At 39.7% G+C, this 137,761-nt stretch overlaps 1 protein-coding gene and 2 non-coding genes across 3 annotated transcripts; 2 read left to right on the top strand and 1 right to left on the bottom strand.

Moving 5' to 3' along the window:
- Nucleotides 1-15,402: 15,402 nt before the first annotated feature.
- On the bottom strand, nt 15,403-15,509 carry LOC131230002 (small nucleolar RNA R71). Its single transcript, XR_009163733.1, has one exon. It is a non-coding gene; the product is annotated as a small nucleolar RNA R71 (small nucleolar RNA).
- A 39,639-nt stretch (nt 15,510-55,148) lies between these two features.
- LOC131229117 (COBRA-like protein 1) lies at nt 55,149-125,615 on the top strand. The gene is made up of 6 exons (XM_058224992.1): nt 55,149-55,308; nt 59,217-59,296; nt 61,116-61,572; nt 74,873-75,032; nt 75,467-75,744; nt 125,170-125,615. The coding sequence occupies exons 1-6, from the start codon at nt 55,203-55,205 to the stop codon at nt 125,451-125,453; spliced, it is 1,365 nt and encodes a 454-aa protein (XP_058080975.1). The 5' UTR covers nt 55,149-55,202; the 3' UTR covers nt 125,454-125,615.
- Nucleotides 87,207-87,313, top strand: LOC131229987 (small nucleolar RNA R71). Its single transcript, XR_009163719.1, has one exon. It is a non-coding gene; the product is annotated as a small nucleolar RNA R71 (small nucleolar RNA).
- Nucleotides 125,616-137,761: the final 12,146 nt, after the last annotated feature.

The following is a 137,761-nucleotide window of genomic DNA, read 5'->3' as shown; positions in this document are numbered from 1 at the left end:
GTCTGACACAGGCATAAAGCCTATAAAATCATTTATGCGACCACAACCGTATGGGCCTTACCAGAGCCCATCATGTGGATCCAAACCATCCAAGCTCCTCTATGGACGTACGTGTGTGACCCACCTTTAAGGATGAATGCCCTCTACGCATCTCAAGGGGAATTTTCCAAACTTTCTTTGCAGCTTGCATTCTAATTTTCTCAGCTTGCACACATTTAAGTATATCATTGTCATTCTCTCCTCTTGCACACATTTATGAACTTTTCATGCATCATTTGTCTAGAATTCTAATTTTAGAAATCTCGATCTCACGAAGTAGATACCATGCATTTGCACGGATGGAAAGGGAGCCTAAACACCCTTTTCAGAACTGATGCCTCTTAGTCGAATTTCCTAATGCTAGACTACACGTGGAGTTATTCAAAGTCTAATTTGTTATATTCTAACTCCAATATGATGTAATTACGTAGACTTCAGTCATACATGGTTTCAGCTAGTGGCAACTCCATTTCATCTCTTAACATTGGCATTAAGGCCCTTGTCAGTTAGTTCTCACAACTGTACTCAATATAAACTGTCCATGTCCCAAAACACTAATCCGATGGTTATGGTCATCCGAATTGAAGTGATTTAACACATGGGTTGATGTGATGGGTCTCATCTTGGATGGGCCATGCACAGGATCACATCCAAGTGATGTTGAGAGTCACAGTGCGCACACTGATATGACACCATTCAAAAGTCATGAGTAGGAATCCAATCCAAATTTCATAATATGAGAATGAAAAACATGGAAAAGTGATTTGCATATATAAATTGGACCAGTGTCAGAAAAATGATAATTTACTTGCATATGAAAATGGATTTCTATGTAAATGGCTACTTTTATTACCTACCAATATTATCAAACTTCCTAAGAAACAAGTGAAGGAAAAAAGAGCCCACATTTAGGGCTAAGGTATAACAACTATATCTAGGCAAAGGGAAATAGAGGAACTTAGCATATGCCTTGAGCAAGAGGGAAGAAAAGCCCCACACCTTGAGCTAAGAAGAAGAAAGCAAAGGAGACAAATAATATAGTATGATCATGATAAGTTTTGGAGAAGAAAACCAAGAGAAATTACCACACATAGCGAGCCTTTATGCATGCCTTTTGAATATCAAATCAATATATATAGGTCCTATAAAGAGAATAATGTACAAGAATACCCTTATATAGACATAGCCACCTAAGTGGATGGATAAAAGATGAAAAATATATTACAAGCAATAATACAAATATAATATAAACAGGTGAGGGGACATTGTTCACAGCCCAAGTATAGGGTTGTGATATAATAATAATCTCGATTAGACCGAGGTCGAATCCACATGGACTGAACTTTGTATGTAATATGAAAGTAACTTAACTAGAACTAAAAGAAGATGAAATCTAAATCAAGAGAATGTAAGGAGGATAATGGTGAACTATTTAAACTAAAACTTGTAGAATTCAAAGGTGAGAAACTAGGGATTCGGAAGATCCACTTGTAGAGATCAGGAAGATTTACGCTTGATTCATGAACTCAATGGACTTTGAGTCCCATCTTCATCCAGATTAGAAGATATATCACTAAACTCAATCTAAACTTCCTTTAATCTAGTTTTCAAAGATATGAAAGGTATGAGAATTAGAGTTGACTCCATCACAAAACCATGCCCATGAGACAAAGCAAATAATATAATTAAACCAATACACAACCAATCTAGAAGGATGTATGAATGTTAGGAAGGATTCCATCATCCAACCATGTCCAAGGGGCAATGGTGAACAACAGGACTTCCTATCTTCACAATCAAAATAAGGGAAAGGAAATACTCAAAGCCATCGCAGGTCTATTGTAATTTAAGTCACAACAAACCATTAAAAACTAAAGGTATTCCTTAAAATCAAACCAAGATCAACATTAGTTTAGTAATGAATCAAAGCCATAGAGTCTTCTTATCATGCCACAAGCTTCACCTCTTAGCCCTAGCTAAGAGGTTTAGCCCAACATGATTGGACTAGATCTCATAAAAAAAATAATAAAGACAAACAAATAAGAAAAAACTTTTAAAAATAACAATACTCTGTATCTTCTCTCTCTTCGAGATTCCCTCTTCTTCCTCTTTCTTTTCTCTCTTATAGCATCTACTGACGGTGGCTGGGTTGGTGGAGTGCGTAACAAGCAGGTCGGTTTACAAAACTGACTCTGTTTCGCAGTCGAAGATGTTATACGCAACCGAAGAAAACAACAAGATTACCATTTTGTTTGCACATGCAACCATGATCCTCAACGTGCGAAGTCTACTCATCTTTGGTAGGTTTCGGATTGCTGAGAAGATGAAAAATTTAGATTGATCGGACAGACCATGATGGTGGCCCACTGAGATCCTCTATTCGGCGGCTAGCAGACAGCATGCGAACGCTAGAGTCATGTGCTATGGTTGGTGAGCCTAGGATTGAAGCCGGAAATGAAATCCATTTCAACCATTGGATTTATTAGGAAAAACCGGTCAGAAATGGCATGGAATGGCTTGAATTTGGTGTGGCTCATCAACATCTTTATTCTCCCATCCGTTCTTCGTTTGGATCCTTCAAGTCCATGTAACATCTGAGGAAATCGAGCCTCAGATGTACGGTCAATTTGATCCCCTCAATCCAATTAACGACATGGATCATTGAAATAGATCATGATGGTGGCTCACCAGGAGTCGAACATAACTCCCTGTTGCGTAATTCCATACTTCCGAATTCGGTCGGGTCAGCAACCGCTGACCGGGTTTTATTGGTCCAGTGCACCTCTTGTGCACATGAGATGTGCACACTCACGTCATGTAAAGTGGGTCCCATTTTGATGTTTCGAGAAATCTGCTCCGTCTATCCACTTTTCCAGCTCATTTAATGGGTTGAGACCAAAAGTGAAGCATATCTAGATATCAGGTGGGCCCTAATTTGACGATTTGTGGGATGATCTGTCTTTTGGGCCATTTTCATAAGGGTTTAATGGCTGAAATTTGACTTGGATGGTTAATTTATAGTCCTTAGGCCATATATAAAGTTTTAAGCCAATCGGATGGTGGGAACCCTATGATATTGAATTCTGGATGACTTTCAGGCTCGAATAAAGTGACAATCCACCTCTATGTGCTTCATCCTCTCATGAAAGATAGGGTTGGAAGCAATCTGAACTGCATTAATGTTATCCACATAAAGTGGAGTTAAGAGTTGTAAGATCAATACCAAGATCTTACAGAAGGCCCTAAATCCACACAATCTCACTGCAAATGTAATATAAACAAGTGAGGGGACATACCCCTCCACCATGGCCATCCAGCCATATGGCCCAGCTGCGTGTGCACGTGTGACATGGGCGATCATATATGTCTAACATCTCCCCTCAAACTGAAGCGGGTTATCAACAAGCAACAGTTTTCCAACAAGGAAGGAATGTCATGCAAAAGGCAACGTCTTGGTAAGAATATCGGCAATTTGATCCTAGGACGTCACGAGCAAGAGAAATGATACTTGATTGATACTTCTCTCGAATAAAGTGGCAATCAACCTTTATGTGCTTCGTCCTCTCATGAAAGACATGGTTGGAAGAAATCTGAACTGCACTAATGTTATCCACATAAAGTGGAGTTAGAGCTGTAAGATGAATACCAAGATCTGACAGAAGGCCCTGAATCCACACAATCTCACTACATGTAGCAGACATCACATGATATTCAACTTCTGTGCTGAACTTGGAGATTGGTGTTTCTTGCACTTCCAAGAGATGAGAGAAGTGCCAAGAAATACACAATATTCGGTAGTAGAACGGCAGGTGACAACACAAGTCTGCATAGGAATATGCCTGAAGCTCCAAAGGAGTACTGGAAGAGAAAAATAGAGATCGGTCCATCGTCCAATGCAGGTACCCAATAATCCGAAGCACGACAGTCATTTGAAGAGTCCTCGGGGCAAAAACAAACTAACTGACAACTTGGACAGGATATGCAATATCGGGATGAGTCATCTTCAAGTACACCAAACTACCCACCAAGCAATGGTAAAGTGTGAGTTGCTCCAGAAGGTTACCATCGTCACAACCATACTGAACATTCAGCTCCATAAGCGTCGATGCAAGAGCAATGAGATATGTGGTATACTTATACTAGCAAAGAAGAATCCCATGCCCTGATCCAGACATCTCAAGACTCATAAAATAAGTGAGGAGGCCCAAATCTTTCATATGAAATGAAGAGTATATCATCATTTATAACTCAAGAATCGTAAAAGAGTCACTAGCAGTCAATAACAGGTCATAGGATGACAATGCAATGGGGAGTGGTGTGAGTAAACAAAGATGGGTTATGTCTACTATGAAAGAAGGCAGCACCAACAGCCACATTATGGAAACGCTGGAACCAGGCACATAGAGCCTACTTAAGGCCATGTAATGCTTTCCTCAAACAACACACCATATCTCTAAAACCATTACCAAAGCCAGGTAGTTAGTGTCGTAGGAGGGGAGCTCTCATCCGTGTCCTGAGCCTCCTCCTCTTCTTCCTGTTCCTCCTCTATCTCTTCTCTACTTTCCTCCTCGCTTCCATACTCCTCACTAGCCGTCTCGTCCTCACTCTCCTCAAGTTGGGCTTGACGCTGCCGTGGCCCAATTTCCATCTGATTAAGAGTAGTTTCGTTGATGTAATGGATCGACACCAACATTTTCGCCCCAAGTCTGAAGCTATGCTTTAAGCTCCTCTGCCATAGCATCCCGCCAACAACACTGAGAAGCGACATGTGAATACGAGCTAAGGACAGAAACAAAATCCAATGTGGAAGACATGACAGACATGTTAGTGCCTCGATTTTGTCAATGATGTGAGCTAGGGTGTCTTGAGTCGATTAAACCTTTGTAGGAAGACATTGAAGATCAAAGACTTAAAGACTTGAAGCATTAAGGCCGAAGACAACATGTAAATCATGAGGTGCCCTGGTAAACTTATCCTTAGACCTTTTAGATTCCAAAGCAAGCCACCTCTAGATAGATCATCCTATAGGTAAACATTTGACACATCTAAACCAAGCCTTAAACACTTAATGAACATGATAAGTTAGGCTTCTAAGAGGTATAAAGCTATCGTAAAATACATAGCCCAAACATCAGTTTTGATTCCATTGACAGGCTATCGATGGGTCTCGAGCGAAGCTTCAATCAATGGAAGCCCAATGCTCAATCGATTGAAGGTAGCGAGAAACGTCCAATAAGTCACTATCTAAATTCTGGATTTTCTTGATCCTATCAAAGAACTTTCGATCATATCAAAAGGTCGTTCGATCGATTGAAGGTTCCATTTTTTTCCCTTTTTTTATCATTGGAACTTATTTCCTTTATACAGGGCACTCGGACCTTGAGCATTTTGATAGATTTTTAGTATCATCATAACTTAGGTGACTCCTCACTCATATCCCTCATACTAAGCCTCTAAACTATGAGATTCAAGTCATCTTCTTGAGCTTTACCACTCTAATGAGAATTTCAACCTCCATTATGAAGATGCACTTGATCTCTACCATTTTCTAGATATTAGACAAAAGTCTATATGTATATCCTTGTCTATATCCTTTAAAATACCCATATAGGTGAATCTCTACTAGGAATCAACTAAAATCTTTAGTTGTAGGAGATTCAACTCAACTCCCATCACATTGATCACCTTATTGGTACGTCGCATGAATGGTGTTTGATCGTGGAGCTAAAACACTCGATTTCAATGATTATGGGAGCAATTGAGAAGCTGATTCAAGAACATGATAGCATTGAAAAAGGATATCAAGAAGGTACTACAAATAGTTGTCAATTGTAAAGTCCACACGCTATTTTCTTATGTAAGATTGAGTGTATAGTTTGTGACCCAAACTCGAATAGGTTCTTGTGTGGGACCTAGGCTCTTATGTAGGGATGAATTCACCGAATACGGGTATGTACGTGTTAGTCTCCATGGGGAGCTTTCAATGGGTGTGTACGTAGGGCCTTGGATTAAGACTGCATTCATCGGACACATGTACGTACGTGTTAGTCTCCATAGAGAGCCTTCGGCAGGAGTGTATGTAGGGCCTTGAATTAGGATTGTCAGTGATAGTTTGTTAGCTGATATGTGTTGTTCTTCTCAAATGTCACCTACCCTTACCCATCCTCCTTTAATGTGGGTAATTTCATTTTCATTAAACTCACTCAGTCCAATTTTTCTTGTAGAAAACATAATTGATGCAACTCATTGAGAGCCAAGAGATGGTCGGGTTCATTAATAGAGAACTCATATTTCTAGATCGATGCATCACCATCATTAAAGGTGTGATTAAGAAGAATGTGATCGACAACTCAAATTATCTTGCCCAGTGTCATACAAATCATCTCCTTCATGGATGAATATTATGGTGACTTTATTTGAAGTTCTTAGTTAGGTGGCCGGATTTGACACTTCATTCGACGTTTGGAACAACTTTCCTCAATCATTTTGATGAATGATCACAAGAGAGAGAGAGAGTCCTTTCTTCTGCAATAGTTGCAATTGAAAAGCTACCTTAATTATTTTCAAATACATTTAGATCTTTAAGAATATTTATGATGACTTATTGGTGTTTTGCAGACCTGTGAATGATTATCATAAAGTGTTCAATTGCCTAAGGCGTTCAATTCTTGTTTGAGTCATTTGTCACTATAATGGTCAAACCACCGATTCCCCCTTATTCTGAGTTGGTTCCACTCATTTCCATTCATTAAAATCATGAAGAACCTTCATGCCTAGTAGAACCTTGACCATGATGTTGCATTCTTCGACCACCATTTTTAAAGTCAATGCGGTAAAAAAAGTGGCAGTAAAAAGAATAATCAAGCAGACAATAACAAATCCCCAAATCAAAGCAACCAAGCTAGAAATCAATTATCATTCTCTTCGAAGGGTCGTGGTTTTACACAGGCTATTCAATAAAGGAGAATAGTCCAACCATTGTTCCAATCAAGAAAATGATACTGTTAATTTTCAAATATGTAAGAAGTCTAACCGCACAACTATTCTGTAAGTGTTCATATGTTTAGCACACATAAGGTTGTCAAATTTTGTGAGCCAAAAGTGATATCGGTCATATCGCAAGTATGAGTCGTGTCCCATATATTAGAATCGGCGCGACCCGAAACCTGTACCCTGACGACCGTGCCGTCGCCGCGGTTCCAACGCCGCGACTCATACACCGACCCGATACCCAGGCTAGAAGATGTCGGCCTACGTTCAATTCGAGGAAAACACCGCGCGTTGCGAACTTCGAGAGAATCTCTACCAAATGTCAAATCAATCCCATCAATCAATCAAAGTACATAACTCATCAAGTCAAGTACCCTATCACATCCCCAAGTACACAATACCATCCCCAAAGTCAACTTTCCCATCCCATCTCTTACACACCCCATCACTCATCCCATCACTCTCTCTCTTTCAATCCCTCTCTCATCTTTCTCTCTCTTCCATTCTTTCTCTCATTTCTCTCCTAAGCAACCCACGTCCATGGCTCTCCATGGGAGAAGCTTTGTGTGGCCCACTTCTATCTCCCATCTCCACCATCCAAGTTTGATCCCAACCGTTGAAATTGTTCATTTGGAGATCTAGCATGCATTGGCGGAAGAAGGAAGGAGAGATCTAAGGTGGGTGATTTTATGACTTGATTTTTATTTGAGGGCCCACATGGTGGGACCCATCTTGATGTATGCTTTGTATGTGTAGCCCACTCGTCTTCTCTCTCTCCCTCTCCTCCTTGATTTTTTTTGGTGGCCCACCTAATGTATGTATGTGTGGCATATCCATGCCATCTAACCGCGGGACCCACCCTGATGGTGTGCCCCATCTAGGCGCCGTCCATCCACTGGATACCTAGTGTCCCTGGACGAAAGGAAAACACAAACATCATCTTATCCAATATGAGGTAGGCAGCGGATTGGCTTCTCCACGACACAGCAATGCATCAGGGTTAGCAAGCTCTGAAGGTTTGATTAAGTAGACCCCACCCTTGATGTTTGAATTTGATCCACACCGTCCATTCAATTTTTCCGCTCATTTCAGGCGTTGAGCCAAAAAAATGGAGTTAATCCAAATCTCTGGCAGGCCATATTGTGGAAACTAGTGGTTTTGAGTGATATTAATTATTCGGGCTCACTATGATGTTTCTATGCACCGACATATTCGATATGGGGCTTGATCGACTTGTCCCGAGTCTAGGAATCTAACCAATGGAGTAGATTCTTCTGATAAGGGCCCCATCTATGGAAAACCCTAAGAAAACAAAAAAAAATGATATATAAAAAAAGGAGAAGGAGAAGTCACTGTTGCTGTTAGCGTCCAGAGGACGCTGCTTACTGCCTGGTTGGACGTTGGGAGAGTGGCCCCACCTCGGGCCCCCACCGTTGATGCATGTGGAGCATCCACACCGTCCATTTGATAGGTCCCTTTTATTTATATGGTGTCTCCAAAAATCAGCCGTAAACAGAACTCAAGTGGCCCACATCATCTACAATCTTGTGAAGACCTGCTAAGCCATATAAAAGCACTTGCTGGGCCCACCTGAAATTTGGATGCTTCGAACATGGTACTGTTTAATGGCCCGATTTAATCGTGTTTGTGATGCAGGGTGTATTTACGAGCTTAGATTGAAATAGGGTACTAAAAGCATGGATTTAATGCTCATGAGTCACCAAGGTAAAGGACGGACCTCGGGGGACTAAGAACGATGGATTTACACGCCAGAGATCCGAGAAAATCAAGAAACTGAAGTTCAAGTGGCTTGAAAATCATTCAAAATGCAAGATCACAGGGTTCCCACCATCCGTTCGGCTAAAAAATTTATCCATAGTCTACGGGTCATAAATTAACTGTACATGTTAAATTTGAGCCATTGAATCCATGTAAAAGTGGCCCAACAAACAAATCAGGCACCAAATCAGTGATTTGGGGCCCACCTAGATATGCTTCAAATTTGGAAACCACGTCTTAAATGAGCTGATGAGATGGATGGACAGAGTAGATTTCTCATGTACAATACAGTGGGCTCCACTGGTAGTTGCAAGTTCACAGTGCACAAGTGCACTCTCGGTGTACTGGACCAAGAGAACCTGGTCAAAGGTTTTGACCGACCTTTCTTCCCAACAGCATCCGCACCGTGCGGACGCTGATTTCAGTTGTGGGGCCCACCGCTCACTCACTTGGAAGATCCAAGACGTCCATTCATCCCGAGGGTTAGGCATAACCTATTCCTAGGTGTCCTTTCGCCACCATGCAAGCAGACGTGTGAAGATCTCAGCCTTATGCAAGATGAACGGTAGAGCAGAAAACGACGTGGGCCACACCGAATCTAATAAAAAATTAGCCATTTCCAATTGGTTTTTCGTATATAGTTTAATGATCCGTGTGGATTTCTCAACCGACATCAATCATGGGTCCACCGACCACCACAGCGCGAATGCGCAGGCTTTGTTTCGCAATAGAGGTTGTGGTTGATTGCTGTGGGCCCCACTCATTATCCATATAGTTAATTAGAACTGTTCATTCGAATTATATGAGGATTTAGACCAAGATTTGGTTGATCTTGGTTTGAAACATGGACGACAGAAAGTGAAAAACGGATGGATGGCAAAACTATGTTACATGATAAGCCAAGTGGGCCGCATCAAAAGAAGTCCAAAACCGTCCATCTCTGACTGGTTTTGTGAGGAGAAACTGATGGATGGAGTAGATTTCTTCTTTGGCGTCAAGAATGGGACTCACCAAGGATCAGCGTACAGGCATTGCCTTTGTTGCTGCGAGAAACAGGATACTCCATCTCCAACTCTATCACAGCAGCACCCACCAGCCTCTATCCTCTATAAAAGGAAGGGAGAGACAGAGGGAATGGGAGCATCAATGGCTGGGACGTCAGGAGTAGATAGAGAGTAGAGTTGTTTTCCTTTTTCTTTCTATTTTTATTTTTCTTTATTTTATTTTTGTTTAAGGGATCTACCTAATCATGTTGCTAGGGCTAAGAGGTGAAGCTTGTAGCCTGATGGGAGCTTTTTACTTATGCCTTTTTGTTTAGACTGAACTGATGTTGATTTTAGTTTAATTAAGGAATTGTTTTTAGTTTTTAATGGTCTATTGTGACTAAAATTATAATGGGTCTGCGATAGCTTTGAGCATGTTCCTTTCCTTTTTATATTTATGATGTCAAGAAGCCCTGTTGTTCACCATCGTCTCCTGGGCATGGTCGAATGACAGTACCCTTCTTAATCTTCATAGCATGTTGATTATTTGGTAATTAGTTTAATTCTGTTGTTTACTTTGTCTCATGGGCATGGTTTGGTAATGGAATCCATTCTAATTCATATACCTTTCATCTCTTAAAAACTATATCAAAGGAAGTTCAGTTTGATGGTTACACCCTTCAACTAGATGAAGATAGGACTCTAAGTCTAGTTGAATACTTAAAACAGGCATAAGATCTCCCTGATCTCTACAAGTGAATCCTCTGAATCCCTAGTGTCCTTTCCTTGAATTCTTTAAGTTTTAGATAATTATTTCATTATTATTCCTCAATTTACACTCGATTTAGATTTCATCTTAGTCTAATTCTAGTTCTACTTAGTTTCAGATTACATACAGGTATCAGTCCCTTGGGATTCGACCTCGGTCTCACCGAGTTTATTACTACATTACAACCCTATACTTGGGGAGTGAACAGCTAGCCTAACTTCCTCGACTAACCTAACTTCAGGTTTAGGATAAAATTCAAAATCTGTTGAAAATTCAGCCAACCTAACTTTTAGTTCGGCCAACATAAACTTGAAATTTGGTCAGGTTGAGTGAAGTTTGGGTCAAATTCTAGCAATGCAAACATTTGAATTTCATGAGAATTCGGCCAAACGAATTTCACCTCGGGCCAGCTGGATTTTGGATAAATCTTATCCCGCGCAATCCTATAGTAGTTGGAATGGATTTGGTGGAATCCGACCAGCCGAACCTATTCTTAGGCTAGTCAAATTTTCAAACCCTTTGACTATAAATAGACGCCTTCTCTCATTTTAAATAACAAAGAACAATCACTCTAAACCTTTTACAGGTGAGAGAGAAGCTCTGGTCATTAGTAAGCATATTGTGCGGTATTTATAAATTCTTTTTAAGCTTATTCAATTCCATTTCTTAAGATTATTTCAATCTCATTTTAAAGAGTAGTCTATACTCCTCTTGAGATTTAAGAGAATTGAATAGGTAGCATTTGAAGTTTTCATTTCTAAAATACTTTAGAATCCTATAGTCTTTCTGTTAAGTGAATACTCCCTCATTTACATAGAAGAAAGAAGATCTTTGCTACAAGCTTTTACTGCATGTTCGAATCTACATTTGAAGATAAGTACTCTATAATTTTGTTTCATTTAGGTTTTTCTAAGATATCCTATGAAAATCTCAGTGGGTTGATTTGTGATAGCCTGTGAAAATCACAAAAAGGGTTTTTATTTGCGATAGCTTGTGAAAATCACAAAAGAGGTTTTATTGTGGTGAGCCCATGAAAATCACAAGGAACTGTATAAGGTTGTTAAGGTGAACCTGTGAAAACCTTGTTATAATGAAAGCCAAGATTATGAGGTAGTAATTTTGGGAGTGAAGTGGGTGTGGTTTTCAAAGCACTAAACCACTATAACTCTTTATGCATCTGTGGTGAATGATTTATTCCTTCATGATGGTTATTGAGGGTTAAATATTACATATCAGACCCTAGTTATTGCCTGATTTTATGTACATGATAATGCTTAACGTTATATTTTAATTGTGTTTTTATTGCAGGATGTAATCGGGAGCGTGGACTGAAAAAATAGCACTAAAATCATGGATTTGACACTCCGAAGTCACTAGAGCAAGGGACGCACTCCATAGAACCAAGATTGAAGAATTTACATGCCAAGGATCCAAGGAAATCAAGCCATTCACGTTAAAGAGGCCCGAAATTGGTGAAGAATGCAAGATCACATAGTTTTCACCATCTGATTGGCTCAAAACTTTATACATGGATTGAGGGCCATAAATTAACCGTACATATCAAATTTCAGCCCTCGGATCACTATAGAAGTGCCCCAACTGACAGATCAGCCCATAAATCGTTGATTCTAGGCCCACCTGATATCTGAAGCTGCCTCAAATCTGGTCTCAATGCCTTAAATAAGGAGGTTAATCGAATGAATGGATTGGATTTTGCAAGATCATCACAATGGGCCCCGTATGTACAGCGTGTGTACATAATGTACACACATGCCGCCGCGCACCGAACCAAGTAAGGCGGGTTAGCAGCGCTGACCCACGTCTTCTTCTCAAAATGGCAACTGCTGTTTGGCGCTGTTGTAACGGACGGACGGCGTCCATTTTGCGGACGCTAGTGGGCCCCACAGAATGACCGTACGGATGATCCAAGCCGTCCATCGTGTAGAGGGCCACGAATTCATCGAACCTATGCTGACTGTTTGTACCCATGCAAGCACCCGTGCGCGATACAGAGGCCATAAGTAGACTGCCCTACAACGTTCAAATTGATTTTTTGCATGATTTCTTCTCTGGTCCGAGTCAATGGGCATTCAAAACCATCTGTTTCTGACCGAAATTTTGAGGGCAATCTAATGGACGGGGTGGATTTCCATGAAAGCACCTCTGTGGGGCCCACCGATCACGACAACACTGGATGTGCGAAAGGCTACGCATGTCCGTGAAATTTGATTTTTCAGGCAGTTGTGGCCCACCATCTTTGATCATATGGCAGATCTGAACCGTCCATCCTGTAGTCCAGCCAAAATACTTCCAAGAGACGTTAATTTTACAGGAATAATGCAAGGAACGCGAGAGTTATGAAGCCCCGAACTTGGCTGCGAAAAGGCTTTCGCTGCGCGTGCGATAGCTTTCCAAATCCGATTTTCACCACTCCAGCAGCTATAAAAAGAGTTCCAAAACATGGAGAAGGGGGTGTGCTTGAACAGGGGACGTCAGATAGAGAAAGAGAGGCGCAGAGAGAAGCGTTGGGAATTTTTATATATATTTTCTTTATTTTTCTTCTTTTTCCTATGAATTATGTTGAGATTTAGTCTGATCATGTTAGGCTAAACCTCTTAGCTAGGGCTAAGAGGTAAAGCTTGTGGCGTAATAGGACTGACTCTATGCCTTTGATTTATGCTAGACTGACTGATGTTGATTTTAGTTCAATTAAAAGGAATACTTTCAGTTTTTTTAATGGTTTGTTGTGACTGAAATTACAATAGATCTGCGATGGCTTTGAGTATTTTTTCCTCCTTTTGATGTTTATGATGTCAGGAAGCCCTGTTGTTCACCATCGTCTCATGGGCATGGTTAGATGACGGTATCCTTCCTAACTTTCATGCATTGTTGATTGGTTAATAATTAGTTTAATTCTGTTGTTTGCTTTGTCTCCTGGGCATGGTTTGATGATGGAATCCATTCTAATTCATATACCTTTCATCTCGTGAAGACTAGATCAAGTAAGTTCAGTTTGATTTCCATGATTCTTGATGCAGGCATAAGATCTCCCTAATCTCTACAAGTGGATCCTCTGAATCCCTAGTTTCTTTCCTCTGAATTCCTTAAGTTTTAGATTAGTATTTCACCATTATTCATCAATTTATATTTGATTTTGATTTCATCTTAGGCTAGTTCTATTTCTACCTAGTTTCATATAGCGTACAGGTTTCAGTCCCTTAGGATTCGACCTTGGTCTCATCGAATTTATTACTACATCACAACCCTATACTTGGGGAGTGAACAAGTTTTTGGCACCGTTGCCAGGGATTGATGGTTGCGTTTCTCTGAAATTAATTAGGTTTAGAATTAGTTTAAGATTAGGATTTTACTAACTTTAGTTTTAGATTTTTATTTTTATTTGATTTTTAGAACTAACTTGTTTCATGTTTTGTAGGATCCTGACATAAACTTCTAAATTGGTAATCCTTTTCTAATTCCTCTACTTTTTCTATTTTTAGAATTAAGGTTTGAATTTTAGAAATTTTCTAATTCTAGTGTTTTCCTATTTTTAGGAAATAGTTTATTTTTAAAAAACTTTCCTCTTTTGTTTTTAGAAACTAGGTTAGTTATTTTCCTTTTTAGAAATTCTTTCTAATTTTATAAACTAACTCATCTTTCCTTTATTTTATTTTTAAAAACTTTCTAATTTTAGGTTTAGATTTTTTATTTTAGAAACTTTCTAATTCTGGAACTTTCCTTTTTAGAAACTAATCTCTTTTGTTTTCTTTTACAGGATCTTAACATAGGAACTTCTCATTTGGTACCATCTTTCTTCTCTTCTTACTTTCTGTACTTTTCTAATTTTAGATTTAGATTCTTCTTTTAAGTAACTTTTTATTTTCTAGTTTTAGAAATTTTTCCTTTTTTTAGAAACTAACTTTTTATTTTGTAGGCTTTTAAGATAGAAATTTCTAATTCGGTAAGCTCTTTCTCTACTTTCTATTTTTCAGATCCCTTTTAGTAACTTACTTTCTAGTTTAGGACTTTCCTAATTTTAGAAATTTTCACTTTCTTTTAGGAATTTCTTCTTTTAGAAACTAGTATACTTCTATCTTTCTTTTTAAAGGATTTTCTAATTCTAGACATTCTCTTTAGAAACTGACTTGTTCTATTTTCTTTTGCAGGTTTTTAACTTAGGGCTTCCAATTGGGTAACTTCTTTCCAACCCTCTCTTTCTTTCTAGATTTTCTTTTCCTTTCTTAGGATTAGGTTTCAAATTTGATTAAGGGTTGTGAGTGTTTCATGCCCAAGTGGGCCCGTGACAACACTTAACGTCTCCTGACTGAAGGACGATTGGTTGAAGGGTTAACTATCCATCGCAGGACTAGACAGCACTCGAAATCCCTTGAGTTAATTGAAGTGATGGCTGAAAACCAACATCTTCTACCCCAACTTAGGGTGGAAGACATTCAGGATGAGAATGAGGTGCATCAAGCACCCCCGCCTCGTACTTTACGAGATTATTTACAACCAGCCGGGGTGAGTATGCCCTCATGCATGATTTTTCCTGAAAATGCAGGACATATGGACATCAAGGCAGGGGTTATCCAACTCCTTCCTAAGTTCCATGGGCTTGAATCTGAAGAACCATATTTACATTTGAAAGAGTTTGATGAGATCATAGCCACTTTATATTTTCAAAATGTGTCTGAGGACACAGTCAGGCTGAGACTCTTTCCTTTTTCCTTAAAAGAGAAGGGTAAGACATGGTTACATTCACTATGTCCTATATCCATTGGCACATGGAATGAAATGCAGAGGGAATTTATAAAGAAATTCTTTCCACATCATAAAACGATTACCCTTAGAAAAGCAATCATGAACTTCACCCAAAAGGAGGATGAAACATTTTACCAATGTTGGGAAAGGTTCAAGGATTTGGTCAGTTCATGCCCACAACACGGCTTTGAAACGTGGCGCATTACAAAATTTTTCTACGATGGACTGACATCTTCCATGCGCCAAATGGTTGAGATAATGTGTAATGGAGAATTCATTAATAAAAATGTCGACGAGGTATGGGATTACCTCGATAGTCTTGCTGAAAAAACACAATCATGGGATTATTACCCAAAATCAAACACCATGTCTAGGCCGACTCAATTAAAGGAGAAAGGTGGATTGTATCTCTTAAAAGAAAAGGATGATCTAAAGTATAAAGTGACTACGCTCATAAGAAAAGTTGAGGCCATGGAAGGAAAGAAGGATAAGGTTAATGAAAGTGTTTGTGGCATATGTGATTGCAACATTCATACAACTGAAAATTGTCCTACGATACCCGCCTTTCGAGAAGTGTTGAATGAACAATCCAATGCCGTAAATAATTATCAAAGACCTTTTAATAGACCAACCTCTAATACGTACAATCCTGGTTGGAAAAATCATCCAAACTTTAGTTAGAGAAATGGACAAACTGCTACCCCTCAAGGTTTCTTCAATCAAAATCCAAATCAGGGGAAACCTCAAGAAGAACCGGTTCAAAATTTCATGCAAGAGCTGACCCATGCAATGCGAGACTTTATGCAAAAGATGGATTCACGTATGACGGTTATAGAAAAGGGGATGCTTCCTGTACAACCGCTCTCCAATCCTAAACCGCAATACGAGATAAGTGATCCCAGCTCTTCAAATCAAATGGGGCACGCTAAATCCATCACCACTCTTAGGAGTGGGAAGATCATTGATAAAACCCTTCCGGTTAGGCCCGAAAAGCCTCAAGAACCAAAAGAGGACAACAATAATGGATCTAGTGAGGCCCCACAAAAATTAGAACCGGAACTTCTAGAAAAGCCAGTTGTTCCATTCCTCAACGGTTGGTCGCACCAAAACCTCTCTCTAACTCTCAGGATATCCTAGAGGTGTTAAAACAAGTGAAAGTCAACATTCCTCTACTTGATGTCGTAAAATAGATACCTTCATATGCCAAATTCCTGAAAGGCTTATGCACGACCAAATGACGACAGAGTATTCAAAAGAAGATCTTCTTGACCGAGAAAGTGAGTGCCATCTTAAAGCAAGACGTGCCACAGAAATTCAAAGATCCTGGTAGCCCAACCATATCATGTGTAATCGGGGACCACCGCATTGATCATGCACTTCTTGACTTAGGAGCGAGCGTTAATTTGATTCCCTACTCGGTATACAAACAGTTAGGTTTGGGTGAATTAAAACCCACCCTAACCATACTACAACTTGCTGATTGCTCTGTTCGTGTACCAAGAGGGATAATTGAGGATGTGTTGGTCCAAGTTGATAGATTTTACTATCTTGTATATTTTATCATCCTGGACACCGAAACCATCAATAACATGAGCACTCAGATTCCCGTCATTCTTGGTCGCCCATTCCTTGCCACTTCAAATGCAATTATCAATTGCAGGAATGGTGTCATGACTATGTCCTTTGAGAATATGACATTGGAGTCAAACATCTTTTTCAATAACGACAGAAACTTAAAGGATGATGACGATTTCCACGACATTAACATGATTGACTTTTTAGTGGAAGATACGACACCTCTGACCTTATCCTCTGACCCTCTAGAGACGTGCCTGGCCCACTCCCATGATTTTGATGATGACATGATTAGGGAGACATGTGCCTTGCTTGATACTGCACCGCTACTTGATGTTAATCAGTGGAGGCCACAATTTGAAGAGTTGCCCCAAACTGATGTAGTGCCTCTACCGTCTAACCTCAAGCCACCGAAGCTTGACCTAAAACCTTTGCCCTCTGATTTGAAATATATTTATTTAGGTCAAGATGAGACATACCCGGTGGTGATCTCTTGTAACACCCCGTACTTTCAGTACTCGGGTGTTACCTTTTAAACCCACACTAAACTAAAAATTATTTGGGTTAACCAAAATGTGAACTCGACATACGCAGGATGGGGATTCCCATCGACATTAGAGCCATCCATCAGGGCCTCCAGGAGCCAGAATACTCTCTACGACAATCAGGAAGGTGAGACCACTTGAAACTCTCAAAGTTGAAGCCATTATGCTAGTTAATTCTGGTGCAACACACTTGTCACTAACACTTTAGAATTCGTTAGCTACAAACGAAGCCTTCATCATAACTAATATCCTATATTAACCGTTGAAAAAGTCTATCAGGCCCACCTGATCAATGGATCACGACCTATGGGCCAATGATGGCCCAAGGATGTATGTAACGGGCCACCCAGGACTCACTATCAACCCAAAGTGAACCAGGATCCCTGGGTACTGTCCCCCAATGCAAATGAACGGAGTAGATCATGGTAATCACATTTCAGTGGACCCCTACACAATGCATGTACACAAAGGGTGCTTGGGCACGAGGTGTACTAAACCCAATGCTCGGTCAAACTAGCTCTGACCAAGCATTTTGTAAATATCTTCCTCTCTCTGTTTCAAGATTGTAAGTGGGCCACCACAACCGTTTTCCGAGCATTATAAACCGTTCAAATCTTTCATGGGACCCACATGATCAAAACGGTATAGCCGTTTGATCATTTGTAAACGGACGAAGGAGATTGAACACCACCGTCCAATCCATGCCAAAAACAGTCCGACCGAGGGCCTGTGAAAAGAGGGAGAGAGAAGCCGACTTCCTCTTAGGGAAGGGCAAAGCTCGGCCGTCCACGGTGAGGACGATCACAACCGTCCGTCCCTCTCTCACTGGCTATAAAAGGAGGGCATTGTAGCCCTTAAAATCTACGCCAAGAGAAAGAGAAAGAGATTGTAGGAGAAATAGGGAGTTGGGAGCTGAGAGTGTGAGAAGGTGAGATAGGCTACAATCATTCCGGGGGGAAAACATTTTTGTCTTGTCCATTTCTCATTTCCTGATAGCTTTTCCTTAGGTTGTTTCTCATTTTTTTCTCCTTTGTAGCATTAGCTAGTAGTGATGCACACCTGGAACCGAACGATGGCTGTAACTCGGGTCAGAGATTAGCCAAGTAATGGCTAAAATCAGACCAAGAGATAGGCTAGAAGACAACCCAGTCTCAGACCCTGATCAAGCCAATCAATGGCTGTGGACCGGTCTGAGGAAATAATGATATTGGGTCTCTGTTTTGAACTAGAAACTGAGCCAACCCACAGCCCTGTTCCGGGCTGAAATCCAACCCAATTGAAAACATGTTTCAAGCAGGAACTAGGCCAATCAATGGCCTTGGTTCTGAGCTAAAACCAGGACCAAATGTTAGTCATGCGGAGCTCTGTTTTGGAACAGGAAGCATGCTTCAAACAAGCCCATTTGGAGCTTTATTTTGAGCTCTCTATAGAGCTTCGAAACTAGCTCGGGTTCGGGTTGGAGACAAGCCAATCAATGGTTGTGAAACAGTTAAGAAAAACAATAGGATTGGTCTCTGCTTTGGGCTGAAGAGAGGCCTCATGGCGACCCTGTTTGGGAGCTGGAAACGGCCAAACAATGGTTGGGTTTCAGACAGACTACGGGCCTTGATGGCAGTGGAGAATGAAGCCTAGCAAGAGCCCTGGTTGTGTGAAGACAAGCCAAGCAATGGTTGTCTTCCCAATTGAGCAATCATGGCTCGTCAATGGTGGTGAAGATGGACTGAAACCAGCTCTTTCAGCTGCTGCCGAGTTGCACTCCAGATAAGGTTTTCATCAGGCCCTGCTTGAGGCCGATCCACGACCCAAATGGTCCCAGCTTGGGATTGAATAACGGTCAAGATCGGACCACGTTCATGCTGAAAATTAGGGCTAGGAACCACTCCAACAACATGCAGGTGGAAGACGAGTTTCCACGTCTGAAGGCTGTTGGGTTGTCTGGCGTTGGGCCTTGCAAATTGCAGGTGGGCCTCACCCAAAATGACAGTGGGCTGCACCAACCAAGGGCCCTATGCTGACTGTAGGCCCCACCAATGTACTGATGGCTTGCACTGGTCATAGACCCACCCTGAGGTCAGGATCCACCATAACCGTCCATCAAGGGCATTGCAAAGATCCTTGGGCTGGACGTCCCTCAAAAAGCCCACCTGTGAAGTGCATAAGTGTTGTGCGTGCACCAGAAGCAGAGGACGCCGAACGCTCCTCTGCCAATCAGTTCACGTAAACTGAATTGCAAAAAGTGAAGATCTCATTAGCTATGATGAGTCTGGGAAATCCGAATGGTCCACATGAAGCAGCACCTCATAAAACCCTTTAGTTTCAAATTTTATTTTAAACCGAAACTTCGGTGGGCCGCAAGGAATGAAAACAGTTTCTTCCTTTAAATTGAAATTATTCTTGCTATGGCCCACCAGAATCTTGGGTCATGGTGAAAACTCACGCCCTGAGGTTTCTTAGGATTCTACATCTTATGGACCGTTCGGATTTGACACCCATGTTTATGTAGTACCCACACGTGAAGTGAATTGGCTATGCATGCATGCGCCAGGGAGTGAAGATACGTAAGTTCACGTAAGCCACTACAAAATTTCGAGATCTCCCCATGGCTGATGAATCTGGAAAATCTGAATGGTCCACTTGGAGCAGAACCTCATAAAACTCCCTGGTTCCCATTTTTACGTTGAACCGAAACTTAGGTGGGCCATGGTTAATGCAAACAGTTTCTTCCCTTGAAAGTGCATTTATCTTTGCTATGGCCCACTAGAATCTTAGATCAGGATGAAAATTTACCTCCCAGGGTTTCTTGGGATTCCACATCTTATGGACCGTTCGGATTCAGAACCCATGTCACAAGTGTGAAGGAACGCACGTATATTCATATTTGCATGGTGAGTCCTACATGTGTGGGACCCACTTTTGTGCACGCTGGATACAGACCATCCCGGGGTCTGAATGTGGTGTGCCTGGACACACATCCACACCGTCCACACAGAACTCGTGTGATACATGTATAATACACATATATATGTACGTACATACTGTAGGTTTCAATATCAAATACATAACGGATATAGGGATGCATTGTGTGATGCATATGTAGCGTATACAGTGTGTACATGTATACCACGTGAGATGTTATGTATGTGGTGTATACATTATATGCCATGGATACATACCTCGGATATAAAAGGTATGCATATATATGTATATATATGCTATGTGCTACGTATGTAATGTATACATGTATACCGCATGATGCAAATATATTGTACATAATGTATACACAGATATACTATGGGATGTATATAGTGGGCAAGCTCATCTATATGGCAGTGGGCCACATATGGGGCCCCTCCATGATATAAATGCTTATCTGCCCGTCTTGAAATGGACCCCACCAACTAGGTAACTGTATCTTGTGCTCACTTATTGGGACAAGTATTATTAGGCTTGTACCCTCTCAAATAAACACCAAACCATCATGATTTGGGCCATTCGACCAACCAGGGCGTCCTAGAATCTTAGAACTTATTAGCTAATGCAAGGGATTTCTCTAGGAATCTGTTCAAGTGACGCAGAGACGCTAGCTTCTCGAGAGGGCTCATGCCAAAGGATGCCCTACAACTTGTCTGGTGATGATTCTTCCCTTTGAGCTTTCCATCTTCTCATTAGCTTAAGTTATAGTTGTTATTTAAATTCATAATTAATATCTCTCTTTATAATCACATGTGTTAGCTAGTGGAAATTGAATTGTTGTATTATATGCTTTATGATTATCCTGTATAACTGTTCATGCTTGTGGATTGCTTATGGAACTTAAACTGGAACATTAGTGAAAAATTCCCACATATGAATGTACACCCATACTTGGGATGTAACTTGACAAGTTGTGATCATAATGGACCTTCGACTTGGTGGTTATTGAGCGGTGGTCTAGATGGACCATTGATGTGGGCTTACCATCCAGGGTTGTTGTGCTTAATGGTTTTTAAGGATGGTCTTTATCATATGGTTTTGATATCGGCCCTATGTGGCCTACTTTGATATCGCCCTATGTGGCTTTGTTCTAGTATTTCCTTATATGGGTTCGATGTTTTATTCTGTGCAACTATGCGATGGTAAGCCCCATATATTGTAATGTGATTGGTCACTAGTCGATGGGGTTCCATTAAACATCCTAAGGTGGTAGTCTCATGGGCCGGGGATGGTGGCAATGGGACACTATGCCCGAGCTGTCGGCCTACGCTGGGCCATGTGCTCCCCGTAGTAACCTTTAAGCTTACCTAAATTGGCTGGTTGTAAATGGATTAATAATGACTTGGCTAATCATGCATACATGGCATATTTCGATGACTTGGATCACTCTGCCCTGCGATTAAGCTGAATGTTGCGCTTATAACCAGTCATTCGATGACGATATTGACTTGGATCACTCTGCCCTGCGATTACACTGAATGTTGCGCTTATGACCAGTCATTCGATGATGATATTGACTCGGATTATCATGCCCTGCGATTACGCTGAATGTTGCGCTGATGACCAGTCTTATCCTTGGGTGACGACCCCAATGTCCGTCCGGATGTTTTTCCCGGAACATTGCCCGTCTGGATGTTTTACCCGGGGCACAGACCGTCTGGATGTTTTACCCGGGTCGATCATTACATTCATGCATCCATGCATCTAACAAGACTGCATTTACTTTGTTTTGGTTGTCTATATGTTTTATACTATTTCTTACCTAATGCAGCGGTGTGTAATCTTGAGGGGAATTCACACTGAGTTGGCCACTCATCCATCAAATATAAAACCGTACAAGTAGTACAGGTGGCTTAAGTAATTTACATGTTCAGACTTGATAAGGAGCAGGGTACGATCACCAGGAATGCATGACTGTATGCTTGGAGGAGTTATGTGATCTTGCGGCTTATATTTATATGCTTTCTATTATTTCTCATGTATTAGATCATGTAATTCTTTTATTTGTAAATTTTGGAGACATTGGTTTGTATAAGTCATTATGGGCATATTTGAATGATAATGAAAAATTTCTTTATGTTGATTGTCCACACTACGCTCATTTGCTTAATCTGATGAAAAATATATATATATATTTGAATTTGACCATCCTTTAAGGTTAACACTCGGATTTTTAGGAAACAGGTTGTGTACTTGGGTCCTGAAAAGTCGGGGTGTTACATCTCTGCCCACCTGGAGAAAGAACAGGAGAGTATGCTCATATCTACTCTCATTGAGCATAAGGGAGCCCTTGGATGGACGATAGCGGACCTCAAGGGAATCGACCCCTTGATTTGTACTCACTGCATTTATCTTGAGGATAATGCTAAGACCGCTCGGCAATCACAACGTAGACTAAATCCAAACATGAGGGAAGTGGTTAAGGCCGAGGTTCTTAAACTATTAGATGTGGGTATCATATACCCCATATCTGATAGTCAATGGGTGAGTCCAACTCAAGTGGTTCCTAAGAAGTCCGGGATCACCATCGTAGCCAATGCTAATAATGAACTCGTGCCAACTAGAGTTACTACTGGTTGGAGAATGTGAATTGACTACAGGAAGCTGAATACTGTCACGAGGAAGGACCACTTTTCGTTGCCCTTCATTGATCAAATCTTAGAAAGGCTAGCTGGTCATTCCTATTACTGTTTCCTTGACGGGTATTCGGGCTACAATCAGATTGAAATCGCCCCTGAGGACTAGGAAAAGACTACATTTACATGTCCCTACGGTACCTTTGCCTACAGAAGGATACCATTCGGATTATGTAATGCCCCTGCCTCCTTTCAGTGATGTATGATGAGTATCTTTTCTGACATGGTGGGAAAATATCTAGAGGTCTTCATGGACGATTTCTCTATTTTTGGTTCATCTTTCAGCGAGTGCTTAGAGAGTCTTAAATGTGTGCTGAAAAGATGTGAAGAAAAGAACTTGGTACTTAATTGGGAGAAGTGCCATTTTATGGTTCATAAGGGAATTATTCTTGAACATATTATCTCGTCCAAAGGAATCGAGGTGGATAAGGCAAAAATCGATCTTATCTCTAACCTACCTCCACCTAAGAACATTAGAGACGTGCGATACTTCTTAGGACACGTAGGATTTTACAGGCGATTCATAGAGGACTTTAGTCTCCTCTCTCGTCCTTTATGTAATCTACGTCAAAAGGATGCACCATACGAGTGGACTGAGCCATGTCAGGAAGCTTTCACTAAGCTTAAGGGCATGTTGACTAGTGCACCCATCATACAACCACCCGACTGGGGCATTCCTTTTGAACTTATGTGTGACGCGTCTGATTATGCTCTTGGGGCACTTCTAGGCCAGAGAAAAGATAAGAAACCCTACATTAATCATTATGCGAGTAAGACTCTAAATCCTGCCCAAGTGAACTACTCGACTACGGAAAAGGAACTCTTGGCCGTAGTGTTCGCTTAGGACAAATTTTGGTCCTACTTGATTGGATCTAAGATCATTATTTACACTGATCATGCGGCGCTCAAGTATCTTCTGTCTAAGAATGATGCTAAGCCCCGCCTGATACAATGGATCCTCCTACTCCAGGAATTTGACCTAGAAATAAAAGATAAAAATGGAGTAGAGAACGTAGTGATTGACCATCTTTCTCGTCTTAAACCCTCTGATTCCCTTGAAACGACACATATCAATGACATGTTCCCTGATGAACAATTGTTCAGAGTCTCCCATTCACCTTGGTTCGCTGATATTGCTAATTATCTTGCCACATGTTCAATACCGACACATTAGACTACGCAAGATAAGAAGAAATTTTTCACCAAGGTACGCAACTTTTTCTGGGATGATCCATATTTGTTTAAATATTGCCTAGATCAAATCTTGAGGAGATGTGTGCCAGACGATGAGCATCAGAGTGTCATCTCCTTTTATCACTCACAGGCCTGTGGTGGTCACTTTTCTACTAAAAAGACCACGGCCAAGATTTTGCAGTGTGGCTTTTACTGGCCCACTATATTCAGAGACACTCATGAGTTTTGCAAAGCTTGTGAGCGTTGTTAGAAATTGGGAGTGTTGTCCCGTCAAAATATGATGCCCTTAAATCTCATTCTTATCATCGAGGCATTTGATTGCTGGGGCATTGATTTCATAGGACCATTCCCCCAATCTTTTGGAAATCTATCTATTTTGCTCGCTGTAGACTATGTCACTAAATGGGTTGAAGCGATTCCGTGTTGGAATAATGACCATCGCATGGTCATTAAATTCCTAAAAGAGAATATCCTTTCCTGATTCAGAACGCCTTGAGCTATCATTAGTGATGGGGGCTCATACTTTTGTAATAGGCCATTCGAGAGTTTAATGAAGAAAAATGATATCTCTCATAAGGTGAGCACCCCATATCACCCACAAACAAGTGGGCAAGTTGAGATTTTCAATAGGGAGATCAAACACATTTTAGAGAAAACGGTTAACCCTGACCGTAAGGATTGGTCAATCCGATTGACTGATGCCTTATGGGCTTACCGTACTGCATTTAAAACCCCTATTGGAATGTCTCCCTTTAGACTTGTCTATGGGAAGGCTTGCCACTTGCATGTAGAGTTGGAACATAGAGCCTACTGGGCAATAAAAAAATTGAATTTCAATCTGGACAACGCTGGCTCGCTACACAAACTTCAGTTGAATGAACTCGAAGAAATTTAGAACGATGCATACGAGAACTCGAGAATTTATAAGTACAGAATGAAGGCATTTCATGACCAACGTATTCTACAGAATCATTCACACCTAGTCAGAAAGTCCTTTTATATAATTCTCGATTACATCTCTTTCCAGGTAAGCTTCGATCTCGTTGGACTGGCCCTTACATTGTGGTCACTGCGTATCCTCATGGGGCCTTTGAGATAAGAGATCCGGACAATGGCGAGGAGTTTAAAGTAAATGGACATCACTTAAAGCCATTTGTCAAGAAATTTGATTCAGAGGACATGTCCATACCTCTGACTGATCCTGTTTACCAGGATTGACCTCCTAGTCTGATGGAGGTATAGGTAGGTTTCCTGTTATCATAGGACTAGGGTAGTTTACTTTATGCTGTTCTAGGTTCATTCGCTTTCTATATTGTTTTAGGATAGGTTTCTTTTATTGGTTTCTCTCTTGTGCTGACTTGCTTTAATGCTGAGATCCTTGTGTAAAAACTTCTTGAATTCCTCGTCCAGGTACAATTTTTCCATCACTTCTTATTTACTTTCATTGTCTCATGTACATTGCGAGCATATCTTTTACATTGAGGACAATGTAGATTTTTAGTTGGGGGTGGAGATTAGGTTACCTAATCAGTGTTTTCTTGGTCTTAAGCGTGAAAATTGTAAAAATTTTTAAAATTTTTTAGAATTTTGTATGAATTCGAAGTGATTTTGACGGCCATCTAGGACACTTAGAATTTCAAGATACATGATGTTGGTAATTTATGACTATTGAATTCAGTTATTTGTTAGATTTTCCAGTTAAGTTTGAATTGATAATCCACGATTAGAAGTTTTAAATATTGATTGAGTCATGATTTCACAAAACACATCTCACCTGTACATTAAGGGTTCAGTTTGACATTAAAGGATTAACTTGGTGATCACTAAGCTTGAAAGGAACCAACCTGAGAAATTGAAAGGATCGGGCGAATGGTCTACACCATAGGTTTGCTCCCTATAGGTGTAGATTCAATCCCCCATGGATGATATGTGAAAAAAGTTGGGTGTACAGTCTTCACCATAGGTTTGCTCCCTATAGGTGAGGATTTGATTCCCCTTCTTGGTGTTACTTTTACTAGAAATTTCAAAAGCTTATTAAAAAAAGAAAAAAGAAAAAAAAAAGATAAAGGAAGATCTGTGAAGTAAGTTTGGGTTTAGGTTTGGTTGTCATGAATTTTCTTGTTGGTTACCAATGATATTCTGAAATAGAGAAGTGAATTTTAATGATGATAAGCCGAGATTAGACTATACACTCATGGATCCTAATGTTTAGAATTTTTTTCTAATTGGTGGATTAATACTTTGATCTTAACTATGAAATTTACCGTGCGCGTGAGGCTAGGAGAGAGTAATGCCCAACATTCATGAATCTTAAAATTCTAGTATTTGATTTGTTTTTTTCAAAAATCACTCGAGTTCATATAAATTGTCATGTAATTCTCGGCTTATTTTTCGCATACTTTGCTTGGGACTAGTAAAATGCTGGTTGGGGGTTATGTTGAGGGTCAAATATTACATATTAGACCCCAGTTATTGCCTGATTTTACGTACATGATAATGCTTAACATCATATTTTAATTGTGTTTTTATTGCAGGATGTAATCAGGAGCGTAGACTGAAAAAATAGCACTAAAAGCATGGATTTGACACTCCGAAGTCACCAGAGCAAGGGACGCACTCCATAGAACCAAGACTGAAGAATTTACATGCCAGGGATCCGAGGAAATCAAGCCATTCACGTTAAAGAGGCCCGAAATTGGTGAAGAATGCAAGATCACATAGTTCCCGCCATTTGATTGGCTCAAAACTTTATACATGGACTGAGGGCCATAAATTAACCGTACATATCAAATTTCAGCCCTCGGATCACTATAGAAGTGCCCCAACCAAGGTGTCCCGTATCGGTATCGATTGGCGTAACGGTGACCTCTAATCGAATGAACGGATTGGATTTTGCAAGATCATCACAATGGGCCCCGTATGTACAGCGTGTGTACATAATGTACACACGTGCCACCGCGCACCGAACCAAGTAAGGCAGGTCATCAGCGCTAACCCGCGTCTTCTTCTCAAAACGACAACTGCCATTTGGCGCTGTTGTAACGGAAGGACGGCGTCTATTTTGCGGATGCTAGTGGGCCCCACAGAATGACCGTACAGATGATCCAAGCCATCCATCGTGTAGAGGGCCACGAATTCATCGAACCTATGTTGACTGTTTGTACCCATGCAAGCACACGTGCGCGATACAGAGGCCATAAGTGGACTGCCCTGCAACGTTCAAATTGATTTTTTGCATGATTTCTTCTCTGGTCCGAGTCAATGGGCATTCAAAATCATCCGTTTCTGACCGAAATTTTGAGGGTAATCTAATGGACGGGGTGGATTTCCATGAAAGCACCTCTGTGGGGCCCACCGATCACGACAGCGCTGGACGTGCGAAAGGCTACGCACGTGCGCAAAATTTGATTTTTCAGGCAGTTGTGGCCCACCATCTTTGATCATATGACAGATCTGAACCGTCCATCGTGTAGGCCAGTCAAAATACTTCCAAGAGACGTTGATTTTACAGGAATAATGTAAGGAACGAGAGAGTTATGAAGCCCCAAACTTGGCTGCGAAAAGGCTTTCGCTGCGCATGCAATAGCTTTTCAAATCCGATTTCCACCACTCCAGCAGATATAAAAAGAGTTCTAAAACGTGGAGAAGGGGGTGTACTTGAACAGGGGACGTCAGATAGAGAAAGAGAGGCGGAGAGAGAAGTGTTGGGAATTTTTATATATATTTTATTTATTTTTCGTCTTTTTCCTATGAATTATGTTGAGATTTAGTCTGATTATGTTAGGCTAAACCTCTTAGCTAGGGTTAAGAGGTGAAGCTTGTGGCGTGATGGGACTGACTCTATGCCTTTGATTTATGCTAGACTGACTGATGTTGATTTTAGTTCAATCAAAAGGAATACTTTCAATTTTTTTAATGGTTTGTTGTGACTGAAATTACAATAGATCTGCGATGGCTTTGAGTATTTCTTCCTCCTTTTGATGTTTATGACGTCAGGAAGCCCTGTTGTTCACCATCGTCTCATGGGCATGGTTGGATGACGGTATCCTTCCTAACTTTCATGTATTGTTGATTGGTTGATAATTAGTTTAATTCTGTTGTTTGCTTTGTCTCCTGGGCATGATTTGATGATGGAATCCATTCTAATTCATATACCTTTCATCTCGTGAAGACTAGATCAAGTAAGTTCAGTTTAATTTCCATGATTCTTGATGCAGGCATAAGATCTCCCTGATCTCTACAAGTGGATCCTCTGAATCCCTAGTTTCCTTCCTCTGAATTCCTTAAGTTTTAGATTAGTATTTCACCATTATTCATCAATTTATATTTGATTTCGATTTCTTCTTAGGCTAGTTCTATTTCTACCTAGTTTCAGATAACGTATAGGTTTCAGTCCTTTGGGATTTGACCTCGGTCTCACCGAGTTTATTACTACATCACAACCCTATACTTGGGGAGTGAACAGTAGTGAATGTTATTTTTATTTCATTCTTTGTGGTGAATGTTGTATCTTCTCTTGTTAGTTTGAAAAATTGATTTTAAAGACATTCGTGAAATAAGGTTGTCCTACGAATTATTTGGAATCAAGATTTCAATACTTGGGCGATTGAGATTTTATATTCTTTTTATATTCCGCTTCCCCCCCCCTCTCTAGGACATCGTTAGCTCACCTTTTCATATTCGATGTTAGCAACGCTTCAACTAGACATTAATTAGATGAAATTCCTTAACCTCTTGCCACTACGACGACTGCATGACGGTCAAGATGCCACATGGTTTTCAAACATGTGCATCCTCTTACATAACATCTGACACTGGTAAGCTACAATCAATATCTCCTTATTTTGGTCCTGATAAAATTGTGGTTGGAAATGGAGAAGCTTTAGATATTATCCATGTTAGATCTATGTCTATTGGCATTCATAGCAAATAGGTGAAATTAAATAATACTTTAGTGGGCTATGATCTTAAGAAAAACTTGTTATCTGTCACCCAAATGACTTTTGATCATCCATTTACTTTTTGAGTTCTCATTAGATGGTTTTATGATAAAAGACAAAGAAACACAGGCCGTAATAACATCGGGGAATAGTAGTGATTTGTATGCTGAGCAATCAGGAATACATGAAGTTCTCTTTTTAATCAGATCTATGATTACCAATAACTAAATGTGGCATCAATTGCCTGTCCTTCTGCAAATGAGGGTCATTGACTTCTTTTGACGCAATAAATTGATATCTAGTAACTGTTCAAATAAGGTTGAGGTAGTCTATAGGAGTTGTCGAATGGCGAAGCCCTGTCATCTTCTTTTCTTGGTGTCTAACACTTTTATTTTATGAAATTTTTATTAAGTTTCATTGTGATTTACGGGGGCCACCCTTGGTTCTATCTTATCAGTGTTTCAAATATTGTGTGATTTTTGTGGATGAATGCATATGTTTCACATGGTGTTTTTCACTACGTCATAAGTATAATTTTTTAGATTATTTTATAGACTTTCACAAGTTTATTCATACTTAATTTGATAAAAAGATCAAAGTGTTTCAAACTGATGAAATTGGGAAATTCATAGACAATGATGTTTTATTATATCTTTTATGGCATGATATCCATCATCACATGCTTGTCCTAAGACACTAGAACAAAATGGATTGGTGGAACTAAAATGCCACAATGTGGCAGAACTTCATATAACCATATTCATCCACAGCCAAGTTCTAAAATGATTTTGGTTCGAGACTTTTGAATTTGCAGTTTGGTTGATTAATTAACTTTCCTCATAGGTGCTTAGCTGCAAAGTCTGTTTGTAAATTTTTTTTTTTTTTTTTAAATCATCTTTGAGAGTCTTTCACTGTGAGTATTTTCCTTACCTACATGAATATGCTAAAAATAAATTTAAACCATAATATTTTTTTCAAGGGGTATTAATGCTTTTATCATCTTAGGGGAATGCTGTACATATTTGTGAAAGCTGGAAATTGGTGCCCACTTTGATTTTATGGTTTAGATATGGGTTGTGTGAACTGATTTGGATTGATGGTGTAATAGATTTGGAGTCGCCACTAGCTAATTAATTCAAAATCCTACAGTCGGCTAGAACCCGCAAAATAAAAGCCAAAGAATCCAAGGACTCCCTTATTTTAAGTTGACTCCTAATCTGCGACCAAAGATTCCGAGTAAGGGACCTCAGTTACAAAGAAGGAAGATGTTATGCACCCTCTTTGCTCATACGAGTGTACCGTCTCTACTTCGTGTGGTAAGATGGTCTTAAGGGATAAGATGATAAGATGTCAAGTATTAAAATGGGACTAGACAGACTCGAATTTCTGATATAGCAAGGTCCGAAATTCTGGCAAGGCACAGAGCATACGTCCAGAGAATGTTTAGAAATGAGATTTAAGAAGAGATATGATGATGCTAGAATGACATGTAAGAGGACTAGACTATCATGAATTTTTTATGTGATAGGATTTGAAATTTCGGCAAGTCACAGAGCATACATTCGATGGTAACCTAGAGAAGTAGGGGGGTTCAGAAGGGAAGTCATGATGTGATTGATAAAATATGAATGTTAGTGATGATTGCATGATCTTTGGCTTACACTTGAAACGACTTAGATGTTTGGGTGCACCATGGTTGGAAATGATTGACTCAAGTAGGACTGTAAGGCTAATAGATGTTTAGAGGCGGCTAGAGGGAGGCTAAAAAGATGGGAGCTTGAGAACTCAAACACTCCCTCTCACTCTCACTCACCTTCACTCTCTCACTCTTGTTCTTTATATATATATATATATATATATATATATAGTTGTTATTGTTGTTATGAAATGAGGAGAAGTGAAGGGTATTTATAGCTTTTTGGGATGGTCTTCTGGTAATTCTAGGGATTATTAAGGGTAAATGTTGATGTGGCAGCATAAGATTGGTGGAGGGAAGGGAGATGCCAAGTTAGACTTTCTTATAGGTTGAAGGGCTTGGTAAAATGGTAAATAGTAATAATTTTGGGGGTCAAAGAGGTCCAGGCAGAGTTGACTTTCGAGGAGAAACAATTGTAGCTCCGAGCACATCTGTCTAGCGGTAATTGGATTACCACCTCTGACTGTTCTTGTCCGAAACTTAGCCAGCTGGCTCCGCGTACATTTTTCGAGAGGGGGCGGTAATCCAGTCACTGCCTCCTCAGTAATTGGATTACTTCCTCTGATTGTTCTTATCCGAAACTCAGCCAGCTGGCTCCGTGCATATTTTTCGAGAGGGGGCGGTAATCTGATTACCGCCTCCTCATGCTTGCTTCCAAAGTTTATCCAATGGGCTTATTTGGGCCCAGAGAGTGGCCTAAAGCCTGTTTTGGATATTTGGCTCAAAAAATAACTCGAAATTGGCTCAATTATGACCAGAAAATGGCTTAAAAAATGGATTAATTGTGGGTAAAGGTTTAGGTATGCTTTGGCTTGGGTGATAGCTTGAGTTAAGTTAGGGTTGAGGTAATGAAATGGCTCAGATTCGGCTAGGGTTTGGATCATGTTTGGAAAATGGCTGCGGTTTTAGATAAGGTGTGGGGTTTAGGTTCAGTTCCTAAGGATCATCCATACCTTATCAAGTTACTAGCCTGGGTGAGGTGTCTACAATATCTTGACATGTAGTATTTGATGAAAACATTTTTCCTTTCAAGGAGCTCGACTCTTTATTCTCTTCTACTTGATATTATCAAATTAGTTCTATTTAATGAATGGTATTAGGTGTTGTTAATTCTTCAACATTAGGCCTTTCACGGGTTGCTACTCTTTTACCATTAGGTTCATTACCTTCATTCTTTGTTATCGTGCTTCTTACAGAACCTATGGACTCAATATTTGCTTATGGACTTGGACATGCTTCTACTCGATTACCCCATAATCTGGATCCTTTACAAACCACGAATCCTACTCGTATCTTTTTTAACTTAGGCCCAAACAATGCCAGCATCATCACCAGCCCATGATGGGGCTGACCTGATTCAAATAGATGCACCAGCTCCTCCTGCTGGTTCTACACCGCCCTAGACCAACACTAAATTGGGTCTAACCCATGCACCATCACATCATCATAAGCCCATGTAGAGTGCTCTGGCCTTTCCTCTTATGTTAGACACTTGCAACATGCCCATAATGGACCCAATATCATCTCTATTCATGATGATATCTCTCTAACATCGTAGAACCCATCAACTACTCCACTTGATGTAGCTCCTGCCTCCTATGTCGTGTGACCAAATCTCAAGCTTGAATTTTTTAAGCCCAACTCAAGATATCTCTACACAGCTGAAAAAATACCAGCTGAGTCCTAATATATCAAAATAGTGTTGAAGCACCCCAGTTGACAGCTGAAAAAATACCAGCTGAGTCTTAAGATATCAAAATAGTGTTAAAGCACCTCGGCTGGCTTCTAGCGATGTAACATGAGCTTGTGACTCTTCACAACATTGAGACATGGGACCTGGTTCCCTACTCCTCTAACATAAATATAGTGGGTTGTAATTGAGGTTTTCAACCAAAATACATCCCAATGGCACTCTTGAGTGTTTAAAGGCATGCCTCGTAATAAAAGGTTTTACTCAAGTTCCTAGTGAAGACTTCATTAAAACGTTTTCTCCCATCATCAAGTCGGCAACTATTTGAGTCATACTTACTATTACATTAACTCACAAGTGGGACATCTGTTAATTAGATGTCAAGAAAGCTATTCAGAATGAAAAGCTTCGTAATTTGGTGTACATTGAATGACCAAATTATGTTTTTCATCTCAAGCGTGCCTTATATGGTTTTTGACAAGCCCCTTGTTTGTGGTTTGCCAAATTAAGCTTATTTCTTATGTCACTTAGATTTTAGTGTTGCGTTGGTTATTCATCCTTATTCATTTATCACAATAGTCATGGTACAATTCTCTAGCTTTTGTATGTGGACAACACTATCCTTATCAATGGAAACTCCTTATTTCTGAACTAGTTCATGGATACTTTGGGCCAAGAATTTATCATGATAGATCTTGGATACTTGCATCATTTCCTCAATGTTGAAGTTCAACTATTTAATGATGGTATTTTTCTCAATCAAGCTAAGTATGCCTAAATTAATCGATTGGGCCCAAATAACTAGGTGTAAGTTAATTGCTACACCAATGGTGTCTAAGCTTCGTCCTCATAAGTTTTTGTAGAAGCATCATGGGTAGGCTTTACAAGATTCCATTATCTAGGCCACACATGGTTATTGGTTTAGATTTGACCATTGGATTGTTCAGATTGAACAATTTAGTGTGCCCCACTACAGTTGTGATCATTATAGATAAGTATGGGGTAAGCACTTGAACCGTGGTCACTTTATAAGGTTATTAAGCCTAACATGAAAACCTACAGTGTGGAGACCCCAGAGAAGAGAAGTATGATGGGTAAGCTTCTTCGACCCTCTTATCTATAAATATATGTCTTGGTCTCTTCACCATAAGAGAGAAAACAATAGTTTCATTGAGAACTTCTCCTACTAGTATAAGGTGTGAAAGACCAGGCACCCTTCTCAACTACATCGAGAATGTCTTCCTTATAAGGTACGCGTTTAAGATTACTGTTTGGAATCTCCTTTATTGATACATAGATGATTTATTTATTCCATAATATTTAGATTACAGTTGATATCAGAGCGACCTATGGATGAATATGGTAGATTCGGTTAATCCCTTTCCTTATAGTGGGGATTTTGGATCCCTATTTGGTCCGACAATTTTGTGCGTTGTAGATCTAGACAATTACATATCGTTATCCAAGAATCCATGGTTGTCGGACCTCTTCACTATAGTGTTCTGGTAAGAGATCTAGCAGCGATGGCCGTTGGCGCCAAGTTGGGAAAAAGGCAAACTCTCGCCCGTGTAGTAGCTATGGCGCAACAGGACAACCGGATTCAACGTCGATGACGGTTGACAATGGCCTTCTTCCAGTTGTTGTTTTTAGGACAGCGACGAGTCGATTATGATGGGTAGGGGTTTTTCCCCCCATTGTAATAAATGCAACTGCTAGGATTTTGCTCGCATGGTGCTTGGATCGGGTTTTGCTCACACCATTAGATCTGGGGTCTGGCATGCATGTTTGGGCATGTTATAGTATAAATTAGGCTTGTCCCTCATGTGTTTCAACATGCAGGGTTTTGGGCCCATATTTGGCTAAACTAGGGCCCAATTTTGGGCTGATAGTGGCTCTAATCGGTCTAGTAAAGACCCATTTTTCATGGTCATGGGAAAACCATAAAGGGCCAAATCTTGGGCCCATACTCGTTGATTCAAAGCTTAATTTCAGAGGTCGTTTAGGTTTCATTTGGATCTTGACCTCAGGCCCATACGAATATTCATAACCGGGTGGGCCTATATCTTTTAGGTTTAGGTTGTGTGGGCCCATTTTAAGTTGATCCATGGCATGCCAATTTGGGCCTATTTGCTAATCTAATTGGGCCAAGTGATGTGTTGGGTTATGGGCCTCTTTATTTTGTTTTGGGCCTATATCTATTACATATGTTGACCAGGCCTACTTGTGGTAAGCCTAATTTTGTGGTTAGCTATGGCCCACTTCAGATAGGATTAGGGTTTGTTTTATGTTGAAATTATGGCCAATTCAAGTTTTTTAAAGCATTTCCTATGTGTTGGATTTGGCCTATTTTTAGTGTGTTTTAGGTTCATTCTTTGTCTATCCATTACCCATTTTCAAGGCCATTGTGGGCTCTGATATGGGCCTCTTTTATGCTCATTTTAGGCCCAATCCATGAGCCGAATGTCTTGCATCTTTTGGACCTTTAGAGGCCCACTTTGGGTACTTGGGCCCATTGTTCAAGATGATTCTAACCATTAAATATGCTATACTTGGGTCATCTTTCGGATTCTAATAAAACTTAATATATATTAATGGTTGTTGGGTTCTACTTAGTGGATGGCTTAGGTAATTCAGTTAACATGGTTATAGTTATTGAGCTCTAATTCGGCCTAAAATGAGGCCATTACCCATGTGTTTGAGGCTGATAGTTAGTTGTTGACTATTAAGAATTTAAAATAACCATTCTTTTGGAACATGTTTGAGCCTATGGGCGGTCAATATCAACCATATTTTGGGCTGAATCAGAACTCTTGCAAAATGGTCTGTTGTATGCAGGATCATGTAACAATTATTGAGTTTGGGTGTAGGGATTGGAGTTGGTTGTGTTAGCCACCAAAGTGACCTCAATTGGTGACGATCTATGTTTCCAGACTTCTGTACATGGAGTTCAATAATCTTCCATTATGGGATTGCATTAAGTTGTATTCATATCCATTACGGCCGGTGGTCAAAACAAAGAGGTAACATTGTTTGGAAGGATGTGAACGGGGTGAAGTGATTGGTGATGGTGATATAAATTTGATAGATCCATTTTTACCTAAAAGTGATGGGTGCTTTAGATTTTTTTTTTCACCAACATTGGTCAACTTCATATTCAAGAGACCCTTGTGTATATCACAATTTTGTCCAAATGAGGACTTGTGATGATACGTTAGGCTTTTGCTAGAATTTGATGATTATAACCTATCATTATTATGCGACATTTGATTGAAGGCCCCGATCAATCAAATATGAGTCCATACATGATGTTTAAGGTTTACAATCATGTAATGTTAAAAGGGACTAGGATCTTGGCCTAGAGGAAGCAGAGCCTCCATAACCCTCTGACTTTAGTTAGGAATTAGATAAAATGCACTACAGGTGGGCTTAGACTAAGTCAGATAAGATGCATCTTAAGATCATAAAGAACTTGATTTCTAAGACCATGTAGGGTGTCATGCTTAACACTGAGAAAACTAAAGAGTTCTTGACCGAAATAGAGAACTGATTCATGAAATTGGATAAAGCTGAGCTGAGTTTGCTTCTTGCATAAGCTGACTCAAGCCACCTATAACGGTAAGGGGGACATCAGGGAGTACATCAGTGGATTATTCGATGTGGTGGACAAAATTCGCACATTGGACCTTAAGATTGATGATGAACTCTTGGTTTTCTTGGTTTGCAACTCCCTCTCTCCACAATTCATTCAATTTCAATTTATTTATAACCCCAAAGGGACAAGTGGATATTAAATGAACTAATACCTTAATACATTCAAGAGAAAGAGAGACTCAAAAGGTTAGGCAAGATACAAAGTGTGCACCTAGTGACATCTGGTCAATGACGAAAAGTGAATAACAAAAGAAAGCACAATCTGGGAAAATGTTCTACGGGTCCTTTAGGTGGCAATCGACCACAATCTAATGAGAAATTTAAGAGAAAGCGTGGTCCTAATGATAGGAGCTTCTTCTATAAGAGGTCGGGTCATCAGAAAAATGATTGCACAGAGTTTAAAGAATGGTTCATTAAAAGAAGATACGAGCCTAATTCAAATCTCCTTTAAATCTAATTTAACTGATATATCTACAAACTTCTGGTGAATAAATTTTGCTGCAATTGTTCATATATACGATTCCATATAGTATATGCTACAGAGTTGAGAACTAATTGATGCTGAAAAATTAGTAAATGTGGAGAGGGCATAAGGGCAAACATGGTAGTCATTGGAGTCTATAAGCTTAGGTTATTATCTGAACACTTTTAGATCTACTAGATATTGTTTGTGTGCCTTCTATAAGGCACAATTTGGTTTTTATTTCCCATTTAGACAAGTATAGTTATATGTTTAAATTGGAGAATGAAAAATTAAGTATTTGTTACTATTCAATTGTGATTGGTTTCGACACTTAAGTTAATAGCCTTTGTTAGCCAAATTTGAATGTTTTACATGCATTTAGAACTAAATTTTTGCTTGAAAATACTAAAGGCATTAAGAGAAGTTTAGATTAAAGATTCATTCATATTGTGGCACAAGCAACTAGGCCACATTTCTCATTAGAGATTGGAAAGGCTTGTCTGTGAAGAAACTCTGTGCTCTCTAAACTTCTCAGACCTTGGGGTCTATATAGACTGCATTAAAGGTAAGCATACTAGAATCAGAAAGAAGATACCACTAAGAGTGTAGGACTCCTAGAAGTGATATATACACAAATTTGCGGACCATTTCCTCCAACAACTTGAAATAAGTAGAATTATTTTATCACTTTAATAGATAATTACTCTCGTTATGGATACATATACAATTGTGTATATCTTAAATAGTGTTTTAGGTAAGGTTGTATTGAAAATTTTATATGAATTATATGAATTGTGAACATGGTGAAAGACTACTCTATAAATTTTCATATACGAAGTTGGCCTGTAGAAGTCAAATTGTATAACTCGCATAGAAGAAAGTTTGACTTTATAACGGTTAGTTGCTTCTTTATAGGATATCCAAAAAATGTCCAAATGATTCAGATTTTATTGTGCATCATATTACATAAGAGTCACTAAGAATGCAAGGTTTGTTGAGAATATTGTGATAGTGGAACAAAAAATTTCAGAAATATTGTATTTGAGAAAGGAAGGAATGTAATCATTCCGAGTAGCGTGGTCGTTTTTCTAATAGTGGAGCCTGAGATTCCTGTCGATGACTATGTAGAGCCTTAAATACAACCCATTGATGAGAAAATTAAAAACCTAATTTAGAATATTGAGCCCTTAAGAAGATCACATAAATGAAAGATCTACTATATTGGATATTTATATCGTCTATCTATAGGAGCACAAGTTTGACATAAGGGTGAAAAGTGATTCTGTGTCATTTTTATAAGTCAAACTAATTACAGATTCTTCTTATTTGTTTGATGCCATAAATGATGAATTGAAATTCATAAAAGAAAAAAGTAATCTAGAACCTTGTTAAATTGTCTTAAGGGATTTGGCTAATTGGTTGTAAGCTGGTATTCAAAATCAAATAGAATCTAAGGGCAATATCGAAATGTATAAAGCTAGACTATTTCTTAAGGGTTTCAGTCAATGTGAATATATCAACTTGAATGAGACTTTCTCACCTATATCCAAGAAAGACTTTTTTAGGATCATTATGACCCTTGTGTATTATATGGATTTAGAGCTACATCAAATTAACGTGAAAACTATGTTTTTCACTAGAGATCTAAGTGAGAACGTATATATGTTATAGCCGAAAGGCTTTAGAGCCGAAGGCTCAAAGCATCTAGTTTGTAAGCTTAATAAGTCTATTTATAGGTTGAAACAGTCATCACGATAGTGGTACCTAAAGTTTCGTGAAGTCGTTTCTTCATATGATTTCATTGAAAACATTGCGGATGAGTGTGTGTGTGTGTGTGTGTGTGTGTGTGTGTGTGTGTGTGTGTGAAAGATATTAGGAGTAAGTTTATTATTATAATCTTCTATGTTGACGACATTTTGTTGGCTAGTAGTGGTATTGGATTGTGCGAGACTAATAAATTTCTATATCAAAACTTAAAGATGAAAGACCTTGGTAATGTATCATTTGTCATTGACATACAAATTAACCGGGACAGATCACATGGACTGTTTGGCCTGTCGTAGAGGGCCTATATTAATAGAGATCTCGAAAGGTTTAATATGCAAGGTTGTGCTCCTAGCTAAGCACCTATTGTAAAAGGTAACAGTCTTAACTAATTTTAGTATCCTATGAATGACCTAGAAAGTGAAAAGGCCTAGCTATATGTCCTAGAGGGGGGGTGAATAGGACAATGCCAAATAAAACTTATAACAGCGGAATTAAAAAGAATATGATAGCCAAAATAAATCACAAAGCAAGAAAATAAAATAACCTCAAAATTCAGATCTTGAGAGGTTGATACAAATGTTATTCTAAGGACAACCTTATACCAAAAACCAGAGTTTATGGTAGGACAACCTTATTTCTAGAAAGATCTTTGTATCAAATCTTAAACGGAAGAGGACAGAAATAAATACAAACTGAATTAAAATAAATTGTAATCACAAATGTATTGTTCTAGGGACAGCCATACACCATAAAAATGGCAGGGCAACCTTACTGGAACAACTTTTAAAGGAAATTGAATATCAAGCTGATAAAGGAATAGCAGAAAATAAATTCTAAACTATTACAAAATTTTCACAATGCTTGAATTAAATGATTACAACATTCACCACCATACATACATCCCACAAAAGAATAATTAAAGATCAGAAGTATAAATCATTCAACCACAACACAAGGGATTATAGTGGTTCGCTTGTTTGTTCATCAACTGTTAAACAACAGCCACACAGAATGCTACTCCACTCCTAATATCCTCACACAGGGGATATTAGCGTTCACTAACAAAATAGGTTTTCCCAGGTTCACCCAAATCCTTTACAATTGTGTCTTTGTCTGTGGGCTTACACAATTAAAAAACCCCACTTCTGAGTTTTCCTGGCTCTCCTCAGATAACCAAACAACAAGATTTTTCTGGCAAATCTTGAAAGAAACCAAAATAGAAAGGAATTTACAATTAAATGTAAAATACCTGATTATCTCTTTCGTTGTAGCAGCCCGGTAGAACCAAATCAGAGTAGATGATTGAATGTCCAAGTTCAATGTCCAGTACTCAATTACAATGGTTCTAATTCTAATAGATTTTAAATTAAACTAAATAGGGCTTGCCTTAATTGATTTTGATTCCAAAGAAAGGGAATAACAATTCCTCTTATCAAATTAGATTGGAATAGCAGAAACAAAATCAATTAAATAAAGCTAAGGAAAGAGAATATTAAATAAGCACACTTAGCTTAGATGGAGCACAAAATTATCTCTCAGAAGTTCGACGAAGATTGGCTTGAATGGATTAATTAATTCGATGATTTCTTCTGAGATTCGTGCCCTATTTATAGGTGAGCAGATCGCGTCTTCGACTGGTCTAGGGAGCTCTTCGACTAGTCGAAGCAATAACAGATATTTGAAAAATCAGGCGCGATAAGCTTTGACCGTTCTACGACTGGTCGAAGAACCTGAAAAACATCGCTGGATTTTGAGTCGAAGATTTTTGACTGGTCGAAGATGTAGTCGATACCGTTCCTTCGACTGGTCGAATAGATTCCTGGACTAGTCGAAGCCTAACAGATTTTATCCGAAATTTATAACAAACTCACGACTGATCGATGAATTTCTTAGACTGGTCGAAGCAACTCTAGGACTAGTCGAAGAAGGCCTAGGACTAGTCGAAGAACAGACCAAACTTATGTAAAATAAATATTCGATTTATGTATCCAAAGTGACCTACTTCTAAGGTCAACCTAAGGTCAGTCAAACCTCAAACATGAAGTAAGGACATTGAAACATTAGGAACTAGTGACCTTGAAGTATGAGCCTTGAAGTCTTGATGTAGTTCAATTTTGAAATCTTGATGTAGCTCAATCTTGAAATCTTGATATAGCTCAATCTTGAAAGTGTCTTGAGTTCTTTACAAACTGCCTTGTACTCTTCTTGAAGTCTTACAGCTTGAGAGAGCTTGTTGTGAGCTTTGCTTGTTGTGAGCTTAGCTTGTTCATGAATGTTGATCCTTGAGAGAGCTTCACTTATGCAAGTTATATATAATAGTGATTTTGGCATCACAAATTTGACAACAGACAGGGATATAAACTATAACACTTACAGAAAGGGACAAGGTAAAACATGTTCCGTATGCATCAGCGGTAGGGAGTATCATGTATGCTTAGGTTTGTATGCGTCCAGATTTTTAGTTGGAATGTTGAAGAGGTACCTTAGCAATCTAGTGATGAACCATTGGATGATTGTTAAGAAAGTGTCGCGCTACTTATAATGGATAAAGGACTTCGCACTCACATATAGAAGATTCAACCATTTGGAGCTGGTCGGATATAGAAATGAAAATGGAATACGTAGCTTCTCTTGAGAGCTTATTCATAAGGTGATATGGTCACAAATTTTATTCAATATAAATTTGTCTAGTATCTATAGAACTCATCTGTGTGAAGCATATGATGGTAGATTTACTCCATAAAGATTGTTATGTCATGCTACTTATGAGGTATGTATGGGAGTTGTTGACCAGAAGAAGTACAAGATTAGTGGGAGTTTTAGTTTGATTCTATATTGAGATACAGACATTGGCGATCTTATTTTGACGATTTTGTTATTCAATTTATATCTTGCTTCCCCTTTAGTGTGCACATTCGGTTTTGAGTAAGACTTTGGTTTGTGTTTGGGAGTCACTTTTAATAGAACCATTTAAAGATAAGCAATATCATTGATCAATGTAGTTAAGGTTATTGGTATTTATGACCATGATTAATTGCGCTTCGAAAAGATTAAATATTGTGTTGGCTATCACGATTCAATATCAGTGGTCTTGATGGACCGGATTTGACAAGCGTTGCTCATAATTATCCAACAGTGATGTTTTAAAAATTAGTAGAGCCCCATTAGGAACTTTCGGAAGTAAATACGTTTTATAAAATATTTTCATAAAAGTAAAATAAAATATTTTTTTGTTTCAGATATCAATGTAGCTCAAGTGGGAGATTGTAAGACTCTATTAGGTGTGTCAAACATGATCATCGATTTAGATATGACCATTGGATTATTTGGATTGAGCGATTCAGTGGGCCCCACTACAATTGTAATCATTATAGATAGGAATGGGGCAAGACACTTGAACCGTAGTCCCTGTGCACGGTTATTAAGCTAGTTATGAAAACTCATGGTGTGGAGACCCCACAGGAGGGAAGTGTGATGGGTAGCCCCCTTCTCTATAAATACCTGTTTTGGTACCCTCACCCGCACATTAGAGAAAACCTCAGTTCCATTGAGAGCTTCTCCTAATGGTGTAATGAGTGGAAGATCAAGCATTCTTCTCAACTACATCATGACATTATGAATGTCTTCTTTATAAGGTACACATTTAAGATTATAATTTGGAATCTCCTTTATTAATGCATAGATGATCCATTTATTCCGCAATATTTACATTATAGGCTTCAATACCTGATATTCACCTAGCTCGAAATTGCATTTAATGATAATCGTATATGCTAAAATATGTATTAGCCCAAACACTTTCATTTCAAGCTCATGAAATGAATTCTTTAATATATTTGTAGGACTTTTACTCATTAAATTTGTCTGGTTGCTAAAATCTACTTGCATTATATGGTTTTTTGGATGCTCAATTATTTGGGGATCCATAGCCAATTATAACACTTATTTAAGTGATAATTGCATTTCATGAAGCGTCAAAAAGTAAGTCATTGTCATCTAATCAAGCATAGAGGCCAAATATTAGGCCATGACCACTGAATTTAATGGCTAATATTTCTTTAGCGAGACATTGGTCTCTACTTAGATTAACCACCAACATTGTTTTATGACAATATCTCGAACCTCCATCTCATGATCAATTTGGTGTTTCACACTCACACAAAATACATTGAGATTGATTATGATAGCATTGGGCTCTTTAGTTACTAAATTTGTTTCCACTGACAATCGAGTAGCTGATATCCTCACAAAAGCTCTACCTTGACAACATGCTTCGTACTAAGTTGAGCCTTTATCCCTCTCCAGGCCTAGTTTTGGGGAATATCTTGACAAAAGCTCTACCTTGACAACATTTAGCTAAGAATGACCCACATACACAGACTCCATCATGTTGCGCAGTACGCCAACAATGTAGTGAACCGAGATCTAATTTTCGATCTCACCCACAAACGATAAACAGAAAGAAATATAATTTAGAAGTAGAATAAAAGCATACCAAACAAACCACAAGACAAGATATACGTGGAAAAACTCCAAACAAGGGTAAAAAATCATGGGTGCAAACTTTCACTATAAAGAAAAACGAGATTACAGACAATATACTAACCTTTTCCCTTGGATGTATAGAGAAAACCCTTTGCCCACACTTTAGAATAACTCCCATAACCCTAGAAAAGCCCTAGGGACCCCTATTTATAATTTAGGCAACTTCCCTTTTGCACATCTTGCAAAACCGACTCAAATTTCTGCAGTCTGTATCAAATCCGCAAAACGAATCTGCATAACCTCGACTGGTCGAGTAGGCTGCTTGACTGGTCGAACATGGGCCTCGACCGGTTGAGCACCTCGGACCTAAAAAACCATAGCTCGCTGGACTTTGAGTCGAGCCAGCCTTTGACTGGTCGAGTGGGCCACTCGACTGGTCAAGCAGGGCACTCAACTGGTTGAGCAGCCCTGTCCAGATGTGGCTCTACATCTCAACAATCTCCCACTTGGAGACACATCACCATAAACCTTCGTCTTCTACATCTGGAGTGCGTCACCTTCCCGTCTTTAAGCCTGAAGACCAATCAAAGTTGAACAGATCTTTAGCTTCTGTGTGACTGCCTTGGTCAGTATTTTCGTAGGATTCTCACTTGTATGAATCTTCTCCAAAGCAATTGATTCATCTTCCAGTAACAAACGTATGAAGTGATATCTGATGTCAATATGCTTAGTCCTTTAATGAAAGACTGAATTCTTAGCCAAGTGTATTGCACTCTGACTGTCACTATATAAGTTGCAATCTGCTTGCTTCTTACCCAACTCTTTCATGAAACATTGCATCCACACCATCTTCTTGCACGCTTTTGGAGCACAACATATTCTACTTCCATTGTACTGATAGATACTATCTTTTGTAACTGAGAGACCCAACTGACTGCAGCACTACCCAGAGTAAAGACATAACCTGTAGTGCTTCTTCAGCTGTTGATATCTCCTACCAAATTTGAATCTACGTAGCCTTGTAGCTTGATTTCCAATCCTCCATAACACAGCCCTATATCCGCAGTACTTACTAGGTATCTAAGGATCTACTTCACAACTTTCTAATGTTCCTTTCCGGGGTTGTTCATGAACTTGCTAACAACTCCCACTGCTTGAGCAATGTCTGGCCTTGTACTCACCATAACATACATGAGACTCCCAATAGCTAACGTGTATGGGACTTTAGCCATGTAGTCTCGTTCTCCCTGTGTCTTTGTACCTTACTCCTTAAAAAGCTTGAAGTAGTTGGCTAATGGAGTGTTAACCAGCTTAGCACCTCCCAAATTGAATCGATCAAGTACCTTTGTTATGTACTCTGCCTATGACAAAACTAGTTTCTTATTTTCTCTGTCACGCTTTATCCTAATGCTTAGGATTTATTTTATAACTCTTAAATCCTTTATGGCAAATTCTCTAGACAGTTCTATTTTGAGATCTAAGATGTCCTTTATGCTTGAACCGGCTACAAGCATATCATCAACGTACAGAAGAAAGATGATGTATGACGTATCAAACTTCTTCAAATAGCAATAGTGGTCTGCATGATATCTCTTAAAACCATTTCCCGACATGAAACTGTCGAACTTCTTGTACCACTGCTTTGGGGCCTGCTTCAGGCCATATAGACTCTTCTTTAGTCTACACACCTTGTTCTCCTTTCCTGATGCCACGTATCCTGTCGGCTGATGCATATATATCTCTTCTTCAAGGTCCCCACAAAGAAAGACTTTCTTAACATCTAGCTACTCTAGATGTAAGTCCTCTGTAGCCACTATACTCAAGACCATACGAATCATAAATATTTTCACCACTGGTGAAAATATTTCAGTGAAGTCGATACCTACCTTTTGTTGGACCCTTTTCACAACCAATTTAGCCTTGTACCGTTTCGAACCATCATACTCCTCCTTCAATCTGTAAACCCACTTGTTATGAAGAGCTTTCTTACCCTTAAGTAGAGTGACTAGCTCCCATGTACGATTAGACTCAAGAGAGTCCATCTCATCATTCATGGCCTACTCCCACTTAACCAATGTATCTGACTGTAATGCCTCTTCAAAACACTCTGGTTCACCATTATCTGTCACCAGTAGATAATGTACGGAGGGTGAGTATCGGACCATGGGTCTCCTCTCCTGAGTAGACCTCCTCACAACCGGTGTCTGTGGCTCTGCCTCATAATGCTCCTGTGCATGATCATCATGTGGCACTGTAACATCCATGTCTGGTAACTCTTCCAACTCTACGAATTCTTTCTCCTCGGCCTTGTTTTGCTGCACACTATTCTTATGCATCACTTTTTCATTAAAGACTACAACTTTGCTTATAATGATTTTCTTATTTTCTGTATCCCCAAACCTGTAGCCAAAATCATACTGCCCGTAGCCTATAAACGTGCACCTCCTAAACTTCGTAACCAACTTATTTCTGTGCTCTGCATCAATGTGAAGGCATAAAGTACAACTGAACACTTTGAGATGTGTAAGGTTCACTTCTTTTCCAGTCCATGTTTCTTCTGGTAGCCCACCATCCAATGATGCTAAGGGACTTCTATTGATGAGATTTGTGGCAGTATTCACAGCATCTGCTCAAAACATTTTGGGTAACCCTGCATGTAACCTCATGCTCCTGGCGCGCTTGAGGATGGTCTTAATAATGCGCTCAGCCACACCGTTCTGCTGTGGTGTCCCTGGAATCATTTTCTTATGTTTGATCCATTTATTGCACAATACTTCTCAAATCTCTTATCACAGTACTCTCCCTCATTATCTGATCTGAGACATTTTACTGTTTTACCTGTCTTGTTTTCTACCATTACTTTTCACTTCTTAAATACATCAAATACGTCAGATTTATGCTTTAAGAAATAGACCCACAGTTTTCTACTAGTATCATCAATAAAAGAAACAAAATAACGTGAGCCACCAAGAGATGATACCTATGCCGGTCCCTACACATCAGTGTGTACAAGCTTCAACAGATGTGTCTTTGGAGCGCGTCCTGTCTTCTGGAAACTTACCCTCTTCTGCTTATCATATATGCAGTCCTCGCAGAATTTCAAGTCTTAGCTTAGTAGCTTCCCTTTTGACAATAGAACTTTCAACCCTTTCTCACTCATATGTCCTAACCTCTGATGTCATAACTGCTCATTCACTCCGTTGATGTGACTGCGAGTGAATTATACGATTTTGAAATCACGTACAAAGTACCTTCCTTCTTGCCTCGAGATATCACCAATACACCTTTTGTGATATTCCAGGAATCACTAGTAAAGTTGTCACATATATGGTATTGACCAACTGTCTCACTGAGATTAAATTCCGTTTCAAACTTAGTACATGTCTGACATCCTTCAATTTCAAAGTCGTTCCATCTTTCTGATTTATATCAACATCTTCCTTTCTAACAATACTGCACGGCTCATCATCACCCAGATAGACTCTCCCGAAGTCACCTGACACATAATCATGCAGAACTTCCTTACATGAAGTGGCATGAAACAAAGCACCCGAGTCTATGACCCAAGACTCATTTCTTGCATCAAGAGACAAGATCAACGCCTCTGTGTCACTCTCTTCAGATAGATTCACTAAATCCTTTCCACCTTGAGAGCTTCCTTTTTGTTTCTTCAGCGCCCTGCAATCATGTTTCATGTGTCCCTTCTTCCCACAATGCCAACCTCGTCTTTGTCTTTTGGTCCCTTGGACTTCTTCCTCGACTTAGAACGTCCGTGTTTCTTGCCTCCTTTATTCAACGATCTTTCTCTTCCTTCAATGTTTAGAGCATTCCCTGAATCCTTTGAAACTCTTGATGCCTTTCTTCTAGATTCTTCGCTAAGAATTAGACCGGCCACATCATCAATTTTCAGTTTTGTCGACCTTGAAGAATTACTTATAGCAATCACCAAACTATCCTAACTGTCTGGCAAACTAGACAAGATCAATAATGCCTTGACCCCGTCCTAAAAAATAATGCTAACAGATTCCAACTGGCTCCTGACTATATTGAACTCGTTTATATGTTCAGTCACACTCCCACCATCTGACATCTTCATGTTGAATAGCTGTTTCATAAGATAAACCTTGTTAGACGCTGATGATTTTTCATACATCGTAACTAGGACTTCCATTAATTCTTTTGTGGTCTTTACCTTGGATATATTGAAGGCGATGCTCTTAGACAAAGAGAGTCGGATTGTTCCTAAAGCCTTCCGATTTAATAAAGACTATTCATCATCTGTCATCTTTTTTATTTTCTTCTCTTTTCCTCCTACAGGAATATAGAGGTCCTTCTGATACAGATAATCCTCCATCTGCATCTTCCAGAAGGCAAAGTTTGAACCATCAAAATTTTTAATTATAGTATTCCCTTCTTCCATCATCGCTTCCAATAGAACTAAACTAATAGCTTTGATACCAGTTGTTGCGCAGGACGCTAACAACGCAATGACCTAAGATCTAATTTTCGGTCTCACCCACAAACTATAAAAAGAAAGAAATATAATATAGAAGTAGAATCAAAGCATACCAAACAAACCACAAAACAAGATATACGTGGAAAAACCTCAAACAAGGGTAAAAAATCACGGGTGCAAACTTCCACTATAAAGAAAAATGAGATTATAAGCAATATACTAACCTTTTCCCTTGGATGTATAGAGAAAACTCTTTGCCCACACTTTAAAATAACTCCCATAACCTTAGAAAAGCCCTAGGGACCTCTATTTATAGTTTAGGCAACTTCCCTTTCGCACCTCTTGCGAAATCGACTCAAATTTCCGCAGTCCGTATCAAATCCGCAAAACGAATCTGCGTAACCTCGACTGGTCGAGCGGACCCTCGACTAGTCGAGCATGGTCCTCGACTGATCGAGCATGTTGGACCCAAAAAACCACAGCTCGCTAGACTTTGATTCGAGCCCGCCTTCGACTGGTTGAGTGGGCCACTCGACCAGTCGAGCAGGGCATTCAACTGGTTGAGCGGCTCTGTCCAGATGTGGCTCCACATCTCAACACATCAACCACTATGATTAATCCCCTTCAAGATGTCGTTAATACTTAGTTAAAACTTGACAATTTTATATGTAAAACTTTTAATTTTTCTACCTTATATAAATCTTATCCCGTAATCTTCATCTTTTTCTAAATTATGTGATGCATCATAGTATGGTGCAATAAATCTTTATGTTGTAATATTCATCTTTTCTAATTTATACAATAAAGTTTTATCCAATCCGACACTCATTTTAGCGTATCATTTTAGGGCACTATCCCAAAAATAAGGCAGATCTAAATCTCAGGTGGACCACACCACAAGTAAGAGTTGTGATTGAGCATCTACCATTAAAAACTTACTTGGGGCAGATAAACATTAGGAAAATAAACATTATGTTGACCTAGATGAAGGGAAAATATAAACATCAGCTTGATCAAAAACTTTCGTGGCCCAAGTAAGTTTTTAATGGTGGGCGTTTAATCACCACCGTTTCCTGTGGTGTGGTCCACCTGACATTTGATCTACTTCATTTTTTGTGGCTCTTGCATAAAATGAGTTGGGAAACTGGATGAACGGCATTGATAGAAAACAAACATCATAGTTGGGCTATAGAGCTTTTCCAGCACCGATAGTATACTGGAGGGGTCACTACCGAATCTGAATCCGGCTTGGAACAACAATATGTTGGGATGATTGAGATATTTAGGACTGTGAACCCCACCTTTTATCTAGCTGTTTTTATGAAAGAATACAAACTTTGTTTTGCAACTTAGACCTGCTCGTACGGACAACGAATTTGAGGACGAAAATACCCCTCCCTTCCTTTCGAAGACGAGCGCTGACGCTCCTCCAACCGAGAGTTGTACGAACGGCTCAAAAGAGATCAAAGTTACATGGCCCTACAGCTATGTATTTATTATATCCACAACGTTCATCCATATTCCGAGATCATTTCGGAGCATTATCCAAAAAAAAAAAAAAAATCATATCCAATGATCAACTAGACCACACCATAAAGAGCAGCGGGAAAATTGATTTTCACCATTAAAAATTTTATAGGGCCCACCATAACATTTATTTTCCATCCAATCTATTCATAAGGTCACAAAGGCCTGGATGAAGAGGAAAAACAAATTTCATAATGATCCAAAACTTCTATAACCCCTACAAGGGTTTCAATGGTAGACGTTCAATTCCCCATTGCCTTTTACAATGTGGTCCACTTGATAGTTAGATCTATCTTATTTTCATCTCAAGCCTTTATATGAGCTCGCCAAATAGATGGACGGTTTGGATATAACACAGACTTCATGATGGGACCCACAAAAGCAACACAGCCAAAAGAAAAAAACACAGATAGCCGCGGCACTGTCGCTCACGCAGTCTGGCTCGATTATCGCTACGGTTATAATTCATAGCCATAGTGTATCAAAAATTCCAGCATTTTTTAGGCAAACTCGCTGGACAGTTTTGGACTTTTTCGATAATATCGAAAGACTTTCGATATATCGAAGCTACGGTTATGGCTACGGTTATAATCCGTAGCTATAGGGTCCCTTACAATGAGAACTATTTATCCCTTACATTTATCTCTAATACATAATTATGTAAATATGTATATATAAGTATATAAAAATATTTTTCTATCTTTAATTCATTTCTTTGCCTATTTATTTAACAAGCATATCTCCTAAACTAGAATGATTTACTTAACGTACCACATATGATTTTGGGGTAGGAGAAGCTAATTTAGCCAACCAACCTAGTTATTTTCCAAGATTCCATTAGGTCGATGGTGGAAAATCCATTTCATTCACTTCGTGGTCAATTTCAATCACTTCGCGGTCAAATTGAAAATTGAGCGGGACAAATTGGAAATTGAGCAAGCTAAACTGAAAATTGAGCAGGCTAAACTGAAAATTGAGCGGGACAAACTGAAAATTGAGGGCGCTAAACTGGAAATTGAGCGGGACAAACTGGAAATTGAGTGGGCCAAACTGGAAATTAAGCGAGACAAACTGAAAATTGAGCGGGCCAAACTGGAAATTGAGCGGGCCAAACTGGAAATTGAGCAGGACAAACTGAAAATTGAGCGGGCCAAATTGAAAATTGAGCGGGACAAACTGGAAATTGAGCGGGCCAAACTAGACTACGTGTCAAAATTCTATGTGATAGGACAATATTAGCTTTTCTGTTTTGGTTTACCATAGGTGGTTCACATTCAACTGAAAAAAAAATAAAGGTTTAGGTATTGGTAGCTGGGAGGTTCAAATGACAGGTTTTCTGAGACCTGCACTATCCACCGTTAGACACAACAAACCAACAGTTTGGATTAACGAACTATGCGCTTCATTTATTTGAGATGAAAGACAGTTTATACCGTCGAAAGATGTGTGCTAATCATCACATGATTCCTCCTCCACTGTGATAAAACACGTGGGAGATGGCAACCATTCATCAGATGGGTCTAGAACATATGCCCCACCTGCCCCAGAAAGCCATCTCTATCTCCTTATGTGCCGACCCACGCATACAAAGATTAACTATAAGGGTTAAGTCTATTTCATAACCCAACCAGTTTGATTTGCAAAGATGTAACACCCAATCTTAAAACGACCTAGATCTAAGCATGTCAACATCCCAATCTAAAAATGGAGTCAGCTATAACGGGTCATTGATGTATTGTAACAGGACAAGTATGATTATAACTGTTGGATTTAGGTCATATGGGAACGATCTTAATTTGTCCCGCTCAATTTTTAGTTTGTCCCGCTCAATTTCCAATTTATCCCGCTCAATTTCCAGTTTAGCCCGTCAATTTTCAGTTTTGCCAGCTCAATTTCCAGTTTATCTCGCTCAATTTCCAGTTTGGCCCGCTCAATTTCCAATTTTGGCCCGCACAATTTTCAGTTTGTCCCGCTCAATTTCCAGTTTGCCCCGCTCAATTTCATGTTTGCCCCAATCAAAGTTACATGGGCCCCACAGTTATGTATTTATTATATCCACAACGTTCATCCATATCTCGAGATCATTTGGGAGCATTATATATATATATATATATATATATAAAGAATCATATCCAAAGATCAACTGGACCACACCACAAAGAGCAGCGGGAAAATTGATTTTCACCGTTAAAAATTTTGTAGGGCCCACCATAACATATATTTTCCATCCAATCTATTCATAAGGTCACAAAGACTTGGATGAAGAGGAAAAACAAATTTCATAATGATCTAAAACTTATATGACCCTTAAAAGGGTTTCAATAGTAGACGTTCAATCCTCCACTGCCTTTTACAGTGTGGTCCACTTGATAGCTGGATCTGTCTTATTTTTCATCTCAAGCTTTAATACGAGCTCGTCAAATACATGGATGTTTCGAATATAACACAAACCTTATAATGGGACCCACAAAATGTCATGGGGATTACAACGAAAAAAGAAAAAAGAAGCTAGTGAGTTAGGGTCATTGGGACCCTATAACTACGGATTATAACCGTAGCCATAACCGTAGCTTCGATCTATCAAAAGTTTTTCGATATTATCGAAAAAGACCAGAACTGTCCAGCGAGTTTGCCCAAAAAATCTGCAATTTTCAATACATTATGGCTACGGATTATAACCATAGCCATCTGCAGTGCCGCGACCATCTCTCTCTCTGTTTTTTTTTTTGGTTTTGTTGTGTTGCTTTTGTGGGTCCCATCATGAGGTTTGTGTTATATCTAAACCGTCCATCTATTTGGTGAGCTCATATTAAGGCTTGAGACGAAAAATAAGATAGATCTAACCATCAAGTGGACCACACTATAAAAGGCAGTGGGGAATTAAATGTCTACCATTGAAACCCTTTTAGGGTTATAGAAGTTTTGGATCATATGAAATTTGTTTTTCCTCTTCATCCAGGTCTTTGTGACCCTATGAATGAACTTAGAGGGGAGGATTTCTCACAAACATCACAATGGGCCCCCTAAAGGTTTCTAATGGTTGACACTCATTCAACATTGTTTCGTGAAATGTGGTATACTTGAGATTTGGATATACCTCGTTTTTGGTCTCATATCATAAAATGATGTGGAAAAATATATGGATGGCATGGATGAAAAGCATACATCATGGTGGGGCCCACCGACCACCGACCATCCGCCATTGGCTGGTGACAGGGGGAGTACCCAATCCATTTCCGTGAAAGGAGGAGCATTTTCGTCCTGAAATCCGGTCTCCACATGTGCAGGTCTAAGCTGCAAAACAAGGTTTGTATTGTTTCCCAAAAACAGCTGGATAAAAGGCGGGGTCCACGGTCCTAAATTTCTCGGATGGATTCAGGCAAGAGAAGAACTTTGATACTCTGGCGGAGTGTAAAAGATGATACGCACGCAGTTTAATAGTACTTAGAAATTGCATTCCTGATTTGAAATTGCATTCCTGACATATAAATCATTAATCAAAATGTTCAAATTATGTGTCATGAACCAAAATGTGGGCTTATTTCGTTACCCATTCATCAGATTAGTGGACATCTATTGGACGGTTAAAAATGAAATCTATCCCGATCATCTTTCCACAAACAAGTTTTCAGGAGTCAGAGGTTCATATTGTGCAAAAAATCTGATTTTTGGCATGTAATTTGGAGACAGTGGTTTCCACAATTTATACGGTTTATCCTGGGTTAATGTATACACATGTACTATTTGGAAGTGCCTGCTCATCAAGCGTCGTACCAGAGTTTTAAATGAAACTCTATTTCTAGGAAACACCCTTTCTGACAATGACTAACCGTGATAGGTCAACTGAACTAAGAGAGTATACTCGCACGAGAGTATACTGTTTCAAAGTGCCTGCTTATCAAGCGTCATACTTAGCTGGAGTATTAAATAAAACTCCCTTCTCAAGTATCACCCTTTCTGACAATGACTAAGGGGTTGTTTCGCACCGTGGATTAAAGGGCGTTTCCAATCCCATGGTCGGTCGCCAGTATAATGTAAATGGGGTTGCAAATTCAAGGGGCTTGCGATCCCCTCTTTGAGGGGGTTTGTAATATATAATAAGAGCTTAGATTATACCTAAAATCATTTCAATAGTTGCAAGGGTAACATGTGTGTCATGGTACACTATCATTTTATTGGGTGTATGACCCATTAATGATGATTAGCATTGTCCAAACATTGTCCATGTAAATTAGCACCGTCCAAATATTATTTAGCACCATCTAAACATTGTTCATGTAAATTAGCACTATCCAAACATTGTCTAGCATTGTCCAAACATTGTCCATGTAAATCAGTACCGTCCAAACATTGTTCATGTAAATGGACGATTAAAAATCATTGGTTAGTCACTCAAACATGATCTTGTGCTTGTGGCCCATCTGAGACTTGGAATTTCATCATTTTTGAACAAAACATATATTTCAGCAGACTTATCACAACAATTATATCCAAAAATTACATATCACACTGATTATAAATATTAAAGTTGAATTAGTAATTAAATTCAAATCTCTTTAAATATGCTATGTATAAGTACTTTTGGATTAAAGTTGATTTAAACTCCTAGGTGCCAAATACATTGGAAGGATTGCAAATCCGGGGGTTTCTAATCCAGGGCGTTTTCAACTGTAAGGGGTTACAAATCCACGCTCCCAAGCAGGCCCTAGCCGTGATAGGTCAACTGAACTAAGAGAGTATAATCGCATAAGAGTATTCTATTTTCGAGTGCCTGCGTATGCAGCGTCATACGGAGTGTTAAATAAAACTCCATCCTAGGAAACACCCGTTCTGACAATGACTAACTTGTGATAGGTCAACTGATCTATGAGAGTATACTCGCATAAGAGGCACACAAAAAGTGCACGTATTAAACATCAGAGCCATTGGTCATGTGTTCCCAACCATGCAAATGACATATCTGAAAATCAGGCCTGTATGAATATCATCTGGACTGCAACTATACAATATAAAGATGAACGGTTGGGATAAGCCAACCAATATTCCTAAAATGTTATATAAGTGGGCCATTCATTGAAGAGATTTGATTGATTTTAGACGGATGGAATCTACGTACCCAGATTCACCTGACAAACGGGTCCGATCTTATACACGTGTCTTGCGTCCACCTTATGAGGTAGTCCACCCCCAAACTGGACTCGAGCGAGTTCAACTCGCATTTCTCGCCTCTCTTCCATTCCATGTCAGAAAATGAGGAGTTATATGCTACTCAGGCTGTGTATGATGCTCGATACACATTCACTTAGAAAATTGTGCACGTGGCATATGGTAACTTAAATAAACTGACTAGATTGTGAATCTCATCTATCCAAGTGAAAATCCAAAGATGGCACTGTTTGAAGAATCCTAGCCTCTGATTCATGGAAACTTGTTTGTGGAAATCAGACCGTTGGATATTTTCATTTTTAACCGTCGAATAAATGTCTACCGATCCGATAGTCAGATAAGGAATATATCATGATGTATACTGGATAAAATAATTTGGACGGTTGAATTTGAATACTTGTATGCCACGTGTTCAATTTCTAAGTGCCTGTGTATCATCCATCACCCCTGCCATCGTATAACAGTTTTTCTCTGTATAAAAGATTAAAAGGTCACACCTTGTCGGGAGGGATTGGGTACAGCCCCGGCCCCATCCAAGACGGTGCGATACTGACCTTTTACTGTATATATTATATATCCATACCGTCCATCTATTTTTTCAGTTCATTTCATGATATGGTGACAGAAATTAACTAGATCCAAAACTCATACAGACCACACCATAGGAAACAGTGTTGATTAAATGCACACCATTAAAAATTCATGGGGCCCAGTTTAATCCTCAAAATAATTTTTATTTTCCATCCAACCTTTTGATAAGATCAAAAAAAATATGGATGAAGGTAAAAGAAAAATATATACTTGATATAAAACTGTTTGGCCCACAAGAAAATTTTAATGGTCAGTCACCACTCGTTCAAGCAGTGTCGTCTATTTAAATTCGTATATAACTTAAAATTTTTTATATAATTCTCTAAATTAGTCTTTAAAAACAGATGAACGGTTTGGATATACAATAAATATATCAAAATGGTCCCCACGGTCAGGGGTACACCGTGTAGGGTGAGGCCGGTTCCGCACCTAGTCCCCACTCCCACCTTGTCTCTCGCTACTTCTCTCTCTCTAAGCTCTTGAGCGGTCAAAGAAGAAACGAAAAACCAGAGAATCTGCAACGAAAATGGGTTTTTCAAATTTCTACTCCATGAAAAGATGCAGATTAAAGCTCACCAAGTTCACCATTTTGTTTGTGTTCTTGCTTTTCTGTTGCACTTTCACTTCAACAGGTTTGCACCCAAAGATCTCTCCTTTTTCATTTCAAACAAATCTTTTATATTTATGTTTTTGGTTTTTTTTTTTTTCTATTTGATGAATTTTTCATTAAATTGCAGAAACGTGAAAGTTTTAATGGAATGTGAAGTTTTAATCTTTCTATGAGATTTGAAATATATATATATATATATATATATATATATATATATATATATATATATATATATATATATATATATATATAATTTGTACTTTTTAGTGTTTGCATTGATGGGTTTGGTTGAAAACCAGAGATTTTCAGCTCCTTTTTTTTTTAATGCATTTGATATTATATTTTTGGAATTTATTTTTTTTTTAATAAAAAATCTTTGATGGGTTTTTCTTTAAAATGCAGAAACATAGATCTCTCTCATTTTAGCTTCTTGTGATTTGAGATTTGGAAATTGGGTTATTGAATAAAGTAAGAAAATATATAATTTTCATAATTTCTGTATTTTTGTTTTTTTAATGTTTGCATTGATGACTTTGATTGAAAGCCAGAGATTTTCAGCTCCTTTTTCATGCATTTGATATTATTTAATTTTTATTAGAGATTTTGAATCTGGGATTTTGGAGATATAAAGAAGCTTTTTTTTTTTTTTTTTTATTCGGTCTTTATTTTTTTGGATTCTTTTTCATGTTTGTTTTATTGATTTTGTTGAAACCAAAATTCAGCTCTTTTTGTTTCATGCATCTGAGACTGGTTTCATTCCTATAAGAGAAATTGCAGTTGGGTTTTTTGAAGAAATAAAGAGGAGTTTTTTTCTTTAAATTTTGGGATTTTTTTTTTTTTTTGCCTTTCATGTTTGTGTTATTGAGATTTGGTTAAAGACCAGAGATTCAGGTTTTTTTTTTTCTGGAGGCCGGATCAAATACAAACATTTCTACATTAAGTCTAACATACAAATCGATATGTGGGGCCCACTGTGATGTTTTAATGACATCGAATCCATCTATCATTTGTGCCCTCTTCTATTCTTCTTGGCTTCCAAATTCAGCTAGATCCAAAACTCAGGTGGTCAGATGCATCTTCTGAACTTATTTGAAGGAGTATGAAAAAACACATTGGGCCACACATACAATTTGGAAGGCGTTTGTTGGTGAGCGTTCCCATCCCAACTGTTCCCTGTGGTGCGGCCCACCTGAGTTTGAATCCGCCTGATTTTTGGGATCCAAATAGAAACATCGGGGTACATATGATGGATGGCTTGGAAGTCTTTAGAACATTACTGTCGGCACCACACATTGTTTTGTATGTTAAGCTTGATGTAGATACATTTTTATTGGATCCGGTGTCCTTTTTTTTAAAATGCGTTTGAGATTGGTCTCATTCTTAAATGAGATTTTGCAACTGGGTTTATAATGAAATACAGAAGCCTTCTTTTCTTTATATTTTTCAGAATTTTATTTTTCATATTTGTTTTAATAGGATTTGGTTGAGAAATAGACATTCAGCTCAGTTTTATGGATTCGAAAGTTTTTGGTTTTGGCAATTTCGCATGAGGACTGATTATATTTAGCGATTAGGTTGTTGGTGTATGATCTTCATAAAGATGAGTGATCGGAAAAGGAAAAACATTGGATTGTGTTTTAGATTTAGAAATTAATTTTGATTGGTTTCAGAAAAAAAAAAATGTTTGTTTTTTGTATTATGTTTGGAGCCAATACAAATGTTTTTGTGTTAAGCTTAACATACAAATCAACGTGTGGGGTCCACTGTGGCGTTTTAATGACATCCAATCCATCCATCATGTGGACCCCTTACTATTCTCCTTGGGTCCCAAAACTCAGGTCGAACCAAAATTCAGATGGGCGGCACCATGTAAAATCATGCGTAAAACATCTAAAATTACGTGCTGTGGCCTGTTTGAGTTCTGTAATGGTCTGAGTTCCAGGTTCATTCCTGGTGGGATGCATCTTCTGAATGGATTAGATGGAATTAAAAAAAAAAAAAAAAAAAACAACAGTGGACCAATATCCAATCTGGAAGGTTGTTAATGGTGGTTGTCACCATCCCAATTTTCCCTGTGGGGTGGCCCACCTGAGTCTTGGATTGCCCTGATTTTTGGGCACTAACGAGAAACAAAAGGGGTGAAATGATGGACGGGTTGGATGTTATTAAAACATTGTGGTGGGTCCTACATGCTGATTTGAATGTTAAGCTTAACGTAGAAATGTTTGAATTGGATCCAGCCACTTGGGTGATTATGTGGAGAGATGCAACATTTGGATTTTTGAAAGATTTTAGGAAGCAGGGAAGAATGTACATTTGGGATTTACATTGGGAAACTCTCTCTCTCTCTCTAATTTTTTTTTTTTTAAATTTTATTTTATTTAAGTTTTGGGTTTTTGGGTTCTACTAATGTGAAAAGGAGAAGTAATGGGTTCGAGCCCATAGCTTAATGGTAGACTGGACATGTTTTGACACTGAGGTCTCGGGTTCCATCCCTACTAACCTATCCAAAAAAGAGAGAAGACAAGTAATGATTTTTGTTTATTTATTTACTTCATAAATGATGAATTAATTGCTTAAAAATAATCCCTTTATCGAGATAAATTCAGAGGCCACCCTCTATACCACTCTGCAACGTTACATCAGGCTGTTCACCTGGTGGGCTCCACATTAGGGCTGCAACTCAACCGAACGTGACTGACCCAACCTGAGTTCGGGTTGGGTTGTCAAGGTCCTCGGGTTGGAAAAGGCAAACCTGATTTGAATTCGGGTTGAGCAAATTCAGGTTGGGTTATGTCAGATTGGGAATGATCGCCTTTAATTTAGGTTGGGTTGGGTTCTCTTGAGGTCAGGTTGGGCTCAGGTTGACCCTCAGCCTGACCCCAACCTGCCTGACTTGCACCTCTATCCACGATGCATGTAACCATGGATGAAAACCAGCAGTCTGGTCATCAAGATGGATGTACGTGTAAGATGAACAATTAAAGAGAACTGAGAAGTGGTCCATATATGATGTGCATGGGAATGCAAAATGCAACCTTCCTGATTTGGTATTGATGAATAAAAAGGCAAAATGCATCTGGATGTAGCTGAAGGAAACAAGTGGCAAACTGTATGGCAGCACAGATTGTTTGCTTTGATGGCTTTATGACCTTCTCTTCATTTTAGAACTTTGTCGTTGGAAAATCATGGGAATGTTCATCTGTTCCTCAGATTGGGGCACACTCCAGTGGTACAGGTACTACATTGAGTTACCGTGGTACTGGGCAGATGTGGGGCCCATGCGATGCATGAATGAAACCCAACACATCCATCAGATGAATCAGCGTATGTTACCCCCAGATCCCAAAAGTAGGTGAATCCATCATTTGGGTGGATCATACAGTGGGGTAAAAGTTGGGAGGGAATGCACGCCCTTGATTTGTGTGGATGGCCCCCCATTTTGTTTATATGGAATGTAGGCTGTTCCAACCCTTTTATCTTGTCTGGATGAAGGGGCCAAAACTCAGGCTGTTTTGCAACTCCTGTGGGCTCATGCCCAAATCAAGGATGGCATCTCTCTCAAATTGTTCCTGTATTGTGGCCCGCCTGGGTGTCGTATCAGGCTGATTTTTTACAGATAGGGGTAATGTGAGGTGTCACCTTTGATAGACGGTTCGCATGGCCTGCATACATTGTGCGCCCCACATATGCCCAGTTCTGTAAGCTTGTGGTGTTATTACTACCTCTGGAGCTCACCTTTCCCTGATTTTTAGTACTGTCATTTCTTCTCTCTCTCTCTCGCTCTCTCTCTCTCTCTCTCCCTCTCTCTCTCTCTCTCTGTCTTTTCTTTCTAAAATTTGAATGTTTTGGCCCTGATATATTTTGTGGAGATTTTTTTTTTTTTTTTCTTATATTAAACGCATTTTGATGTATCTTTTCTGATGGCAGATGCTTATGACGCACTCGATCCAACTGGAAATATCACAATCAAATGGGATGTTATGCAGTGGACTCCAGATGGCTATGTTGTAAGTATATTTCAGCAAGAGACTGTTACTATATGATTACTTCCTTTATTAGAATTATGAATTTATACATTTGATTTATCCAATCATAATTTTCCACAAGTTTTCGGTGTGTTTGGAAGTCCTTAAGCAGGTGGACAGACAGGATGCCTTCTCCCCAAATTAATATCCAAGATGCTTCCTATAGGAGGTGAAATGCATCAGACATTAATTTGGGGTGGAAAAATTATATCCTGCATATCACATGACCTTAGAATCCTCCAATCCTTGTGTTTTTTCTCGTGGTGATCCATGAAGAGTTAGCTGGACCTAAGGGATTGGTAGGCATTCCTTGGATGACTCTCTTCGAGAGATGGTTTGATTGGATGATGCCAGTCGTCTGATCTATGATTTGGGAAACATACATTATAGCATATATGATCTTTGGGTCCTCTAATCGATGTACCTTTCTCATGATGATCTATGAAGAGTGAGCTGGGCCTTAATGGATGGTCCAGATCAATGATTGGACTGTCCACATTTCCAAAAGCACTGTTGTGAATAAAGAGTATTACTCACCTAATATATCCATTCAAATTCTATCTAACATTTTAAATTTTTTTTGAAACTTTAGATAATTCTGCAATACCCATTTTGTTTATTCCTGTGAACAATCCCGCTAACATGGCTACAAAATAAGAAATTCAGGATCCATGTTTATTATTCTCAAAACTACATATTTAAGAGGTCATGTCTGATCAGATCATTGTCCCTAAGATAGGAAATTTCTCCATTTGCTTTCATGGGAGTGCGTACTTGGATGCTTGACATACAATATGAGAGTAGGGTTGTAAAACGGGTTGATTTGGGTTGGATCCGGGTTGAACCAGAGCTGACCTCATTATGAATCAGATCCCACAAACTGGACTCTCAATCCATCCCAATAGGACTCTAAATGACAATCTGAAACTGGGTATGTATGACCAGTTCCACCAAGTCATCGGATTGACCTAGACATTCACAAATCTCTTCTTTCTTGTGCAGTGGATGGGACTGGAACCTAACCTGATTATTAACTGCAGCCCAGGACCATACTGTAACAACCCTCCACACCCTGAATATGGGTTCACACCATAGTTCTAAAACTCGGTGACTCGAATTGAACTCGGCCTAGTCTACTTGATTCAGCAAGAATTCAAGCAGAGTCACTATGAAACTCGCCCATGAGCCTGACTCGGTTCTAATCAAGGTATTCTGTAATGGTAATGGTGGCCGAAACAGCCACCCCTGTTACTTTACGATATGGACCATAATGGCTGTTATGCCCCCCTTCAAGAAAAAGGAAAAAAAAGAAAAAAACCATAACGGGGTTGTTATAAGCCCATTTTTTATGTAACCATTTTGGAATACCTTCGTTCTAACTTGGTGATACTTGCGAGATGACTCACCAACTCAATGGACTCAATGTGACTCAAACCAAGTTAGTTGCTAAGTGATGCGGTTTTTAATTAAAAAGATAAAATACAGTGGGAGTGAGACTTGAGCCCTCAACGTCTTTTAGAGCTGCAGATGATGTTACCAACCATGCGAGTTATTTTTGCCACATTTTTAGATAATCTTAATTCCAAATCTCTATTATCACTTTAAACACTACTCTACATAATAATTAAATATCGAGTTGATTCAAGTTGAGTCTTGAAGTCAACCTGACCTGGCTGCATATCGAGTCAAGTTGAGTTTTATGGTTTTTGAACCATGGTCCACACCCACATCCAAGTTGGACTAGGTCCTTGCTTTTCTGAAACTGTCAACTAATGTCTGTTTGAACTGTTAAACCCGACAGGCTGTTGTTACAATGTTCAATTTCCAGCAATACCGTCATATTCAAGCACCAGGATGGATGCTTGGATGGACATGGGCAAAGAAGGAGGTGATCTGGTCCATGGTTGGAGCTCAAGCTACGGATCAGGGTGATTGCTCGAAATACAAAGGAAACATCCCGCATTGCTGCAAAAAGGATCCTACGGTTGTAGATTTACTGCCGGGAACTCCGTATAACATGCAGATTGCAAACTGCTGCAGAGGAGGAGTAATAAATTCCTGGGTTCAGGATCCGGCCAATGCGGCGAGCGCATTCCAGATCAGCGTGGGTGCTGCGGGGACCACCAACAAAACTGTCAAATTGCCGAAGAACTTCACTCTCAGAGCACCGGGGCCGGGGTATACATGTGGAATAGCAAGCATTGTGAAACCCACTCAGTTTCTCACACAAGATGGAAGAAGAAAAACTCAAGCTTTGAGTAAGTTAAAAAGTCTTGAGGTTCTTCATCCTTTTTGGGTATTCTCATCCGCATTCATTTAACTCAGTAATACGATTTTATAACCCACCTCATCAGGCGGGTCCCACCATGCCCAAAATCTGTCTGATGCTGGCAACAGGTAGGCTGCTCATGGGTAAAACTATTGGTCAGCAATCCACATTTAAGATACATGTGGCCAACCAGATGGATGGACCAACCTGATTCTTTAGTCAGAGTACCTACACTGTTGGGCTCACTTGATTGGCAGCTGCATGTCATGCATGTGCATTCACAAAATCACATTAGCATTTCTCATGATTTGATCACTCTCGGACCATGGAGATGTGCCAATATTGAAACCTCACCTCGTCCTGACGATTTGTCATTACTAGCGCTGCAACTTGGGTTCGTGTCAACCCGGACCCAATTGACCCAACCTTAGTTCGGGTCAGGTTTTTAAGTTCCTCGGGTTGGATTAACCTGATTTAAATTTGGGTTGGGTCGGGAATAATCACATGTTTTTGGGTTGGGTAGAATACAGAGGACTTCAGGTCAGGTTGGGTTGCAGTTGGGTCCTCTTGAGGATAGGTTGGGCTCGGGTTGACCCTCAACCCGACCCAACCTGCCCAAGTTGCACCCCTAGTCAATACTGAATTGTCTATAAAAGTGAGACTCTTACCTGCAGGCTTGAAATTTTCAAGATAGGTGCACCTAGAAAATAATTAGCAGAGTCAACATATATTTCTTTTCATTCTTAAAATATGCCTGCCTCCACACCTCATTCTCATTGTCATCATTATCATTACGACCTTATCTCTGCTATTTGCAGCCAGTTTTATGAATCCTATTTTGTCAATCCCATTTATGGGAATTCCCATGATTGCTTAGCAGAAGTCATACAACCAGCTGCCCACTTGACTTCAACCCTGCTCCACCCAGGTTGGGACCGGCTGGTGCATTGCTTCAGGCAGAGTTTCCAGTTATGCCCTGGATATTTAACAGAGACCCTCTGGAACCTGAAATTCATTTTATCTTAAAATATAAGTCGGATTGTGTTGAAATTTGAAGAAGAGGTTCATGCAAGTATAGGAAGTGGTCTGTTGGATATTAGTGTTGAAAACACTAGACACATTTTCTGAAAAATAGAAAACAGAAATGAAACATAATATAAAGGTAGTAAAGAAAGACTTCTTGTTTTGAGTCGAGGCGTGACTGAGTCACTCGGCTTGAAACCAAATTTGCCCTCCTTAAACCGCATTCCAAGTGCAACAGGAGTCACATGCAATTGGCCTTTAGGATACGACTATGACCTGGTCCTAGCGGTGCAGTCACTGTATATGAGCTCGAACCAGCATGTGGAACTCAAACCGGAAATGATTTGACTCTATGACGAACTTAGTTGTAGAAACAACAATAAACCAGAGACTTTTCAAGATGCAAAGAGAAACTTGTTTTGTGTTTTTATATAAAACAGATTAGGATTAAGTCTATTTAAAGACTTTAATTAGGTGCTTAAAGCACTGTTTCAAATGGGTTAAGTCCGTTGGGTTTAAACCCAAACGGTGCGACTAGCCAAATAGTTGTGTCTCTGGATTGAAAAAGCGTAAAATGGAAGATGTGGGTGTACTCTCAAGGTTCGTGCATAGACCCAGACCCAAACCAGGCACCAAGGTATCCTGTATCGGTATCAGTTGGCGTAACGGTGCCCTCCGATACCGATACGGATACGGGGGTGTAACGGCGATACGAGGGCGTAACGGCCCGTAATGGTGCATTTTTATTTTTATTTTTGCCAAAAAAATATGAAAAAATATGTATTAAATCCTGAATATTTTAAGCATTCCAAATGTGCATTCATTTATAAATTGGAACATGTTTATGGTGGTGTAACGGTCCACTCTTTGGTGAGTTGTATCGGACTGTCTGATGAATTTATGACCCAGACAACCTGGATTTGATTGCAAAACTCATATATTTAATTTTCTAACTATCTACTATCAATGATAGATATATTAGAATGAATGTAATATGAAAATATCTTACATGTGTAGGTGTTTGCAATTATTTTTCATAATTTATTCTATATTAAGTTATTAACAATTTAACATATCCGTGGCTGTGATTCTTGTCCTGTGACCTGTCATCCTCAAGTCAAGAATATTAAAAATAAATAAATAAAAAATAGTAGTGTTTAATATACTCCCCTGCAACTTGATTAAGGATTACTTAATTGGTTGTCAGGGGAGCTATTTCAAATACAAGTTTGGCAGTGTCAAGTATGTGCTTGGCTTCTTGCAATACTACTGCTGTGAGCTGTCTGCTGCAAATACTTAATAAAAATATATACTTGCAATCACAAGTCACAACCAAAATGAAAATCTGCTTTTTTGTGGTTGCTCGACCTCCACATCATCGCCATTGTTATCATCAGGCTGAGGCTGTTCGATAGGTGGAAGTGCTGCATATCCATAATATCTAGTACCAGAAGGAAATACTAGATCAACGAAACTAGAGGATGATTAATCCTAACTAGGCAACGACTCCGACCCCTAATAAGGATATCCATCAGTGCCCGTCGAATAGCCATACTGGTGCCCGTACTCAAGCTGTTGAGAATCTTGAGATTGAAAGTGTGTCTGCTGTGATGAGTAACTTGAATTTGGATCTGGATATATATAATCATATGGATATGGATCGGGAGGACTACTTCAACATGAATGTGATGGAACAGGCTCAGTATAACCATAATTATAATCCAATTGACCATAAGAATATCCATTATAACAACTAGGACCATGAGCCTGCTGATGTTCCGGACCTCCTGGACCCGGTGCACCACTACACCTACCCTCCTCCTGCTGGCTGTATCGTGACTCGATACACTCATAAGTCCGATCTCGTGTACTACCTTGTCGATGTTCATCGGCATCGCAATTTGTAGATGGCTGTATAGTGTGCTGAGCAACACCAGAAGTGCCAGCACCAGGGGCAGGGGGGTCATCACTATCATCCGACACGGTCACGCTACCATTACTCGTACTCTTTTGTTGATCTTGAGCCGTACTTGGCATAAAAGCTGTCCCTCTTCCTGGGTCCAACACATCTGCACGACTCTCATGTTGCACTATGCGTATTACTGGGTCATCAATTTTCAATTCTTCACTATCCTCTTCAATTTGCTTTTCCCTTGTTTCCAACCAAGGTAGAAGCGGGTTATCCTCATAATAAATATTGTTTAAGTTTATTAGACAGTAGTTTGTGTCATCGGCGGCTATAATGCTCCTATGATGTCATCGCATTCTTAGCTTTATATTGTACTGCATGAAGACAAGTCTATCCAATGTCCTAGTCTGCAATCTATTCCTATTCTTTGAATGAATGAGCGCAAAACAACTCCAATTCCTTTCGCAGCTAGAGGAAGATGTTGTCTGGCTCAAAACTTTTACTGTAATTTTTTGAAGAGTCTTCGTACTTTCTCTGAAATTAATCCATCCTTTGGCCAGTTGCAACCTAGATACTGCATGTTGTGCAAGAGCATCTCCAAAGCTACCCAGGCGATTTCTAAATGTATCTAATTCATTCAGCGCCTTTATTTGCATATCTAAGTCAGACTCTAATATCTTTATCACAGTCTTTAGCCCGACACGAACTTCATCATCCGCAACAAATGATTGAGCATATTTGTACCTAGGATTTAGGTAGTAACCTGCTGCATGAAGATCGTGATGGAGTTGTTTTGTTCATCTCCTATCGATCATCTTCCAATAAGACTCCCAACTTCTACAATTACCTTGAATTGCCAACTTTGCCTTATCCATGGCATCGTATAGGAAGTCTATAGCAGGTGCTTCGTCAATTTCAATAAGATGGCGTACCCTCATTAGTTGCTCTATCACCTTTCGGATCGACTTGACCCTCTTCCAATATTTATTGTCCCGTATGGTGTTCGCAACTTCAACCGGTGTCCCTGATGTCTTCTGTCCATGTTTTGTGTTGAGCTAATCTCGAGAAGCGAACATCTCACTCAACTCTCCCCTATGTTGGAATAAACTCTCTAATGCTATAAAGTTTATTGCGAATCTAGTCGCCGCATGCCTCAACAGCTCTCATCCTTTCGTGAACTTCCTCAGTATTGCGACTACTTGATTATGGTTGTAAATAAACGTCGCCACTTCTCTTGCCTTTTCGACCATTTCCTCAACATTCTTCTTCTTCTTAATATCTTCCAATATAAAATCAATACAATGGGCTGCACATGGTGACCAAAAAAGATGTGGTCTCTTCTTCATCAACTTATGTCCTGCAAGCTTATATGATGCTTCATTATCTGTCACAATTTGCTCTACATTCTCATCTCCAATCTCTTCCACAACTTTATCCATTAGTCCAGTAATATAATTAAAATCTTTTGTTACCTCTGAGGCATCAATTAACTTGTGGTATATAGTTCCTAAGTGACAGTACACCATGAAGTTGATTTTGATCATGCTGCGTCTGATTGGGCCAGTCCAACCATCACACATGATTGTGCATCCTCTGGCTTGCCATACAGGTTTAAAGGTAGTCACGTATGCTTTCACATCCGCATACTCTACATCTGTCCATTTCCCCTAATCTCCTAACCTGTGGGAGCTTTTATTCTTTCACCTGCTTCTGCTGCTACATCAATTACCACCTGCCAATATGGAGAATTGGCCGCGTTAGGAGGTATGTTGGCATGTATAAATAACTTTGCTGTTGCCCTACCTAGCTTCTCAATAGAAGTTCTACTCCACATTTGTTTTCTCTTCTTTTGTTTAGTTGATTTTTTCCTAAAAAGGATTGGATCAATAGAGGGTCTCTTAGGCTCATGTACTTCTTCATCCAAATGTATAGGGGCATCACGTGAAGATGTCTGTCGTCGGCTCCCAAACACACGTCGTAACCCACCAAACCTACCCCCACCCCCACCTGCAGAAGCAGTGCGATCAAGTATTGACCCACTCGCGCCACGTATCACGTATTGACCTACTCGCGCCAAACATGCAGCGACGTTCTTCCTCTTCATGAGCTAGACGCAAGCTCTCTCTCCTAGCTATAGTTAATTCCTAATCTGAATCTTCGTCAAAATCAATAATATCTTCATCACTAACGCCCATATATTGAGGACCAAACACCTCCTGTCGAGCTGCATCCAAAATCTTATCTTTCTTCTTTTGTCCAACAACACGTTTACCCTTCAACTCACCCAAACTAGCTTACATTAAAATCATTATCTCTTTCGGTACTCTAGTACTTCCCGCAACTTGATCCTTTCGATGTGCTAAATGTTGTTTGAGACGGGTAATTCCACTAGTTACTAGTTTATCACAATAGTTGCACTTCATTTGGTGCCTAGTACCACCAACCCTCTGATAATGTTATCATCCAATATCCTTACTTGTTGGCCAGACCCAGACATTTCCTTAGGTAGATACTATATATAGATTAGATATGACCTATGTTTATGTGAGATTGTGAGTCTACTCACTATTCTAGATTTATATATAGTTTTCAGAATCTAATCAATAAAGATGATTTTATGTTCTAAACCCTAAGAAGCTCCAAAACCTATCCAATATAAGAAAATATAAACATAAAGTCACTAATTCGAAAAAATATATATATATATATATATATATATATATATATATAAAATGATAACAACAATCTGTAAAATGGACATTAACAGGTTCTACTATGATTAACACATCATACTCTACCATTAAAACAACAAAATATTCAATAAAAAATGATTTTTTGAATTAAAAAAAGGGCTGAAAATAGTGCGTAAATAAAAAAAAATTATAAAAAAATATAAAATGACAACAACAATCTGTAAAATGGACATTAACATGTTCTACTATGATTAACACATCATATTCTACCATTAAAACAATAAAATATTCAATAGAAAATGATTTTTCGAATTTTAAAAAAAAGGGCCGAAAATAGTGTGTAAATAGAAAAAAATTATAAAAAAAATATAAAATGACAACGACAATCTGTAAAATGGACATTAACATGTTCTAGTATGATTAACACATCATATTCTATAATTAAAACAGCAAAACATTCAATAAAAAATGATTTTTTGAATTTTTTTAAAAAAGGCCGAAAATAGTGTGTAAATAGAAAAAAATTATAAAAAAAATATAAAATGACAACAACAATCTGTAAAATGGACATTAACATGTTCTATTATGATTAACACATCATATTCTACTATTAAAACAGCAAAACATTCAATAAAAAATGATTTTTTGAATTTTTTTAAAAAAAGGGCCAAAAATAGTGCGTAAAGATAAAAAATTATAAAAAAATATAAAATGACAACAACAATCTGTAAAATGGACATTAACATGTTCTATTATGATTAACACATCATATTCTATCATTAAAACAGCAAAACATTTAATAAAAAATGATTTTTCGAATTAAAAAAAAGGGTCGAAAATAGTGTGTAAATAGAAAAAAATTATAAAAAAATATAAAATGACAACAACAATCTGTAAAATGGACATTAACATCTTCTACTATGATTAACACATCATATTCTACTATTAAAACAACAAAATATTTAATAAAAAATGATTTTTCAAATTAAAAAAAAAAAATGGCAAAAAATAGTGCGTAAATAGAAAAAAATTATAAAAAAAATATAAAATGACAACAACAATCTGTAAAATGGGCATTAATACCTTCTATTATGATTAACACATCATATTCTACCATTAAAATAGCAAATCATTTAATAAAAAGTATAAATACCTATTTTTGAGGAATTTCTGAAAAATGGCCCACGGATCTTCGAATCAAGAAAATCCTTAATATAAGTTGTTTTTATCTGTAATATCAAGCTAAGAGTGGTCGAAAATAGCAATAGAATGATTTAGGAAGAGTTTGGAAGAAAGAAGTTTCAAAAAAAGTGAAAAAACTGACCTTAAAAAGCCAAAAAAATATGATCATTTTCTGAACGTTACGCCCTAACCGTTACGGGGCAGTAACAGTTGTTATGCCTCTTAACGGCCGTTACGGGTCCATTACTACTACAAAATTGGGGGGTGCACCGTTACGGCCCCGTATCGCGTAACGGCCACGGCCGTTACCGTTACGTATTGGATGATACGTAACCGATATGGGATACCCTGCCAGGCACCCGATGCGCGGTGCACGCGCACACGGCTCGGCATGGCTCCGCTCGACTCGACGTGCGCGCTTGCATTGAAAAGAAACGGTCCAACCCAAACATCCATGCCTCTTTAGCGGCTTAAGCCTTATATAACCCACATTATCTATATACTAGAAATCTCTAATGTTTATTTCCGATGTGGAACAAAGAAAGTCATTAAAAGACAAAACACCTTTTGCAAACCAAAAGAAACTAGAGAAATATTTTGAAACACACCCTTTTTATTTAAAAACACCCTTTAAATACAATAATATTAATAAAATCTAGTACATGATTTGATGATTGAAGGAATGAAAATGGATGAGATATTCCTAGCAAGAGCATTGATTGAAAGCTACCTCTTTCCTAGAAAGAATATAAAAATGGATGAAGAATAAGAAAAATGGCATCTCCTTGGAAAATATAATCGTACATATGAGGATAGAGGAGGCTAACAGAAACAGAGACCGAGTCGAGAATGCAAATGGGCTAATCTCAAAGGCTAATTTAGTAGAATCAAGTCAGGCATATAAAAGCAAAAGGGAATTGTTACAATTGTGGAAAGCCCAGATATCACTCTAATGAGTGCAATCTCAAAAAGAAAACGAAGAAACAATTCAAGAAAAAAGGGGAATTGTAACTTCTACGGGAAGCTTGGACACTACGAACATAAATGTAGGCTTAAGAAAAAGAATGTGAAGCCTCAAGTCAATATCGCTTAAGCTGAAGATAATTCGGACGTGGTTGTCACTGTAGTGTCCAGAATATTTCTAGTAAACAACATGGAGTGGGTGTTGGACACTGGGGTAACTCAGCATGTGTGCAAGGATTGGAGCATGTTTACCTTCTATCAGGTGACAGCGTATGATGAACAAGTGTTCATGGGAAATGCTCGGGCCTCTCCAGTTGTTAGAAAAGGAAAAGTTCTCCTAAAGCCCACATCGGGAAAGACTTTAATGCTAAAGATGTGTTGCATGTGCCTGACATTTGTCACAATTTGGTATCCAGTTTGCTCCTCAACAAGGCTGGAGTTAAACTAATATTTGATTTGGATAAGCTTGTAATGACCAAGAACGAAACCTTCATTAGAAATGGGTATTCTAGTGATGGTTTGTTTGTTGTAAATGTTTTATATGATAATTATAAGATGTCAACTAGGTCTTCTTATATTGTTGAATTTGTTTTATTATGGCATAGTAGATTAGGTCATGTAAACGTAGAATCTTTGAAAATAATGAAAACAATAGGTTTGCTACTTGACCTTTCAGTTGATAATTTCGAAAAATGTGAGACTTCTATAAAATCCAAGTTTGTTAGAAAATCCTTTAAACTTGTTAGTAGAAGTTCCAAATTATTAAAGTTAATTCATAGTGACTTAGGTGATTTTAGAAATTACATGTCCAAAGGCAGTAAAAGGTATTGTGTTATGTTTGTAGATGATTTTTCTAGATATACTAGGGTATACCTTCTAAAGAATAAAGACGAAGCTTTAGAAGCCTTTATTAAGTATAAAGTTGAAGTTGAAAATCAACTTAGTAGGAAAATTAGAAGACTTAGAATAGATAGAGAAGGATAGTATGAATCTTTCCACTTTAGAGAATTTTATGAAAAGAATGGGATAATTCACGAAACTATTGCTTCTTACACAACAGAACAAAATGAAATAGCTAAACACAAGAATAGAACACTGAAAGAAATGATGAGTGTTATGTTAAATGGTTTTGGTTTGCCCTCTAATATGTGGGGAGAAGCAATTCTATCTTCTTGTTGTATTCAAAATAGGATACCTCATAAGATAACTAGTAAGACACTGTAGGAACTCTGGAAAAACCACACTCTTAGTTATAAATATCTTAAAGTATGGGGGTGTTTTGTTAAAGTAGGGTTACCTGAAACTAAGAAAAGAAAACTAGATCCTAAAACAACCAATTGTGTATTTATGGGATATCCAGAAAATAGTACAACATATAGATTCCTAGTTTTAAAGTCTAAGGATAACCTTTTAGATCCAAACACTATTATAGAACCTAGAGATGTAAAGTTTTTAGAAAATGTCTTTCCTATAAAATTTAGATCTGTAGAAATAAAGGACATTAGCGAATCAGATATTGCTTCATTTAGTAGAAGCGAAGATATGAATAGCGAAGTAGAATCAGAACCTAGAAGGAGCAAGAGAACTAGAAAGGAAACCAACCTAGGAGATGGTTTTTTCACATTCTTGTTAGAAGATGATCATCAAACTAATTCAGAAGCTATTCACTCTCTGATGTAGAGCGGGTCACGGACAATTTCATGGCTAAGATGGATCAGAAAAGACCCGGTTGGCGCCAAAAGTGGTCCAGACTATTAGAACCTTAAAACGGGCGTATCTCACAAATCAGAATGAGTTATTCGATGTGCCATATATGATTTTGGGGTAGGACGAGCTACTTTAGCCACCCAACCCTGCTATGTTGGGTTGCACACTTAGAATTTGCGAGATTCCATCAGATCGACCATCGAATTTCCATTTTATTTTCATTTTTACTATTTATAGTAAGTTTTAGTTTGATTATAACTCTTCATCCGTTGGGCTTTAGGAGTTGCGTCCAACATAAAAAGTGCTTAGAATAATTAGGAGAATAGCACAGTTGAGCCAAATAGGACACTTACTATTTTTGGATGAAAACCATGAGGTCTAGTGGAAATCATCACCATCTATAAATAGTAAGTCACGATTTCTGGGAGTTTTAGTTGTAGTTTGATTCCGAAACTTCTCCCTAGGGTTCATAACATTATTTAAAGGGTTGTAAACTCGTTCTTTTTTTTTTTTTTTTTTTTTTTTTTTTTTTGCATCAATCAATTTATTTCAAATTTTATTAGAATTTTTTTCTCTTTCCTCTTGAATTCGAGGCATCTTTGTGAGGAGTCTAGAGAAGCTCCGTGGATTTGGAGTAACTATCCCTTGAGGAAGACGGTGCTCGACCTCAACACGTCCTTCCCTGCGTCACTCTTCTGACATTTTGAAAGAAGCTATAAACATCGAATTGGAGTTGATCGTATCCAACAACACCTGGGAACTCGTAGACCGTCTCCCTAGAAATAAGCCTATAGGATGTAAGTGGGCGTTTAAAAAGAAGTTTAGACCAGATAGAACTGTACATAAGTTTAATGTTGGATTGGTCATGAAAGGCTTTAGATAAAAGAATGATATGATTAACGATCAGGGTATTAGTTGCAATAGCATCCATATACGAGCTAGTACTACACCAAATGGATGTTAAAACTGCATTTTTAAATGGTGAGTTAGAAGAAGAAATCTACATGAAGCAACTTGAGGGTTTGAAGATCTTAGGGAAGGAAAACAAAGTGTGCTATTAAGTTTTTGTATGGTTTGAAACAAGCTCCTAAACAATGCAATGAAAAATTTGATAATTTTTTAAAGTTAAATGGATATCTAGCAATTGATGTGGATATGTATGTACATAAATTTTTTAATGGAAATGATAGTGTTATAATCTGCTTATATATGGATGATATTGCTTATCTTTTGAACCAATGTTAAGTTAGTCAATTCAACTAAGAAGCTCATATCTTCGAATTTTGATATGAATGACTTGGGGGAATTAAGTATGATATTTGGTATTTAGGTAATCGGAAAAGATAATAATATTAATCTATCACAATCCCATTATGTTAAGAAAATATTAAAAATATTTGATCACGTTGACTGTTTACTTGTTAGTACACCTTATGATTATACTGTGCATCTAAAGGAGAATATATGAAGTAGTATATCAACTTGAGTATTCTCAAATAATTGGTAGCCTATTATGTCTGATGAACTGCATTATACCAAATATTGCGTTTGCAGTAGGTAGGCTAAATAGATATACACACAATCATAGATATGATCATTGGAATGCATTAAATAAAATATTGAGATATTTGAAAGGTACTGCTACATATGGTATATGTCATACAGGTTTTCCTCTTGTGTTAGAAGGATGTAATGATGGCAATTGGATCATTGATTCAGATGGAACAAAATTCACAAGTGGATTTGTTTGCACCTTTGGTGGAGGTGTAGTATCTTGGAAGTTTACTAAACAGACTTGTATTGCTCGGTCTAGTATGGAGTCCGAGTTCGTTGGCTTAGAAAAGTCAGGATTAGAAACTGAGTCGCCAAAATCTGTGTCAGTTATATCTATTCATTGTGACTGTCAAGTAGCTATTGCCAGGGCCAAGAGTAAGATATAAAATGACTCTGACACAATATTGTGAGACATCTGTTGAATGATGGAGTTATAGTTGTTGATTTCGTGAGATCAGGAAAGAATCTAGCAAATCCTTTGACCAAAGGACTATCTAAAGGATTAGTCAGATAAACATCGAAGGGAATGGGGCTTAGCAACCAAATGAGCTACCGGTGTTGGCAATTCAACCTATACAAGTGAAGATCCCATGCGATAGGTTTTATGGGTAAACAACAAGGCATGAGGAGATTGGAAAAACACTACAGATAACTTGCCATTTCCTATGATATAGGTAGTGCAAGAAGCAATGCATGAGAGAATGAGTTTTAAACTCTTAATGAATCCATAACCATATCTAGTGGTGTATCCAGTTGTTGTGTACACTTGATGGAATTCACCTATATGAGTGCAGAAGTGGAGCTGCTTCCTATGAGAATATGTAGATCATTTCTCTAGAGCACTCATGAAAATCTAGGAAAAAGTGTATGACCAAAATGCACCAACCGCAGAACCAACTATAGTGGAAAAGTTGTGTGAGTGGCATGTATACCCGTTCATGCTTAAAGAGTCAGGTTAAAGACCGTTTGTCACATAATTCCTATAAACCTATCTTGCTTACTCTAAATGTCGATTAAAGTCTGATAGACTTTGACATTATTACACAACTCTTTTATCTTAAACCCGAAGTGTTTTAAATTTGAAACATGTGAGGGATCGTTGTATTTAAAAGTTTTTATTTATTTATTTATTTATTTTAATGAAAAGGGTGTGTTTCAAAAATTTTCCCTTGTTTCTTTTGGTTTGCAAAAGTTGTTGTCTTTTAGTGATTCTCAGTGTCCTACATCGGAAATGAACATTGAAACTTTCTAGTATATAAGTAATGTGGGTTGTATAAGGCTTGAGCTGCTAAAGAGGCACGGATGTTTGGGTTAGACCGGTTTTTTGCAATGTATGCGTGTGTGCCGAGGTCATGGCCATGTACGTCGGGCATTGGGCTGGGTTCAGGTCTGGGTCTATGCGCAGACCTTGAGAGTACACTCGCATTTTCAATTTTGCGCTTTTTCAATATAGAGATGCAACTGTTTGGGTGGTCGCACCGGTTGGGTTTAAACTGAACTTACTTAACCCATTTAAAATGGTGCTTCAAGCACCTAATCAAAGTCTTTAAATAGACTTAATCCTAATCCATTTTATACAGAACACGGAAAACAAGTTTCTCTCTCTGCCTCTTAAAAAGTCTCTGGTTCATTGTTGTTTCTTCCACTAAGTTCGATGTTGAGTCAAATCATTTTGGGTTTTGAGTTCTGCATGTTGGTTCAAGCTCGTGTACAATGAGTGCACTGCTGGGACCTGGTCATAGTTCTTGTATACTTCTCTTTGAAGTCTGATTTGAAAGTAGGAAAATGGCAAAGTGGAGCCTAGATCTTTAGTATCAGTTGTAACTTGTAAGGAAGGAAATTACAATTCAATGAGTTCCATTTTGCTAGACTGATAATTGGAGGAAATAGCAATTTGGTTAGTTCCATTTTACAAGACTGATAATTGAAACTCAATTCGTTAGTGCATCCAAACACAAACTTACATGGAAAAGGAGTTGGGTATTTTCCAAATTTAGAGAAACCCACATAGAGATACTAGCCTGATTAAATCTAAGATTGTTCTTAGCAATTGGGTCATAGTTCTGATTATTGGATTTTCAGGACTTGTGGTTTTAGTTTGTTGAATTGGCTTTTTAACAGTTTTTGTTGCAAGAACTTTGTGTTGGGTTATTACAACCCAAGTAGGAATAATTTTTTATTTTTATTTTTATTTCTAATGGTGTGGTTTTTTTTTTTTTTTTCCTTCTTCCTGAAACATATCTCTTATCTTATTGCAGTGACGTGGAATGTTACATGCACGTATTCTCAGTTTTTGTCTCAGAAGACACCCACTTGTTGTGTTTCGCTTTCGTCCTTTTATAATGAAACAATTGTCCCTTGCCCGACTTGCACCTGTGGCTGCGAAAACAATATAACTCGACCAGGATCCTGTGCAGAGTAAGTTCCAAAACTGGTTTCTGCAACTCATGCATGCCTTTCTATTACGGAATTATACAATATTTGATCAAGCATTTACTCAGCCTTATAAACTGTACAAATGGGGTCCACCATTTTGGTTGTCCAAATCGTTCATCTGGTGAGCCCCATGTGGATGGTGGGGTAATACCCTGAAAGACTCCTAGATTGGATGTTCTTGTTGAATCCACACCATTGGGTGGAATTGTCTGCTAGGATTATCTAATAAGGTAGATATAGCACATGGGGCATCCCATGATGGGGCCCACCAGAAATGGATTGGAATATCAGAAAGTGAGCCCCACCATTACAATTGATGGGTCAAATAGGAAACATTGTTTCTTTCTACCAGGTGTCATATAATATCCCTTTTCTGGTTTGGATATTTTACAATCTGTCCTTGGACTGTTCTGCAGGGGAAACTCACCGTATTTAGCTTCAGCAATTTCTAGTGGTGGAAAAAATAACTATGCGCCTTTGGTCCAGTGTACCAGCCACATGTGCCCTATCCGGGTGCACTGGCATGTTAAGCTCAATTACCAAGGATATTGGCGGGTGAAGATCACAATCACAAATTTCAATTATAGGATGAATTACACGCAGTGGAACCTGGTTGTCCAGCACCCTAATCTCGACAACCTCACGCAGATCTTCAGCTTCAATTACAAGTCACTAAATCCTTATCAACAAATAAGTAAGTTATCTAATATTCTAAGTCACTGTGCTTTTCTTTACTGATTTTAGCAAAATCTTTCATTGCCCTTTATTGAATTATGAAGCTGTGTGTGTGTGTGTGTGTGTGTTTTGCTGACGTCCCTACCTTCATAGGGACATTAACATCCCCAAACCTTTTAAATGCCACATGGGATGCCCTATCATCAATTTGAACCGTCCATTAATTCATAAAACTAGGGGAAAGCCATGGTGCAAAAATCACGCCAATCTGATGATCCTAGACATCCAATCAATATCATGGAAAATGGATAGTTGAGATTGAGCAAAGAACCAAAATAGGTCCAATCATCATGTTGAAGCATCTATTCTATAGATCTCACTTTGTATTCCTTATGATTCCAAAGTAGCACTTTGGTTTGATGATTCTAAGTTTCTAACTGTGTGATTTATGGCGCATAAACAATTGACGGTCATAACAGTTGGTCCCATTCAAAGGTTGGGATCATCCAATTGGCTTGATTGTTGCACCATGGCTTGCTCCCAATGGTACTATTGAATGAACCATCCCAATTGGTAATTCATCTAATTGGGCATCCACGTGGTATTCAAAAGGTTTGCGGATGTTGTTGTAAATCGAGAGGAGCTGAAAGCTTTTTTGTATTTGAGACAACCCAAAGGGGTTGAATATATAGAGCTTACAGTCATCTATACAAGGAAAATAATAAAAGCAGAATCCTCTATCTATGGAAACGAACTATACAAGGTATGTGAGTCTGTCTAACATCCCCCCTTAAACTAATGCTGGTCATTGACAAGTAATAGTTTGCCAACTAGAAATGAGTGACTTGCAGAAGTGAGGGACTTGGTGAGAATGTCGGCAATTTGATTATGGGATGCAACATGTGGAAGAGAAATGAGCCCAGACTGAAATTTCTTGCGGATAAAGTGACAGTCAACTTCAATATGCTTCGTCCGTTCATGAAAAACTGGGTTAAAGGCAATCTGAATAGTACTTAGATTGTCGACATGGAGTGGAGTATGATTCTGTAGAGGAATGCCCAAGTCGGAAAGAAGTCCACGTAACCAGACAAGCTCACTACACGCAGCGGACATTGCCCGATACTTGGCTTCTGTGCTCGATTTAGAAACAGTAGCCTGCTTCTTACACTTCTAAGAGATAAGAGAAGTGCCAAGAAAAACACAGTAGCCAGTGGCAGAACTTTGTGTGAGAGCACAACCGGCCCAATTAGCATCCGAATAAGCACGAAGGTCCAGAGTCGTTGTGGAGGAGAAGAATAGTGATCGATCAAAGTTCCATGTAGGTATCGTAGGATGCGCAACACCGTAGTCATATAAATAGTCCGAGGAGCAAAAACAAACTGACTGACGACTTGGACAGCATAGGCAATATCAGGGCGAGTCATAGTTAAGTAAACCAGAATCCTAACCAAACGGCGGTATAAGTTGGGTTATGCAAGTAGATCACCGTCGTCATTGAACGTTAAGTTCTAAGGGAGTTTGAATTGTCTTCTGATCCGTCAATGATGCCAAGGCGAGAAGATCCTTGGTATATTTACGTTGGCTGACCAGGATCCCACGTTTAGAACGTGAAAATTGAAGCCCAAGAAAGTATGTGAGATGGCCGAGGTCTTTTATCTTGAAGGATGATTGCAGAACATTCTTTAAAGTCGAGATGCCAGTAGTATCGCTACCAGTCAGAAGTAAGTCATCAACATAGACGAGAACAATGACAATTCCGCAAACAGTGGTGCACAAAAATAAGGAAGGGTCATGACCACTTTAAGTAAAGCCAGCACCTGTAACAACATTGTGAAAGCGTTGGAACCATGCCCGAGGTGCCTGTTTGAGGCCATACAGGGCTTTCTTCAGGCGACATACCTTATTGTCAGAAATTAAAGAACCAGGAGGAGGTTTCAAATAAACGGTTTCATGGAGGTCTCCATGAAGAAAAGCATTTTTCACATCCATCTGATTAAGTGGCCAAGAGCGAACGGAAGATGTTGCTAGAAGAGTACAAACAGTTTTCATCTTGGCCACGTGAGCGAATGTCTCATCATAATCAATTCTGTATTCCTGTTTATATCCCTGAGCGACAAGTCGAGCCTTGTATTAATCCAATGATCCATCAGACTTGAGCTTGACAGAATAAATCTATTTGCTACCAATTAGCTGTTGGTCAGCGGGTCGAGTGACAACGTCCCATGTATGGTTATCATCCAATGCTGCGAGTTCTTTTGACATGGCCTTCTTCCAACAATCATGAGTGGCTGCTTGAGAGTATGAAGTAGGAATAGAAACAGTATCCAGAGTAGCAGTCATGGCAGACATAGAGCATATCAAGCGATCTGGCGCTCGATGTACACGATCGGAACGACGTATCGAGGTAGGTTCAGGATCGGCAACAGGTACAGTATATGCGGGTTGAGTAATAGGTGGTGGAGCTGTACGTGGTCGACGCGAGTAAACCTGCAACGGACGAGGGAGAGTACTCGAGGCAAAAGGAATATCAGGAAAGATGGTTAGACCAGGAGAATTTGGGGCATGCGGAGGAGGAAGAGATGAATGAAAGGCAACATGTTCAAGAAAAACAACATGTCGTGAAACCCGAACACGACGAGAAACCGGATCATAACATCGAAAACCCTTCTGAGTTTCTCCAAATCCTAAGTACATATATTTGATCGATTTTAGAGATAGTTTGTTATGCTTTCGGGAAGCCAGGTGAACATAACAGATATAACCAAAAACACGAAATGTGGAATATGTAGGATGTAAGCCTTTGAGAACAAAGTATGGAGATTTACTGTTCAGAACGTTGGTTGGCATCCGGTTAATCAAGTAGACTGAATGAAACATTGCTTCCGCCTAGAAAAAACGAGGAACACTCATAGTTATCATAAGGGTGTTGGCAGTTTCAACAATATGACGATTTTTTTGTTCAGCCACCTCGTTCTGTTGTGGAGTATCAGAACAGGTGGTCTGATGAATAATCCCATGACTCTGAAGAAATATATGAAAATCTGTTGAGAGATATTCCCCCCCTGAATCAGAGCGGAGATTTTGAACGGGAACCCGAAATTGAGTCTCCACCATAGAGTGAAATATCTTGAATTTTTAAAAAACCTTTGACTTGGAGTGCAGAAAGTAAATCCAGGTGTAACAGGTGAAATCATCAATGAATATAACATAGTATCGTAACCCAGATAGAAACATAATTGGTGAAGGACCCCAGACATCTGTATGCACTAGTTTAAACATAGAAGATGATTTTGTAGTACTTAGAGGAAAAGGAATACACTTACTTTTTGAAAGACAACAAGATGAACAAGAATAATCCAAATCTTTTTTATTAAGAGAAATGTTCCCTAACATGCCAGAAGAAAATAACTGAATTAACCGATCGGAATGTGGATGACCCAGGTGAAAGTGAGCAGTTTCTACAATTTATTTGCTGAACAAATATCTGATGAAGATGGAGAAAAGAAACAACAAGTCGAAGTGACAGATGGATCAAAGTCCAGCACGTACAGATGACCATGCCGCCTACCCATCTCAAGTACCTTCTTCGTTGCCAGATCCTGCACAAAACAATAGTTGGGAAGAAATATGACTAAACAGTTATTGGATGTTAGTTGACCAACTGAAATTAAATTGGAGGAGAGGTTAGAGTCATGAAACACATCACGAAGGGTGAACTGACGATGAGCAGAAGGAGAGAAAGTCAATGATCCAACTGACTGAATAGGTAGTCTAGTGCCATCCGTAGTAGAAATAGCCTGATTTCCGATGTAGGCACGAATGTCATAAAGATGAGATACAGCACTAGTCATATGATTGGAAGCACCCGAATTGAAGAACCATGTAGAAGATGGGGATGTATCTGACATACCAGCCACAGAAAGGGCCTGAACGATTTGCTAGAGCATCGCAGGAGTCAAAGGTGATGAAAGACCTTCAGCAGAAACAGTGGATGCAGAATCACTAATAGACGGCTCAGAAGAAATAGTGGCAGCAGTAGCAGAAAGAGCACGACCATGACCACCACGTCCACAGCAGAAAGAAGATGCATGGCACGTGTTCGGCAATCCTGAATACCATGACCAGTCCGTCGACAATAAGCGCACCATTCTTTGCATTGAGCGACAACATGACCCACCTTGTTGCAGCCGCGACAAGTCAACGAAGTGGAATCACGTGTTGGTGTAGTGGTGGACACAGCATGCACCATATTAGATGATCCCGAGTTAAGGAAGGAAGAGAGAGAACTTTCAGTCATTGTTCCTCAGCCAATAGATCATTAATAACCGAATTCAATGAAGGAGTAGGGCTACGGTTCAAGAGAGCAGCCCGATAATGCTCAAATTCTGGACATAACTTCATAAGAAATTGTCGAACTTGTGCACTCTGGCGCATAGTTTGAAAAATCTTAAAGTCAACAGATCTGGATCTAGAGGAATAACAACAGATCTGGATCTAGATCTGGAATAACAACAGGGGCTCTAGATCTGACGGAATAAAAACAGATCTGGAACAGAGATCAGACGAGCAGCTCTGGAACAGAGGTCGGACGAGCAGATTTTGGAACAGAGATTGGACGAGCAGATCTGGAACAGAAGCCGGACGAGCAGATTTGGAGCAACAATAGATCTGGAACAGAGATCGGAGAGCAGAGGGGCGCTGTACGAGTAGTTGGGCCGGACGAGCAGAGGGGCTGGATGACACAGGGCCGCGGGACGAGTAGAGGGGTAGTCGGACGACGCAGTAGGGGTGGCTGGACGACGCAGGGACGGTCGGACCTGACAGGGGGTGCCCGTTTTGGATAAGTGACGCTCTGATGCCATGTAAACCGAGAGGAGCTGAAAGTTTTTCTGTATTTGAGACAACCCAAAGGGGTTGAATATATAGAGATTACAGTCATCTATACAAGGAAAATAATAAAAGCAGAATCCTTTACCTATGGAAACGAACTATACGAGGTATGTTAGTCTGTCAAACAGTTGCTAATGACCCCAAACCTTTTGAATGACACATGAGATGTTCAATCATCAATTTGAACCGTCCATTTTGTCCATTTTTCATACAATTAGGAACATGCAATGGTGCAAAAATCACGCCAATCGGATGATTGTTAGCATCCGATCAATTGCATGGAAAATGGACAGTTGAGACTGAGAGGATAAGAAATGGGTCTTGTTAGCCAGCTCACATACCTTGTATAACTAGTATACCTTGTATAGTTTGTTTCCATAGGTAGAGGATTCTGAGTTTATTGTTTTCCTTGTATAGATGGTTGTAATCTCTATATATTCAACCCCATTGGGTTATCTCAAATTGACAGAAAAGCTTCTGCTCCTCTTTGCTTACATGGTATCAGAGCCTCCCTGATCCGAAACCGCCCCTGCGTCTTCCAGTCACCACCCTTGCTTTGTTGACTTCAGAGCATTAATTCCATGCTTGTAGCACCTTTTTTAGTCCAAGCTCCTAAATTCAACCTGCAGCATAAACACGATTAAATCGAGCTATTAAACAATATCATGTTCATAAATCCAAGCAATAAATGGGGTCTGATATGCAATATTTGACCCTCAACACAACCCCCAACTAGCATTTTGCTAGTCCTGAGCAAAATCTGCGAAAAGTAAGTTGAGAATCATAGGAGAATTTCTCGAGTGATTTTTGAAAAACTATCCAAATTCCAGAATTCTAAGGTTCATGAATGTTAGGCATAACTTTCTCCTAAATTCAAACACACAGTACGTCATAATCAAGTTCAAAGTATTAATCCATCAATTAGAATAATTCTAAACATTTAGTTTCATGGGTATATAGTATAATCTCGGCTTAGCAACATGAAACTCACTTCTCTATTTCAGGATATCATTGGTAGCCAACAAGAGAATTCATGATAACCAAAATTTGCCTCACACATCATCTTTTCTTTCTTTTAATTTTTGATTTTTTTTTTCATTAAAAGTGACGCCAAGAAGGGGAATCAAATCCTCACCTATAGGGAGCAAACCTATGGTAAAGACTATACACCCAACTCTTTTTCAAATATCATCCATGGGGAATCGAATCGCCACTTATAGGGAGCAAACCTATGGTAAAGACTGTTCGCCCAATCCATTCAATTTTCTCAGGTTAGTTCCTTTCATGTTTAGTGATTACCAAGTTAATCCTTCAATATCGAACTGAACCCTTGATGTGCAAGCGAGATGTGTTTTGTGAAATCATGACTCAATCAATATTTAAGACCTCTAACCATGGATTAATAGTTCGAACTTAACTGTGAAATCTAGCAAATAGCTGAATCCAAGAGTCATAAATTTCCAACATCACTTATCTTGTATTTCTAAATCCAAGATGGCCGTCAAAATCACTTTGAATTCATACGAAATTTCAGAAAAATTTAAAAATTTTCACAATTTCTGCTCAAGACCAAGAAAACACTGATTAGGCAGCCTAATCTCCCACCCCCAACTAAAAATTTACATTATCCTCAATGTAAAGGAAGTAAGCATGCTGTGCACATAGGACAGTGAAAGTAAAAGAAGAGTGATGGAAAGATAGTACCTAGATGAAAGAATAACGAGGCTTTCCAAAGATATCAGAGCAGGTTAGCACAAGAGAGAAACCAACAAAAGAAAACTATCCTAAAACAATGTAGAAAGCAAAGTAACCTAGAACAGCATAAAGCAAACTACCTTAGTCCTATGAAAACAGGAAGCCTACCTATACCTCCATCAGACTAAGAGATCAATCCTGGTAAACAGGATCAGTCAGAGGTATGGACATGTCATCTGAATCAAATTTTTCGACAAATGGCTTTAAGCGATGTCCATTTACTTTAAACTCCTTGCCATTGTCGGGATCTCTTATCTCAACGGCCCCATGAGGATACGTAGTGACCACAATGTAAGGGCCAATCCAACGAGATCGAAGCTTACCTGGAAAGAGATGTAATCGAGAATTATACAAAAGGACTTTCTGACCAGGTGTGAATGATTTCCGTAGAATACGTTGGTCATGAAACGCCTTCATTCTGTCCTTGTAAATTCTCGAGTTCTCGTATGCATCGTTCCGGATTTCTTCGAGTTCATTCAACTGAAGTTTCCGTAGCGAGCCAGCGTTGTCCAGATTGAAATTCAGATTTTTGATCGCCCAGTATGCTTTATGTTCCAACTCTACAGGCGAGTGGCAAGCCTTCCCATAGACAAGTCTAAAGGGAGACATTCCAATAGGGGTTTTAAACGCAGTACGGTAAGCCCATAAGACGTCAGTTAATCGGATTGACCAATCCTTATGGTTAGGGTTAACCGTTTTCTCCAAAATGTGTTTGATCTCCCTATTGGAAATCTCAACTTGCCCACTTGTCTGTGGGTGATATGGGGTGCTCACCTTATGGGAGATATCGTATTTTTTCATTAAACTCTCGAATGGCTTATTACAAAAATGTGAGCCCACATCACTAATGATAGCTCGAGGCGTTCCGAATCGGGACAGGATGTTCTCTTTTAGGAATTTAACGACCGTGCGATGGTCATTATACCGACACGGAATCGCTTCAACCCATTTAGTGACATAATCTACAGCGAGCAAAATATATAGATTTTCAAAAGATTGGGGGAATGGTCCCATGAAATCAATGCCCCAGCAATCAAATGCCTCGATGATAAGAATGGGATTAAAGGGCATCATATTTCGACGGGACAACGCTCCCAATTTCTGACAACGCTCACAAGCTTTGTAAAACTCATGAGTGTCCCTGAACATAGTGGGTCAGTAAAAGCCACACTGCAAAATCTTGGCTGCGGTCTTTTTGGCAGAAAAGTGACCACCACAGGCCTGTGAGTGACAAAAGGAGATGACACTCTGATGTTCATTATCTGGCACACATCTCCTCAGGATTTGGTCTGGGCAATATTTAAACAAATATGGATCGTCCCAGAAAAAGTTGCGTACTTTGGTAAAGAATTTCTTCTTATCTTGTGTAGTCTAATGTGTCGGTACGGAACCTGTGGCAAGATAATTGGCAATATCAGCAAACCAAGGTGAATAGGAGACTCTGAACAATTGTTCATCAGGGAACATGTCATTGATATGTGTCGTTTCAAGGGAATCAGAGGGATTAAGGCGAGAAAGATGGTCAGCCACTACATTCTCTACTCTCTTTTTATCTTTTATTTCTAGGTCAAATTCCTAGAGTAAGAGGATCCATCGTTTCAGGCGGGGCTTAGCATCATTCTTAGATAGAAGATACTTGAGCGCCGCGTGATCAGTGTATATAATGATCTTGGATCCAATCAAGTAGGACCAAAATTTGTCCAAAGCGAACACTACGGCCAAGAGTTCCTTTTCCGTAGTCGAGTAGTTCACTTGGGCAGGATTTAGAGTCTTACTCGCATAATGAATAACGTAGGGTTTTTTATCTTTTCGCTAGCCTAGAACCGCCCTAAGAGCATAATCAGACGCGTCGCACATAAGTTCAAAAGGAATGCCCCAGTCGGGTGGTTGTATGATGGGTGCACTAGTCAACATGCCCTTAAGCTTAGTGAAAGCTTCTTGACATGTCTCAGTCCACTCGTATGGTGCATCCTTTTGAAGTAGATTACACAAAGGACAAGAGAGGAGACTAAATTCCTTTATGAATCGCCTGTAAAATCCTGCGTGTCCTAAGAAGGATCGCACGTCTCTAATGTTCTTGGGTGGAGGTAGGTTAGAGATAAGATCGATTTTTGCCTTATCCACCTCGATTCCTTTGGACGAGATAATATGTCCAAGGACAATTCCCTTATGAACCATGAAATGACACTTCTCCCAATTAAGTACCAAGTTCTTTTCTTCACATCTTCTCAGCACACATTTAAGACTCTCCAAGCACTCGCTGAAAGATGAACCGAAAACAGAGAAATCGTCCATGAAGACCTCTAGATATTTCCCCACCATGTCAGAAAAGATACTCATCATACATCGCTGAAAGGTGGCAGGGGCATTACATAATCCGAATGGCATCCTTCTGTAGGCAAAGGTGCCGTAGGGACATGTAAATGTAGTCTTTTCCTGGTCCTCAGGGGCGATTTCAATATGATTGTAGCCCGAATACCCGTTAAGGAAACAATAATAGGAATGACCAGCTAGCCTTTACAAGATTTGATCAATGAAGGGCAAAGGAAAGTGGTCCTTCCTCTTGAAGGTATTCAGCTTTCTATAGTTAATGCACATTCTTCAACTAGTAGTAACTCTAGTTGGCACGAGTTCATTATTAGCATTGGCTACGATGGTGATCCCAAACTTTTTAGGAACCACCTGAGTTGGACTCACCCATTGACTATCGGATATGGTGTATATGATACCCACATCTAATAGTTTAAGAACCTCAGCCTTAACCACTTCCCTCATGTTTGGATTTAGTTTACGTTGTGATTGCCGAGTGGTCTTAGCATTATCCTCAAGATAAATGCGGTGAGTACAAATCGAGGGGTTGATTCCCTTGAGGTCCGCTATCGTCCATCCAAGGGCTCCCTTATGCTCAATGAGAGTAGATATGAGCATACTCTCCTGTTCTTTCTCCAGGTGGGCAGAGATCACCACCGGGTATGTCTCATCTTGACCTAAATAGACATATTTCAAATCAGAGGGCAAAGGTTTTAGGTCAAGCTTCGGTGGCTTGAGGTTAGACGGTAGAGGCACTACATCAGTTTGGGGCAACTCTTCAAATTGTGGCCTCCACCGGTTAACTTCAAGTACTGGTGCAGTATCAAGCAAGACACACGTCTCCCTAATCATGTCATCATCAAAATCATGGGAGTGGGCCAGGCACATCTCTAAAGGGTCAGAGGATAAGGTCAGAGGTGTCGTATCTTCCACTAAAGAGTCAATCATGTTAATGTCGTGGAAATCGTCATCATCCTCTAAGTTTCTGCCGTTATTGAAAAAGATGTTTGACTCCAATGTCATATTCTCAAAGGACATAGTCATGACACCATTCCTGCGATTGATAATTGTGTTTGAAGTGGCAAGGAATGGGCGACCAAGAATGATGGAAATCTGAGTGCTCATGTTATTGATGGGTTCGGTGTCCAGGATGATAAAATCTACAGGGTAGTAAAATCTATCAACTTGGACTAACACATCCTCAATTATCCTTCTTGGTACACGAACAGAGCGATCAGTAAGTTGTAGTGTGGTTAGGGTGGGTTTTAATTCACCCAAACCTAACTGTTTGTATACCGAGTAGGGAATCAGATTAACGCTCGCTCCTAAGTCAAGAAGTGTATGATCAATTCGATGGTCCCCGATTACACATGATATGGTTGGGCTACCGGGATCTTTGAATTTCTGTGGCACGTCTTGCTTTAGGATGACACTCACTTTCTCGGTCAAGAAAATCTTCTTTTGAATACTCTGCCGTCGTTTGGTCGTGCATAGGTCTTTCAGGAATTTGGCATATAAAGGTATCTATTTTACGACATCAAGTAGAGGAATCTTGACTTTCACTTGTTTCAACACCTCTAGGATATCCTGAGAGTTAGAGAGAGGTTTTGGTGCGACCAATTGTTGAGGAAATGGAGCAACTGGCTTTTCTAGAAGTTCCGGTTCTAATTTTTGTGGGGCCTCACTAGATCCATTATTGTTGTCCTCTTCTGGTTCTTGAGGCTTTTCGGGCCTAACCGGAAGGGTTTTATCAATGATCTTCCCACTCCTAAGAGTGGTGATGGATTTAGCGTGCCCCATTTGATTTGAAGAGCTGGGATCACTTATCTCGTAATGCAGTTTAGGATTGGGGAGCGGTTGTGCAGGAAGCATCCCCTTTATAATAACCGTCATACATGAGTCCATCTTTTGCATAAAATCTCGCATTGCATGGGTCAGCTCTTGCATGGAATTTTGAACCGGTTCTTCTTGAGGTTTCCCCTGATTTGGATTTTGATTGAAGAAACCTTGAGGGGTAGCAGTTTGTCCATTTCTCCAACTAAAGTTTGGATGATTTTTCCAACCAGGATTGTACGTATTAGAGGTCGGTCCATTGAAAGGTCTTTGATAATTATTTACGGCATTGGATTGTTCATTCAACACTTCTCGAAAGGCGGGTATTGTAAGACAATTTTCAGTTGTATGAATATTCCAATCACAGATGTCGCAAACACTTTCATTAACCTTATCCTTCTTTCCTTCCATGGCCTCAATTTCCTTATGAGCGTAGTCACTTTATACCTGAGATCATCCTCTTCTTTCAAGAGATACAATCCACCTTTCTCCTTAGATTGAGTCGGCCTAGATGTGGTGTTTGATTTTGGGTAATAATCCCATGATTGTGTTTTTTCAGCAAGACTATCGAGGTAATCCCATACCTCGTTAACATTTTTATTAATAAATTCTCCATTACACATTGTCTCGACCATTTGGCACATGGAAGATGTCAGTCCATCGTAGAAAAAATTTGTAATGCGCTACATTTCAAAACCATGTTGTGGGCATGAACTGACCAAATCCTTGAACCTTTTCCAACATTGGTAAAATGTTTCATCCTCCTTTTGGGTAAAGTTCATGATTGCTTTTCTAAGGGTAATCGTTTTATAATGTGGAAAAAATTTCTTTATAAATTCCCTCTGCATATCATTCCGTGTGCCAATGGATCTAGGACGTAATGAATGTAACCACGTCTTAGCCTTCTCCTTCAAGGAAAAAGGAAAGAGTCTCAGCCTGACTGTGTCCTCAGACACATTTTGAAAATATAAAGTGGCTATGATCTCATCAAACTCTTTCAAATGTAGATATGGTTCTTCAGATTCAAGCCCATGAAACTTAGGAAAGAGTTGGATAACCCCTGGCTTGATGTCCATATGTCCTGTATTTTTAGGAAAAATCATGCATGAGGCCGTACTCACCCCCGCTGGTTGTAAATAATCTTGTAAAGTACGTGGCGGGGGTGCTTGATGCACCTCATTCTCATCCTGAATGTCCTCCACCCTAGGTTGGGGTAGAAGAGGTTGGTTCTCAGCCATCACTTCAATTAACTCAGGAGAATTGGAGTGGTGTCTAGTCCTGCGATGGATAGTTAACCCCTCAACCAATCCTCCTTCAGTCAAGAGACGTCGAGTGTTGTCACGGGCCCACTTGGGCATGAAACACTTGCAGCCCTCAATCAAATTCGAAACCTAATCCTAAGAAAGGAAAAAAAAATCTAAAAAGAAAGAGAGGGTTGGAAAGAAGTTACCAAATTGGAGTCCTTAAGTTAAAAACCTGCAAAAGAAAACAAACAAGTCAGTTTCTAGAGAGGAGGTCTATAATTAGAAAATTCTTAAAAAGAAAGATAGAAGTAGACTAGTTTCTAAAAGAAGAAATTCCAAAAAGAAAGTGGAAATAAATTAGGAAGGTTCTAAACTAGAAAGTAAGTTACTAAAAGAGATCTGAAAAAAAAAACTTACCGAATTAGAAATTTTTATCTTAAAAGCCTACAAAATAGGAAAGTTAGTTTCTAAACAAAAATTCTACAAGTAGAAAATTTCTAAAAATAAATTAGGAAACAAAGTTAGATTCTAAAAGAGTTAGAATTAGAAAGTTTCTAAAAATAAAGGAAAGATGAGTTAATTTCTAAAATTAGAAAGAATTTCTAAAAAGGGAAATAACTAACCTAGTTTCTAAAAACAAAAGAGGAAAGTTTCTAAAAATAAACTATTTCCTAAAAATAGGAAAATACTAGAGTTAGAAAATTTCTAAAATTCAAACCCTAATTCTAAAAATAGAGAAAGTAGAGAAATTAGAAAGGAATTTACCAAATTAGAAGCTGATGTCAGGATCCTACAAAATAGGAAACAGGTTAGTTCTAAAATAGAAATAAAAATCTAAAACTAAAGTTAGTAAAATCCTAATCTTAATCTAATTCTAAAACCAATTAATTTCAGAGAATCGTAGCCGTCAGTCCCCGACAACGGCGCCAAAAACTTGTTCACACCCCAAGTATAGGGTTGTGATGTAGTAATAAACTCGGTGAGACCGAGGTCGAATCCCAAGGGACTGAAACCTGTACGTAATCTGAAACTAGGTAGAAATAGAACTAGCCTACGATGAAATCTAAATTAAGTGTAAATTGAAGAATAATGATGAAATAATTATCTAAAACTTAAAGAAATCAGAGATAAGAAACTAAGGATTCAGAGGATCCACTTGTAGAGATCAGGGAGATCTTAGGCCTGCTTCAAGAATCATGAAAATTAAACTGAACTTCCTCTGATATAATTTTAAAGAGATGAAAGGTATATGAATTAGAATGTATTCCATCACCAAACCATGCCCAGGACACAAAGCAAACAATAGAATTAAACTAATTACCAACCAATCATCATGCTATGAAGGTTAGGAAGGGTACCGCCATCCGACCATGCCTAGGGGACGATGGTGGACAAAAGGACTTCCTGACATCATAAACATAAAAAGGAAGGAGCATGCTCAAAGCTATCGCAGACCCATTGTAATTTTAGTCACAATAGACCATTAAAAACTAAAAACATTCCCATAATCAGACAAATATCAAGTTCAATTCCATGTAAATAAAAAGCATAAGCACAGAGTTCTTCCCATCACGTTACAAGCTTCACCTCTTAGCCTTAGCTAAGAGGTTTAGCCGACCATGATTAGGCTAAATCCAAAATAAACAAAAAAAGAAGAAGAAAGGAAAAAGTAAAAAAACAAATAACTTTATTCTTTCTCTCTGCTCACGTCCAGCCCTCCCAGATTCGATCGCTGCCAATTCAATCCCTCCCTCTCTCTTTTCTCCTGTATTTTATACATGTGAAGGGCCCTGGAGAAGTCGGCTGGAAGGAGCCTCACGTTGCTGCTGTTGGTGGGCTTCTTACGCAGCAGTGTGCGCAGCTTACTGTTACGCAGAAACGCAAACCGACTTGCGTTTGGATGAATGATCGGGACGCTGATCGTCCCAGATTTTGCAAATATCTTCATGGCTAGGGTCAATCCTGGCTTGGGCATCATCTGTACGATTTGGATCAGCGTTTTGATCAACACTGAAATCATACAACAGCCCGCAAAAGTCGGCCTACGTCCGGACGCGAAAACAGGGGGCTGCGTATATCGGCTTGCGCTGATTGAGTGGTGGGGTTCATGATCGAGTTCGGTTGGGAAATCCACACCGTCCTTTGAATTTCCCTTGAAAAATTGGTCGGACCTGATTGGTTTTGGATCAGATTCGTTGTGGCCCACGGATGGCTTCATTCCACCGTCCGTCTGATGTTTGGACAGCTGGAATCCCATCTTCTGTATTTCTTCAAATTCTGTCAGCTAGGAATTGGTAAGCTGGGCCGTGGGAATCGAATGGACGGTCCAGATTCATCATTTAGACCGAGATGGTGGGCCATGTACACCATCCGCGGATGGCCCTGCGTAACGCTGAAGAAGGAAGTTTCCTTCTTTGAGTTTACTTGGTCAAGGGTCGATTTGACCATGGTGGACGTGCAGTGCACGGCTGGTGCATTGATGTATTATGCACACACTATTTGGTTAGGGTCCACTTCGATGTTCTTGAGAAATCCATTCCGTCCATCTGTTTTCTCATATCTTTTAAACAGTTAAGACCAAAATCGAAGCATATCCAAGGATCAGATGGGCCCCAGATTAACGATTTGTGGGTTGATCTATCCGTTGGGCCACTTACAGAGGGATCCAATGGCTGAAATTTTAATTGTACGGTTAATTTATGGCCCCGAGGCCATGTATAAAGTTTCGAGCCAATCCGATGGCGGAAACCATGTGATCTTGCATTTTGGACCAATTTCAGGCCTCTTGAACGTGAACGGCTTGATTTCCTCGGATCCCTGGCATATAAATTCTTCAATTTTGGTCCTTTGGAGTCTGTCCCTTGTTTTGTTGACTTCAGAGCATTAATTCCATGCTTGCAGCACCTTTTTTAGTCCAAGCTCCTAAATTCGACCTGCAGCATAAACACGATTAAATCGAGCTATTAAACAATATCATGTTCATAAATCCAAGCAATAAATGGGGTCTGATATACAATATTTGACCCTCAACACACCCCTACTGCATCGTCCCCCATTCCTGCTGCGTCTGACCATTGTCCTTGCTCGTCCGGCTGCCCCTGCATCGTCCGACCACCCCTGCTGCGTCGTCTGACCATCCCTGCTGCGTTTGGCCACTATCCCTGCTCATCTGACCGCCCCTGCATCCTCCGATGACCCCTCTGCTTCAGATCTGCTTGTTCGAACCCTCCAAATCTGCTCGTCCGAACCCTGTTACAGATCTGCTCGTCCGAACCTTGTTACTGTTCGAACCTGTTGCTGTTGCTCCAGATCTACTATCCAAATCTTATTGATGTTCGAACCTATTACTATTGTTGTTGTTCTATCATGTTCCATATCTGCTTGTCCGAATCCTATTTCTGTTCGAACTCGTTGTTGTTGCTGTTATTATTCCGCCAGATCAAGAAACTACAATTGCTTGGGTATCTCCTGCTGTACGGTACATCTTACACCTTCTGCTGCAACTCTTTGAGTGCTTTACATTACTTCAAATCAATGGACAAGAACTCATCACGTACAAAGGCCCCACGTTGTAGTTTTGATGGTACCAACTATTCTCTATGGGCCATCCGTTTTCAAAACCTCCTCAAGGGTCGTGGTTTGTGGGGACTCATTGATGGATCTGTTTCTATCCCCACTTCCACAGATGCCGACAAATTAGCTGATTGGGACATGAACAATGGACGGATTATTACCTGGATTCTCGATTCGGTCGATCGGTCCATTGCTATTGGCCTCACACCTCCTCGCACTACTAAGGCAATGTGGGAATATCTCCAGACAATTTATCAATAGAGTAATGCGGCCCGGTTATACCGCCTGGAATAGGATCTCGTTAACCTTACTCAGGGTGATGACAGTATTCAATCATTTTACTCCAAAATTGTCACTATTTGGACAGAGATGACTATGATGGATCCAACATTTCCTCATGACTTTAAGATATTCCAATCTATGCACGAGAGTGCGCAAATAAGACAATTTCTTATGAAGCTGCGTCCGGAATTTGAGCATTGTTGAGTTGCTCTCTTGAACCGTAGCCCTCCTCCTTCATTGAATTCGGTTATTAATGATTTATTGGTTGAGGAACAACAACTGAAAGTTCTCTCTTCCTTCCTCAACTCCGGGATCATCTGATATGGTGCTTGCTGTGTCTACCACTACACCAACACGTGGTTCCACTCATTTGACTTGTCGCGGCTGCAACAAGGTGGGTCATGTTGTCGCTCAATGTAAAGAATGGTGCGCTTATTGTAGACGGACTAGTCATGGTATTCAGGACTGTCGTACACGTGCCTATGCATCGTCTTTCGGCCGTGGACGTGGTGGTTGTAGTCGTGGTTGTGGTCGTGCTCTTTCTGCTACTGCTGCCACTATTTCTTCCGAACTGTCTATTAGTGATTCTCCACCTACTGTTTCTGCTGAAGGTCTTTCATCTCCATTGACTCCTGTGATGCTCCAACAAATTGTTCAGGCCCTTTCTGTGGCTGGTATGTCAGGTATATCCCCATCTTCTACATGGTTCTTCTATTCGGGTGCTTCTAATCATATGACCAGTGCTGTATCCCATCCTTGTGACATTCGTCCCTACACCGACAATCAGGCTATTTCTACTGTGGATGGCACTAGACTACCTATTCAGTCCGTTGGATCATTGACTTTCTCTCTTTCTGCTCATCACCAGTTCACCCTTCGTGATGTGTTTCATCTCCCTAACCTCTCTAATTTAATTTCAGTTGGTCAACTCACATCCAATAACTGCTTAGTCATATTTCTTCCCAACTGTTGTTTTGTGCAGGATCTGGCAACAGGGAAGGTACTTGGGATGGGTAGGCCGCATGGACGTCTATACGTGCTGGACTTTGATCCATCTGTTACTCCTGTTCGTTGTTTCTTTTCTCCATCTTCATCAGATATTACTTCAGCAAATAAATTATGGAAACTATGACACTTTTGCCTGGGTCATCCACATTCTGATCGGTTACTTCAATTAATTTCTTCTGGCATGTTAGGGAATATTTCTCTTAATAAAAATGATTTGGATTATTCTTGTTCTTCCTGTTGTCTTTAAAAAAGTAAGTGTATTCCCTTTTCTCTAAGTATTAAAAAATCATCTTCTACGTTTGAACTTGTGCATACGGATGTCTGGGGTCCATCACCAATTACGTTTCTATCTGGGTTACGATACTATATTATATTCATTGATGATTTCACACATTACACTTGGATTTACTTTCTGCAATCGAAGTCACAGGTTTTTGAAAAATTCAAGTTATTTCACTCTATGGTGGAGACTCAATTTCGGGTTCCAGTTCAAACTCTCCGCTCTGACTCAGGTGGAGAATATCTCTCAACCGAATTTCGTACATTTCTTCAAGGTCATGGGATTATTCATCAGACCACCTGTTCTGATACTCCACAACAGAACAGGGTGACTGAACGGAAAAATCGTCATATTGTTGAAACTGCCAACACCCTAATGACAGCTATAAGTGTTTCTCGTTCTTTCTGGGCAGAAGCAATGTTACATTCAGTCTACTTGATTAACCGGATGCCAACCAAAGTTCTGAATAGTAAATCTCCCTACTTTGTTCCCACTAGCTTACCTCCTACATATTCCACATTTCGTATTTTTGGTTGTATCTGTTATGTTCACCTGGCTTCACGTGAACGTAACAAACTATCTCAAAAATTGGTCAAATATATGTACTTGGGATTTGGGGAAACTCAAAAGGGTTTTCGATGTTATGATCCTGTTTCTCATCGTGTTCGGGTTTTGTGACATGTTGTTTTTCTTGAACACATTGCCTTTCATTCATCTCTTCCTCCTCCGCACACTCCAAGCTCTCCTGATCTAACCACCTTTCCTGAAATTCCGTTTGCTTCGAGTACTCTCCCTCGTCCGTTGTAGGTTTACTCACGTCGACCGCGTACAGATCCACCACCTATTACTCAACCCGAACCTACTTACCTGTTGCGGATCCTGAACCTACCTCGATACGTCGTTCCGCTCGTGAACATCGAGCGCCTAATCGCTTAATATACTCTATGTCTGCTATGAATGCTACTCTGGATATTGTTTCTATTCCTACTTCATACTCTCAGGCAGTCACTCATGATTGTTAGAAGAAAGCTATGGCAGAAGAACTTGCGGCATTGGATGATAATCATACGTGGGACATTGTCACTCGACCCACTGACCAACAGCTAATTGGTAGCAAATGGATTTATTCTGTCAAGCTCAAGTCTAATGGATCATTGGATCGATACAAGGCTCGACTTGTCGCTCAAGGATACAAACAAGAATACAGAACTGATTACGATGAGACTTTCGCTCCTGTGGCCAAGATGAAAACTGTTCGTACTCTTCTGGCTATATCTTCTATTTGCTCATGGCCACTCGCTCAGATGGATGTGAAAAATGCCTTTCTTCATGGAGACCTCCAAGAAATCGTATATTTGAAACCTCATCTTGGCTCTTTAATTCCTGACAATAAGGTATGTCGTCTAAAGAAAGCCCTGTACGACCTCAAACAGTCACCTCGGGCATGGTTTCAATGCTTTCACGATATTGTTACGGGTGCTGGCTTTACTCAAAGTGGTCATGAACCATCCTTATTTTTGCGCACCACTGCTCACGGCATTGTCATTGTTCTGGTCTATGTTGATGACCTCCTACTGACTGGTAGCGATGCTACTGGCATTTCGGCTTTAAAGGAAGTTCTGCAATCATCCTTCAAGATGAAAGACCTCGGCCATCTAACATACTTTCTTGGATTTTCACGTTCCAACCGTGGGATCTTGGTTAGCCAGCATAAATATACCAATGATTTTCTCGCCTTGGCATCATTGATGGATCAGAAGACAGTTCAGACTCCCTTAGAACTTAACGTTCACTATGGACGTGATGATGGTGATCTACTTGCATAGCTCGATTTATACCGCCGTTTGGTTGGGAGTCTGGTTTACTTAACAATGACTCGCCCTGATATTGCCTACGCTGTTTAAGTCGTCAGTCAATTTGTTTCTGCTCCTCGGACTCTTCATATGACTGCAATGTTGCGCATCCTACGGTACCTTTGTGGAACTCTAGATCGATCCCTGTTCTTCTCCTTCACGGTGACTCTGGAACTTCGTGCTTATTCGGATGCTGATTGGGCCGGATGCGCTCTCACACGAAGATCTACCACTGGCTACTGTGTTTTTCTAGGCACTTCTCTCATCTTTTGGAAGTGTAAGAAGCAGGCCACCGTTTCCAAATCGAGTACAGAAGCCGAGTATCGGGCGATGTCCTCTGCGTGTAGTGAGCTTGTCTGGTTACGTGGACTTCTTTCAAACTTGGGCATTCCTCTACAGAATCCTACTCCACTCCATGTTGATAATCTCAGTGCTATTCAGATTGCCTCTAACCCAGTTTTTCATGAACGGACGAAGAATATTGAAGTTGACTGTCACTTTATTTGCGAGAAATTTCAGTCTGGGCTCATTTCTCTTCCACATGTTGCATCCCATGATCAGATTGCTGACATTCTCACCAAGTCCCTCACTTCTGCACGTCACTCTTTTCTCATTGGCAAGCTATTACTTGTCAATGACGAGCATTAGTTTGAGGGGGGATGTTAGCCAGCTCACATACCTTGTATAACTAATATACCTTATATAGTTTGTTTTCATAGGTAGAGGATTCTGAGTTTATTGTTTTCCTTGTATATATGATTGTAATCTCTATATATTCAACCCCATTGGGTTGTCTCAAATTGACAGAAAAGCTTCTGCTCTTCTCTGCTTGCAGGTCCAAGCATCCTATTGAACTATCTACCCGATAGATCCCATTAATTTCGTATTGCTTATGATTCCAAAGTATCACTTTGGTTTTGATGATTCTAACCATGCTATCTATGGCTCATAGAATACTGACGGTTGTAACAAATTGGCCTTGTTCATGTGGTTAGGATCATCTAGTTGGCATGATTCTTGCATCATGGAATTGTTCTGGTTGATGATTGGGCATCTCATGTGTCACACCAAAGCTTTGGGACCTCCACATCTTCATGGGCATATTAGCGAAGCCTGGGTGTGTGCATTATATATATATATATATATATATATATATATATATATATATATATAGAGAGAGAGAGAGAGAGAGAGAGAGAGAGAGAGAGAGAGAGAGAGTTGTCCTTTGTAATGATCAAGGCTGGTAAGTTCATTGATCCACATAATTTTCCATGTGTGTCTATATATATATATATATATATATATATATATATATATATATATATATATATATATATTACATATACAGAGTAGTGCTCCCCTACAAACCGTAGTGCAAGGGAGCTATGTGTGCACGTTTGAAATAGATGGCATGTACTTTTGGCTCTTGGCTCGGGTGGGTCCCTCTGTAATGTGTTTCTACAATCTCCTCTAACTATCAGATGTATCAGCTCATGTTAGGCCCAAGGCTTAGAAATCAACTACATCCATGATTTAGTTGCGCCCCACAACCCACACCAAAGGAAACATTTGGGAGAGAGACATGCACAAATGATTTTTTACAAGGTCCACCATGATGATTATGTCAACTCCACACAAACCATCAGATGCCACACAATTTAGGTCTGGAACTCAAAAATCAGGCTCATCAGTGATTCGGGTTGGTCACACCAAGCGAAACCATTTAGAGGGTGGGTGTCATCTTGTACATTGTTCTCAATCGTTTGACCCACCTGAATCATAGATTGGGCTGATTTTTAAGGCTTACGTCTAAAATTGTCTACGTAAAGCCATTTATGGAAGGCCATTTGCCATGCCATTTACATAAGGCCATTTATGCATGCAAGGATATGCTATGCTAGTAATGAGTCCCAACTTGAAGTTCTTCTGAAATCCATTCCTACCATCAGATGCATGACCCAATTTTTGTCAAAGGGCTAAAAAATCATGTCCATCAGTGATTCAGGTAGATCCCACAATTGAGAGCAGTGTATAAGATGATGCCCACCCTCCAAACTGTTTCCCTTGGTGTAACCCACCTGAATCATAGATGGGCCTGTTTTTTGGGCCTCAGGCCTAAATTTTTGTGTGGCATCTAATGGTTCACATGTATTTCACGTAATTATAATCATCATGGTGGGCCCTATAAAAAATCAATTGTGCACATCTCTCTCCTAGCCGTTTCCTTTGGTGTGGCCCACCTGAATCACAGACCGGGTTGTTTTTGAGCCCTACAGCTAAAATTGGGGCATGCACTTGATGATCGAAGTGGCTTTTGGAAATACATGATGGTAGGGCCACCCTAGCCAGAGGAGTTTTACGTCATACCTAATGCCATTTAGGTTGCAAGGGTTATGTTGGCAGTGAGCCCCAACTTAATGTTTTTCCAAACTCCATTACTACCATTAGACACATGATCCTATTTTAGTCTTAGAGGCCAAAACTCACTGATGTGAATGATAAGATGCAAATGCAAATGGTGGTAAGCCCGATCTTGGGCTTGCAACATGAGGTGAGGGCACAACACGTTTGGAAACTGTAGCCTGGGCGAGCCTGGGCTCAAGGGGAGGCAAGAGTAAGCTAGAAGGCTTTGAGAGGGCTAGAGGAGGTTGGAGAGGGGGCGGGATGGGACATTGTAAGCTCAAGTTCCTCTCTCTCTCTCTCTCTCTCTCTCTCTCTCCCCCCCCTTAAGAGTGGATATGAGATAGCTACTATTGTTGAAATGAGGAGGGGGAATTTATAGGGTTTTGAGATGACATTTTGAAAATATTGGGGGCTTTGTGGGGTAATTGTTGATATGGAGGCTTGTGATTGGTGGAGATGAGATGAGTGTTGCATGGTACTTCCTCATTGGTTGAGAGGAGTGGCATAGGGTGTAAACAGAGGGAAGGGTAGGGGTTCTTTCCTTTTCAAGGGCTCATTTTGCTTCTCGAGGTGAGACCTCCAGCTGTTCGTATTAGAGCCACGTGGAGGGTGGCACATAGACTGCCTCCCTCCATGTGATCTGGCCCCAGTTTTGGACGGTTGGTGCGGCTTGTCCTCCTGACCCTTCAAAGACTCTAGTAGGGATTTGGAATAGCTTCTTAGGTGTGTTGGATTTATATTTGGATTTTATTTTATTTTTTTAATTTTGTTTTTTTTTTTTTTGTTTTTTTGTTTTTTTTTTTTTTTTTTTGTTTTTTTTTTTTTTTTTTGTTTTTTTTTTTTTTTTTTTTTTTTTTTTGTTTTTTTTTTTGTTTTTTTATTTTTTTTTATTATTTTTTTTTATTTTTTTTTATTTTTTGCATTTGGCTTGTCTTTACCTTGAATTTAGCTTTGATTTGGCTTGGATTTAGCCAAGTTTTGGTTTACGTATTGGCTAAGGCTTGGATGGCTTGGGTGTAGGCTAAGGCTTGGGTTTGGCTTAAGTGTAGGAAACATCCATGCCTCATGTGTTTGTGATCATCAAGTTGCTAGCCTAGGTGGGGTGTTTACAAATGTACAACTCAAATAATGTTTTTCATTGTTAGAGTTGTGAACCTGTAGTCGGTGTTGAAGGCCAATGTCCCCTCTTTGGTAGAGGTTATGTGCAACCGAATGCCAAAGCGAGTGGACGCCCCGCCCCCCTGATCAGGAAAGAATGTGGCTAGGATCAGGAAAGAACGTGGCTAGGACCTATTGATTGTCGCAGTGTCAACATTAACTCTCTGTCTGGAAAAGAGATAACTCATGCATATCATGAGGGTTTGAGAAAAAATGTTGTAATTGTCCATGCGTTTTTTGCGGCATTACGAGCAATCAATCACAACCTTTTTGCATCAGATCGATGATAACATCGGGAATAAATTTGGAAAGTAGTGCCCCAATGCTTTGTGGCTTTACCTCTTCAAAAAAAAAAAAAAAAAAACGCGTTGTGGCTTTACGAGGATCCCCCTAATGTCTGGATCCATGATGACCTCTACTATGCGATCACCCTAGGAGTGTTGCTTCATTTGATCGTCACAGTGGCTAGCTGCCCTATGCTTTCTACGGTCTTACGGGAACTCACTACGCCTACTTGGACTTGATCAAAGTTTGCAAGTATCTTAGACTAGGTATGTGTGAGTGACTTTTTCCTTACAGTCTTTTGATTTTGGCACACTAGGTACAACTGATCTTTCCAACTCTTTGGAAACTAGTTACTCTAAGCTGGGATGGATCGTGCTCATCATTCCTTGCATTGCATCTCATTGTTTGTACGGTCGTCCAAACAATGGAAACTTAGGTTGGCCATGCTTATTTTGCCATTGGATTCGACAACTCCCGGGATACCGTAAGAAGTCAAATCTTATTTTGTTATTGCGTTGGTTGCCACCCAGAGGTATAGAAGACCTCTTAGTGACTTGGATACTAAGCGCTATTTTTTGAAATTTTGGATTTTTTTTTGTTTTGAAAACTACCTCACCTAGGGAGCACTATACCATGGGGATTTTATTGTAGTGGGTTTTGGAGATTTTTTTAGGCTATTGAAGAGATCCGATAGATTTTTATGGGAGGGCGTCGCCATCCGGTTTTTATTTTGGCCCTCTTATTTTTTTGAATTTTTAAATAAGTCTGGCCTATCCTTTCGCCTCCACTAGGGGATTCTGGGGATGATCGGGACTAGTTTTTATTGGGTAATGATTTTTTGGGATTTTTTTTTTCTTGAAAGATGTCCTCACCTGTAAATTAGCGATCTGTGAGGTTTTTATTTCAGAAATTTTTGGGAATAGATTCAACTCATCCTATCATCTCCGCTAGGGATTTCCGATGGCTATGATCGGAGTTAGACTTTAGTGAAAATATTTGATGATCTTTTGCAATATGATTCGGCTTGTCGTCTCGCGATCCAACGATTGTGATCGGGACCAGTTTTTATTGATTTTATTATTATTATTATTATTATTATTATTATTTTGTGATTCGGCTCGTCGTCTTGCGATCCAACGGTTGCGATCGGGGCCGATTTTTATTGAAATAATTTTGTTATTTTTTAAATGTGATTTGGCTTGTCATCTCACGATCCAATGGTTGTGATCGGGGTTGGTTTTTATTGAAATATTTTTGGTGATTTTTGAAATGTGATTCGGCTCGTCATCTCATGATCCAATGGTTGCGATCGGGGCCAGTTTTTATTGAAATATTTTTTGGTGATTTTTGAAATGTGATCTGGCCCATCGTCTCGCGATCCAATGGTTGTGATTGGAACCGGTTTATATATATATATATATATATATATATATATATATATATATATATATATATATATATATATATAGTGTTGTTTTTGTCACTTTTTGTCTTTTCTTTATTTTTCCTTTTTTCACTTTCTCCCATCTCTCTCCTTTTGTTTTTCTCTTCCTTTTGTTCCAAGTGGGGGCTCATTTTTTGGTCAAGTCCTTAGATTGTGTGTTTTAAGGACATTTATGCATTGAGTTCACTTGTGACTTCGGGAATGGGCCTCCACTTGCTTGAATGACCCATTTGTGGTGGCATCTTTCACTTTAATAGGCCTAAATCTTGGGCTTTCTCTTTTTTCCTTTCCTCTACCACTTTCTCCTCTTTTCATTTTTACCTTTATTGGCCCACTTGAGCCCATTTCCTTTATGTAAACATATACCATTTCTCTGTCTTTGGGTGGGGGTGGGGTGGTTATGGACATGGTGTGCATGGGATGCTTGAACTTTTTGGGAGGACTTGGAGGTGGAGACTTCTTGGATGGGCTTATATTGGACGCTCAAGAGACTTCCCAACGCTCCTTTTATTCATGTGCTTCTCTTGTGCATGCCACATGGGATCTTTCTTGGCCTGCCTTGCTTTCAAAGATCGTGCATTTATACATATGGCATTTGATGCCCCCCACCCACGTGGCCACATGGGCTATGTGTGCTAGCACTTGGACTCCACTTGGTTTATGCTTGAAAGAGCCAAGCTTCCATTATGGGCCCATTTAAGCCTAACCTACAATCAAACAAAGATGTAACTTGAGGCTTCCCACCCACGTGGCCAAATAGGCTACATGGGGATCTTTTAGGCCCATCATGTATCACTCCTCGAAATCCAGCTACCCAAGTAGGCTACTCAAAACCCGAATCCAGGCCCGTGAACTATCTTGTCGTTGTTTTATTTATTTATTTTTAAGAATTAACAATAACTTTTATTGAACGGATGCCGATAGGTGATAAAGATACAAGGGAAAAAAAAAAAAGAAGAGGAAGAAGAAAATAACCCCAACCTAGCCTAGGCTGAGATAACAAAGGCTGCCCATTCAGAAGCAATGCCTTTAATCCTACCGATGGCCCCTTCAACCAACAAACATTCATTTCAAAAACAGGAAGCATTCCTTGCCCCCCAAACAACCCACATGAGAACCACAATATGAAGCCTCCAACTCACTTTTTCTGATTTCCCATTTCCAAAGGATATCCTCCACTGATTTTGGCATCACCCACATAGTGCAAAACAAACCAAATAGATAGTCCCATATCTTCTTCACAAACTGGCAATGAATGAAGGGATGATCAATCAATTCGACTTCGTGCATGCACATTAAACATATAGTCGGTAGGATGAGGGATCTTCTTTGAAGGTTGTCGACAGTGAGAATCCTTCTCGCCACTAGACAAACAAAAACCACAACATGATGAGGGGCACCATAAAACCAGTGGTGGAAAGGATGAGGCAGGTCCCAATGAATAGCTGTAGAGGCACTCAAATTGTAAAGTGATTTTATGGAAAACTTGCCCAATCGGTGAAACTTCCAAACAATAGAATCAGAGTCCTGCGAGGAAGGTGAAATATTTTTTAAGCACTCTAACAAACCGACCAACTCTTTTGTTTCCGCATCCGTCAAATTCCTACGACAAGGCGGATTCCAAACAAAGGTTCCCCTGCAAATGGAGACAATCTGCGACTGATACAAGCTAGTCGGAAACAATGCGAGCCAATCTTGAAAAAATCTCTTGAAACGCTCAATAAACAAGAATGAACACAATTATTTTAATATATTAACTCAATAAATACAATTATTCCAAATCCAATTATAAACGAGAATGAAATAGGGAACCACTAATGAAATAAACCTAAATCCAAAATAATATTCACTCTTAAGTCTTAAGATATTATGGTTTCTTATACAATAACAACTAGAAATCAAACTATCTTATTACACTGGATGAACTATTACAACATTCCCATTATATCAACGACCGAAAACCAAGCCAAGCTTAGTACACCTGAAGCGCTAGTGAAAGAGATCTGCAAGCTTGAAGAACTTCAATTCGATAGCTGAAATGGTTAATTAAAAGGGGTGAGCTCAATGGCCTAGTGAGATCATTTCCTTCCTAGATTTGGAATTTATAAGTTCATACATACATAAGCTTAACATATTAAATTAATAAACAGAAATTAAATCATATGTAACGAGACATTAGATCGCATGGATACTTTGACATATGTAATTATACAGGAATGACGAATCAAATCAATAATAGTTTCTTATATGATCTTTTTAGAGAAATCCAGGGCAGAGTACTCATGTGATTGATCCTTTTAGGGAATGAACCAAGGTAGAGGACTTGTGCAGATCCTTTTAGGGATTAACCCAAGGCAAAGTAGATCCTTTTAGGGAATAACTCAAAGCAGAGCACCCGTGCTGATTCTTTTAGGGATTAACCTAAGGCAGAGCACTTGTGCTGATCTCAATTTCATTTTCCATCCAGATACAACATGCGGACCAAGTAACAAAATCTTGAAAACCGAGAAGAGCTGAAAGATTTTTTGTATTTGGGACAACCCAAAGGGGTTGAATATATAGAGATTACAGTCATCTATACAAGGAAAATAATAAAATCAGAATCCTCTACATATGAAAAGTAACTATACAATGTATACCAGCTATACAAGGTATGTGAGCCTGTCTAACAAATCTAATGACCATAGTAATCCATCATTGATTTTCCATAGGTTAAGCTTGTAAATAAAAGGAAGCTTGTTTCCACATCAATTCCATGATAACTATTAATTTAAAGGGCGAGAATTTAAAATTCAATCAACAAATTAAGCACGAATGGGAATCAAGGCAACTTTAGTCATCATATGAAAAAAAAACCAATATAAATTAAACATAGCGCACTTGTATAAACATGGAATTTACAAAAAGTTAGTAAGGATCACCCACCTGAATAGGTGTGCAAGGGTCTTGATATATCACTGGAAATATGTGCATACAATCAAGGTTTCAAATCCACTTAGACTCAGTTTAACTCAATTAGATTTGAGGTGACTCAATGTGACTCAATAGGGTTTTCAATGTAATTCAATGGAATCTCTACATGAAAACACACATGATGATTACACGTCTTAATCTAGGGTTTTTCCAGGGCCTAAAATACAACTAATCAGTACCTTGACTCATTGAGTCACGGTGTAAAAAGTGACATATAGGGTTTTATTTCGAATCAAAGGCTAAGGGAAAGGTTTACCTAATGAATGGCGTGCACGGGGCTCGACTTAGCCCAAGAATCAACCCAAACTCGACTAGGTAGTGGGTCGACTCGGTTTGGTCTTCTTCTTTCTTCTCTTTCTCTCCTTCTTTTCTTTTCTTATCTTCTTCCTTCTCCTTTGGTTTCTTTCTTTGATTTTTCCCTTCAAATTGTCCAGCAATGGACTTGACTCGGAAAAACCTGGTTTGACTCAGTTAGTCGAACCAAGTTCTCTTGATTGGAACTCTCTTAAAACACTCTTTCTTTCTATTCCCTCTTCCTTCTCTTTCTTCTTTTCTTCCTTCCCTTTTGTTTTCTCCTACCAAAACTTGTCTAGGAAACCAGTGTCTTAGTGAGTCACAACTAGCTCTCACACATCTCACTCTCTCGAATTCTCAATTCTGTTCCTATGACATTAAGATTGTTTCTCTACAAGGTCTATGAGCTTTATAGTGCTCTCCTAGCTCTCGCTCTCGTTCAGGAAATTGTGGTTGAAGGTGGAGTTTAGTTGGAAGTTGCGCATGGAGGCTCGAACAACACGAATCCGCAACTCACTTGGTTTGATGCATCAATGGTTTAGATTTAATCTCGGTTGATGTCTGGTGATCAAATAGGTTTGCAATGGTAGTGTTGATCTTAAATCATGGGCCCCACATAGACCAATGATTTACATTGCTTAACGGGAAAGATGAGCCACGATAATGGTGGTTTTGTACATGACAATTCTTTCTTCATTCAAAGGATGATGGACTATCTAGATTGCTCCAAGGAAGTGTGCTAAAGCGAGGCTCCGATGATGTTTGCTTGGTGGGTTCGCAGTTTGAAGAGTTCAATGTCGCAAGCTATTTGCTAAAGAAACGGAAAAGAACGCCGGAAAGCTTGAGTTTTGATTGGCTCAAAACGAGAGAATGCGCTGGTGTGATGTCCAATGTTGCATAATGAAGAAGGTTCAATGGTTGAATGGTTCAGATCAGTCGTCGGTTCACATGGTTGTAGTTGTGGTACTTGTCGAGGGAAAACCAGAAGAAACCCTACCGCACACGACAGCCCTTGGGGGGGGGGGGGGAGTGTTCCACCGGAATGTTTGTGAGAAATCCACTCCGTTTATCTAGTTTGACAGGTCATGGTGGGGTGAGAGTTCAAACATGATGTAGATCAGAGACTCAGGTGGGCCACACGACGAAAAATAGTGAGGATTGGATGTGGACCATCGAAGGCTTCTTAAGGTTGATGATGAATGGTTTCGATGACCTTGGTGGGCCCCACAAATGATGGACGATCGAGAGCAAAGAGGGAAGTTGTAAGAGAGGAGAGTAACTCCCTCACAACGCACGTTGCCGATTTAATTTTCTTTTCTTTTCCTCTCTCTCTCTCTCTCTCTCTCTCTCTCTCTCTCTTTTTATTTTATTTTAAATATGGGAATCTATGGGGCCCCATTGAGATGTTTGTGAGAAATCTACTCCATCCATTCGTTTCGCTGGATCGAGCTAAGACATGGGTTAAAATATGAGGTAGATCCAAAGCTTAAGTGGGCAACATGACAAGGAATTAAGTAGGGAGATGCATGCCATTGGAACTTTCCTAGGGTTCACTTGATGAATGGAGAGTAATCCTAATGGTTTAGATCGATAGTATATCAAGTGTGTTATGATGTGTAAGCTTGGGATGTCTTGAAGGGTGTGTATGTACATGTGTTCAGAAGTGGGGTTGTTAGATTGTGATTCCGACACTAGCTTAAGTTTATACTTGGGTAGCGGGTAAGATGAACTGGCCAAAATCTTGGTTGGGTGTGTACATGGATGGATATGATGATTCTGAAGTCGCATGATAATGATCGGATGGTTTGAAAGTTGAAGTGGATAGTCGGATGTCTTTCCCTATTAATATGTAACTATTTCAATAGTTGGTTGATAACCAATTGAGTATACAAAGGTATACCATGTTTCAAGATCATTAAGAGGTGTACGAAGGTTTAAGTGTGCAAGTCTAAGGGTGATTCCCCTAAAATTATGAATTCAAATTTGGAAGTACACAAGGATAAGTACTCGTGTACACACATGGGCGCGAAAATTTTCAGGGTGTTACATCATGACTCCAAAGAACATAGTTCCCCTTAATGGGCCTGGCCTGACCCATCGTTATACCCAAGAAAGTGTTTTGGACTCTTCTTGACCTAAGATCACACATAAGGGTATGTTCCAACAATGGGGCTACCTTAGCTTGTCATGACATAACGTAGGGCTTGCCTTGCCCCACCACACTTTTCCAAAGGAGGTCTTCTACCCACATGGCCGAGAAGGGCTATGTGAGAAACCTCTTGGGCCCAATTAAAAAAAGAGCCCACTCATGAATGGATGAGAAATTGCCTTTGACTTGTGGGTCCTTCTTAGCTCACTGTGTCCTAAAGATACATGTGGGGCTTTCTTCGAAAGGTGAAAATATGCAAGATTGAGGGTGGGGTTGAGAAATATTTTACTCTTTTGGTAAGACAACAAACCCTACTTTCATTCTTAGTCAATCCCACCTTTATTTGATGCATGATTTGGAGAGGATTCGGGAAGAGGGACTTAACTTGAATGTTGGGGTTCCATTGCAATATGCCAGGCAGGGGTGTACCGAGTTCGGGTCCTCCTCCAATCACTCTGAGGATCCATGCTTTATACCTCGTGAGGGCTGACATCTATCTTATTTTTCCCGAGATGGGCGAGTTCCCAAGGTTTTGTAAGGATGAGGAATCCGGTCTGGTTGGAATGACTTGTTTACAGGAGCCCAACATTTGTTCGATCGGGTGTTGGAACGCACCCCTTTGTTTGGCCTTTTCCAAGTACATCTTGGTCGTGCTAATATGGCCCTCCTGACATCTTTGGTCGAGTGTTAGAGGGTTGAGGCTTACACCTTCCAGCTACCATTTGGGGCGTGGGGCATTACCCCATATGACATGTTTATCCAAGTCGACTTACAATATGAGGGTCGATCACTTCCCTTCGAGGAAGGCTTGCCCTTTCCTTTTGATGAGGATTGGGTTCCTTGCTTGGGGATGGCTGAGTTTTGGGGCCAGCGCTTCAAATTGCGCTAGTTGTCTAAGAACATCACCCACTAAGTCCCGCAGATTGAAGAAGAGGTCATGCAGAAGGCCCAAGCCCTAATTCTATATACTGGAGGGGCTTTGATTTTTAGCCATAGGAATGAGCTGGTGACCACTCGTCTACTCTCTCTCATGGTCGACATCGGATTTCCAGTTCCATAAAACCGGAATGCTCCCTCCTTGCCCACATGTATGAGGGCTTGGATAAGGCCAACCACTTGGATAGGAAATCACTAACCAGATTTTTCCCAATCATCGAGGCACACCCTTGACTCGACACTCATACTTTTTTGAACTGCTCTTTAGTGCATGTGCTCACTTGTTAGCTACCTTTGCAAGCTTGTTTTTATGATCATTTTCCACATCTATCATCTTCGTTGAAAGACTGCACCCCACCCGCCACATGCATGATGTGACACCATAATAACTGCAATTGCGGTTGCCAATACTCAGACTTGGACTGAAGGTCCAACATTGATTCTCTTGTGCAAATTGATGTAAACACACCTCCTTTGTTCTACCCTTGCATATTCATGGGGAGCCCTTTCTCATATGTTTTCTCTTTGTTCTAGTTTGTCCCTTGCCCTTGTGATCAGCTGCATCACTTGCTCCTGAATCTCATGCCGCTCTTCTAGCCTTCCGGCACCATCAGATCATGGAAGATCCCCGGGCTACCAAATGGTACTTAGGAGAGACTATTCTAGTAGTTGATGAGCCATCCTTTTGTCCCCCGTCGTCCCCCAGGCGAACCAAGGAACTTGGCACAAGCCCCTGAACAAGAACTCGTTGCTGCCTTGGAAGGTTTTGATGTGGTTGCCTTCATAGACTAGCTACAGGATTATGGCATGTGATATGTTGAGTTTGGGTTTGGACCATTTCTTAAGGATGAGTATGCCCTAAGTGGAGTTGCACGTTTTGCTGGAGGGAGTCTTCTTGGTCCTCACATGAAGCGCAAAGATGTGGATGTAGGCCCATACTACTAGGAATGATTTGTGTCACTCTTTTTTCTTTGTACTCCTTTGCTACTCTTGTTCCCTTCCATACTTGTACTGAACTTTTTTGATTAATGAAATCTGCTTTTGATTCTCAACATTGTTTCATCAATTTGCTCAGTTTTTCGAATTCTGCCTTGGGAGTATGAATAAACCACAAGTCCTCAATTCTGACTACGGTAGGCTGTGGGGTCCACTGGACTGGTCAATTGACCATCCTTCATAAAAAAAATAATCTCTTTCCCAGCTTTTGATGGTCAGGGAAGAACACCGTAAAAATTTTGATGCGATCAGACTACAAAGCACCTGACAACTGTCTACCTACATAGTGCAGTGGCTGGACAACGACGTGAGAGCACACCTTTTTCAAGGTGAAACCAAGTGCCTCCCCATTTTTGTTTTTAACCTGGTTATCACTGTCTTCTTCCCCTATACACAAACATTCCATGCTCACTTTGTTTTTCTTTCTTTGACCCCCGAACACTCCTCTTGTCCACTCTTTCTCCTTCTTTCTTCCTCCCTTTTCCCTTTTGTCTTCCTCTCCCTTATTATCTTTTCTTACTTGTCTTCTTCTCCCCACAGCTGAAGATGTGTGGAGCATTTTCTTAAGGAAGAATGATGGTGGTGGGGCTTTAAGTAGCTCCATGTGTGGGGAGCTTAGTGGAGGTGAGAGTAGCTTTTTTGGATTCATGAATGGAGAATTAAATGGAGGGTTGGATGGGTTTATTGAGGAGAGAGTGGTTGGAGAAGATGTGAATGCCATTAATGGTTGTAGTTTGGCTACCATTAATGGTGGCGAGCTTGAAGAGATGAGGGTTGGTGGGGTTATAGATGATCGGTTGGGAGACTTCCTTGGGATGGATTGGGAGTTTGATGGCTTGGATTGGCTCTTACATGATGGGTTGCTTAATGGAGCATTTCTGGACTTTGGAGAGGTCGTCTTGGGTGATCTCGACATTGGTGGTGCGATCAAACCATCTCATGATGTATTCCACGGTCCGGATGTTGAGATGGTAGTGATTGATGATCTACATCATGTTAGAGATGCTTGGAGGAGATAGCCATTATGGACAGTTTGGATGATGTGATCGACTTGGTTGGCGTAAATGTTTTTTGGTGCCTAGAGGGGATGATGCCCTTGTGGACCCAGATGTTGAGATTGTCAGCAACCCGGTCCCTTCTGGTGCCTCCTTTCACGATGCACAACACATCACAATGAGTGCGGGTAGCTTTTTCCAGCATCACGAGATCGACATGCTGGATGAGGGGATGCGACCATTGACAGACCCTTAGATGGCCTGGGGCTTCAGATTGTTGAGTGTGTCTTGGTACGCACGTGCCGCCTGCAACCTCAAGGCAATTGCCTAATGAGATTGAGCAGTTAAATTGAGAGCCTAGACATGCATGAGAGGTGAGCAATGCATCATCTAGGATTTGTTGAGGTTCTACACCTTCATTGGGTCCACTTAGATTGGCGCGTGCTGAGTGCCACATCATATGGCTGGGTCTTGTTGTTGAACTTGTTCTCATTCAACGACTTAGAGCTGGGACCCTCACTAGAGGCGATAGCTCACTTGATTGGGCTGCCTTTCTCTTGTGAGTCATACTTTCCAGCTCATTGTGTGGTGAGGGAGACGGATCTGTGGGGTTGGTTCGGATTCTCGGCGGTGGACGATGCTGGCAGAGAGTTCTCCCTTGATCTCTTGTATGACCATTGCGCGATTGATCGAGGGAGGCTGGCTCTTTTCGCTCGTTGCACTGTCAGAATGCATTGATCTTCTTCGTTTTAGCTGAGTTGCTATTCTCTGGGTGGGGTTAGACATCCTTTGTCATACTTTTTTATGCGTTGCACAACATGCTCTTCCAATGGAGCATCATCTTGTTGATCTTGGCCAAGACATGCTTTGGCCACTACATTGAGTAGGTGGAGAGTTGTCAGGTGAAGTGGTAGGCGACAATTAGATTATGCTCTGTGACATGCCAGATTGGGCGCCCTTGTGCTCTTTTGCAACTATCTCTAAGTCGATCTCTAGCAATTATTTGCATCTCACATCCTTTCTTAACCCTCTTGCTTCTCTAGGCAACCTTCGAGCATATGCTTTGTGACTTGCCGTCGCCGAATTACAAGATCCTATCACATCAGAAACTCGAGGCTGTTGAGTCCCATTTTCTAGTACATGTTTCATTTTAGCATAGAATCATTGAATCCCCTAAAAATTAATTAACCACACGAAGTAGAGACCACACGCCAGTGTGGGCAGAGAGGGTGCCTAACACCTTCCCTCTCTGTAACTAAAGTCCCTTACTCAAAATCCTAGGCCGTAGATCAAGAGTCATTCCAGAGCAGGAAAGTCTTTGGATTCTCTAGCTTTCACAAATTCTACAGGGTCTAGCCAACTATGGAATTTTGAGATAATTGGCTAGTGGCAACTCCAAGTCAACTACATCATATACACGAGTCAACCCACACCCGTAGGAAAAAAAAAAAAAACGTGGGTGCCGAAACCTAGCATTCACAGCGATGCATCAGTATCCAACTGAAATATGTTTCCAAAATCTGGTAGGGTCAAAATAGGAGCTTCTGCCAATTTCTTCTTAATCACACGAAAGCTAACAATTGCTTCTTTTGTCCAAACAAATGGACCTTCTCTAATGTAGTCCATTATTGCTGCCATGATAGTGATGAAATTTTTTATGAATTGGCTAGAGAAATATGTCAACCCATGGAAACTCCGCACTTCCTGCATGCTGGAAGGGGTAGGCCATTCCTGGACAACCATCACCTTTTCAATATCAACTGTAATTCCAACTACCATCACCACATAACCCAAGAATATCATCCAATAGGTCAAACAAGGCAGTTTTGATATTGGCATGCATTTTCTTACTCCTTGGAACGTCACAAATTTCCCAAAAGTGTTGCATACGAGTATGCTCGTCTAGGATTTATACCAATATAACCCTAACAAACTTGCCCTTGAATGGTTTAAGCATTTAGTTCATCTACTACATGAAAGTTTTTGGTGTGTTTGACAAACCAAATGGCATATGGAGCCACTCATAGAACCATTTGCGTGTCTTACACATTGTTTCCCATTAAACATTGTTTTTTCATTCATATCTTGGGCGAATTGTAAGATGGCGGTAACCACTTCTCAGATCTATCATAGAGAACACTTTTGCTCCAATGAACATATTAAGAAGGTTGTCCAACTGTGGAATCAGGAATTTGTATTTTATTGTGTTCTTATTAATGACCTAACTATTCATGCACATCCTCCACAATCTGTCCTTCTTAAGTGTTAAGAGGGCTGGATTACACAGTGACTCGTGCTGTCCTTTATATAAAGACAATCCAATTGTAAACAAAGAGAAAACGATGAAGGGTTTGAGGAAAATGATTCTCCTTTGCTTTTTCTGTGTATTTGAGACAACCCTGAAGGGTTGAATATATAGAGCTTTACAATGACTATACAAGGTAAAATGATAAATACAAAATCTTCTACTTAATAATCATCTATCTATAGAATCAGCTATACATGAAATCCGAGAGGAGCTGAAAGATTTTTTGTATTTGAGACAACCCAAAGGGGTTGAATATATAGAGATTACAGTCATCTATACAAGGAAAATAATAAACTCAGAATCCTCAATACAAGGTATACTAGCTATACAAGGTATACAAGATATACAAGGCACGTGGCCTGTCTAACATCCCTCCTCAAACTAATGCTGGTCATCTACAAGTAATAGTTTGCCAACTAGAAATGAGTGACATGCAGAAGTGAGGGACTCGGTGAGAATGTTAGCAATCTGATCATGGTTTGCAATATGTGGAAGAGAAATGAGCCCAAACTGAAATTTCTCGCGGATAAAGTGACAGTCAACTTCAATATTCTTCGTCCGTTCATGAAAAATCGGGTTAGAGGCAATCCGAATGGCACTTAGATTATCAACATGGAGTGGAGTAGGATTCTGCAGAGGAATGCCCAAGTCGGAAAGAAGTCCACGTAACCAGACAAGCTCACTACACGCAGTGGACATCGCCAGATACTCGGCTTCTGTGCTCGATTTGGAAATAGTGGCCTGCTTCTTACACTTCCAAGAGATGAGAGAAGTGTCGAGAAAAACACATTAGTCAGTGGTAGATCTTCGTGTTAGAGCGCAACCGGCCCAATCAGCATCCGAATAAGCACGAAGATCAAGAGTCGCCGTGGAGGAGAAGAACAGTGATCAATCTAGAGTTCCACGTAGGTACCGTCGGATGTGCAACACCGCAGTCATATGAAGAGTTCGAGGAGCAGAAACAAACTAACTGATGACTTGGACAACGTAGGCAATATCAGGGCGAGTCATAGTTAAGTAAACCAGACTCTGGAGGTATAAGTCGGGCTGTGCAAGGAGATCATCATCGTCACAGCCATAATGAACATTAAGTTCTAAGGGAGTTTGAATTATCTTCTGATCCGTCAATGATGCCAAGGTGAGAAGATCCTTGGTATATTTACGTTGGCTGACCAGGATCCCACGTTTACAATGTGAAATTTCAAGCTCAAGAAAGTATGTTAGATGGCCGAGGTCTTTCATCTTGAAGGATGATTGCAGTACAACCTTTAAAGCCGAGATGCCAGTAGCATCGCTACCAATCAGGAGTAGGTATCAACATAGACGAGAACAATGACAATTCCGCGAGCAGTGGTGTGCAAAAATAAAGATGGGTCATGACTGCTTTGAGTAAAGCCAGCACCTGTAATAACATCGCGAAAGCGTTGGAACCATGCCCGAGGTGCCTGTTTGAGGCCATACAGGGCTTTCTTTAGGCGGCATACCTTATTGTCAGAGATTAAAGAGCCAGGAGGAGATTTCAAATATATTGTTTCTTGGAGGTCTCCATGAAGAAAAGCATTTTTCACATCCATCTGAGCAAGTGGCCAAGAGCGAATGGAAGATATGGCCAGAAGAGTACGAACAGTTTTCATCTTGGCCACAGGAGCGAAAGTCTCATCATAATCAATTCCGTAGTCCTGTTTGTATCCCTGAGTGACAAGTCGAGCCTTGTATCGATCCAATGATCCATCAGACTTGAGCTTGACAGAATAAATCCATTTGCTACCAATTAGTTGTTGGTTAGTGGGTCGATTGACAATGTCCCACGTATGATTATCATCCAATGCCTCAAGTTCTTCTGCCATAGCATTCTTCCAACAATCATGAGTGGCTGCCTCAGTGTAGGAAGTAGGAATAGAGACAGTATCCAGAGTAACATTCATGGCAAACATAGAGCATATCAAGCGATCAGGCGCTCGACGTACATGAGCAGAACGACGTGTTGAGGTAGGTTCAGGATCTGTAACAGGTACAATAAGTTTGGGGTTGAGTAATAGGTAGTAGAGCTGTACGTGGTCAACGTGAGTAAACCTATAACGGACGAGGGAGAGTTCTCGAAGCAAAAAGAATATCAGGAAAGGTGGTTAGACCAGGAGATTTTGGGGCGTGCGGAGGAGGAAGAGATGAATGAAAGGCAATATGTTCAAGAAAAACAACATGTCGTGAAACCCGAACATGACGAGAAACCAGATCATAACATCGAAAACCCTTCTGAGTTTCTCCAAATCCCAAGTACATACATTTGATCGATTTTGGAGATAGTTTGTTACGCTCACGTGAAGCCAGGTGAACATAACAGACACAACCAAAAACACGAAATGTGGAATATGCAAGAGGTAAGTCTTTGAGAACAAAGTATGGAGATTTACGGTTCAGAACGTTGGTTGGTCTCCGGTTAATCAAGTAGGCTGAATATAACATTGCTTCCGCCCAGAAAGAACGAGGAACACTCATAGCTGTCATAAGGGTGTTGGCAGTTTCAACAATATGACGATTTTTTCGTTCAGCCACCCCGTTCTGTTGTGGAGTATCAGAACAGGTGGTCTGATGAATAATCCCATGACCCTGAAGAAATATATGAAAATCTGTAGAGAAATACTCCGCCCGAGTCAGAGTGGAGAGTTTGAATTGGAACCCGAAATTGAGTCTCTACCATAGAGTGAAATATCTTGAATTTTTCAAAAACCTGTGACTTCGAGTGCAGAAAGTAAATCCAGGTGTAATGTGTGAAATCATCAATGAATATAATATAGTATCGTAACCTAAAGAGAGACATAATTGGTGAAGGACCCCAGATATCTGTATGTACCAGTTCAAACATTGAAGATGATTTTGTAGTACTTAGAGGAAAAGAAATACACTTACTTTTTTAAAGATAACAAGATGAACAAGAATAATCCAAATCTTTTTTATTAAGCGAAACATTCCCTAACATGTCAGAAGAAAATAACTGAATTAACAGATCGGAATGTGGATGACCCAGGCAAAAGTGCCACAGTTTTCACAATTTATTTGCCGAACAAATATCTAATGAAGATGGAGAAAAGAAACAACGAGTCGAAGTAACAGATGGATCAAAGTCCAGCACGTACAGACGACCATGCCGCCTACCCATCCCAAGTACCTTCCCCGTTGCCAAATCCTGCACAAAACAACAGTTGGGAAGAAATATAACTAAGCAGTTATTGGATGTGAGTTGACATTTGAAATTAAATTAGAGGAGAGGTTAGGGACATGAAACACATCACGAAGAGTGAACTAGCGATGGGCAGAAGGAGAGAAAGTCAATGATCCAACGGACTGAATGGGTAGTCTAGTGCCATCCGCAGTAGAAATAGCCTGATTTCTGGTGTAGGGACGAATGTCACGAAGATGGGATACAGCACCAGTCATATGATTGGAAGCACCTGAATTGAAGAACCATGTAGAAGATGGGGATATACCTGACATACCGGCCGCAGAAAGGGCCTGAACGATTTGTTGGAGCATTGCGGGAGTCAAAGGTGATGAAAGACCTTCAGCAGAAACAGTAGATGCAGTATCACTAACAAACGGCCCAGAAGAAATAGTGGCAGCAGTAGCAGAAAGAGCACGACCATGACCACCATGTCCATGGCCGAAAGAAGATGCATAAGCATGTGTACGGCCGTCCTGAATACCATGACCAATCCGTCGACAATAAGCGCACCATTCTTTGCATTGAGCGACGACATGACCCACCTTGTTGCAACCGCGGCAAGTCAAAGGAGTGGAACCACGTGTTGGTGTAGTGGTGGACACAGCAAGCACCATATCAGATGATCCCGGAGTTGAGGAAGGAAGAGAGAGAACTTTTAGTCATTGTTCCTCAGCCAATAAATCATTAATAACTGAATTTAATGAAGGAGTAGTGCTACGGTTCAAGAGAGCAGCCCGACAATGCTCAAATTTCGGACGCAGCTTCATAAGAAATTGTCGAACTTGCGCACTCTCGTGCATAGTTTGGAATATCTTAAAGTCATGAGGAAATGTTGGATCCATCATAGCCATCTTTGTCCAAATTGTAACAATTTTGGAGTAAAATGATTGAATATTGTCGTCACCCTAAGTAAGGTTAACGACATCCTGTTCCAGGCGGTATACTGGGCCGCATTACTTTGTTGATAAATTGTCTAGAGATGCTCTCACATTGGCTTAGCAATGCATTGAGGTGTGAGGCCAATAGCAATGGACCGATCGACCAAATCGAGAATCTAGGTGATAATCCGTCCATTGTTCATTTCCCAATCAGCTAATTTGTCGGCATCTGTGGAAGTGGGGATAGTGACAGATCCATCAATTAGTCCCCACAAACCACGACCCTTGAGGAAGTTCTGAAAATGGATGGCCCATAGAGAATAGTTGGTACCATCAAAACTACAACGTGGGGCCTCTGTACGTGATAAGTCCTTGTCCATTGATCTAAAGTAATGTAAAGCACGTAAAAAGTTGCAACAGAAGAAGGTTTTAGATGTACCATATAGCAGCAAATATGTAAGGAATTGCAGTTTCTGGATCTGGCAGAATAGCAACAGCAACAGGGGCTCTGGATCTGGAAAATCTAGATCTGGAGCAACAGCAACAGGGGCGCTAGATCTAGAAAATCTAGATCTGAAACAGCAACAGGGGTTGCTGGATCTAGAACGAAGTTGGATAGCAACAGCAGATCGGAGAGCAGAGGGGCGTGCAATAGGGGTAGTCGGACGAGCAGGGGCGGCGCTGTAGGGGTGGTCGGACGACACAGTAGGGGTGGTCGGACGACGCAGGGGCGGTCGGACGAGCAGGGATGGTGGCCGGACGTAGCAGGGATGGGGGCCGGTGCAGCAGAGATGGTGACCGGACGCAGGGATGGTCGGATTTGATAGGTGGTGCCGGTTTTGGATCAGTGAAGCTCTGATACCATGAAATCCGAGAGGAACTGAAAGATTTTCTGTATTTGAGACAACCCAAAGGGGTTGAATATATAGAGATTACAGTCATCTATACAAGGAAAATAATAAACTCGGAATTCTCTATACAAGGTATACTAGCTATACAAGGTATACAAGATATACAAGGCATGTGAGCCTGTCTAACAATGCAAGGCATGCGGCCTGTCTAACATCCTCCCTCAAACTAATGCTGGTCATCGACAAGTAATAGTTTGCTAACTAGAAATGAGTGTTGTGCAGTAGTGAGGGACTTTGTGAGAATGTCTGCAATCTGATCATAGGATGCGACATGGGTTATCAAAATGAGTTAAGACTGAAACTTCTCGCGGATGAAGTGACAGTCAACTTCAATATGCTTTATCCGTTCATAGAAAACAGGATTAGAGGCAATCTGAATGGCACTCAGATTATCTATATGGAGTAGAGTAGAATCTTGTAAATAAATGCCCAAGTCAGAAAGAAGTCCACATAACCAAATAATCTCACTACAAGCAGCTGACATTGATCTATATTCGGCTTCCGTGCTTGATTTAGAAACAGTGGCCTGCTTCTTACACTTCCAAGAGATGAGAGAAGTGCCAAGAAAAACACAGTAGCTAGTGGTAGATCTGCGTGTGAGAGTACAACCGACCCAGTCAGCATCTGAATAAGCACGAAGGTCCAGAGGGGCCGTGGAGGAGAAGAACAGAGATCGATCCAGAGTTCCACGTAGGTACCGTAAGATGCGCAATACTACAGTCATATGAAGAGTCCGAGGAGCAGAAACAAATTGGCTCACAACTTGGACCGCGTGGGCAATATCAAGGCGAATCATTGTTAAGTAAACCAGACTCCCAACCAAACAGCAGTATAATGTGGGATTTGTAAGGAGTTCACCATCGTCACGACCATATCGAACGTTAAGTTTCAAGGGAGTCTGAACTGTCTTTTGATCCGTTAACGAGGCCAAGGCGAGAAGATCCTTGGTATCTTTATGCTGGCTGACCAGGATGCCACATATAGAACGCGAAAATTCAAGTCCAAGAAAGTATGTCAGATGTCCCAGGTCCTTCATCTTGAAGGATAACTGCAGAACTTCTTTTAATGCTGAGATGTCAGTATCATCACTACCAGTCAGAAGTAGGTCATCAACATATACAAGAACAATGACAATTCCATGCTCAGTGGTGCGCAAGAATAAGGATGGATCATGACCACTTTGAGTAAAGCCAGCTCCTGTAAAACATCATGAAATCATTGGAACCATGCCCGAGGGGCCTGTTTGAGACCGTATAGAGCTTTCTTCAGGTGACAGACTTTATTGGCAAGGATTAAAGATCCAGGAGGAGGTTTCAAATTTACTGTTTCTTGGAGGTCTCCATGAAGAAAAGGATTTTTCACGTCCATCTGAGTGATTGGCCAAGAGCGAACTGATGATACTGCCAGAAGAGTGCGAACAGTTTTCATCTTGACCACAGGAGCGAATGTCTCATTATAATCAATTCCTTGTTCCTATTTGTATTCCTGAGCGACAAGCCGAGCTTTGTATCGATCTAATGATCCGTCAGACTTGAGCTTCACAAAATAAATCCATTTACTGCCAATTAATTGTTGGTCAGTAGGTCGAGTAACAATGTCCCACATATGGTTATCATCCAATCCTACAAGTTCTTCTGCTATAGCCTTCTTCCAATAATCATGACTGGCTACCTGATCGTATAAAGTAGGAATAGATACAGTATCCAGGGTAATATTCATGACAGACATAGAGTATATCAAGCGATCAGGCTATCGATGTACACGAGTGGAACGACGTACCAAGATAGGATCTGGATTGGTTACGGGTACAGTAGGGAGATTAGTAGGTGATGGATTTGTACGTGGTCGTCGTGAATAAACCTGCAATGGACAAGGAGGTGTACTCGAGGCAACCGGAATGGCAGGAAAAATAGTAAGACCAGGAGAGTCTGGTGTGGGTGAAGGAGGAACAGATGAATGGAAGGAAATATGGTCAAGAAAAACAATATGTCGTGATACCTGTACATGACGAGAGCGGATCATAGCAACAAAAACCCTTTTGAGTTTCTCCAAATCCCAAGTACATACATTTGACTGATTTTGGGGAAAGTTTGTTATGTTCACGTGATGCCAGATGAACATAACATACACAACTAAAAGCACGAAATGTGGAATATGTAGGAAGTGAACCGGTGAGAACAAAGTAGGGAGATTTACTATTCAAGACTGTGGTTGGCAACCGATTAATCAAGTAGACTGAATGCATCATAGCTTCCGCCCAGAAGGAACGAGGAACACTCATAGCTGTCATTAAGGTATTGGTAGTTTCAACAATGTGGCGATTTTTTCATTCAGCCACCCCATTCTGTTGTGGAGTATCAGAACAGGTGGTCTGATAAGTAATCCCATGACCCTGAAGATATGTACAAAAATTTGTGGAGAGATACTTTCCCCTTGAGTCAGAGCGGAGAGTTTGAATTTTTACTCGAAATTGAGTGTCCACTATAGAATGAAATATTTTGAATTTTTCAAAAACTTGGGACTTAGAGTACAGAAAGTAAATTCAGGTGTAACGGGTGAAATCATCAATGAATATAACATAATATCGTAGTCCAGAGAGAGACATAATTAGGGAAGGGCCCCAGACATCCGTATGCACTAGTTCAAACATAGATGATGATTTTTTAGTACTTAGAGGAAAGGGAATACACTTACTTTTTGAAGGGCAACAGGAAAAACAAGAATAATCCAAATTACTTTTATTAAGATAAATATTCCCTAACATGCCAAAAGAAAAGAGCTGAATCAAACGATCAGAATGTGGATGACCCAGGCGAAAGTGCCAGAGTTTCCACATTTTATTTGCCAAACAAATATCCGAGGAAGAGGGAGAGAAGAAACAACGAGTTGGAGTAACAGATGAGTGAAAGTCCAGCACGTACAAGCATCCATGCCGCCTATCCTTCCCAAGTACCTTCCCTGTTGTCAGATCCTGCACAAAACAACAATTTAGAAGAAATATGACTAAGTAGTTATTGGATGTAAGTTGACCAACAGAAATTAAATTTAAGGAGAGTTTAGGGACATGAAATACATCACGAAGGGTAAACTGGCGATGGTCAAAAGGAGAGAAAGTTAATGAACCAACGAACTGAATGGGTAGTTTAGTGCCATCTGCATTAGAAATAGTCTGATTGTCAGTGTAGGGACGAATATCGCGAAGATGTGATACATCACCAGTTATATGATTGGAAGCACCGGAATCGAAGAACCATGAAGAAGATGAGGTTATACCTGACATACTAGCCGCAGAAAGGGCCTGCACGATCTGCTGGAGTATTATAGGAGTCAAAGGTGAGAAAAGACCTTCAACAGGACCAGTGGATGCAGTATCACTAATAGAAGACTCGGAAGAAGTAGTTGCAGAAGTAGCAGAAAGAGCACGACTATGGCCACGACCTCGACCTTGACCACCACATCCATGACCGAATGAGGATGCATAGGCACATGAACGACAGTCCTGTATACCATGACCAATCCTTCAACAATAAGCGCACTAATCTTTGCACTGAGCGACGACATGTCCCACTTTATTGCAGCCGCGACAAGTTAAAGGAGTGGAACCACGATTTGGTGCAGAGGTGGATATAGCAAGTGCCAGGTCAGATGGTCTCTGAGATGTCCCCTGAGAGAGGACTTGCAGGCGTTGTTCCTCGGCTAATAGATCATTAATAACTGAATTCATTGAAGGAGTTGGGCTACGGTTCAGGAGAGCAGCCCTGCAATGCTCAAGTTCCAGACACAGTTTCATAAGAAACTGCCTAATTTGCGCACTCTCGCGCATTGCGTGGAATATTTTAAAGTCATTTGGGAGATCTAAATCCATCATAGCCATCTCTGTCCAAATTGTAACCATTGTAGAGTAGAAAGTTTGAATACTTTTGTCACCCTGAGTAAGGTGAACCAGATCTTGTTCCAAGCTGAACCTAGTCGCATTACTCTGTTGATATATTGTCTAGAGATGCTCCCACACAGCCTTAGCAGTGCGATGTGGTGTGAGGCCAACAACTATTGATCGATCGACCGAATCGAAAATCCAGGTAATAATCCATCTATTTTTCATTTCCCAATCAGCCATTCTGTCGGCATCGGTGGAAGCGGGGACAGTAACAGATCTATCAATTAGCCCCCACAAACCACGACCCTCGAGAAAACTTTGAAAGTGGATGGCCCATCGATTGTAGTTGGTGCCATCAAAACTATATTGTGGGGCCTCTGTATGGCAATCTTTATCCATAGATAGGAAGAGATAAGAACAATGCTAAAGAAGAAAGTACCTTGCAGCCATAGATTAGAGCAACAACCAGCAAAAGATAGAGACAGCAGGAGATCAAAACAACAGACAGCAACAGATCAATAAGGATCGGATGCAACAGTAGACAGCAACAGAGCAATAGATCAACAGATCTGAACATGCAGCAGTAGGGATTGGATGGAGCAAGAGGTGTGCAGAGAGGTGCTTAGGGACGTGCGTGCGCAGGGTTGTGTACAGGGTCGTGCGCAGGGGCTTGCGGATAGGCCTGGGGAAGATCGGATGTGCGTGGGGAGGGCCGGATCTGATAGGGCAGGGCCGGATCTGACAGGAGAGGAGCCGGATCTAACAGGGGAGGGCGGGATCTGACAGACGGTGGTGCCAGTGATGAAAAAAATGCCGGATTAGGATCGATATTGCTCTAATACCATGTAAACAAAGAGAAAACGATGAAGGGTTTGAGGAAAATGATTCTCCTTTGCTTTTTCTGTATATTTGAGACAACCCTGAAGGGTTGAATATATAGAGCTTTACAACGACTATACAAGGTAAAATGATAAATATAAAATCTTCTACTTAATAATCATCTATCTATAGAATCGGCTATACAAGGCATGTGGCCTGTCTAACACCAATAACTTCCTAACCTGTTGATTGAGCTGCTCGTGCTCTTTTGGGCTCATTTAGTAGGCTGGTCTATTGGGGAAGCTGGCTCTGGGATAAGATCAATATGGTGTTGTATGTCCCTTATAGATGGCAATCTAACTAGCAAGTTATCTGTAAAAATATTTGCAAATTCCCTTATTATAGGTTTCATTATATACCACTCATCGTTTCCTTCCCAACCACGGCAAATACTACCTCACTCTCTTCCATCTCTGCGATAAATCGTGTCATAGAGAGGAAATTCACATCTCCCAATAAGTTATGTTTTGCTGATTCCTTCTCCTTGGTGGGCTCTAAAAAAAAACTTCCACATTATCTTTATAAAAATTGAAAGTGTTCTTCTGGCATTGGCATACAACACTTTGTCAAACTGCCTTGATCTACCCAACAAGATGTGGCATACGTCCATTGGATGACTTCGCACCATACATTGTCATGATACTTTCCTCCTATCGTAAATGAAATAAGTGTATGGGCTAAATATGTTAACTCAGTACCCTTCTCAAACTAAGGAACATGGTATGGCGTAGGATGCTTCTTTGTAGGAATTTGGAGCTTGTCGATCACCTCCTGGGCCACAATATTCTCACAGCTTCCTCTGTCAATGATATGCAGCAGTAACGTCCATTAACCGTGCACCGAGAATAGAAGATACCCATATGCAGCTAGTTCTTATCCTTCATAGTCTTAGGTGCTAACAAACTCTTCCGGGTCACAAGTGATTGGCCCAAATCAACCCAAATAACATCGTCAGCATCTTTCGGTCCCACGTCCTCATCATAAAGAGGATCATCCAAGTCATCACCATGTGTTGCCCTGCACTATCGTTGTTTGTGTGCAAAATTCTCGCAACGTGCAACTCCCTCTTTTTGCATTCACATGAATAATGCTCCATGTCTCCACATTTAAAACAGCGGACAACAACCTTGCTTTTACTTCTATCATTAATCTCAGCGCCATGTCGTCCACCTGAAATCGTGTGGTTGGTCCGGTTGAGCTTGTTCGACCTTAATGCATTATCGCGAACCTTTGGTACCGCCACCCTCACCAACCAGCCCCTTTTTAGTCTGGTAACTTGACAATATGGCCTTTCTAAAAGTTTAAAGTCCTCTTTTGGAATGTTTTTTAATGGCCAATGCACATTGTTAGGCCTCCGTAACTGTCTACATGGATGGATAGCCAAAGCCTCCGCATATCCAACTTTAACTCATGAAGATAACACGCAACAATTGCTTTGTTTTTTTTCACGTGATTCATTGCAACCAAGTAGTAAAACTCTTTCGTGTAATCATCAATACTCTGATCTCCTTGATTTGGAAATTGAAGTCATTGATATACGGCTTGCACATAATTTGGCGAAAGAAAATATTGATTCATATGATGCTTCGTCATCCCGTGAAGTGATTGGATCTTTGCCCATCTGAAGTCTTATTTTTTAAGTTGTTCCCACCATTCAAATGCGTGGTCTTTCACCTTAATGGTGACCAACTTTACACGTTTATGATTGGCCAATTCTTTGTATTAAAAAATTATCTCCATAATATTCAACCAATCCAAAAACTTTTCCCCCTTCATACTCTCAGTATACTCTGGAATGTCTAATTTAACATCCAACTCTCTTCCTCTCTCCTTTTGGGTATACCTCCACTCTACGATCCAAGATTCTCTAATAGGTGACCTATCATAAAACTCATTACAAAACTCTCCTCTCTCTGATTCATCATAATGAACCGTTGCTCAAGGCACTAGGTCAAGATCACCACTTTTCTCCTTGAATTTCCACATCACGGGGGTCAACCAGATTGGGATTGGTTTCTCTTTCATCACGTCTACCTCTTGCTCTACAGGGAGTCATAGTTATAACAAAATCGATTAAAACTTTGTTGGATCAAGATCGGGAAGCTTTGATACCAACTGATGTAGCCACGACTCCCAAATATGAAATAACAATAACCAAAGAGTTAACACAAGCAAGATACGTAAAATACCACCTAACCTGTATTGATTTCACATCCTAATAGGCTCTACCAACAAGGTTCATAGTAGAAACCAATAGAACCTTTTAACATGTAACAGAACCACAAAGCTTCGAATAAGGATTATATATTTATAGATGGAAAACTTAACCCCTAAGCAACATAGCTACTAAACAAACATATACACTAAGCATAATGAACCTAGACACTTTAAGAATAATTACACAATAAAATTCCCAATACAAATTCGTGAAATATCTTCCTAAAAAAACAAAACCTCCAACCACATTGATTATCCACCAATGTAGCTGTCCAATCTCATATCAGACTCGTTCGAGCATTCCTGCTACTCTCAACATGATCCAAGAGCTACACTAATGCCATCACTTGATCTATCTTGTCATCAACGTTACTATTTGGTTATTCTCACTTATTAGACTAGTGATTGCAGTTCAACTCAATTTTCCATTCATACACACCCTAATAGTTTTCCTGGATTTAGCATAATGCTAAAAAGCTTAAAAACATTATCTTGCTTAATCAAAGCAAAAGTTTTACGAAATGGGTCAATATGTATATGGTGTTATGAGTTCAATACTTGTATCCATGTTCATATCCTGGATATTGGGAGAGAGTCATATCCTGATTCCCATGTCAGCCCGAGTGCATGCTTAATATCCGAGTTTTGAGTAATGTTGAAAATTCTGTGTTAAACAAAGTAAAGAAGGAGAAAACATGAGATTTATACCAAGAGAAAGGCTGGGGCTCTCTTACTAGGTTAAAACTCTCAGGCGCACAACATATACATTGCTTGCACTCTCTAAAGCATGACTTGAGCCCCCTTTGAGGGCACGTTTGGATGCACCCTCAAAAGGGGCATTTGACGTGTAAATGCCATTTTGTCCAAAACTGATGTAGGACGTGGCACAATTACATTCCTAGCATGGTTGGACCAAAAGAAGGTGAACCGTAAATTGCTGTAACTTTTTTTCTGGGTAACGTTACAGGGTGCATGACCTATCAATCTTCATTGTAACGGGCCATCCGAGGTGAACTGACCCACAAAGTGCGCCCTGTTTGTCCGTTTCATCAGAAAACACGCGCTTTCAGCTCAAAAACAAAATTGTAAGGAAAATTTTCTATTTTTAGTATTTCGATTTTCTAATATTTTCTTATTTTTAGAGTTTAAATTTTCTTCTTTTTTAGAAATAACTTGTAATCATGCTAGGATTCTTCTAGCAAAAGTTTATTTGGAATTTTTATTTTTAGAAATTAGGATTTAGAAGAGTTTTATTAAAATTAAGATTTTTATTAGAGTTAGAATTTTACTATTTTTGGTAATTACGAAATTTGGTTTAGGTTTTTTTTTTTTCTTTATTAATGGTGTAACAGAGACTTCTACACATCATACAATTATCAATCAATCTATTTTCGGAATAATTAGAAATTATTTCTATTTTCCTATTTTCCCTTGTGGATTCGAGGAATTCCTATGAGGAGTCCAAAGAAGCTCTGTGGATTCGAAGTAATTATTCCCTTGAGGAAGATAGTGATTGACCTCATCACGTCCATCCCTGCATCAAAAACCCATATCTATGATGTACATTTGAATGCATCTTCACAAACCTTGTTTGATCCCCCATTCACTGAAATAGGCGCTAAAAAGGCTAGTTGCTGGAAAATCAACCCACGGAGTCAATACAGAGCTGCTTCTGTGGGAAAACCCTGTTAGTGGAAGTTGCGCCCAAATAGGCCCTCACATAGCTAGGAGTTGCAACACGCTTCCGACACTAAACTCAAGAAGATAGTAAGGGCCCATTTGGATACCACCTATTAAGTTGCTTTTTCTACTCACTGCAGTAGATAAGTAACTTATTTGAGATAAGTAAGTTTGGTTTATGATCAATTATAAGTAGTTTTTTAATTTAAAGTTGCTTAATCATTACAGTTTAATAAGTAGAAATCAAGATAAGCCACTTAAAGTGGCTTATCTTAAGAAACTTACGATCCAAACGCCCCCTAAATGTACTTCAAAACACAACAAAAGGTTGAGTTTGTATTCTCAACACTGTATTATCTATCTTTGTCAGATGATAATCTAGAGATGATCTCTATGCTTATGGGAAGGTTTGCTAATCCATACCCATGTGGGAAGCCCTGCCCATCCATTTGCAGGCCCATGTGCCAATATGGAACTCCACACAAGATCTGAACTTTCCATTAGGTGGGCTACACTGTTTGAGCGATAGAATACGACAAAAGGATGGTAAGAAAATTTTGTTTTAACCATCCGTTTAGTTGTATATTGTGGCCCACCATTTTAGTGTGACTGCCTGATTTCTTAGGTAGAAGATCTAAGCATTATTTCCAACTGGATGGAAAACTCACATTTCCTGCATGTATTCCAAATTGGCACGTGTACCTGCATGTGGAATTAGCAAATCTCTCCATATGGGTGCTCCCAAAAATGTGCAATGTCATTTATGGAAGGGAAAAAAATTACAATTTCTTTTTTGTGACCTTTGTTTTGCAGATGATACTGCGATGTTGTGGGGGGTCCAATTCTACAATGATCTACTCATGCAAGCGGGCCCTCTTGGAAATGTACAGTCAGAGCTTCTCTTCCAAAAGGACCCTGCGACATTCACTTTCGAAAAGGGATGGGCCTTCCCTCGACGCATATATTTCAATGGTGATAACTGTGTCATGCCACCTCCCGATTCTTATCCATGGCTGCCGAATGCCAGCCCTCCACGAACGATGATCTCCCTTCTTCCAATTACGGTTTTCATGGCATATTTGGCATTCTTGTTATAAAAATACTGGTCCAGTTTGGAACATGTTGGATATTCTGAAATTCCAGAGGATTGGATGTGTTGGCAGCATCAGGTGCATTGTACGCATTCCAACAAGGATTTATTTTATTTTTATGTTGTATTAGCGGGTCAAATTCACCGCTTTTTCTTCTTCTTTTTTTTTTAATAATTTATTTATCAAACCATATCTTGGTTGTAGTAGAAACACTTGGAAACAAGGCCAGATCCACCACAAAGCTTTGTAAGTTTAGCCTAAAGAACTTTTATTGTGGCCCATTGACATGTAAAAATGACATCCAATCCATCTATCATGTGTGTCCCCTCTTGTTCTCCATGGGTGCAAAAAATTAGGCCTAGCTAGAACTTAGGTGGGCCACTCCAAAGGGAATAGTTGAGACAGGGATGCACACAATAAAAAACCTTCCAGATTACATGTGGCGCCCACCTTGTTTTGCATACACCATCTAATCCATTCAGAAGATGCATAAGACTGGGATGAATGGACACCACAAAAATCAGGCCATTCAAGTGGGCTGCAAAACATGATTTTAGAGGTTTTTGGCATGAATTTACATGGTGTGGCTCACCTGAGTTTCGGATCGGTCTAATTGTTGGGCTTTAAGGAGAACATTATGGGGCGCACATGATGCCTAGATTGAATGTCATTTTCACATCATGGCTGGCTCCACAAAAGGTTTTGTATGTAAGCTAATCCAACAAAGCTTAGTGGATCCAGCCTCCTTGTAAAATGTTGTGCATTTATGTGTTATTATTTTGGAGAACATCCACTGCTTATTTGTTATTTGTCTGAGAACTATTCACTCTTCCTTTCATATCTTATGAATTTTGATGAACCCACACATGTACAGACCATAGTTCAAAAACCCAAAACTCAACTGGATTCAATGTTCAGCCAGGTTGGGTTGGCTTGACTCGACTCAACTCAATATGTAATTGTTGTAAATTAAAAATACTAGGAATGTAAATAAATATTTTAAATAGTTAAGTTTAGTATAGTATAAATAATATAAAATGTAATTCAAATTAACAATACATAAATATGTCATTGGTTAAGTATATCAGTTCCTTTGGCTGGGTTTGGGTATTTGAATCACGATGCTGCACCATCTTTATTTGTAATTAAAATCTCAACTTGGGGGGTGAGTGACTCGATTCAATGTATATCCTCCTATGGGAGAATATATTAGGGAGGCATATTCGTTGATTCGAATACCAGACCTTTTCCTCTGATACCATGTCAAACAACTACTTTTTCTAAAAGCTTGAGCTGTTAGAGCATGGCATATCAATGTATATGTATATAAGGAAGATGTAATTGGCAAAGTATTATATTTCTCGATTCCATGTCCAAAATTGAGTTGAATTTGCCTAAGTTGCCCCTTGGTTTCTTTGATGTAAAAATTAGGGAAAGATTACTGAAAGATTCCGGATTCAGTTGTTACCAGCATCTATATTTTCTAGTCCATCCTGAAAATATCATATAAAACCTAGTTGTGTTAGGGTGTGTTGCAATTTAAACCTATTTTCTATAATTTCATTTTAAAGATTGGGTGGTTTAAGCAATGGCTTTGTTCTTTGCAACTAAACTGTATACCAGACCCATGTATAAGCCATCCATCCTGTTTGGTGCATGTGCCTATCGACTTAATTCGCACGATTTTATTTTTGGGTCTGGGTCAATCGCCATGTGCATAGATTGTATGTGATTATACACTGAATTCCAGTGGATGCTTAATAAGAAATTAGTGTAGAAAAAGAAGTATTAAACTGAGATGTTGTTGTGAGCAGCTGCCACACATTAGGCATGGAAGCAAACCTTAGAATAAATCAAATATGCGAATAGAGAAACGAAAATCAAGCATGCACAGAGAAACACATCGATTTTATGTGGAAAAACCCTTGTGGGAAAAAACCACAGCACCAAGCGACAAACAATCCACCATGAAATCAGAATTACGAGAGATGGACAACTTACATATTTGAAACACTCGTCTCCAAAAATGAATTCCCCTTCTCAAAACCCTACCTCTCTTCAGAACAATCGTGTGTTAACCCTAATCCTACAATAACCTAGTTTTTATAATATATTTTTAGATTTAGAAACAAAATCACGCACTTACACAGAAATTGCGTGCATCGTCGATCAATCAAGTCCGATCGATGGATCTTCGATTGAATCGACTTCATTCTATCGATCGATTGAAAATGCTCAAAAGTGTCCAAAGACTTGGTTTTTTTGAATAATCTCGATCAATCGAGCCCTAATGTTCGATCGATCAAACATATGCAAAACTATTTAGAGATTCATTCATCCTTCGTCAAGCCTAGAGAAGTTGAGCAAAACCTGAACTTCTCTACAAAAACCACTGTTGTACGCATATCTGCCAAACTTTCACTGGTCTGAATCTTTTCAAGAGTGATACTGCTTTCCTCTAACATCTGTTTAAAGTAATGATGCACATCAATGTGTTTAGTCCACAAGTAATAAACTGAGTTCTTTGCCAAATTAATTATGATTTCGCTATCACAATGCACGGGCACGACTTCCTACTGAAGCCTCATCTCAACCATCATACCTCTCAACCAGACCGCTTCCTTGAATGCTTTTGTCATCACCATACGCTCAGCTTTGGTTGTGGAAAGAGCAACAACAGATAAAAGCTACTACTTCTAACTGATTGCTCTACCCATTAGCACAAACGAGTAACTGGAATTTGACCTTTTGTTATCCACGTTTCTAGCATAATTGGCGTCCACATAGTATATCAATTTCTCCTCAAATTTTTCGAATGGTAAGACGTAGTCAGTCGTACCTCGGATGTAACAAAGTAGTCATTTCACTACCTCCCAGTGTTGCTTGCCAAGGTTTGACATGTATCTACTCACAATACCTACTGCATGTAAAATATTTTGTGTAGTATAGACCATGACGTACATCAGACTACCAACTGCGCTCGAGTAGGGCACACAAGACATACTGTTTTTCTTCATTTTTAGTAGGACATTGTTCCGAAGAAAGTCAAAAGTGAGTAACTTGGGGAGTGCTAACCAGTTTAGCCTTATCAAGTTTGAACTTAATGAAGACCTTCTCAAGATATTCCTCCTAAGACAACCATAGTTTACTCCTTTCCCTATTCCTATGTACATCAATGCCAAGAATCTTCTTTGTGTCTATTAGATCTTTCATCTCAAATGTCTTGGATAATTGAGCCTTCAATATGTTGATCTCAGACAAGTTATGACTGACAATAAATATACCATCAACATACAACACTATAATTATAAATTTTCCATCATTTAGTGAACCGTTGGCTCATTATGAAAGAATCAAACTTTTTACACCATTGATCGGGCGACTGTTTTAGGTTATAAAATGTCCTCTTCAACCTGTAAACCTTATTTTCTGCTCCTTGTATATCAAATCCTGAAGGTTGCTTCATGTAAATCTACTCTTCTAATTCTCAATGTAAAAAAGTTATCTTTACATTCAACTGTTCTAATTTTATATTGTATGGGCAACCAACAAAAATATGAATCTGATAAATATTTGTTTCACGACTTGCACAAATATCTCACCGAAGTTGATGCATTCTTTCTGACTGTATCCTTTCGTAATCAATCTAGCCTTGTATATATCTAGTTTCTTACGAAAGATCCACTTGCAGCCAATCGCTTTTCGCCCAATGGAAAGCTCCACCAACTCTCACGTTTCATTCTTGTGCAGGGAATCCATCTCATCATACATTGCTTCCATCCACTTCTTAGTATTCAGATCATTCAATATTTCCTGGAAGATAGACGGATCACCATCATTCGAAATGAGGGCAAACACAATATTTAAGTCATCCCTGTATCTCATTAGTAGTCTGATTTCTCAGTGGATTCCTTGTAATAGGTAGCGGCTCCACCTACTCTTATACCTCTTCCAGCAGCTCAACTTATTCAAGTGTCTTACCTTTGTCAATTTCAACATTAATCACCACTAATTTTTCTGTTTCCTTGTATTTATCCTTACGGAAAAAGGAATTCTCATCAAACTTGACGTCTCAACTCATTATGATTTTTCATGTGGTTCGATCATATAACATGTATCCTTTCACACCATCACATAGTTAACAAAGGTGTACTTATTTGCTCTTTTGTCTAGCTTATCTCTTTCAACTGATGGTATATGAGAATAAGCGTCGCAACCAAATACACACAACCCTAAGTAGTCTACTTCTTAATCACTCCATATTTCTTTAAGAATTTTGCAATCAATAGTCGTGGATTAGGACCAATTCACCAAATAACAAGCCGTGTTAATAACCTTAACCCATAGGTCCTTGCCCAATGTAGCATTACTCAACATGCTTCGGGCCATTTCCAAAAGACTCTAACTCATACGTTCCGCCACATCGTTTTGTTTTGGTGTGTGCCTCATTGTATTATGCCAAATAATTCTCCCATCCTCATAATACCAATTAAATTCATTTGAAGTGAAATATTCGCTGTCATTGGTCCTTAAAACTTTCAACTGTCACCCTGACTGTTTTTCCATCATAACCTTCCAAGACTTGAAAGTGGTAAACACGTCGGATTTATTCTTTATGAAATAAACTCATACGTTTCTAAGGAAGTTGTCAATGAATGTTACAAAGAATGACAACCCTCCTCTAGAAACAATGGGCGACGGCTCCCAAACGTTAGAGTATACATAATCTAGTAATCCCTAACTACTATATTTTTCGGTTTTAAATGACAATCTTGACTATTTATCATATATGCAATGCTCACATACATTTAATTCAAAAAATTTAAAAGCAGGAATTAAGCCACTATATAGGAGTACCTACATACCACAGTCGCTCATGTGGCCTAGGTGTGCATGTCACACACGTGTAAACATGGATTCCACTACTTATGCTATAGCTCCACCCAATACAATGCTCCCGATCAACTTGTAAATGTTTCCACTCTTTTGTACCTTCATAGCAGTAAATGCCCCCTTTGAAACTTTTAAAGCACCTTCATACTCAGCGAATTTGTATTCAAGTATCTCAAGAGCTCCTAAGATATCAGATTCTTCTTTAGGTCCAGAATGTGCCTCACATTCGCTTGAGTATGCTCTACCTCATCGAACGTTCTAATGCGTATCGAACCAATTTCAATCATCTTAAAGGTATAACATTGCCTATAAGTACCAGGCCACCATCATACTCGTTGTATGTGACGAACCAACTCCAATGAGGGCACATATGATACGATGGTCCCGTATCCAATCGTTATACAGGCGTCTAACTTTGAAAACGGATAATACATCGCAACCATCGTAACCACTCATCCTTCTGGGTTTTAAGATTTGTGCAGTCTTTCTTCATATGTCATATCTTGCCACAATTTTAGCACTTCAACTTCCCTTTGCCCTTCGACTTGGACCTCGATCATGACTTACCCTTCTCTCGCTTAGACGGTCTCCCCTTATAGAAATACCTTCCCCATCATTATTCCTTCTATGTTGCTTCGACTGAAGGATAGAGATAATAGCATCGAGGTCCAAGCTATCCCTACCATGGCATAGAGTATCCACCAGATTCTTGCAAGAATCTGTAAGGGACGTCAATAACATTAGGCTTTGTGTTCTTTGTCGATCTTCACCTCCACACTTGTTAGTTTTCAAATTAGTTTGTTGAAGGTGCTAATATGGTCAAAGAGATCCGACCCTTCCTGCATCCTTAGAGTATACAAATGTCTATTCAAATATAGGCAATTGGAGAGTGACTTCGTCATGTAAAGGCTCTCCAACCTAGCCCATAATCCAGTGATAGTCATTTTAGAAATAACATTACAAAGGACATCATCGGCCAAATACAATTGAATTGCGCTAATAACCATATGATTTAAGTAGTCCCATTCCTCTCCCTTCCTAATTTTAAGACGTCTCGCTTTGCCAAGGAGAGCTTGCGACATCCCCTGTTAAATTAGGAGGGCTTTCATTTTCAACTTTCATAATTCAAAGTTATTTTTGCCCGTAAACTTCTCCATCTCGAACTTCTCATTCGATCCCTTCAAACCCATGTCTCAGACTCGATCTAAATAACCCAACGTGAAGCCTACACTCTGATACCTCTTGTTGTGCCCAGCCGCCACACGTTATGCGCGGAAGCAACCTTAGAATGAATCAAACACGCAGATAAAGAAACAGAAATCAAGCATGCGCAGAGAAACACATCGATTTTACGTGAAAAAAAACCCTTGCGGAAAAATAAAAAATAAAAAATCACAGCCAAGTGACAAACAATCCGCTATGAAATCAAAACTACAAGAGATGGACAACTTATAAATTCGAAACCCTTGTCTCCAAAGACGAATTATCCTTCTCAAAACCCTAACTTTCTCTAGAACAATCATGTGGTAACCTTAATCCTGCAATAATCCGGTTTTTATAACACAATTCCAGAACTAGAAACAAAACCACACACTTACATAGAAGCTATGAACATCGTCGATCGATCGAGTCTGATTGATGGATCTTTGATCGAAACGATTCGATTTTGTTGATTGATCATAAATGCTCAAAAGTGTCTAGAGACCTAATTTGGTTTTTCCTAATCTTGATCGATCGAACATGTCTAAAATTGTCCATAGACTTAATTGATTTATTCAGAGTTTTCTTGATCCATCGACCATGTGTCGATCAATCGAAGAACCTAAATTTCAACAGATTGAAGTCACATTAATATATGCTACTCACCACATGGCCATGGCCATTCTATCACATCTAATGGTTAGAGCGATTGCTGGTCTGATTACATTTCATTAAATGCAATGGTTACGATGAATGTTGTTCCGATCCGGCAGACCATGTACAGCCAATTCCATGGGAGAAATTGAAAAAGAGACCTAGATATAGGGCACCACTTCAATGCACGCTGGGTTCAGGGAGGATGGTGCATGCCATTATCGTTCACAATTTTAACGATGGTTGGCAGGAATGTAGCAGCATTTGAAGAATCAGTCTCAAAAGTTCATTTTGGAATGCAGGATAAGATTCCCAGATAGTGGGATAGAAGTGTTCACTAGGCTTTCGATTCGGTGCTGGAGTCTTAGTGGAGCAACAGAGATCGGTGAATCTTTGGAGAGCGACTTCGTCATTGGGTCGAGTTTCTCAACTTGCACACATGAAATTCTTGAAATTCACCAAAATCATCGTTTTTCTTCTTGGCAATTCAAGTATGCCGGAGCGCTTGAATCGGTTTGTGAGGAGATTGATATGGTTCAATTAATGGGTTTTTTTTTTTTTTTTTTAATTCGAATCCAATACTTCCAGGCAATGTGTTTGATGTGTGGGTCTCAATGCATGGCTCAGTGGTAAACGCTTTGCATTTCAACACTAAAGTCTTTGAGTTCTAATGGCCGTGTGGGTGAGTGGGTGTAAAATTATTATTATTTTTTTTTTTAAAAGAAAAAAAAAGAGGTTTTCTTTGGTGAGTTGGGTTGATTCACCTCAATTTAGCTGAGTCGTGACTTGACTCAAGACGCGAGTCAGTCCCAAGTGGCGGAGTCCTAAATCCATGGGAAAATAGGAAGAGGTTTTCTTTGGTGCATGCATGTAAGACATTGGCCATATATGAGGCACACATCAGGTGGTTCCACCCATGGACATGCCCTGGCCAACTGATAATGGGCAGTCAACTTGGAAAAATGGATGGCTTAGAAAGTTAGCATGGCTCTTGCAAAGAAAAAGTCCAACAGAAACCCTTGTGTCCCTTAAAGGCCCAACAAGCCTTATATAACACATCCCACTCATAATTACTTTGATTTTCTTTTGCATTTTTGATGTGGGACTATTCTTAACACAACATACATGAGGGAAGAGTTTGAATGAAACTTTTTGGTAGGAATTTTGAAAATAAAAATAAAAATTCCCTCATATGTTTTACATTTTGAATCAAGGTGAAAGAGTTTTATACAGGTGTCAATATGTATCGAAATTTAATTAACATTATACTAAGCAAGATAAGTGTACATAACTCAAGTGACAAACGGTCATTAACATGACTCATTTGGTATAAATTGGTTATACATGCCATTCACCCAACTTTTTTATTACAAGTAATTTTACAGTTTGATACTTTTTGGTCATACACCATTATTTGAATTTCATAAATGCTCTAGGATATTAAGTTATTTTATCATAGGAAGCGGACCTACCTCCACATTCAAATAGGTGAACTTTATCAAGTGTAGCAATTGGATACATCACCAATATATGGCATATGGATTCATTAAGAGTTCAAAACCCATCCTTACTCATTAAAGCTCACACTGCCTATACTCTAGAAGGGGCGTACTTATTGCAATCCTCAAACGTCACTTAGTATCTTATTTTTTACCCATTGAAAACCTATCTTATGTGATCTCCACTTGTATAGGTGGGTTTGCGTATATTGGTAGCTCATTCTTTTAAGTCAAACTCCGTTCCCTTCGATGTATCAACAATTAACTTTTTAGATAGTCATTTGATTAAAAGATCTACGAGATTCTTTTTGACATCGCAAAATCAATAGCCATGTTCTATTATGCAACAGATATCTCATTATTTTGTGACTGAGTATAATATATTTACTTTTACTATTTTATATCTAAGTATGATATGTCTACTTTTATCATTTTATATCTTAATCTTGACATTGGTTGTAGTTGTTTGACAATCACAATGAAGATATAGTTAAAATAAGTTTTAGCGACAAAGATATATTAGCTAATGGGTTTCTAAGCCACTCAGCTTCTGATCATATATTTTGAAACAATAAACCCATATTTCATAGTGGACCAAGTGGTACAGGTATGCTTGGTAGACTTTCAATAAACTACTCCATATAAAGTGAAAATATATCCGCCAGTAAATTTAGTTTCATTTAAATCAGTAATCCAGTTAATATTACTGAATCCTTTTAATACAACATTAAACCATAATAATGAATATCATAAGTAATAGTTATTTTTGAATATCTTAAAATTCTAGACAAAATATTCCAATGTTTATATCACATTAGGTTACCAATTATTCTAAAATAATCTATTTGTGATATACTATTATTTGTATTCTTCTAAAGATGCACAATATAACCATAAGAAATGCTAACAGGTAAATAATCAAAGTGGTCAAATCTTACTTAGATGAGGGATGCCTCAAAAAGACTCATAATGGACATTTCAACCCATTGATTACATAAAGGATATGAAGATTGTTTAGTTTGAAATTATCTAATTAAGAGCTTTTATTTATTGGGATTCATTGGCCATGATTTGTTTTTATCCCAAAATGTTTGGTGGGGTATCCACTTAGTCCAGTTGTGGCTAGGGTTGTACATGAACTGAGTTAGCTCAGTTAGCTTGCTCGACTCAACTCGAAAAAGCTCAATTCGACTCGGTTCGAAACCAAGTTCGAGCTGGTTCGAGCTGATTTTTTGAGCTCGAAAAAATTTCGAACTGAGTTTGAGTTTGCCCGAGCTCGACTCGACTCGGATTGAACCCCAACTTGAATTGAACTCGGATTGAACCAGTTCAGTGACTCGATTACTTTGATATTGTTATTGCTCACCAAGTGCTTGATAAAATGACTCAACGAAGTGTCGGTTGGTGGCAAGGAAGGTATGTATATGAAACAAATACCTTTTTTTTCTTGATTTTGATGTTGCTTGCAAGGTGTTTGATGAAATACCTCCAAGCAGTTGCTATTGTTTTACATACAGTAAGAAATTGAAAGTGCACTCCATGTGTTTGTGAAAATGTCTCACGTGTTGGATCTTGGCTCAAACTGGCCCGAGCTGCTGACCAAACCGAGCCGAGCTGGCCAGTCAGGCTCGAGGACCGAGCCGAGCCGAGTCGAGATGTGCCAAGCTCGACTCGGTTTGACTCATGTATACCTCTAGTTGTGGCAGATTATTTTATGAAGTGATTTCAAAGCTAAGGTCGATAGATGACACCCGGATCCATTGCTCAAGTGGTAGACTGAGTGAAAGATACCTCGTTTCAACACCGAGGTCTTGGTATCGATTCCCTAGTAGGGGTGGCTAACAGTATAGCATGAACTGATAGTGGGGTGTAATAACAAAAAAAATAAAATTAGGGGTCGACAGATGAATCCAGTGGACCACATTACACTGCACAGAACAATAGAATGAGAAAACCCACCATTAAAAGCTTTGTGGGCCCACTGCAATGTCCATATGCAATCCAAACCGTTAATAAATTGAGTACAATTAGGATGAAGGGAAAAGCCAAGCAAGATCCAAACTTTAGGGAAACCTAGGAAGGTTTTAATGGTGTGCATCTCCAACCGTGTTGTTCAAAATGTTGTGGCCCACTTGAGCTTTGGATCAACTTCAGGTCTAGGTTCACATCGTAATATTATTTTTTAAATAATGGATGTCACACAGACATCACAATGGGGCCTTGAAACATGTAGAAGAAAGTCTAATATATATCTTGACTACCTCATGTATATCCTTAACAACCTAATCTATATTAGGAAAATCCCTAGTTTTGACTTTAGAAGAGGGATATAAGTTACAGTACTCCAAGTTGCATCTAAAAAATTGGACAGTCTAATTGAGAAATCCATACCGTCTATTCTGTTCAGTACACATTTATTTAGTTACCAGGTGAAAATCAAACTGATCGGATGATATTATTTATCCACAACTTCGACTCTCTTTTTATAGCAATCAGTTTCCAAGCCACAGATGAGATGGTTATGATTCTCTAATGAAAGTGATTGTTTAGGATATCAACATTCCATGATCAGCCGCAAGATAAAGATGGCTCAGATCATTGAGTAGGTGTATTTTGTTATAAATGATCTATACCGTTGATGTAATAAACTATCGATCTGATAAATCGGATAGTCCAATGGGTATCTTTTTTTATATAGTTACTCATGAAATGTGTTGTGGATTAATGGACAGTCCAGATCAGTTGATTAGACAGTCCACGTGTTCCAATGAAACTAAGAATACTATGATAACTTAAAGTGGCATAAGAGCACTGGATAATATTTCTTAAAACCGTTGCTATTCATAGGTCATCATCCAAGCCCTGACCTGTCCTCGGACGCGGATTGTGTAGTAAGGCGGTTAGTTACCACCCTTTTACTGTGGTATGAAGACTCTGTGGGCCCAACGTTGATGTATGTGTTTTATCCACACCGTCCATCCATTTTTCCAGCTAATTTTAGGGCATGGGACCAAAATAGAAGCATATCCAGAGCTCAAACAGACCACACCATAGGAAATAGTGGGAACTGAACGCCTGCCGTTGAAAACTTTTTGGGGGCCACTGAAGTTTTGTATCAATCTGATATTTGTTTTTTCCCTTCATCCAGGTCTGTGTGGCCTAATGAACAGGTTGGATGACAAGTAAACATGACTGTGGGCCCTAGGAAGGTTTCAACGGTGGGTGTCATTATCACCACTGTTTTCTTTTATGTGGTGTGGTCCACTTGAGCTTTGGATATTCTTCAATTTGGGTCTCATACCTTTAAATGAGCTGGAAAAACGAATGGACGGTGTGGATAAAACATATACATCACGGTAGGCCCCACAGAATCTTCAGACCACCGTAAGAGTTGGCCGTATGAAATCGTGTTCGTCCATTCTACCAAGGACCATATCAGATCATCCAGCCTTTTCTTATCCACAGGTCATCTATTTATAATCGATCTAAGAAGCAAGACTACGATGATAGCTCACAACCATCTAGAATCCACGAGCTCTCACCTATCTATAATCTCATCCAGGTCAATTTAATCTGATGATCCCAACCATCTGATCACACTCTTTGAATTCTTACCATTGACCGTTGTATTTGTAACCGTCCAGTTGGAACTGAGACATCCTCCAGCGTGGTATGGATTGTCTGAGCTGTGCCAATGAATGCCACGTGTACGGTGGATGGGATGAGACCCCACAACTTAAAAAGAGGTGGTGGAGTCCATCATGATAGTCTACACAAGTGTATCTACGTGTATCTAGGCGTATCCTGTATATTTAATAGAGGCCCGCTCATGCGGATTCGGTGGGCCCGTGACTGTGGGGCCCACCTTGATATTTAAGTTGTATATCCATGCGGTCCATCCGTTTTGCTAGCTCATTTTACGACATGGGTCCAAAAATGAATCTGATCCATAAATCAGGTGATCCACACCATAGGAAATAGTGGTGATTGAATGGTTACCATTAAAAGGTTTTGGATCAAACTGATATTTGTGTTTTACCCTTCATCCAGGTCTTTGTGACCTTATCA

This window comes from Magnolia sinica, chromosome 16 (genome assembly GCF_029962835.1).
Source record: "Magnolia sinica isolate HGM2019 chromosome 16, MsV1, whole genome shotgun sequence".
In the NCBI taxonomy this organism is placed as follows: Eukaryota; Viridiplantae; Streptophyta; class Magnoliopsida; order Magnoliales; family Magnoliaceae; genus Magnolia; species Magnolia sinica.
This window is presented reverse-complemented; position numbering and strand designations above follow the sequence as displayed.

Excerpts from the sequence above, each read along its gene's own strand:
- LOC131229117 (XM_058224992.1), top strand. The coding sequence starts at position 55,203 with ATGGGTTTTTCAAATTTCTACTCCATGAAAAGATGCAGATTAAAGCTC. Across the intron at positions 55,309-59,216 it reads TTGCACTTTCACTTCAACAG|ATGCTTATGACGCACTCGAT; the intron begins GTTTGCACCCAA and ends TTCTGATGGCAG. Across the intron at positions 75,745-125,169 it reads AAATCCTTATCAACAAATAA|ATGATACTGCGATGTTGTGG; the intron begins GTAAGTTATCTA and ends TTTGTTTTGCAG.